Here is a 133,380-nt window from a genome sequence, read left to right as displayed (position 1 = left end):
CTGCAAATGTCATCAAAATGACCCCTGGGATCACAAGTATTGCTGTAACGAGAGTAAGTGACATCAAGACATGTCATCTGTTTATATCATTGTCACTTAGAAAAATTGTCAAAATATGACAAGCCTTGAAGGAAAAATCTTTTTTAAATAGATCTGAAATACTTGCTCCCATCAGGGATGTCTGAGAGAGATGGGTGCAGCTCCTTCCACTGATGTTCAACCCAGGGCCAGAGGTGACAGTAGATGAACGTTTTTTTCCCTGGAAAATGCCCCTTCTGCCAGTGCATTCCCAGAAAGCCAGGCAAATACATCATAAAAATACATCCGGGCAGCCTGTGATGCAAAAACCAGCTATGCACGGAATATACAGATTTACACAGGCAAACCATCATGTGTCATCTCTGAGAAAAATCAAGGAAAGCATGTAGTCCTCAATATGACTACTGAAATGCAGGGTCATTTTTTTTTTTTACCAGATATGAACTTGGACAAGAACTTCTCAGGAGGAAACTTACCATGGTGGGCACAAAAAAAATAAACCTGAGCTGCCCTCTGAAATTTTGCAGATGAAGGACAGAATTTAAAATTTTGCTTTTAAAGACACCACCACTGTTGTTTTATATTGTCCAAAGAAAATGTCTGGTACTTATGTCCACTTTTCACAAAGATGCAGCTTTGTCATCAGGAAGTGACAAAAAGCCCATACTAATCCTGGATATAATAACCTGTGCGGGGAGACCCCACTATAATAAACTATAATACTGTATATAGTATATACTATAATAAAAACAAAGGAGGAGTGGACAACCCGGAAAAGCTGACTGCCACCTAAACTTGCAAGTAAACGATCAGGAGATGGCCAATGGTTGTGTTTTATCCTAGATGTGTCTGTATACAATGCATTTGTGTTGTGGACCCACATCCACCTATGGTGGAGCGCAACCAAAAAAAAACCAATCGGAGAATAGAAGAGGCGCTATAAAGTTCCCTTTTCAAGGTGCATGTTGAGTGAAGGGAACAGGTCCCCCAGGACCCAGCCGCCACAGGCTGGGTCAGACAGCTGCAGAGTTCACCTAGCACTCCATTCATGCCATCAGCAACACAAAGAGCATCAGCGCCAACATCCTCCTCAGCCAGCCCTGCCTCAACATCAACCAGCACAGCCACAGCCACAACCCCGCTGAGACCACCTGATTGTAAAAGAAGTGTCAGGTCTGCCCTAGCAATAAGGACAGAAAGACAAACATATTGTGCTTTGACTGCAAAAATATCTTTGCAAACAACACACTAAAAGTGTCACTTTTTGCCACACCTGCATCTAAACACACACATACACATTCATGTTCTTGCACACAAAGACTTTTTTTTAGAACTAGTACTTGACTTCTATTGGTTTCATTTGCTTGATTTGGTTGTTTGTTTGACCTTGCAAATCTAAATTTTGTATTATTACTTGTTCTGCCTTTCATTTTGTATTTGTTTTAAAGTTCTATTAAAAAAAAAGTTAGCCTTTTTGCTGAGGTAAAAATATATGGGTCAAAATTGACCCAAAACACCATAGTTAATACTATAGTTAATAATATTAAAATAATATATTTAAAAAATCAGTTTATTTAAGAGTTGTGTTCTAATACCCCTCAGTAATAGTCAGGTAACATAACAAACTTTTATTTATTTATATAATTCTCTTGAGGTTTATTTGACCAATTTTTTTTATTGAAAACAAGAGGAATGCTGTCAAAAGAAATCCCAGGGGACCACACCAAAAATATTAAAACCAATCTTTTCATGGATAAAAAAGCCTAACAAGATAAACAAGAGGGAAGAGGGAAACAAATCAAATAATTTATTAAATAATATAATAGTAATAATATTATTATATAATAGATTTGAGGGCATTTTATGGCTGATTTAAGACACAGGTCAAAACCGACCCGGTAACAGCAAGCTAACAGGAAGATTACTATAATGGGTTAATTACAAAATATTTGTTCATGGATGATGCTATGATCTCGGGTGGTGTCGAAAAAAATATTTGGTCCCTTAAGCCAAGACCAAAACAAGACTTGAGTACCACAACTCCACTATAATGCGAGATTTGTTGATTACCGCTTACTACTGTAGAAATGTTTCATTTCATTATTTATAAAGAAATATTATAATACATTATACTTTACAGGGTGTCACAGCTGCTCATAGAAAGGGTTTCTTCATTTCTTATATTTTCTTCTATTTTCAAACAATAACTAAGACATTGACACATATGTGGACGTAGACAGTAACAATAAGGTTTTTAATCAAAAGTTTGGAGTATTAAAGCAAACAAACCAAGTACTTTTTGGATGTTTCAAGATTTAAAAAAAAAAAATTAAACCACTATTAAAATGTAAGGTAATAACGTCTTAGTTCAAAGGTCATGACAATAAAACAAACAAAATATTCAGGCTAGAGTTGTTACTGGTTTGAATTTGGGATTTCTAAGAGTCTAATGTTTTGGATTTAGTGATATTCTGGTGATTTCTTTATTTGCACCTTTTACAAATTAGTTTGAGATACTTTTATACATTCTGAACAACAGTTTTCTCTGTTGACCAGTGCTGATTTTTTTTCTTTAACGATTGTCACATATAAAGTACAGAAATCCCTTTTCTGTTCTTACAACTGACTTTTGTTTTCATGTTTTCTTTGGACCACATGGCCACGGCAGCCTGAGTTGGCTTTTAGCCAAATAAAAAAAAAAAACAGGCCTGAAAATTTTCTACTTGACAAACACATGGTTTTAGTTTAGAAGTTTATCGAATTCAAAACGATTCTCGCTCTCAGTCTGTGGTAACTTAATCCTCCAGCCTTTAATGACACCTTCTGTAGGTAGTTGCTAATGCTACGCTAAGTGGCTACGCTAAGTAGCTACGCACGGTGATTAAATGATCCATTTTTATCATGCTATAAAGAAATAAGTAGTTTTGCAAGTAGTTAAGGTGATGGACTAGAAATCCATTAGGGTCTCTCCGTACAGGTGCAAATCCTGCTGAATACAACATGCTTTTTTACACGTGACCACTAATTATCACGTGGGAATAACGTCCCCTTTAAAATGGAAATATAGGCCGACATTATGTAGCGCAGGTTAAAGGCATTTTATACATTAAAGCTTGTTGTGTTTTGAATGTTATTTTTCTCCTTCTCAGTCTCCCTCTCCTTCTCTCTCTCCTTCTCTCTCTATATATAGTGTAGTCATAACAATAAAACCATCTGCCTAACATTGTTTAGGTCCCCAATGTGCTGCCAAAAAGAGCTTTGACCTATCAAGATGTAGACTCCTGAAAACCTCTGAGGGTATGTTGTGGTATCTGGCATCAATTTGTTAACAGCAGATCATTCTCATTTGCACTGAAACGGGTCGCTCTCTGGTTCTAGACCCGATTTGTGGTCAGTTCTGGGTCTGGCAATATTGAGTTTATCGTGAACCAGCCACAAGTTTAAACAGACTCAAAAAATGAGCAAAAACCAGTCCAAAATCTAACACGGTGTGCCACAGTATTTGTGTGCATCTGTTACTCATGTTTTTGAAAATTTATCTTAACTTATAATAAAATAAAATGCAACGTAACTACTGTACTCAACACAACACAACTGCCATCGTCAAAGTCTACAATCAAAATGACACATAATAAGTTAGATCTTTGTTGTAGTACGCAGCTTTTGCAGTTAGTGAGTATTTTCATTATGTATGTAACCATGTGACTAATGAACTAGAGGGAAAACACAATTTATCATTTATGATTAACACGTTGTCATTGCCATTTGGAAACAGGCCACCAGCAGCAAGCACAGAAGTGTCAGTCACCTTTAAAGTGCTTTTGGTGATATACGTCCAATTCCCTGATTCTGCTAAGCTGGTAGAGATGCACGTATTTTTGAAAATCACTGGGAGTAACACAATGTGTTAGTGTGATCCGTAGCAGCCGCTTACCTGTTGAATATCCTGATGACTATTTTAATAGAAGAGGACGACATTCTCTAGTTAGTCTATTCCAAGAAGTAGTGGTTAGGAAATGACTCCTCTGGGATTTGTGTCTTGGCTATCCTTGGAGTAATATTGAGTCAGGCTTGACTCAGGAATCCTTAGGCAATCATCTTTCTGGGACATGTTAAAAGATGGCCACATGTTTAGCCAACACAAAGTCAGTACCTCTGGCTGTTATGTTGGTACAATTAAAGAGTGAAAGCAATGTCAGGCGTGGAGATACATTTTGGGAGTGTAAAAAGGACAATGTAGGTGATTACAGAAAAGGAATAGAGCTGATTAAGGAGAGGATTTGTGTGCTACACAAAATCTGCAAGGAACTTAATGGCTACTGTTATAATGACAACCTGACCAGGCATTACCTCAGCATGGCCAACGAGAAGGAAGTGATGTGTGAACTGCATTGTTACAGTACTTCTGCACACAGGAAGAGTGAAACTGTTGAATTGTTGTTACTATTAAAACAAATCCAAAAAACTAAACTCAGGCATCCCATTCAACCAAATAATACCAACAATCTACGTAAAATGTTATTTTATTATTTAAAGCTTTTAAATTGATAAATGTTTAAGCACAGTATTCCTTCTGACACGTCATCACAGCATGTGGCCCGACATGTCAAGCCCCGAGGTGGTAATTTCATTCATTTTTTTCAGCTTTTAAATAATCAAGCAGCTCCAGGTTTAAATCTTAATTCCTATTTTTGGTCCTTTCCTGAGATTTCTTTCTGGAGATGACTCAGCTTTATTCAGTTTCTGTATCCCTAAAATACCTCAGCAATCTAAAAACACCTATATATCTAATGCATTTATATTCTAACAAAAATAAACCACTGTTTGTGGCTAAACTGTTAGCTACAAAGTTTCACCAACCTATAGGGTATCAGCTAAAATAATATTTCTATGCACATTTCTGATATTTTACATTTACATTTCTGGTATTTAACAGACACCCTTATCCAGAGTGACTTATTTCAGTTTACACACCTGAGCAATTAAAGGGTTAAAGCCCTTGCTCAGGGGCCCAGCAGTGGCAGCTTGGTGGCCTGGGATTTAAACTCATGACCTTCTGATCAGTAGTCCAACACCTTAACCAATAGGCTACTACATCCTTGTTTATAACTGATGTTAGAAGAATTTTGGAGTTTTTACACACCACGTTTTTCAGGCCAAAGCAGGGGACACTCTGGATTTTGTGCCAATCCAGATCACAGTTTCCTCAAAACATTCCTTTAAGAAACTGCAGTGTGGGAAGTCCACGTGAGAGTGGAGGGCTGAAGAGCTCCAAAACACGTACAAAACATGGTGCTGAAGGCAACATGCAATGCTCTCAAATCCTCACTTACTAAATTGTAGGGCTTTCAAACCACCATTTTAACTAATATGCATTATATAAATGTTTACACAAATAATGAAAAATTATTTAAGGCCACTCTGAACAACACACAAATGCCCAGCTTAAATATCCACATGACAACATGCTTAACTCTGGGGCTAACAGCCCTTGCACTTCACTTCTCAACAGGTCTAACATATACGCGGTATTACTCCAGAGTTCACGATAAACGATCACACAAAGCTTTCGAAAATATTAATAGACAAATTTATGCTTAGCTATTGTAGATGGAATCGGATCCTGTGAGGTCTTATGGACAAACAGTTATGCATCCCATCCTGGACCTGACCTCTTTAAAGCATGATCCTCTCTTTTCAAATCTGACTTGACTCTGTGACTCAATCTGACAGAATCCGTCTCCTGCTGTTGAAACCTGGCAAGCTGTTGCTGTGATGACCTCTTACAAAAGATTGAATAATTCCATAACTACAAAAGGTATGCGTGGTGCAAAAAGAGTGCCAACTCATCACAGGGCACATTCATACACCTATTAACACACTGCAGACATTTTAGAGATGCCATCAAACCTACAGTGCATGTCTTTAGACTGAAGGGAAACCTCCAAAGAACCACAGTGACCCTTGACTATAACATAAATATAAAAAGCATTACAAGGACAATAAGGAGTATCAGGGAAATATTTATGTGGATTGTCTGACTGGAAATTTAATTCAATTAAATTAACTTTTTTTCTTTTGAGCTGCTGTAAAGTATATGTATAGTAAAATAAAATTTGCTATACGGAATAATAAAAAAAATTCTTTTCCTAAAGAGTATATACCAGTGTGTTTGTTTTCTTTTTGTAATCATTATCAATGCTAATAATTACTCTCACTCACTCACTCACTCACTCACTCACTCATTTTCTACCGCTTATCCGAACTACCTCGGGTCACGGGGAGCCTGTGCCTATCTCAGGCGTCATCGGGCATCAAGGCAGGATACACCCTGGACGGAGTGCCAACCCATCGCAGGGCACACACACACTCTCATTCACTCACGCACTCACACACTACGGACAATTTTCCAGAGATGCCAATCAACCTACCATGCATGTCTTTGGACTGGGGGAGGAAACCGGAGTACCCGGAGGAAACCCCTGAGGCACGGGGAGAACATGCAAACTCCACACACACAAGGCTGAGGCGGGAATCGAACCTCCAACCGCGGAGGTGTGAGGCAAACGTGCTAACCACTAAGCCACTAAGCCACCGTGCCCCCCGCTAATAATTACTTTATAATGAAATTCATTTTGAACTAATTAGTTACAAGTGGTGCTTATATATGAATAAAATAAACAATCAAAAAATCTTAATAAAATCCAACAGCTTGTCATGACACTGAGGAATAGTAACAGTATGAAGAGGTTCAGACCATGTTAAAAAAATTAGTTGCAAAGGACTAACGGCAGAGACAATAGAAATGTTATATTAAAAATGAACATTATTCTTTAATCGGTTTTATTATTGCCCATAAATGACCTTGCATGTCTATTAGTAAGTCTAGTCTCTGTCAATGAGCTGTTACTATGGCATCAACAATATATTAACAAAGCTATAATTTAAAAAGACAGCCTGAAGTCCAGTCAGAATGAATGAATTAATTAATCAACAATTTTCCCCACCAGTCAGAAAGGAGAATTCAGCAGTGCTGTGGTTTAAAACATTATGACAGCTACAAAGCAAATCAAATTTTATTTGTCACATACACATACATACAGAGTACGACATGCAGTGAAATGCTTTTTGCATCTGTCTGGTATTCAAACATAAGGAATGCAATTTGGGATAAAAAAAATATAACCAAAAGTAGGTAGATAAATAAAACTAGTATAAACTATATAAAAAAAAGGATATAAAATATGAAAATATAAGTGAAAAATAATGTATATACATATACATAAATATACATAAATGCCTAAGGTTTTAATTATTGTTCCTTAAAGTGTCCATGTGCAATATGGTGTGTATAAAGTGGCACTGTGCTGTGCAAGTCCAGAGTTAAAGTGTCAGTGCAAACAAGGTGTGCAGAAAAACAGTGAAGGGGAGAGGTCCAGTACTAGATCCAGATCCTGGGTGTTTCCTGGTTTAAACTCCAAATGGCCTGCGGGAAGAAGCTCCTCCTCATTCTCTCTGTGTTTGCTTTCAAGGAGCGGAAGCGTTTCCCTGAACACAACAAAGAAAAGAGTCTATTGATCCTTTACATCTTCCTGGCCCTGGTCCGGCACCGCGTTCTGTAGATGTCCTGCAGGTCAGGGAGCTTGGTGTGGATGGTACGTTCTGCTGATCGCACCACCCTCTGGAGGGCTTGCCTGTCCTGCATGGTGCTGTTCCCGAACCAGGAAGTGATGCTCCATATCAGGACGCTCTCAATGGTGCAGGTGTAGAAAGTCTTTAGCACCTGAGAGGGTAGTTTGAAGTCCCTTAAGCATCTCAGATGGTACAGATGCCAGGGTGTTGATGTGACAGGACCAAGACAGGTCCTATGTGATGTGAACACCCAGGTAGCGGAAACTGTCCACTCTCTCCACTGCAGTCCCGTTGATGTTTAACGGTTGGTATGACCGCTCCTGCTTTGTGCTAAAGTCCACTATCAACTCCTTAGTCTTGCTGATGTTCAGGAGAAGATTATTCTCCTGGTACCATCTCTCCAGGTTTTTAGTCTCCTGTAGGTAGGCCGTCTCATCGTTGTTGGAGATCAGGCACACCACAACAGTGTCATCAGCAAACTTGATGATGGTGGTGGAGTTGGAAGTGGACACACAGTCATACGTGTACAGTGAGTACAGCAGGGGGCTCAGAACACAACCCTGGGGAGCTCCAGTGCTGAGGGTGAGGGTGGATGAGGTATGTTTGCCCACCCGTATGGCATATGACACCTAATAGTAGTAGCAGGTCATTACTCTAGTAAAATGTTACACATTTAGAATGAATGCATACATAAAAAAATTCATAACAAATCCGTAAACCAAAAAGGTAATACATGAATTCATTAAAATGCATAATGGGGAATTGACAAAAGGGCTGATGAGAAAACAATACATTACAATATCCAGCAGGTGGCAGTGTTACATCATTATATTATATTCCAGCACGCGGACAAAAATCTACATGTGCAGTACTTCTAGACTATCAGTGGACTCTATATGAAATACAATAAAATAAAATAAAATAATTGTAATTTAAGGAGTGTAACAATATATCTGCATCATTTAAATTTAACTGAGTAAAAATAGTTGTCTTTAACATAAAAAAGCAAAAACAAACAAACAAACAATAAAAACAAACAAACAAACAAATAAACAAAAACAAACAAACAAACAAATAAATAAATACAATTGTATATATAATTGTACACTTGTATATACTGTATAGTGATATTAGACATGCATGTTTGAGTATAGTGATGGAGGAAGAGAGAGCATGCAGCTCACTGGAGCATGGAAAAAGCCCACAAAACAAATACATGACTTTTGTGATTAGTTATGCATAAGATTAAAAATCTATTTTTGCCATGATACTAAACATGCAGAAAAAGATGATAAAAAAGTCCACATTACACTTATCTTTGTGTCTGTGTGAAGATAAAGATGCATGAAGCTGAAGTACAAAGAGTTCCGTGTGTTTGCATTTTGGAGCACATTTACATGGGGTGCGGCTGAACTGTTACATCTGCCAGGTTTATCAGCTTTTATATCTGATGACAGCATACAGGTTTGCATGGAAATTTCTAGTACCATTTGTATTGACCTGGTGTAACCCCCAGATGTGTTATGTGCACACAACGGTACAGGTGTTATAGAAAACAAACAGTAAATATAGTCCTACCAAGAAGAGAATCTATTGCTTAAAAATGTGGGTTATTCTTTGTAGCCGTGTGTTTTTCTCCCACTAATGCATGCTAGGAATTTGGGTTTGAGTGATCACTCTGCTTAAAGACCTTAAATTCTAATAATAATGATATAGACAGAACCCTGTTAACATAACACACGTATAGACTTTCGGCCAAAGCCACTGTTCTGAAAACTCTGTCAGAAAACATACAACATTTCCCCTGAAGGCTATAAAGCACTGACACAGGAGACTAGAATCTACTGTATCGGTCTGTGTGTAAAGTTGTTACTACAGAAATGAATCTAAAGTGAATTCATATAAACCTCTAATTCAAGTCAATTCATTGTATTTGAACAGCACTTATAAACAAAATAAAATTAGAAAACTTAATTTTAAGGATTAAAATGAAGTTATCTCTAACATTGATGCCTAATGAACAAGCTGCAAGGAAAAACTCCCTGAGTTGATATTAGGAAGAAACCTTGAGAGGAACAGATTCAGAACAGGCTCCGAACAGAACTCATCCTCATTTGAGTGACCCTGGACAGAAAATAATGTAAATAATGTAATTTCTACAACGGTTTGTATTTGAGTGGAAACCAGGAAAGGTTTCATGGTGATCCAATAGCTAGAATCAGATGCTCTCTCAGCTGTGGCCTGGGTTTAATTCCTGAGAACCAACTTAATCCATTTGAGGGATGCACAAGCCAGGGTACTTTCAGTGACGATCCCAAACCAGGATTAAATAGGAGGTTTGAGTCAGGAAAAGCATCAAATATGTGGATCAATAATCTGCTGTGGTGACCCCTACTGAGAACAGCTGAAAGAACATCATCATTAACTTAAACCTGTGATTTAATATGTAGCCAGCACTACTATCATAGCTGCTCTTATTCCAAACTAATAATAAACACTTTCTTTCTCTAGCCAGTCTGAAACAGAGAATCTAACTGCACTGTGCTATAAAGTGGTGGTCTGGGTGCCTGGAGTCAGTGATGATCCTGATGTCGTGTTCTGTAATGATAAGAGCAAGTTGCACATGTTCAGCTTCAGATTGTTGTGACTGCAGCAGATAACCACCTGCTCAGACATGTCAGTATCACGGATCAGACCGATGACTCATGATGTGTCACCTGTAAACGTCAGGGGTTTAACAGCAGGAGGTAGTTCTGCACTCTGATGAACGGGATTCCAAATGCGAGTTTCCTCAGACAAGGTGCTGACGATGGTAATGTAATGGACGGCAATGGACGGCATTACAGTGGACTGTGGAATGACCATCAGATGTTAAATGCCAAATACAGTTTTAGATACTTGTCAAATATTTTGTGTGTTATTTCTCACTCACTCACTCACTCACTCATTTTCTATCGCTTATCCGAACTACCTCGGGTCACTGGGAGCCTGTGCTTATCTCAGGCGTCATTGGGCATCAAGGCAGGATACACCCTGGATGGAGTGCCAACCCATCGCAGGACACACACACTCTCATTCACTCACGCAATCACACACTACGGACAATTTTCCAGAGATGCCAATCAACCTACCATGCATGTCTTTGGACCGGGGGGGAGGAAACCGGAGTACCCGGAGGAAACCCCAGAGGCACGGGGAGAACATGCAAACTCCACACACACAAGGCGGAGGCGGGAATCGAACCTCCAACCGTGGAGGTGTGAGGCGAACGTGCTAACCACTAAGCCACCGTACCCCCCTTGTGTTATTTCTTTACCAATAAAAACAAATATATTACCACAAAATGGTATGATGTTATAATTCACCACTGTATATACTTATGCTTAGGTAGTAGGTATTTTTTTTATTGAGTCTCTATTATGCCACTATACAATATATTAGAATAAATATGCCTAAATACAATAAATACTTTTTCCTCAAGCATGAATCTTTTATTTGTCTGTTCTCAATATAACTTTGAAATCTTTGAAAAACCCAGACCAAATCATTCTTATACATCTTATACATGTAGAGCAACATTTTTATCTCATTTTATACAACTTAGGGTTAAGGGTCTTGCCCAGGGGCCCAGTAGTGGTAGCTTGAAGGACCTAGGATTCAAAGTCAAAACCTTAAAAGGGGTTTTGAGTTTAAAAGACCAACACCAACACCTTTACCACTAGTTTACCACATCCTCTTTTTATGATGACAGTTTATGAAGTGGGTTAACAGTTCTCTTCAGGTTTCTATTATGACAGTGTGCATGTTCACTCATACACACCCCACCCCAAAATTACACAACACAACATAAAACACCATTACCATTTTGTAGATTTAAACAGAGAATCATCCAGTTTAATGCCAGTGAAATATGGCGTCCCTCAAGGGTCAGTTTTAGGACCAGAGTTCTAACCAGGACAAGAAAATATGATCATATTTTATCAGCTCTACACTGGCTTTTGATTATAAACTTATGCTACTTACGTACAGCCTACTTTGCTCTAAATGGTTTAGCTCCCAGTATCTAACCAGTCTAGTAAAAAGTGTTTATGTATTTAGCTCATAAACTTTGGAATAGTCTTCCTGATTCACACACACGTTCCAAGTTTAAATGTAGATAACACATATCTCTTTACCCAGGCATACACATATTACTTCCTACAACTGTGTGCTCCAGTAGATACACATTATGATGTAGTTCTGGTTAATTTTATGAACAGCAGCTAAGATAATTCCTTTCCACTTTCTTCTCTTTTTCTACTCATCCCGAGGCAGCCAGTGATCGTGCCGGCTCCAGCAGTGTTCCCCTTCTTGAAGATTATAATCACCCCCCAAGTGTCACCCAAATGAGGATGAGGTTCCCCTTGAGTCTGGTTCCTCTCAAGGATTCTTTCTCTACGATCTAAGGGAGTTTTTCCTTGTCAGAGACGCCTCAGTCACCTCAGGCTTGCTCACTGGGGATAAATACAAACACATTAAAACAAAAATCTTGAACCTTTGTATAATGTTAACCTTTTTGTACTTTTTGCAATATTTCTTATATTCTGTAAAGCTGCTTTGAGACGATGTCTGTTATTAAAAGCACTATACAAAGAAAAAAAATAGAAATGAATTGAAAATATGTGATAGATGCCAATTTAAAAACATGACCAGTGTCCCATATAAATCTAATACTATGATTAAACGTAAGCAGGCTGGATCAAATCTTGCCTCTGTATTTTCATCCATATTGAGAAGTACACAGAACACAGACATTTCACATTAATCATTTATTTCAAACATATAATCTATGCATTCAGTAGTCATTTTATTAGCAGTGGTGTCAAGTAACGATGTACAAATACTTCGTTACTTTTACTTAAGTAGAAGTTTTGAGTATCTATACTTTAATGGAGTAATTATTTTTTAGCATACTTTTTACTTCTACTCCTTACATTTTCACGCAATTATCTGTACTTTCCACTCCTTACATTTAAAAAAAAACCTTGTTACTCCTATTTCTGTTTTTTTTTGTTTTGATTTTTTTTTGTTCTATTTCTTCATTCCGGCTTGTCATCATTCAAAAAAAAACCTATCAAGATAAATCGCGCCATCCGGACAGAGTGAATGTGATTGTGGTTGGATGAGAAGTATAAACATGTACCATTCCGACACCCTATTGGTTTGTACGTGACCCATCGCACCTGCACATGAACTCAAACTCAATGTCTCAACAACCAGCACCAGCACCAGTGAGAAAGTTGGTAGCCAGGAAGACCAACCAACACCAACCCTTATACTATACATCCCTGGCTGTACCTGGAAGAATTGTTTGAAATGGTTGGATGGAAAAATAAGTCATTGCGCATGCGCTGTAAGCTACGCGCACCCAAATACCACGCGCTAATGGCTTTCAAAAACTCGCCGTCTAATTTAATAAAGCATATTGAGGTAAGCTGAAATTTTGTTAGCAGTCAATTATTAACAAATTCGACTTTAGCCAAACGTTATCTGAGCTTAAATTATTGCTATAGTTTTTTTGTTATTATCAGTCGATTATTGACAATATTGTAGTGACCTAGTAACGTACTACTGTACTAATAATACATTGCAATGTTTTCTATGGCAAACTTGGGTACATGCCAATGGTTTGCTTGCTACCAGAAGGCTATGATGCAAACTAGTTTGGTGGCTCGGTGTGAGATTAGAAATACAACTTTAACCAAATGTTATCTGAGCTTATATTGGTACTATATGCAATATTTGTAAGTTAATTGTGCAAAGTTATGTACTAAGGATAGTCATGATCCTGTCTGTGTATGAGAGTGCACGCGCCTGTATGGGGCCCTATGGGTCCTTGTAAAGAGGTAATAGGCCCAACTATTAGCCAAATGCTGTTTAAAATGATTTTACTGCTAATTTTCAGTCATGCCAGCAGCTGCTTGTGGTCCTAAAACAGCTTTAAAGAGATAGTCCACCCAAAAAGAAAAAATCTGTCATCATTTTCTCATCCTCATGTTGTTTTAAATCTGTATGAATTTATTTATTCTGATGAACTTCTTTTCCTCCTTGAAGAAGACCAGCCTTCTTGAAATGACCCAGCAGTTGGATGCGTACCTGGGGTGCCCAGGAGACACAGTAGTGGTACTGAAGTCCTTCCCAGCTGTGTGCCAGCTATCACTTAAGCTTAATACGACACTCCCTGCCTCAGCAGCCTGTGAAAGACTGTTTAGTGTTGCAGGGCTGATCTTCAGGCCAAGAAGAGCATGCATTGGCTCAAAGAACTTTGAGAACCAGCTGCTTTTGTGGATGAACAAAGCCTATTAATAACTCTTTGTTGCATGTTGTTTAAGTCCAATGTGTTTGTTTTAATAAAGGTTATTGATGACATGCCTCTGAAGTTTGACTTTTTGCACCATTACAATACTTATAGCCAACTAGTCATATCTTCTGCTCCATGAAACACAGCTCAGTATTACACATATATGGTTCTTTAATGTATTTGCATTGAGCTAAAATGCGTTCTTTTCCAAAGGGCATATACAGTATGCGGCTGAAACAGGTAGCCTAGTGCATCCCAAACATTATCATATTAATATAACATTATGGCCTTTAGAAATATGTTTTTTTTAAGGAAGTTTGGTAGTTCACAATAGGCCCATGTGGCACAGCCTAAGCGTTTGTCCTTAATGGCATTTTTTCTTGCATTACGTTTATACTTTTTAAGTAGTTTTGAAACCAGTACTTTTACACTTTTACTTGAGTAAAAAGCTTGAGTTGACTTCAACTTCTACAGAAGTATTTTTAAACCCTAGTATTTATACTTCTACCTGAGTAATGAATGTGAATACTTTTGACACCAATGTTTATTAGTAACACCTTTACCTATGCTTTGTCATGCAATGATCCAATCAGCCAATCACGTGACGGCAGTGCAATGTATTATAATAAAAAAAATCAGATTGTTGTTTCTCAGTGATTTTGACTCTGGGTCTTTTTACCTGGTATCAGATAGGCTGCTTCAATTATTTCAGAATCTGCTGATCTCCTAGTGTTTTTTCTGACAAGGTTATACAGAATGGTGTAGGGGAAAAAAATAACAACAAATAACCACAAAACATATCTAGTGAGCAGGAGTTCTGCAGGTAGAAACAACTGAGTGAGACCTGCCTGATTCTAGCGGACAGATAAAGGCTATGACGACTCAAAAAAGCACTCTTTACAACTGTGGTGAGCAGAAATGCATCTCCGAACACATGAAACATTAGACCTTGAGGCAGAAGAGCAACAGCAGAAAACCACAATGGCGTTCAATCACGTCAGTTGAGAACAGGAAAGTGAGGCTACAGTAATACCTGATAGCAGGTAATGATTTTTTCTATTAAAACCTGACAACCTGTGCTCCCTGGAATGTGATCATCTTCTTGTTGCTACTACGCCACGATTAAATTCTTGACCTGTATCTGCAACGCTTTTAACATAAGTACGTGTAGTGCTGCATGGACTCCACAAGACCTCCAATGTTTGCTGTGGTATCTTGCACCAAGATGCTTGCAGCAGATCCTTAATGTTCTTCAAGATGTGAGTCGGATTTTTGGTCCAGATTTAGATCTGGGGAATTTGGAGGCCAAGTAAACACCTTGAACTCTTTTTCTATTCCTGATTAATTTTCACAGTGTGACAGGACACAATATCCTAAAAGAGATCACTGCCATAAGGGAACACTGTTGCCATTAAAGGGTGCAACTGGTGTTGTTTCCATCATAGCCAGCATGTCTTATCTTCCTTCTTCACCTCATCCAAGAGTGCAATTTCCAACCGATTTATAACTTTACTAATATTAGTTCGGTACTGATAAAGTTAATCAGGTTATCGTAATTTCATTGTATTGTGTATAATACTCAGTTAAACTCAATACAGTAATGATATAATTGTTTGTATTCTAAACATTTTAGATTAACTTTCTTCAAGCTAAGAGCTTACATCATAAATAAAACTCACAGAAACAAAAGGCACCAGTACATAATATGAGAAAGTCCCTAAGAAGCGACTGAACATCAGCACGAATCATTAATTACAGTAAATCGAATACACGACTATTCCGAAAGATCAGAGAATTTGAACTGAAGCGTAGTTGTACGAAGTTATTTGGTTTTTTCTCTAAATGATTCACACACTGTGACTAAAACCTTTAAGCTAAATTCAGTTTTACAGGCAAACTGGAAATAACATCAAATATAAGCTACATTCGACCATAAAACCACCAGAAGTTTGCAGGTGGTGTGGTTTAAACAGCCGGAGCTCTTATCATCATCAGCAGCAGCAGCACATGGCAGGAGAACCAGAGATCTTACAGCTTTTGCATATTTTCAAACCACCACCTCACCCAGCAGAGCAGGCCACACTGGTAAAACAGTACTATTTTAAGACACAGCACACATCTGATACTTCACCACTTTGAATAGAAAACCCAGTGCACTGCTCTGAATTATGATGTGAATTTAAATACTTTAAATAATTAGGCTTACATGAGTTGATCACTGCCATGAAAGTCTGTCAGGGGAAGGATGTAATCTTTAATTGAGTTTAGGAGTTATAACACACACACACACACACACACACACACACACACACACACACACAGTAGAAACATTTCCTCTTTCAGTCAGTGTAGTGAAATTAGGGGAAGTTGAAAGCCAGCTATTCTATTTATGGTTCTCATTTTGCATTAGAGTTTACAGTAGAAACAAAACGAAATACATGAACTCATGTGAGAAACCAGGCTTCACTGTAACTGCCACATAGTCTTCCACTCAAGTTTACATTAGTGAGCAGTTGATACGTCCAACAAAATAGACTTTATTTTAAAAGTACTATGAATTTCCTTGTTACATAATTGCACATTTTGATCATATAGTACATATTTAAAGAAGGGAAATTATTTTAGCAGCTCACTGGGGTCACCAAGATAAGGACGGGTTTCATTCTGAGACTGGTTCTTCTCAAGGTTTCCTCCAAATGTCGTCCGAGGGATAAACTTCTAAACATAAAACTTGTAAACGTAATCTTATTTGCGTACGCGTATATTTCTGGAGCTGCTTGTCATTGTTTAAAGCTCTAAGATGAATCATTCAACTGTATTTTACATTTCAACACAAATACATTACTCACATGGTTTGAGTATAAGAAAAGAAGGAAGGAAAAATATCCGCAAATCAAAATAAATGAAATAAATAACATGAATAAATGTTGTGAGTGATCTACAGGTGATCTTACTAACACATGGCACATGACAGGAGAATTAATCTTGGATGGGATTTCAGTCCATTCTTAAACACCATTTACACCTAGTTACAAGACGGTGAGAGGTAAACCAGAAAACCTGAGAAAATCATGGAAATACAGGAAGCAGGGTCTGGTATATTACAGTCATATTTATCCAGGGTGGTGCAATCACTGGCCTTTTGATATAAGCTAGCTAACTGTACGTGTTGTTCTTTCGGCTGCTCCCTGTTCGGGGTCAAAACAGCAGATCATCTGGCCACGTATTTGATTTGGCACAGGTTTTACACCAGATGCCCTTCCTTACACAACTCTCCTGTTTTATCCTGGGTTAGTTCCATGCCCGGGAATCGAACCCGGGCCACAGCAATGAGAGCGCGGGATCCTGCTGCTGGACCATCAGGGGACAGCATGCTAACTGTACAGTATTACCTATGAACGCAATCCGTCCTCTGCAAATGATCCAAAATGCAGCTGCCCGGCTTGTTTTCAACCTGCCAAAGTTCTCGCATACCACCCCGCTACTGCGATCCCTCCACTGGCTTCCGGTAGCTGCAAGAATCAGATTCAAAACACTGATGCTGGCCTACAAAGCCAAAAATGGACCAGCTCCCTCTTACCTCAAAGCCCTCATCACTCCTCGCACTGCACCCCGCACCCTCCGATCTACCAGCACTGCTCGACTGGTTCCACCATCTCTCAGGGTAAGAGGCAAGTATACTACAAGACTCTTCTCTGTACTGGCACCAAGGTGGTGGAACAAACTTCCCCTAGAGGTCCGGACAGCTGAGTCACTGGATATTTTCAAGCGGCGGTTGAAGATCTACTTATTCAGGAAACACTTCAACTAGCACCTCTTTCCTTATCTTTTGCATTTATATATATATAAAAAAAAACAAAAACAAAACACCTTTGACACTTTCATTCTAACTTTGAACAAATGTTTTAAACTCATGGTATCTTAAGTATGTAACTTAGTGAGCCAGCATTAACGTATTCAATGTTAGAGATTTAAGCACTTATGTACGTCGTATGTAAATGTATGTCATCTGTATTACTCACGCTTCTAAAGTCTGAGTTATTACACAAATAAAATAAAAAAGGAGCAAAAGAAGAAACATTCAACCTTATTATTATTATTTTTAATCAAGTGTGCCAAGAATGCTAGCGCTGACTAAAAATCTGGAAATATACAAAGAAATTATGATGGAGCAAAATGACAAAAATGTCAGAGAAAGGAATTTACTGAGGTACTTTATTCTACAACTGCATTCAACAACCAAATCTATGTGGACATCTACCATCACAAACACAAAAGGGCACTGAGTGTATAGGAGGTACTTATATGCTGTGGCATTTCGGTTTCCTCCACTGAACCCTAGGAACCCAAACCTTTTTGTTTAGCTGGGAAGAATACGAGCACTCTTATTGTACAACACCAAGCAGATCACAACATCCACTAGCACACTGAATTTTCCACGTCAGATGTTTAACTAAATATCACAAAAAAGAAAAATGATAATAACTAACATTTTTGATGAGATCATTCCATCTACTATTTTGTCCTTGATAAGAGCAGTTGTGAATTTATGTTGTGATGTATATATCAAACTCCCATCAATGGCTTAAACCCAGGCACCATGGACCCAGGAACTGTGACATGGCAAGACTTTAGATCAAAATAAATTTCTGCCTGCCTTCACAATTTCTTTTGGTGGCGCAGTGGTGGCTCACAGGGGCTGAGGACTGATCCTGACCTCAAAACCTTTTTAACCCATCTTTACAGGGAGTCAATAATTCTGGCACTGACTAAAAATACAGATGATATAATTTTAGGGTGGAAAAAAATAAAATGGAAAAAAATAAAAGAAATAAATAACAGTTGATAACGGTTCAGTGCTCTTTCAGTAGAAATAGAGGGCAAGCTGCAGAGCTAAAGCTCAGTTCTTATTTATGTGCTTGTTTATGGTGCACCTGAACTCATTAACCTCAGATCTGCAGGCATTAAAAAAAAATTATAATAAAAACAAAAATGGAATCGTTCTATTTTGAAAGAGCTTCCTACACGTGTTCCCAGTTTTCTTCCTGATGTGTAGATCACAGACAAATTATAGTAGTTAAACCCTCAAGTCAATCCCTTACAAGACAGAACAAATAACATCACAAGATTTTTAGAATTTCATTTTTATTAATTTGAAAAAAAAAGAAAAAACAAAAACAAACAAACAAAAAACAAAACAAAGCAAAAAAAAGCTTCTAAAAAAAAAAAAAAAAAAAAAAAAAAAAAAAGAACTTTCAAAACGTTTTTAGAGTAAGAGAAGGTGAGACATTTAAATAGGAAGGATTGGTTCCATGTAGACACCGATGCAAGGTGTCCAATGGGGAAATGTGTACAGGGAAATGTGGTGAAACAGCATCTCTCGCTGTGGGACTGACAAAACCAAACACACGAGCCAGAGCTGCAGGCCAGTGACACTGACACACCAGAGAAAAAGGCACTAATCCAGAGAGAACAAAACAACAATAACAAAACAATAACAAAAAAAAAATACAATAATTTTAAGTTTGGGGGAAATTATATAAAACAAAGTAATCAACATGGCTGACATAGAAAGTGCTCAAAACACACAATAAGTAAAATGGAGAGAAGAGGGAAAAGAACATAGTTACATCAGTAAAGCTGATCTCTCTTTATAGTTTCGCATACTGCTTTTATTGGTGCCAGTTTGGGGACTGGCGAAATACATGATAATTAAAGATTAAACTCACATGACTTTCAATCTTCCGCTTAAAATGTGTATACACGCCTCGTGCATATTGTTTGTATGCATACATGATCCTACATGGTTCTGAAACTGTAAATAGATACTCCTTTGAAATCTCGAGTAGGTGCGTGGTTCAGGACAGTGACCCTAACTTCCCTCATGCTCATGTCGAAGGTCTAAAGTCAGCTACATTCACGGCCCGAGAGGGGGAAAAATTGGCTGCAGTAAATACCTTGGCTTTGAATGGTGGCTGATCTTGTGATTGTTTCACGTTGAACAAACTCCTGCAGGCTGAAACGGCTCTTACCTGCACGGCATTAAAAGTCATGATAAACGATTACGTTTAAGAATATGCAGCTCCAAAGCGAAGGGTTTTTTCTTCTCTCAAAATGGAACGTGTGGCGAGTTACGCAGCATGCCGACGTATCTGAGAAATCTCAGATTATAATTCCTCGAAATTACACTGACGAGTCAGCATGTCCCAGAACTACTCCGTTTCATTCAAAAACAACTGAACATAATTTACATCTGAACCAAAAAGAAAAAAAAAAAGTGTGTGGAAAGATAAAACAGACAAACACATACAAATATATAATATATATCTTCTTAAAAATGGATTCTCTCTCTTTCTCTATGTATATTTTCATGGCCAAAAACTGATGTACAAAGTTCCTGTGCCTGGTATTTCAGACCTGGTGACTTGACATTAGCATCAATTAGCATTTTTCTTTTTTTTTTTTTTTTTAAATTGACATCCATCTAATGTGGTGGTGTTTTTTTTTTTTCATTTTTTTTTCATTTTAAATCTTTTTCTTGAACTTAAAATGGCCTCAAAATTCAACATTTACTGTTACAATGTGATTAAAACATGCAGCCAAAACTTAATGAAATTAAGTAGGAAAATGTAGGAAAATGCACTACAAGGATAAGGTGTTGAAAAGGAGACGGAGCGGAGGGGAAATCTACACACAGGATCGTTGTGGCGTTAATTTGTTTGGTGTTGCACTAAGCTTAGGCTCATTAGACCCTGGCTGCAAGCGTTCATAGTGATGCAAACAATAATTCTCAGGAATCAGTGTTGATTTTTTTTTTGCGCCCATATGTCACTGAAAAAATGAAACACACTCTGCTGACCTTTTTTCTCTTTTTTCCAGTTTCCATTGTTCTCTTTTTGCTCTGCAAAACACAGGGTGTTAACGGCAGAGGGGGACATTTAGGCTTTTTTGAGAAGGGGTGTGTGTTTTTGGAAAGAAGGGACCTAGACGTTTGTTGCTTTACATGTTCCGGTTGACAGGTGTGACATAATTGCGTGGGAACATGCCTGTCTGACCGTGGCATGCGCCCTTCCACCAGTTAGGATCAGAGTTGTCCAGGACCTGGATGAAATCTCCACGGCGGAAACCCAGCTCTCCGTCCTCTTGAGGGTCAAAGTCAAACAGGGCCTGCACATAAGTGGGGTGCTGCATGGACAACAAAAATATAAGAGTTAGAATGACAAAGTTCTGAATGCACCAGACACTTCTAACTGTTAAGAATACAAGATACCACTAAATCAGCTATAAATGTGCTGCATGCTAAACAATCGAGTAGCTGTTAAATATACTCGGGTAGTACAGGACAAATGGAGGAACTGACTGACCTGAGGCACCTGCTCGATGTCCCGTAGAAAAATCTGTTGGTTTCGTGAGACTGAGGTAGAGCGGTGATAATCCACCAGCTCGTTGAGCGAGTTGAACTTTACAACCCACAAGAAGTACTTTCCTGCACCATCACGTAACACCTTGAAGTGCTGCACGTCATTCCCAAACCTGCAGGAGCGCGCACACACACACACACTTTTTTCGACCTAGTTTTTCATAAACTGTATATAAAAGAATAGCATTAACATAATCAATATATCTGGCCACATTTTGCACCATTCCAAGATTGGAAAGTACAGTGGGTAAAATGTACAGGACTTCCTCTGAGGTCTCTCTTATTATTATAGCATTATTAATGTGGACTGCTTGTAGTTTTGAAGCAGTCAAACAGTTTCTGCATATTTCACATGCTCCCTGACAGAATTTAAAAGCTATACTTAGACTTCCATTACGAGTCGGCTTTGCGTTCTTTTCATAGTAACATGTCATGGAAACATATCATCATTGCTAGTCATGCAAATGTTGCTGTTGCAATGAATGTAAGAGGCTGAAAAACATTACAATGTTCTTTTAAGGAGGTATCACGCCAACCTTATCATGAACACTCCAATTATAGAGCCGCAATATAATCTAGTAATAAAATGCATTCAAATGGTGGACTGTGGAATGACCTTATCCTGGAACACAAAAATAAACCCAGAATCTCTCTCCTCTTCCAGGCAGTCGGGTGGTGGCGGAATAAATCGGGTAATTACACTGATGATAATCAAGTTACTTTGCATATCCAACTGCACATGAAAGCTTAGAACCACTGAAGCAGTGACAAATACGTAGCCGACAGTAGACACACGCGCGCGCACACATACAGGCACGCAAGCCTGCCTGACACGGACACATGGACACACACATGGACACACACACACACGGACACACACACACACGGACACACACACACACGGACACACACACACACGGACACACACACACACGGACACACACACACACGGACACACACACACGGACACACACACACACACACACGGACACACACACACACACACACACGGACACACACACACACACACGGACACACACACACACGGACACACACACACACACACACGGACACACACACGGACACACACACGGACACACACACGGACACACACACGGACACACACACGGACACACACACGGACACACACACGGACACACACACGGACACACGGACACACACACACACACACACGGACACACACACACACACACACGGACACACACACACACGGACACACACACACACGGACACACACGGACACACACACGGACACGGACACACACACGGACACGGACACACACACACACGGACACACACACACGGACACACACACACAGATGAAACAAAGGTAAACTAAAGACGACTGAAATCTGGCCTGTGGGTAAAGGGTAGGCTGGGGGATAGTGACCACTAGAGGTCAGCTAAAGGCCTAAAATTGACATACTCCCAGTGCACATATAGAATTCAAATTCACACACACAATGCCATTCTACTTACAGAATTGTAAATACAGACAATACACATTTACAAGCATAATTGAATGATAAAAATTCTAGAGTGGAAAGTTCACAGAACCACAACTGAGGGACCCTGGACAGAAGTGTCACACAAAATTTAACAAGGTGCTCTCAAACTATTGATACAGAATGTAGAAGACAGAAACCAGCTGCCAGGGGAAAAGAGCTGCAGGACAACCTACAACTACACCCCACATTTAGAAAAAATAAAAGTTATGAACACCATACTACTATCAGACGAAAATAAATAGAAACTAAATCAAACTCTAGGCAAAGATTCAGCCTGTTCGGTGAAAAGGGGTTCGTCTGTATGACCCCAATGACACCATTCTCACAATAAAGTATGAGAGTATCATGACATTGTTCTGCTTCTCTACACACACCACTCATTACATTTTAGCAAATGAAACAAGAATGGAGCAATGCATTAGGCACAGTGGATGTGAAAGACGAACAAACTCTAGCATACAGTCAAGAAGCCCTTGCAAAGCCTAGTCAACCGTCTGACGTCCACTGATTCATACAGGATAATAGTGGATTTTAAAATTGCATGTCCATCAGTGGGTCTCTTGTATGCCTGGAGGAACTGAAAACAATTTGCTAAGTCAAATGAACCAAAATTAAACCATGAAAACAATTACTTTTTACAGCAAATGTGCAGGAGCTGTCATTGTCAGCAATGGCTTTGCGAGAAAATATAATGTTTGCAATTTGTAGTCTGTGAAAATGTTATGTTTATGAATGACAGTTTTTTGTTTATATTCATGAGTGCAAAAATCAAAAGTACATCTATACATCTACATATTGCACTACATATTAGGGAAAGTCGTGGCCTAATGGTTTGAGAGTTTGACTCCTAACCCTAAGGTTGTGGGTTCGAGTCTTGGGCCGGCAATACCATGACTGAGGTGCCCTTGAGCAAGGCACCGAACCCCCCCAACTGCTCCCCAGGCGCCGCAGCATAAATGGCTGCCCACTGTGCTGTGTGTGTGCACTTTGGATGGGTTAAATGCAGAGAATGAATTCTGAGTATGGGTCACCATACTTAGCTGTATGTCAGCGCCAGCACACACACACCATCCCACTTTTACAACAAGGTAGCTGACTCAGGGCACAGTCAAAAAAAAAAATCAGATGCATTTGTATGTAGGGAAAAACTGAGTGAGGATGAAATCATGGTGTAAAATATCCAGTGTGATATGGTATGAGCTCCTGCATGCTCACTCACTTCACAGACAGGGAGAAGTCTCCGGGTGCACTCTCACTTTCTCTAATAAGGAAAGCTCCATCATGCCTCTGTTTGTTCAGCAGCTCCTCTGCTCTCGCCCGGGGAATCCTACCGAAGAACCACCTGCATATATGTGTAAACACACACACACACAGAGACACACACACTCACAGAATAAGAGATTTAATGTAATGTTAAATACTCAGAAATGACTAGAGATCTGATCTGTACTGAGAACAAATCATGTTGAGCAGATTGAAATGTGGTGGGAGAGTTTCATTATAATACCTACAACTAATACACATGATACAAACACGTGTCAGCCTGCTGATGATCGCCAGTGACCACTTCAGACTCACGTTCATATGGTAAAATAAACTCAGAACATAAGAACACTGGTGTAAAAAAAAAAACAGGACTTTTTCTGTACAAGGTGATGGGGAAGTGGCTGTAAGGTCACACAGGACAACTGTCTGCATGCCATTCTACTGATATTTGCATCAGAGGGATGATAAAGAATGCACTGGCACCTTCGGGAGCCGGGGCAATACAGCAGATCCATAAAACCCAGCTGTCCTTTAGTAGCCTCTCCCTTTCCTCTGCCTAAGATTGGCACAGTTGTACAAAAACATCCAAATGGCTGACTAGCAGAGGAAAGAGCCACCGCCCCTGTGCCCATCTTCCTGAAGAAAAGTGCCTGCCAGTGACACTGACATTCAAACTTGTCTAAACGTAAAGGGGAGCTGATGGAAATCACATTAGTAGTTTTAAAAGGCTTATGCTTTGTCCATTAACTAGACACAGTGAACTCACAGCTTTTGCTTAAGTTGCATTTGTGTATAACGTACAGCCGGTGGGCCACGTTCAAAGTAAAAATCAATCTATGGGCAAAACAGCAATAAATTCGGTTTAAAATAAGTTTATTCATCTATAAAAATTAACACACAAGCCAAACAGGCAGCTTCAACACTGTACATGATTCTTATTTCTGAATGAACATGACGCTTATCAAATTACAGATGTTAACCTGTTATAAATACAGCCATTTGTACGGTCTAATAACTGCTGCTGAGTGCTGTTAAAATAATTAATTAAGCTAATGAAACGATCCGCTACAGCTATACAGTACAGACTACACTATCCTTGAGTTTTACATCAATAAGAATTACGTTTGATGCTACTTTTGTCACTGGATTCTAATTAATTTGGTTTGATGACTAACCAACAACAGCAAGCTGGAAAGAAGACTAAATCATTGTAACAAGTGCATCTAACATGTTTTGGTTAGCTGCTCCGACCTGGTCGTCTAGCCTTCACGATTCAGCCATTGCCAATGTTGCACAATGGCTGTACGCTTGTAACACATGTAAGTGTTCGAGAACTGACTGTTTACTTGCTGCCTAATATCTCAGTCCTTAACAGGTATGCTGTGATCTACTTATATCTTCACTGTGAACAACTGAAGTGGTAAAATCTACTTGTTAACACTATGAATAAATACAAGCCTTCGCAGATGTACTTAATATATTTAGATCTTACTAAGCTCATAAAGTGATGTGTGGAGTGAATTTGTGGTGGTGATGTGAGGGAGACCGAAAGGCTGTGCAAGTTGTACTTACGGGTGTGCTTTCATTTCTATATAATTCTTGGGGATGAATCCATCTTTTCCATTCAGCTCTGCCTTGTACCAGTTCTGGTCACATTCTTCATTTAATACCTGATACACAAGAATTGTTACAGGTTAGTTTAATGCTTGTAAAGAAACCGTATGCAAGTATCACTTGACAGTAGAAGTATGTGAACATACCACCTGAGAAAGAAAAGAAAAAGGGAAAGGAATGAAATTAGAGAGCATTGTGTGAGAGATTCAATCAATTTAATCACAATTTATTTGGTGAATCTTTCATGTACACACTGATAACACGCACACTATGTAGCGAGCATGTGTGTGTGTATTATTCCACTGTATGTGCTTGAACAATGTGTTGCCGCCATTATCGTTTTCTATCAGCGGTTTTCTGATTACTGACCACAAACCATAAGCCCATGAAATAATTAGGAGACTGACCATAGGTCTTGCAATTTTAGCATGCCTAGCTGCCAAAACTTCATTTCTTAAAAGGTGCCCTTTCACACAAAACCGTTTTTACTTGTATTTTTTGATGCGTGTTAGGTCCATATGTGTTTGTGTTGGGAATGTGAAAATGAACTGTTACCTCCCCGGTCAGTTCTAGCCACTTAAAAGAAATAAGCGGAGAAATCAGGTCAGTTAGAAAAGCTGCTCAGAGTGACGTAGAAATGATCGAGCTCATTACTATTCATGAGCTCTCCCACTTGAGACCGCACCCACAGAATTTGTGTAGCTCAGTGAGTTTCCTATACAGCAAGGATGGCTGAACGTCACCGGGCTTGTGAAGAAGCCATTCTGCTTTGTTTGTAAACAAAGTTCCTCTAGCCTAGGCTACTTATTGCACTGGGTGAATGAATAGTCATGCTCTCATATCCTAGCGGTTAGCCAATCGGAGCCAAGGAGCATAGCTCATTGAATATTAATGAGAACTGGCGCAAATCGAGCTGAGTCTTACTGCAGGCTTTCTATACCACACTAGAATGGCCTGAAACAAGGTAACCATGGCATTTTTTCCACAAAAAAATGTGACAGAGTCCATGGTAAACATCAGACATTACCACAAAAGTAATGAAATACATGTGGCAGGGCATCTTTAAAGTATTAGCCTAAATACAATACAAAACAATTACTGCAGCTTTGTAGTTGTGTGTCTGGGAGAATAAAACTAAAAGCGTCCTCCATTCAGTTGAGGAGATTCGTGAGTTTTTCGGCTCATAAATAAATAAACTAAACAAACTACCATTCCTGGGGCAGCTCCTCTTGGTGATCATGATTGCCAAAACCAACTAACCAAACAAATCTTATAAATAAAGACTTTGCACCTTCAGGGCTGTGGGTCTGATTAACACCTCCACCCTGTGAGTGTGAGTCAATGTCTCCGTGGTTCAAGGGGCTCCTCCAAGTACTCTGGTTTCCTCCCCAAACCAAAGGCTGACTGGCATCTCTAAATTATCTGTAGTGGGTGTGTGTACATGTGTGTTTGTGCCCTGTGATGGGTTGGCACCCTGTCCAGAATGTTTCATGCCCTGTGCCCAAGGTCCCCTGGAGAAAGCTCAGGTTCAGTAAACAGATAGGACAAGCAGGTCAACATTGAGCACTATAAACATTAGGTTTATATTTTTAGACATATTTTCACCCCTTTCTCATGTGTACAGATAACTCTTAATGAAATTCAATTCGTATTACATTTTTATTTATTTTATCCTTTTGATTCTGTTTTTATGACACATACAATTAGAAAGCATTTCACATGTCCTGTTTGTTTGTCTGTCTATGTGACAGACTCTGAATTACTTTCATGTGGTCTTACTAAAGCTGGAACCATTTGTAACTAAACAGTGTACATTTTTTCCTAAATCGTTGGGATTTTGTGCTTTTCCCATTTTTGTGTCCTTTCCATATAAAAAAAAAAAAATATTCTGTGGTTGAAACTTGGGCACACACCTGGCGATTCTGTTAGCATCTGCACATTTTACAATTACTCTTCACTACGTAAGCAGAGGTTTGTATAAGAGATTAGCTGTAACAATTCAGGGCCCTGCAGTCTTGGTGTTCATGTTTTTTTTTTTTTTTTTAAGAAATATTCAAATACTAATAAGAATAAAGCCAAAATAAAAATCGGAGGAAATGTACATTGCAACCTGGATGTGAGGGGTATGAAATTTTAACTCTGTATCTCCAAGCAGCTTAACAGAGAAAGTCTAGAGTTTAACCAATCGTAGCTCATAAAATACATTACTATGGCAACATTTCACCACGGTTAACACGTCCGCACTCCACCTTCAAATACAAAGGCACACTTCTGCATACATTTGTTATTAGATTTTTACACAAGAGGATATAATTGTATTTGTGCAGCCTGGATGATATGGTACACACACACAATTTTAAGAGATGTCTTGTCACAAGGCAGAGTGACAAAGACTAAAGACTCTGAAGACTTCTGGAGCTTCTCAATGAGACACCGCTTCTGCTTCTAGTGGGTTAAGACTGCAAGGTACCGGATGCCGTGGATTTGGTTTCGCCTTGACTAGACACCCACCTTAATACAGGAAACCTTCTCAAAATCCCCTCTGTGGTAAATAGAAAAAACTTATGTGACTTTACCCAGTACATAATGGAATGATGTGCATGACTACTTAAAAATTTGGTCACAGAGAAACTATAAAATCTAAAAATGTACAGCATTTAAGCTGCATGCTGCACTGTTCTGTAGTCTTCATTAAATACATATTTTTCTGCATGCAGTAATCACAACAGCTCTACATCTACATGCCTCTAAAGATGCAGAGTTTATGATCGGATCAGAAGACCAGACTCAATGCAATAGAAAAAACAACAATAGACATTTACAATCAGGAAGTATAAATGCAAAACACTACAAAACTGATTTATGACTTTAACTCTCGTCTAGACTACTGTAACACTTTACGTACAAGTCTCCCTGAACCCTGAATAATATCCTAACGGCACACCGTCTACTACGCACCAGGAAGAGGCTTTGTCATCACTGCATTAACAGTGTACAGTAGTAGACAGAAGTACAACTGTCTATAAATGTTATTGATGTTGAAACTTCTGACTATACAACAAACTGTTCTCAGCACATTCTTTACGTATAAAACAGACAAACAAAAAAAAAAGAGCAAAAAGCCAGAACATTTACCGTTAAATATTCTTCAGCATTGGTCTTTATTTCAGGTTCAGCCAGTTTGATTTCCATTTCTATAACCCATCCATCTGCTACTATAATTCCAGCCATTATGTTCTGTTTATTTTGTGGAATTCTTCTGTATTTATTGTTGCATAAGGCTTTATTTTATTAGAATTATTACATTCTATTTTGTTCCCTATTTATAGCCTTATCCTAATTCTTACTTATCTTTATTATACCTGTAACTTGAAACGTGCTTTGATGTGGCTGGCTGTATATGAACATTAAAAAAAAATTCAATCATTTACTCTAACATTTACAAAAGTAAAGGAAGAAAGAAAGCAATCGGTAATCTGACAAGACCACACCTTGTAGCTGGTGAACATTTTCCTATGCTAATGGTTTAAAGCAGCATTAACTCGGTTTTAACTGTTCAAAGTGACAATGAAAAATAACAGGATATCATTACATGTATTCTTGCTACAAAAATATATTTATCATTCGCTGGTTTCCAGGTAAAAGAAAGTGACAGGAAAATGCATTCTCTCTATATCTCTCATAAGTTATTACACTGACATCATCATGAACAACAACAACAACAACAAGAAAAACACTTGCAACCAAGAACTGATGAGATGTTTGATGGTCAATTTCTTTTGGGAAGTGAAATCACCTATCGATGAGTTATTTAATCAGAGCACAGATAATGTTACCTCACTGGATCATTTCTGTCAATAGCTGCTGTAATGCTATACCACAGGCACATTTATTAGGTTATCAACTAAGCTGAAGAAGAAAAAAAATATAAATTTTTACCCTACCCCCACATCCCCCCGGTTCAGTCGTAACAAGACATTGTGACATCATGGATGCAAAGATGTGACTTTGTGCTTCAGGGAATTGTGAGATGAGCATTCAAATAATTCCACATGTAACAACTCAGCAGGGATCCCAACCTGCACAACCCAACACATTCAAGTATATAAAGCATATAGTATTCTTTAGTGAAAGGACTTGTGCATCAACTGCACTTGTGAAGTGATCTATATCGCCAGATTGCACCAGCCAACATGTATGATAACACCACCCTATTATAACAGTTAAAAAGTGCTAGCACATGACACCAGAGTTCAGCATGTTTCACTCGATCATTTCCCCACATCCACAGTTCAGACATTTAGTTCGTTTACAATAATAAACCTTATGTTGGTAGCAACGCTTTAATTATTTAAAGAATCGGACTGAATAAAATCAGAACTGGAGTGAATCCTTATTCCCTGAACTGTTAATAAAGAATCGTATATTAATACACTAGTTCCAAAATGCTATTACATACTGATCTTTACAATTAACCACAAATCCTCGGACTGTGCATGATGACGCAGAGGAAACCGCTTTTTTCTCCATTCTTTCCCATCCTCTGATCTTGCTAAGCTGCAATTGCAAAGATGGTTTCTATTTCTGTGCCTGAAGCCAGGGATAATCTTGTCCACAGCTGGTTTGGCCTCCCGCTGTTACCCAGTGCAACAATTAAAATCTGCCACATCAGAGTATCATGAGCATCAATCATTTAACAGCATTAACAGAGTCTGGTGAAATGTTATCACTATGTTTTAAATAAATATTCTGCTCAAGTAAGATCTCCATATGGCCAATATGACATACAGCATAACCTTAGGAATAGGAAACAGGGAAGAATTACTATAATAAAGCATTTCATCAGTTCCATTAGAACAGGGGGGCCACTTGTCTTGGCACAAAACACTATCACCAGCCCTGCATGTGATTCAACACCGAGTTGCCTCAGCACAGCTGTACACTATAATAAACAGTAAAGTACACTAAACAAGGCTTACTATCATTGCTCCTTTCACAGTTCTGCACATGTTCGTACCAGCCTCTCTGTGGCTTAGTTCATGGGGACTTGGAGAACGTTCTAAACAGAACACACAGCATGGGGGGGGCTGCTAAATAATAAGGGGTGGTGGGTGTAGCTAAATAATAAGGGGGGGGGGGGGGGTGGTTAAATAGTGTCTAGCTTAAAAGCAAACACAGCAAATGCGTGTCTCGCTAATGGACTGCCAAAGGAAGTTGATTTCAAAAACCAAGTCTAGGCAACAAAAAGCATGCTAGGTGTTGTAATTGTGGCTTTGTTATGCCCTGATGAATGTCAGAGTTGAAGAATTTCCTTAAATGTATATGCACAAAGCTGTACAGTAACCAGCAGAGACTTTTAACGGCATGAACAGCACAACTAAATACGGCAACTATTCTCACTCTCTGAGAGTGAAGTGATTTTTCACTTCTCTCTCAGAGAGTAACAACAGAACAGATGCAAATGACTAATGATCATATTCCTCTACCACTTATACAAGACCATATGCCCCAAACCCGACCCCCTAAGGCATGGCCTTTGGATCGTATAAGACCTAGCACACAATCAACTAGATTTGGGGCAGTCCTGCCATTAAGCCATACAATACAATACGTTTAATATGAAGTGAAAATGATAGACAGGGCAAGCAAATAGTTTCATGTTCATCAACCATTAGCAACAAACAGTTTCCTGCTCAAACCATGGAAATGTAACCCAATGCTGAGATCTGGTCAAAGATAACACAGCTCAATGGCTACAGCATGGCTATGAGTAATAGACTATGCCTCATTTCATAAACAGGAAGTAAAAAACCAACACTATTCTTGGTCATCTTCCACTGAAGAGGACCTTTCACAAGTAAATACGCAAAAGAAAAGCAAGGCATTTTACCTAAAACACATCCGTTATAAGAGCCAAGCGGCAATTTGATCCTGTGCCGTTGTCAAGCAGAACCGCGTTATTCAAGATACTATTACTTATCTCTCTGGCTGCACCTTATTTATTCTCTTCCTTTGCATGTCTCAGTTTGTCAGAGAAACACATTACGGAATCACATTTTTCCCCCTGGAAGCTATGCAAGTAAGAATTGAATTCAGCTAGGAAAAGATTTCATAGACAGGATGTTGGTCATCATGACAAACCTATGGCTTATTCAACAGACTTACTGATGACTCGGGAAAAGAATACAAAACTTTTTGACCTGTCATCATCATGTGGACACGGGACGACTCATTTCGATCGGAACATTTTCTATTAGTTTGAAGTTAAAATAAAAAAAATAAATAGTGTGTGTGTGAGAATGAGAAAATAAAAAAAGTTTAGAGAGTTTTGCAATCCTTAATCTTTTCAGTCTGTACCTTCTGCCTAAATGTTATTTAAATCTAAACCGATACTCCAGATGTTTACAAGAAAGATGAGGTTGACTTCTGGAAAATAACAATAAGTTTTCTCAACAAAAACAAACAAACAAAAAAAAACCAAAGAAAGATTGTGGACATACATTTGCACAGAAAGAACCAAAAAAAAAAAAAAACAGCCTTAAACATGATTAAAAAAACATCCTGATCTGCATGGAGCTGTTTATCAAAACATACTGGGTGTTATTATAATAAATAAACAACTAAATAAAAATAAGAGGAAGACGACGAAAAGGAAGCAAAATAAGAATACAAAAAAGGAGAAGAAGAAGGAGGAGGAAGAAGACAAGCAAAAGAAAAAGGAGAAGGAAAAGGAGCAGCTGAAACCGAAGAAAAGAAATTCACATGTAAATATCTAAACTGAACTTCAGAGCATTTTTAAACCACAGTGAGATCCTAAAATTGATTAATTCTACAGGAATATCCCTGCTATGCTTTGAGGCCATTATAATTTTCCCTATATTTTGATTTGAAATCCTGTCAGGAACAAGACTACATCCCGCTTAACTTATTTAGATGAAATAAAGTAATAAAAAATGAAAGTCCCCAATTACTAGGACAAGAAAGAATGAGTGCACATACCCACTCACTTAAAATCTCTCACGGAGGCATTAAATACACTGCGCACTTATAAGAGCGATTTTCACCCACGCTGTATATAAGTCTCACTCAGGTGAAAAACAACCACCACCATGACCAAACCCATAACTAGCTGTTAAGAACTCCTTTCATTTCTTAATTAGCAAGAGACGTTCTCAGTATTTTTTCTCAGGACAAAGTATTAAATCAAACCAACTATGATTCACAAACCTCTGCAAAGACGTACAGCGACCATGACCTGCTAACGTCAGTGTGGCTTCTTAGTCAAAAAATCATGAGATGATGAGAATTAGGATTCACAGGTCTAAGCCTAAAAAAATTGTGCAACCTTTTCTTATAGACTTGCACTGAAATTTTACACTGATGTGGTTTCATTTCTTTTTATGGCATGAAAAAAAAATCAAAAATTCTTAAACATCCCCTTCTCTCTCTCTTTCTCGTCATCTCTAAAGAATATGGAGCATGCAGGAGTGTCATTGCAGCTCAGTGCTGTACGTTCATGTCAGTGAGCTCACAGCCCACTGATCACAGCAGGGAGGACAGCTATGCACATCTGTCTATATGCAAAGAGCAAACACAAAGCAAGCAATAAAGGATGATTAGAAAGAGGGCATCTGCATCAATTGCATACAAACACACACACATTTACATACATACATACATGCATATCATCAAGTTTTCATTTACATCATGTGGTTCACCAGGAATGTTTAGCATTAGGGCTGATCAGTGTACATGAAAGACTCTGGCATTTTCTTATCCTTTCTTAAACAGACAGCACTGTAATTAAGGACAAACATAAAAAAGAGGATTGCTTCAACTGAATATCATGGTTTTTTTAGATAACTTTTTATATTGTTGTAATTAATGTAGCCAAAGAAACCTAGCAAACACGAGTGAACCATTTAATTACAAAATAAATAAATAAATAAATAAATAAATAAAACGCAACCATTTTTCTGGCTATTGGTACAGTATTAACTGAGATTTACACTGCTAATGCTAGCTAGCATCTATATACTCAAAAAAAAAAAAAAAAAAAAAGACCCCAAAGAGGTAGCTCATCATGATGGTCACACTTCTGATTTTGTGATTGTTTCATAAACCGGTTGGAATTAGTTTTGTGTCTTAAAAGCCAATGAATGTGGACACTGAGCTGAACCCGAGACATAATCTCGCTAATCTTCCCCCAGTTACAAGATAATGATGCGGATACATGTCCTCGTTTAATAAACGTACAAGCAGTAACAAAATGATTTTCCTTTACTATAAATCAGCAACAACCACAGAAAACCAGCTGTCAGGTTTGTGCTGCTGCTTTGCAAGACTCATTGCACCGCTGCAGCCTAGAGCACTCATTCTGCTTTTCTGGGTCACTGTGAAATACAAGGGTGGAGTTATGGAATGGCAAGAATTAACATTGTTTGCTTGAGGAGAGGGAAGAAGAGTTTAATTAAGAAATAATGGGTCCTGCTGTGTAGCCCCTGAACACACATACCACGTGGAAAAGCTTCCTATCCTGCTGTGGGAACACAGCTTTTCTCACAGCGGGGTTCAGACAGGGATAAACAGCAGATAAAGGAAAACGCAGTGTACCATTTGGGGTACAACAACCACTTCCCGGGAATAATTAGTGCTTCTTATTTTAACAAGATGGAAAAATTACAAGAAATAGTAAACCCTGAGGCTTGCCCCAAAGAAGCTATGGTGCACTTCTTTTTCTTTTCTCTTCAGAAATTCAACATTAAGAAGTTATGAAGCAGAGACGGCTTAAACACGAGAAGATTTACTAAATCCTGATTTGATCGCCGAAGGAAAAAAAAGGTGATTAATCAGAAGGAGAAACTTGAGATGAGGTACATGTGTGTGCAATCAGCTCAGGTTACTGAAACAGAGCACATAAAATAACAGGGTGATAAAGTGGGAGGAAGAGGGCAGAGGACACGCGTTCAGAGAACCTAACAGGAAAGTTCTAGAAGAGACAGACAGAGAGCAAAGACAACACATGCTGCTCAATGAAGACAGGAAGGTGATGGGGGTGGAAGAGGCACTAAACAGGAAGTGAGAACAAAGTGGTATCAAGGGCGGCTGCAAACTTGCACACGTATGTCACTGGGTTTACTGCTACGCTCACACAAACACATTTTGAAATCGCAGTGGCTTTAAAAAAAAAATAAAAGATGCCGGTTGTAGCAAGCTATTCGATAAAATTAATGATGCCTCACTACAGCACTGCGAGCTCTGAGGAAGCAGTCATCTGTAACAGAGTGAGTGAGATTGTGTGTGAGGTGAAGCCGGTCTGATGGAGCCAGACTACCGCTGGCAGGTAATATTACTTGGTGTAAATGTGAAATAAGAGAACACACACTAAGCAAACTGGACAAACCAACCAAGCAGAGGAGTGAAAAAAAAGAACACAATGCTATTGGGTAAAGTCAAAGTTTAACTAAACTTTAGACAAGGTCACTAATGACTAACCATGCAGGTCCATGAAGTACACGATGACATGGTGCACAAGGGCATTTTTAGACAGCTCAAATGGGTCAAAAAAAAAAAAAAAAAAACAACCTTCCTTCTCCTTTTCCATCTGCACATGATTCAGAACCACAAGATCTCCCTGCTGAAATTGAGCCTTCCATCATGCAAGAAAATTCCCGCTAGTCATATTTACACAGATGTACTGTACATGTTAAAATTGAGACTTGAAAAAAAAACAATATTATATATAGCAATAATATATATAGCAAGGAAACAATCAATGCGAAACAGGTGAAGTAATTAGGCTGAATCACCTCAGAATGAAACCGGAGAAAACTGCTAACAAGAAGAACTCAATTACTGCAAAGCAGATTCGCTGATACCAGCTAAGGCTTGCACATTTTCCAGAAATAGATTAATATGCAATTTTAATCCTATAGTCACAAAGGAACATTTGTAGAGGAGAGAAAAAAAATACGTTACGAGTGAAATAAATAAGATCTATGCTCATTTTTTCCCCTTGTTTTAAACTTGGTTTTACTTTTGACCCGTAGACGGCAATCTGCAAAACAATCGGACTGAAAAACTCCTTAGGAAAGTTTAATGCCATTTTTAGGGCTGATTTGGAAGGCACAGCATACATCTTCCTGTTTACAAATGTAGAAAAAACAACAAACAAACCAAAGCAGCCAGCTGTAATATCACATGATCCCTTATGGACAGTTTAGTGTTAAGTGTTGTACATTTGTAGTTCTACACAGTTCTGGGTTCTTTTCATGGGAGAACTGAGCTTTGGTCTTAGTGACTAGCATGGTTTATTACCCAATTCAGAATATAAGCTATGACACACACACACACAGGAGCTGCAGGACTAATAATGTTTTAATTGTTACTGGAAATTACGTTTAAGAGGCTTTTTTTGTCACTACATAGAAACAGATGAGTTTTGTTAGTCCTAGTTTAAAATAAATAAATAAATAAAAGGCCAGCCAAGAGTGACAATGGTACAATTCAGCAACGTCTCTTCTAAACATAAACATGTCAGTCCTCAGATTTTGTGTAAAACGTGTTAATGACTCGTGCCTTTATGAGAATTTTTAATGGCATCTATTTTTACTCAAATGTGTAAAGACAACACAACACTTGCTCTACGTTCCAAACGGCATATAGTGCATAGTATGTAGAAGGAAATGACATTAAACCCCTAGCTAGCACTCATATTTCAATAAGGAGTAATGAGACATTTGTTCATGACATTAAACAAAAAGAGAAAAGCGGGCGCACAGACTACTATTAAACTCAGTACTCATCTGTTAGTCTAACTTCAGTTTAGAGTCAGATCAGTGATATATGCCACTAAGCACAGCTTCCATTCACTGAAACTCATGTGTGCAAATCTGTTCCAGCGTGACAATGCTTCTGTGCACAAAGTGAGCTTCATGTAGACATGGCCAAACAAATTTAGAAGTTTTTGTGAGAAGGGTGAACAGAGTCCTGACATCAAACCCTCTGAGCACATTTGTGATGAACTGGAACACCACATAACACCAGGTCTTCTCACCACACATGGGCACCTAAAGCTCTGAGACCTGAATGAGCACAAATCTCTGCATCTAGTAAAAAAAAAAAAAAAAAAAAAAAAAAAAAATCTCTTCGCAGATGTGTGGAGGATATTAGAACAGAAACCTGAGAAATAAATCTAAAATGGGACGTTCAAAAGGTACATATATGTATAATGGCCATATAGTAAATATATATTTTTAAGCACATCACTATCAGTACAGTTTAAAAAATCTCTGTTCCTGGAAATGTAATTTGTAGCTTGGTAAAAATGTAAAATTGTGCTTGGTTGTTACTGAAGCTCAGTTTTGGTGTGTTTGCTTTGCTCATTTGGTTCATATGGCCTTGTAGCAGCAGCAAGTGAAATAGCAGTCATATTTTACCACAGAAGCAAACGAACAAGACTGTGACTTGAAACTTCAGCTGGGTAGAAAACAAGGTAAGCTCTATTCCTCTTGTCAATCATTGACCACACCGCGCACAGTCAATGAATCTGTTGTATGAACAATCGATCCTTTCATGAGCTCGAAGTGAACCTGAAACTCAAGGAAGTGTTCAAAATAATGTACAGGATCTCTCAGTCATGGAGTAGACCTTTGGATGGGGTAGGCTAAAGGGCTAAAGATTTTTCCTGGGAAAACACCAGCGCAGGTTTAAAAAAAAAAAAATCTTCACATACCCAGACTTTAAAGTGAATAATATGAGGAAGACCCAATAAATTCTAACCGATAAATACGAAAGGACATTAATAACTACAGTATGATTTTAATCCTGCCGTCAGTTGTGAAGGCATCGGTTTTCAAAGCGATTTGGATTCTAATTTGATTCTGATCTCAAAAGGCAAGAACATAAAAAAGAAACAACAATTCATGACCAGGTACAGTATAATGATGCCACGTTAACAGTGTTATCAGAAAATAGAGAAATCTACAGCACTGTGGTATAAATTCAGATCCAGCCAACAACATCCAGAAACATTATGCTAGAAGCTGCAATGTCAAGAAGGCTACAATCTGATTGGCTCCCTGGTTTCAAACAGGAAAACAAAACTTCCAGACAATAATTTTACAGATAATCTCTCTAAGTGAATTTTCAGAAGACGTTTTGGCCTTTTACTGTAAAAATAGTCTGTCCATTTGAACAAGCAGGTCTCCAGCACCCACACAGCTAACAGGTAAACTTTGTTTGGACAGGCAGCACATTTCTACTGGTACACAGCTGAGTACGTTTTCATGGCATTTTCTGTTGTCACTACACGTTTACTCAAAACTCAGGTAATGCAATTCTAGCGGAGACGTTTTCAAAGAAAAGAGAAGCGAGCCAAATAAAAAGCTTACCAAGTAAGCATTTTCCTTTGTTCCCGTTTTAAAAGTACCAAAATAGTGTCATTTCCAGTTTGTTGTATAAAATTAACTGAAAAACTGATCTGAGCAATTCAGCCTGAATCTGTACGCCAGACTCAATTCATAAAGTTGTCTACATAACTGAAATCTTCTACACAGGATGATGAGTGTGATGATTACTGAAATACGACAATGACATGCACCGTGTATTATTTCCTGAATGGAAGGGCAGAATTGCGGCTTTTAAACAGCAAGAGAAAAATGTCTTATTCAGCACATGCTGAATTTTTGCTTCAGTAGCAACCAAGTCTGTGAACAGAGTTTAACAATAGTTACCTCACAAGTTTATGGCTTTTGAACTCTTAAGCATGCAGTGTTTTGGTTATGCTTGAACCGATTTCTCAGGATTAAAATTGCTTGCTCAGAGTAAAACCCCTTAACATATCGCAAGCGCTGACGTTAGAGGTTCACGTTAGCATCGCTCATCCCTGCATATTGTGCGTGTGTACGGGATGGAAGTGTAGTACTTTTATTAACCATGCGTTATAAAAAATTGTCTATAGATTCAAAATTCATGGGATCTCATTAAGAAGTCTAAGAAGTTTTAAGATATAACTAATGTATATTTATACCTCATTTCCACATTTTAAAACCAATAAAAATGACCAAACAATTGAGGTCTTTGTTTTTAAAGACAGGACTAAACTGAATGATACTGACTGAAAAACAAGCAAACAATACGATCATGTTTATTCCTAGAAATAAGGCAGTTGAAGAATAAAGGTCTTTAGGAGTAATAACAAAGAGATGTTCTCCCTCTGGACCAAAGGGAGAGTGTGATGTGTCCTGTAGCAAGGCACGGATGCGTCTCCCTCTCCGTACGTCTTTTACTACGTCATTCGAGTAACCACAGGACCGTGATTCTCTGGGGCTAAACATTACTGACTGAATCCCGATCACTTCAAACACAGTGGAGAGCAAAACAAATGTAGCATGCTTGAGTGTTCTGACTCTTACTAAACCCTGAGGGTTAGGATTAAGTAAAGTAAAACAGGCCAAGGCAGGAACAGCTGCCCTTTCACTGAAAAGCATCGAGCTGCCCTTGAAGCTGAACCTTGGAGATCTGATGTTGAGATTTGTGACAACTGGAGTAAACATGAAACCCTGAGAACATGTCTAACCCTAAAAAAGAACAACTCTGATCATTATTTATCTATTGCCAAAGCTACACTGAAGAGACAGCAGAGAATACATAACTCACATAACAGGCCGATATTTATTTAACATGCTTGCTGTCACAGGAACTAATCACACATATTCTCGATATAATCTAAAGGTTATTAATAACTGGACAAACAAATGGAAACAGTATAACTGCGTATATGGCAATGCATTCGGTTTCTATCCTTTTTCCTCAGTAAGATGATGAGATTAAGTGCAGTATGTTTTGCAAATCCTCCACGCTATTCAATGCAACTATAAAACCTTTAATAGACACCAATAGACACCAATACTGAAACTTTCATTATTCATATAATGCCTTTAATTAATAGGATAAACTGTAATCATTGTCAAAACCATACGATGCGTCTTCACACAGGCAGGGATTGTTTCCGTATTTTTTCTCTCATTCACGTTCCTTGAAACCTCCTAGTGATCCATAAACATCAAGTCCTGCCACAATCATTCATAACAATAGCAATACTACACATAAAGGGATTTGTTTGATGGAGTATAGCAATAACAGTCTTAAACACGTGATGTGGGATTTATTTGTCTAATTTCAGGACTTTCAGAAGGACGAGGCAGACAAAACATCCCACACTGTTTACATGACATACTTTGTACACTAAAACTTAAAAGCATTAATCCAACATCTTCCAAAGAAAACTCGAAACACAGATGTTAAGAATTTAGTGTAGTGTGAGGGTTAACATTCTGATGATCAAAACTTAAATACCGCTGACAAAAACCGAACACAATTAAATAACAACACCTTTCCAAAGGTTTTCACTTTCTAACAAATGTGCAATGTGGGAACTTCAGAAGGACTGAAGTCACAATGTCAAGCGTTTGTCTGTGTAGAGTTTGCACAATCCAAAATCCTGTAAAAAAGGTCATTTGCCTTTATAAATAAAAGGTGCACAAACCAAATGAATAAAGAATACATGCACGAGTGTCAGTCATGGGCCTCGAGTGCACTACTCTCTGCAATGCTTAGTTGCAGACTTCCTCTTGTGTGCTTTTAGCCAACATGGTCAAACTTGTTCCAAATGCGACTTCCCAGAACATACTCAGTAAAAACAGTAATCGCTCCCTAGAAGTTTTAAAACATGAAGATTCAAGAAAACGGAACCGAATCAGATTTTACGAAGAAAAAGATTCTACCAAAAAAAATAAATAAAATCCAGTGATCCGGTCGTCAGCTGATCTTAAAAATATTTCACTCGGCTCAGGTTGGAGCAGGTAAATATGGTTAACATCAGGATATTATATCTGCCCTTTACCAAATTTGTTTGTGACAAAAACACAACACTGTACAAAAATCCTGATCTAGTACAAAATAAAAACTAATGGTTTTATTTCACTTACACCACAGTGATGTGTCAGTGACTACGATCGGTGATAAACATCATAAGCAATACTTTTAAACATTTAGGGCTACATTTATTTTTTCGCCCCAGAGAAAACTTATCTGATATCAGATCGTGAAACCACTACAAAAGGCTAGAATTGGAAAAGAAATATGATGTTGGACCAGGAGATAATTATCCAAAAATATTTGACTGCTTTATGTTGCTAGAACTGACTTTATGATATTTATATTTCTTTATAGTATTTTTAGGTGAAAAAAATGCAGTTATACTCCAGTTAAAAAAGAATTAAGCTTATTATTTTTAAAGAAACTATATAAGGCAAATATCGGCTTAAGTGTCATACTCACATAGGTTTCAGTGTCTAGAACAGTATTGGAAAACAAACATTGTGCGAGCTCTAATTGAAACATAAGGCGTGAGTATCTTCCCCCACCTCCACACCCCAATCAAATTTCCCCAAAACGTTTTTTTTCCCTTCCAAGTATCAAAAATGCAAATGCAATCATTTGATAAAGTTTCAGTTCCTGGTTTGTTTTTACAAATGTTCACTGCCATTGCAGCCTGACTAAAGCATCTGTCCTTCTCTCATAAATGGGAACAAAATGAAAGTTCTGCTCTGGATGAGTATCACGTGATAAAGGAATGATAAATGTCTCACAGATAAAGCTGAAGTGATGTTAAAGCCACAGCAATGACTTCAGATCCTGCTGCAAACACAAGATCAGTGGCGTTTCTTAATCTTGTTGAAGCCTGCTCAAGCTTTTAAAAGCGAGTCTTATAATTAAACAAACAAACAAATATAAATAAAAAGCTCCATATAAAAGTAGGTGCACGGTCTGTGCTGTTAATCTTAAACCGTCTCTTTATTTTACTCCTCCTAGGAAGATCAGGCCACTGATTTAAGTGTACCGTAGATAAAGGACACGATGTACGAGCAGTGCTTCTGTTGCCTGCTTTATCAAAGGTCCTGAGAGAGGGATTATAACGATTACATTTAAATCTCATCGCTCTGGGCTGAAAACGGAAATGGCTTGAGATCTTTAAGGCAGACATGTGTTTGAAAAGAACAGGGCTAAAGAAATATTCGAGTGAAAAGCGAGAGATATGACAACATAACTTAATGATTAGAAATGAAGCAATAATAGAGTTTTTTCAGAGAGCACCAAGCACATCAGCACTTTTAATGGCACTATAGCATTAAAACATGGATCATTTGAATCCATGTTTTAATCCCCCCACTGCTTAATTTCAATACAACACTGACGTGTTGTTAATGCAGTAACATACTGTTTCTTTTTATCATGAAGAAAACAGAAGACAGACATTTTTACTAAGACTAAAGAAAGTGTGACATATGAAGCCCACACTGGAAGCCTACAACTAATTTATTTTAAGGTGTAGAAAATGTTCTGTTTCACTATGGTGCAGCAATAACAGTAAGGAAACACAAAGGATCTTATATGAAACCCGGCAATTTGTAGTTAATTCCAGGACGATGTTCGATTTAATGAGGCTTTTCCTTAAGAAAACTTCCTTGAAGCAAAATTCTCAAAACATCATCATATCAGACATGAAATCTAAAGAGATATGTTTATGTACTATTTGTTTTTTTGGACCCGTCTCAAAATCTTGATTTCAGCACAAAATAAACCACTGTTTATAAGTATATAAAACCGCTTTGCTACAGGACACCTCACCCTCCTCTACTGTCAATTACTTTCCTATAACAGCACGTCACAACTGGTTTTGTTCCTCAGAGATTTGCCAGCACGTACAATTTTTAGAATCGTTAATAAACAAGTTTTTTTTTTTAACTATTTATAACAACACTATTTTCTGGAGTGTCTGCATGAAAGTTCCTGTTATTGCTTATGTTGGTGCAGCTATAAACAGTTGTTCCCTTGGCTGCCTCTCTATTTTCCTCTCTTTAAGTTAATAAGCAGCTTGTCATTTTACCAAGAAACAGTAAAGTGCCTAGTCATCTGTCCTGAAGACTCTTCTGTGGTGAGAAACTTACTTTTACAAAGTGCTGAAACTATAAATAAATGTGAAATAAATGTCTTCTTAAAGTGATCTGAAGCATCCGAGTCACTGTAAATGAGAAGTTACTACAGAATCAATCATGTATTCAGATTACAGCTGGTCAGTACATGGTGTCAGAGCTTCATGGATAAAGAACGTGAATCACTTTCGGACCAAACTGAGTCAGGAGTATGACAGCTCTGTGATCTGAAGTGTTCAGAAACGACAATCTATAGATAACGGGACAGAAGTCAGACAACAGGATTGTATAAAAAAAATGCTCTTAAACATTCCCATAAGGCTTGGAGTGTTTTTGGTGCACTTTAAGCAGAATTAAGAGCATGATGTGAACGATGTCAACATTACCTTCAGGATCTCTCCGCGTTTAAAACTCAGCTCGTCATCAGCAGTCGCTTTGAAATCATACTTGGCGACGGCCTCCATGATTCAGCTCCAGCACCTGTGTGTCTACACCAATGCAAGTGAAAAACGTCTGGATCGGGTTTCACACCCCGAGTTTAGTCCCTGAAGGCGGATAAAGGAGGTGATGTCTGGACTTCTAAACAAGAGCTCAGGTCCAGGACACAAATCAGCGTGTCTCCTGGTGTCTCTCCTCCAGTCTCTGTCCCGGGTCTCTCCGGCACGATGTTCTCACATAAAGGTCCCGGCAAATCTCCTGCAAACAAACCAAACAAATAAAACACCCCTCTTCCGTAAACCTTTATTAAACACCACGGTTTAAAACCAACCGAATCCGAGTCGCTACAGATCGCTCAATGGACCGCGCCCACGATACGAGCGGTATTAAAAACCCAACACTCCCCATATAAAGAGGAAGGAAATCCGCGTTATTTGACGTTTCCAGTGACCAACTGCGTCGTCAGGGCGCCACAGAACGACCAATCAGGCAGCCGCAAACAGAGACGCTCCCCAATAACGGGGTAGAAAAGCAACAGGAATAATCCTATTGGCTGAGCGAATGCTGGCGCTGGACCAATAACAAAGCAGCATTTTACAGCCCAGAAAAGAAAGAAAATGCGATGACGACATGGCGCACAGGCAACGAGCAGCGTTTTATTATTAAAGTACTATTATATATTTTGTGTGTGTTCCATAAACAAACGCAGCTAATTTTTTTATCGCTAACGCTACAATTACGAGCAAAACTACGTGTATAATTCGCTCCAGTCGGGTCTTAACGTTAGAAACTGACAGTTTCACCGCTTCCTAAAACGCCTTACACTTTACACCAGTTATTAAACTCTCAAAGTCACTTCTTTTACATCCGACAGTGTAATAATAACTCTATATCACCGAGTTAAACTGGATTTGTTTATTATATAAACACCGGATCGGAGGCGTCTAGAAGCTTCGCTAACCGTAGCTATGTAACGGTTAAAAAACTCACCCTATCACTTTATTTAAAACAGTCACGCAAACAATCCGATAAAAGACTTTGTTAGACACGAATCCCAGACATAATCTGTGTATGATCTTCTGACAAACAGCACTGATGCCGGCGGACACCAGACTGCACCGACATGTTCAACACATTCCAGGACACCATGCTAGCTCGGCTAACGTGGCAGGAACCCAGAAATACCCGAGTAAATAAAGCTAAATAACGAGCACACCGAGTCCATTCGAGTTTTAACTTACATCTAGTAAGAAGTAGTTACAGCGTTATAAGATCCCAGGAGGCAAAACGGGCATCTAAAGCAGCTAGCTAACAGACTAAAGGCAGAACTAGCTTGTTTTGCTAATTGGACGCTAGCTCGGTGAGCCGAGGCGGAGGAAACCTTTCGTGCTTAAAAAAAGACCTTAAAAACGGGTTTATACTCACACTTATTAAGGACCTTCGCTCTTCTTTCACTTCAGGTTACATCCAACTTTGAGTAATACTCAATTCGTTGCGCTTATTTTCCCAGTAAACGAGTTAAAGGATGTAGGTTTTAACGACATAGAGCTTTTCACCAGACGCTTGTTATGCTGCTGGATTTGAGCTTGAACATTTCCGCTTCCTCTGGAGAAAACAGCTGTGTTTACTCCGCCCCCTGCCGGCCGCCTCTGGTAACTACACTGCTACTGTCAGGGACAAAAAGAATTCAATTCAATGCAATTCAGTTTATTTCTATAGTAATTTTAGCAATTTCCCATTGTCTCAAAGCAGCTTTGCAGAAATATGGAAACAGAAATTAGAGAAAAATAAATACTACTACTACTACTACTACTACTACTACTACTACTACTACTAATAATAATAATAATAAGAAGAAGAAGAAGAAGAAGAAGAAAATAAGAATAAAAATACATATGTGAATATATACAATTAAAGTTTAAAATGAATTTAAAAAAGATTAACTTAAAATACTATACATCTATCCCTATCCCTAACGAGCAAGCTGGAGGTGACGGTGGCAAGGAAAAACTCCCTGAGATGATATGAGGAAGAAACCTTGAGAGGAACCAGACTCAGAAGGGAACCTCATCCTCATTTGGGTGACACTCTATAGTAAATAGTGTAAATGTAAATAATGTCCTTTCTACAATAGTTTAGAATAGTGCAACTGAGAGCTCCTGAGGAACTAACGGTGAGTTCAGTGCAGACCTGATTGCTGATAAAGACCAGACCATACAGCTGACTGACACAACAGAAATGGCTAAATGGTTTTAAATTCTGCAAAAGCTTGATTTTCCTCAATATGCATTGACCTAATTATTTTATAGAGTATTAAACAATTTTGGGATTCAGCTCTAGCCTGATATGTGACTGCTGGATTAATCCCTTTTTAAGAACAGTGTATAATTCTGAAAGCTACAGACTTCAAAATCGAAATCAAATCAGAAGTGAAATGAACTAAGGAATAAAGTGGTGTGGTGTGGTGTGATGTGGCCCTGAAGTAATCCACCCTGATTAATTTTCCTATAACACCATGTCAACTGTGATGATGGATATCAATTCTCAAATCTGGCCATCGAACAGCATTTAAAGATCCCTTTCTAATTCTACTGACACATCAACACATCTAAATGTCTACAGATTTCAATTAATTTCTGTTTCATATTCTATAAACCAGATATACAAATGACTTTATATGTTAAACTCTATGAAAGCATAACAATTTTACAATAAAAATGTCTACTTAAGCAACACGGTGCTTGTTTCATTATTTAAACAACAGAAGTTACAAACTTTAACAATTAATATTTCTGATAAACATCTCTATTAATTTATTGCTCTTCTGGTTTTAGATTGAACTTGATTATTTGGGGTTATTTTCCACTGGTCATTCAGACTAAAGTGAATGAAGTGAAACTGACCATGATGCCTGTATGAGAGGGGCAGCATTACACAATCGCCTGTCATTCAGACCAACATTGAGCAAGCAGGAGCATCTGTAAGCTCACGTATATGGAAGAGGACAGTTGGCGAGTTCCTACTAGTGTTGTTTTGCTCTGGTTCGTGGGAGGGAATTGGGAAATTACAGAATTAAATGAGAATTTAGTTAGAAAAACCCAGATCAACCAACAAGAACTGGTAAAAACAGAAACATATCTTTGTATCTGTGATTCTTTTTGTTGATTTTTACAACACTAATGTCACATCCACCCTTATTCTGAGGCTAAAGCTTACCACAGTCCAGTATCACATCTATCCCTTTTCATTTTCCAGCTCCATGTTTGTGGACAGTGTATCCTGTTCCCACTCATACACACCCACGAGAGATAAATTGCAACACAGTGGCCCTATTTAAGCCGTTTGTGTATCTTCATGTGCTTATGAAATCTTGTGTGTTTATGTCTAGGCATTTTAGTTTATCCCAGTGGTTTCCTCTGCAGCTCCAAGTCATTACAGGGTTTTGTGTTCTCTTCAAATTCTGATTCTGGGTTGTTATCTGGATAGTCAGTATAAATTTGCCAACTTTTATTCTGACTACCTTCAGAATTATGTCTCTGAATGTGCTGGAAAAACCTAAAACTGCGGTAGTCTATAGTCTGAAAAACAATTTCATTGAAACATCATGGATTCTTCACATACAAAATACCTCATTTGCAGAGACAGTCATTTTTGCAAAACAGAGCCTGGGTTAAAGCATAAATCACGGTTCATACAAACGCTTCATACTGAATTTCTGGGATTTGCATGTAATTTTCAAGCACTATATTTTTTTTCAGGGACAAAAGATGTCACTCTAACATAATAATTATTTAAAAGAAATATATTAATAATACATCTTTACAACAGGTATGATGCACATTTGGTGTGTCCTCATGAATGTTTATCAATTTTGTCACCATTCACCACTGGATTATATCTGTATTTTACAGGCATTGCTTCATCTTCAGCATAACATTAGTATTCTCCAGGTGAGTTGCCCGAGCCTGTCGGGCTGTGGCGGTGTGTCATATTTAAAATGAAATCATTGCATTCATGTTCTAACAAAAAGAAACACTTTTAAGTTATTTAGCAATTTCGTCTTTATCGACTTTAAGCACCACTAGACTGAAGCTTAATCTTAAAATATCCCTTTTCAAGGTTTTCCCGTACTTCAATTTCAAAAAGCCAAACTGAAGTACTTTAAGCAGTCCAGGTGCCTTGTACAAACCTTGATAAGTGACCGCTTTGATAAGTGAACTTTTCATTCAGTGCTAATCAGCAGATGAAATGGATCATCAGGGGCATTTGTTTAACAACAGCGATTTGTTTCGCTCAGAAAGAAAGAACAAAGAAACAGATTAAAGACTTGTCTACACATTCCGGTGACAAATAGTGTTTAATTTGCTATATTAAAAATAAAGTACAATGTGCTATATAAAGTGACAGTACAAACTTGGTGACAGTACAAACATTGTTCCAGTGTGTCCGTTATGTCTGTGCTTCATTTCCTTCGATGCCATTTAATCAGAATCTGAGCAAAATCATTCAGTACACAATCATTTTTACAACTTTATTTACATTAATTACAGATTACTGAAAAAATCTTGGAATATAAAAGTTTGCATAAAAATATATCCAGAACCTTTAACCCTTAAAAGCAACACCGTTCCTTCATTATACCACTTCACAAACAAGCCAAAGTCACTGTTATTAGATTTACTGATCTGAAATGGGAAAGGCTCGATGATCTTTGTAGTCCTAAAACCATTTTAGTCAAGTTTAGTCATTTAAAGCGTGAGCTGGTTAACAGTGTATACGACTACGTTTACATTTACTCTTTTGGCTGATGCTTGTATCCAAAGTGACTTTATAAGTAAGGCAGAATTCACTTACGAGTCTCACTCAGTGGCTCAGCAGTGGCTTTCTAACAGTACTTGGATTTGAACTCACAACCTTCTGGTTACTGCACCACAAACAGTTACGCTTTCACCGGTCAAAATTGAATTGTCAAGGCTTAAAAAATAAAAGCTAACATGATGTAATAATGTATGGTTTATAAGTATATAAGTCCTTCATTAGGTTCTTGGAGGAGAGAAAAAAAAAACACTTGTGAATGCTAACTAAGGATGGATATATACAGTATATGGATATACTTATCTACTGCATCTTTGGACAAGCCTAAACTCCTTGAAAAGCCTGTACAGAAGGAAGGAAGCTTGTATAGAAATAGAAATAGATGTAGGTGCTTGAAAAGTAATGAATCCATCAATGAAAAACAAAATGAAATATATTTTGGTTCCACTTCAATGCCACTCACTATAAGAACCCTTAACTTTTCAGGGCAGATAGGACTAAAGCTAGACATCCATCTCTCTTAAATCTTTACACACACACACACACATGCACACACACACTCTAATGACTAATTCATTTAAAACGAATAGAAGGATTGTTGAATTGTCTGGCTACATGATGAGTGCAATTTCTTTCACTAGATCGATGTCTACATATTGCTGCTGAATTGAATGTGAAAAACGTACACCAGCCATTTACTAATATTACAACAGATCTACAGTTTACGTTAGTTTCATTTAGTGAACAAAGGCCCAATCTCCTCAAAATATGACAGACTGTCGTAGCTAGTACAAAAAAGTCTTCAGTGTGATGTTGCTATTTAAAAGTGTGTAATACGTTCGGGAAGGTCTGAGATGTTTATGTTGACAGACGAGACAGGAATAAAGGTTGGAAAAAAAAAAAGATTCATGAACTTGATTCCTACATGAGCTGCAGCTGCTTCCCTTTCTAACAGCAACTGGATGGGAGTAAGAGAGATGATAGCGATGATGATGTGAACTGTGTGTGTGTATTGGTGTGACATAATGACCAGTGTGTGCAATAACGGTATGGAAGGATCACGTGTCCGTATGTATACGAGCGAATACGCGACAACACATGTGCATGTGTCCGTATCGAAAACATTACTACTAATGCTCCTTTGAGAACATTATTATAAAAAGGCACTTCAATAATATCACAATCAAAGTTTGAGCTGTTTTGCCGACAGACGGCGACTGTTGTTTCGTTTGTTGATCTGTTCTGCTGCATTTAATTGCATAAATGTTATATATTCGGTTGCAAACATCTCATCACCTCTGGTAAATTGATCTGACATGTAGTGCTTTTTTTTTCTAACCAGTGTACATTAGGAGCAACAAAGACAACTGCGTGGTTATTCTAATTAAAACCCCAAATTATTATTAGTAATAATGCAGAGATCACCATGACTCCTGCATCACAAATTCATTCCATTGTGCAGATTCCTGAAATTTGAAATATTTTAGGAACTTCTTAGCCATGAATCATAATCCATACCGTTGCTTGTGTATATATACCCCTTATATGCCCCTTTATATACACAGTACCATGTTTGAAAGTGATGTTAGTTAGTTCCTTACGTGCCACGTTTGCAGGTTACGAATGCTGTAAGAACTGAATCAGGATGTACACGAATATATGAGAAAGTCAAAGCTTAAAAGTGCAATTTTAAACAGAATCAGAATTACGCAGAAATACTATTTAAAAGCTTTACTAAGGGATGCACTGATAACATTTTTTCAGCCGTGTGCATGTGTTTTGGTTCTTGTTCGATACCGATACTGAAACAGTTTAGTCAGTTCTATGAGTGTACTGTTTGTTTAGTTCCATGTGCTGCTACCAATGAACTTGAGTCACCTGACTCTCAAACCCATATGTGCTTGAAATCCCATTCCAGATTGAATCCCCACTTCCACTGCTGTTTGTTATAATAACCCCCAATCTGCTGAGAAGACTTTCCACTAGATTTTGGAGTGTGGCTCATTCGCACATAACGAGAGCGTTAGTTATGTCAGACAACGAGCTCTGGGGTGCGTTTGGCTTTTCAGTTCATCCTAAAGGTGTTCAGTGGGGTTGAGGCTCTGAGCAGGACACCTTTGGCATGTCATGTCTTCATAGAGCTTGTTCACTTGACACAGAGACATTGTCATGCTGAAACAAGTTTAGGCCTCTTGGTTCCACTGAAGAGAAAGTGTAACGCTACAGCACACAAAGACATCCTGTATAATTGTGTGGCAGCAGTATGAGGAAGAACCTCGTGTGTGTGTGATGTGCTGGTCAGGTATACTGTAGTGTTTAAACTCTATGCTCAATAGTACGCAGTGCGGTAATCAACGAGTGAGGTCGTTAAAAGTGCAATGTCCTGTGAATTTGCACCTTGAGTCACGAGAAGAACTAGAAGTAAAGCGCGTGTCTCAGTGCTTGCAGAACTGAAGCGCTCGCCTCTGCTTCACACTCAAGTATACACTTTTGCGTGCACAAATTCCAGCAGCTTTCTAAACTTCTCACATAGTAGCACATGCTTTTAGATACAGGCATCGCAGCATTTTTTTTACGAGTATAGATAAACCACCATGGTATTATTCTGGTCCCAGGGTCTGTATCACTGAACCTATAGTTTTTTACACGTGAAAGTAGTCAAAATATTTTAGAAAATATAACGTTAGCTTTCTAAAGTTATTATACCTGGTAGTGTTGTCTGTAGTACACACATATAATGGAAGATTGGTAGGTCTACCTCTTGATTGACATGTTAAACATTATAAATATAAAGTTCAAACTGGCTTTTTTTTTTTTTTTTTTTTTTTTGGCAAAAATGAATTAACATTATAATCATGATATTTACATGACACTGAATATATGTGAGGAATATTACACCAAAATATACCATAAACATATAAAAAAATAGTATCTTATTTAGTTAAAACTCTAAATCCAAGGTCTTGGTTTGTATAGCCTAGCAAAGGTGAGTGAATAAATAAAAAATAAAAAAAAGAAGAAGAAGAAGAAAAATTACCCAAATTTCAAAGTTACCCCAAACGTTGCGATCACATTTAATTTCTGTTATTAGCTTTCCGTCACAAGCTGCTATTATTAACCTTCCTGATTGACTCACATTATATTCTCTTAAACAAAAGCGCTGATTATTGATCAGAAGATATTGATAAATGTTCTCTAACTGCACACCTCTGACATGAGCGCTGACTACAAGGCAGATCACAGGTTTATATCAATACGGAATTGTTTGTATAGTAACAGCTCATCCCCAGGACGTACAGTTGATTTTAATAAAGAGTCTCCGGGGTCAGCACTGCGTAACAGTCAGACATGTCATGGGAAAGTTTTCAGGACAGACGAGTTTGCTCTGTATGGCTTCTCTGTACCAAGCTGCATTTTTCAAATCGGATTTGTTTCAACAGAAAGTGTGGGAAAGACTATTTGTAGCTGCCATAGCATAAGTGAAAACGGTAATTTACACATTTTCAAGGATTTTCCACAACATTATATTATATATAACGAGTCAATATAAAACCGGTAAAAAGTTTGACGTTTTCTGTAATAAATAACGAATTGTAATCGTCAGCAAGCTGCTGTGGTATAAGATGAATAAAACTTATAAAGCAAATATTCTATGTCGTTGTTGATATAACAGCACGTTCGGTTATGTTTTCGTTTCTAATATAATAAGGTATGATAAACAGAGCACAAAAGAATTTGTCGTCAATTCCGATATCATACGTGTCTGGAGCAACGCCGATGACGAGATCTGATGATACACTAATAAAAATATGTGACTTTTTTAACTTTTTGTTAGGATTTAAACCTAAAGATTTGTGAAAGTCTGGGGACATCTAAATAATAATCTAGTTTAAATTCGTGTTAATTAGTGGGCTCCATAAAAATAAATTATATTATTAACTGGTTTAAATTATGGGATTTAAAATGATTTGTCTAAAAATGCAATTTAGTTTTTGCACCTAGTAAAATATTGTATCTGTTTTCTTGCCTTTAGCTGAAACCTTGGTGAAAGTACCCTAAACATCTTGTCTTCAGTGGAGGCACTCAGACTGGAATGATCTGCACCTAAATCAGACGCTCACACACTTCAGCTGTCCTGAGATCAGAAGCAGGACTCAGGCACTGGTCTCTGTCTGCCTAGAGAAGTGGTGCTGTATCTGTTCCTCTGCAGTGTATTGTAGGACGGTTTATCAGTGCTCTGTCCTTTCTGAGGAGGAACCAGTAGCCCGTTCCTCTGGAGAGACACTGTCCTCCTCAGATTCAGATCCAGTCTGCTCTGAAGGCTGGAAGAGCTCAGCGCCCGCTTAATATCTCCACCACTGCCACTGTGGCTATCCTTTCCATTGATCAGCGTCTTGCTGTAGTACCGTGCGCTGCTGCTCCTGTGTGTGCCGTTGCCTTTTTTCTCCTCCGCTACCAGGCCGTTTGGAGTGCCGTTGGACACGGACAGCTTGTTAGAGCTCTTATGTGTTATCGTTCTTCCTTGAGCTGTTTCTTTGGCACGTATGTTCTTTGACTGGCTGTCCTTCTTAACATTGCCTGACATGAGGAAGGCTGGGATGCCATCTGTCTCCTCATTGTTGCTTCCTGCAACATCTTCTTGCTGGTTTTGACTACATAAAGTTCTGGTAGCACCACCTGGCTGGTTCCAATGTCTCTTTATTGTGGAGTCTTTGCTTTCACTTGTGCTGTTTGATAAACTTTGAGCTGTGCTTGTCCCAGGCTGAACCCCAGCTGAGGATTCGCGACAAGACTGACCATCTTGAGACCTTCCGTGTTGCTCCTGCCTCCTCTTTGAAGTCCTCCTGACTAGTAAACCTTCATCTCTGCCCTTACTAGCGCTTCTGTCTGAACCTGGTCTGCTCTGGCCTTCAGGTACTCGAGGTGAATCCGACTCACGACAGCTTCCTCTCTCTGCACCGCTAAAACCACTGCTGCCACTAGGGGAGCTGAGAGAGTCATCCACAGGAACCTGGGCTTTACCTTGTGCAGGGCTAGCCACCAGACTCACTATTGGATCCTTGGTGCACCGTGGCCTCCGTCCAGATTCCAGGTACTCCACCAGTTCTCCAGACCGTGGTGTTGTGATCTGAGGGACAGAAGTGACTTTCTTGCGGTCCTTGGAACCAAAAGACCAGCGCAGAGGAAGCACTTTGCTCAGGGTTTCCTTATTCTTGGTGGGTGAACGCAGGCTTACGCTTCGGCCCTGGGTGCCACGGACAAATGGTCTTGCCGCAAATCCATCTATTGGAGGAGAATGGAGAACAAATTTAGGATCTGTAAAATGATAAACTAATGATAATGACCCGAATAAAGACTTTGTTAATATTTTATGTAATATTATAAAAGAAAAGTAATAAATAACAATGACCAGGATACTCTAGATGACTGGTACCATCTACTCTGTGGGTGCTTGTTGAGAAATAACTCACCAGAATCTACTTTTGGCTGCTCATAGAAAACAGGAGAAGTCGGTGTTTGAGGCTCAGGAGCTGAAGAGCAGTTTGAGGTCTTAGTCGTGGAACACAAAGTCTGGCTATCTTCTGACACCGATGTCAAACGGATGAGCCAATGATTAGACATGGAGGAGCTAGTAGAGCCTGTGGAAGAAGAGATCATGTCAGTCCTTACTTAGCACAAAAAAGCACGTTTGCTAGGAATATCAGCTCCGGGTATTAGCTGATTTTCACTTTCATTGATAAAAGTGCTGTTCATTAGACTTTTCATGTAACTACATTTTATTTTTTATATCAACAGACTCAAATTAGTTCATATTTTGCTTCCAGTGATATTTTACTTTCAACTCTATACTCTATCACCATTTTAATATTCCAGACCACTTTTGTGGCCTGGTATTTGATGCAAATATTCTTATGATATTCATATTTTTAAACAAAACATATCAGTCATAACTGTAGGTAGATCCAGCTTGGTATTACTTATTCATTACTCTTAAATTTTCTTCACATTAATCCTGATTCATCAAAAGAGTGTACTGTAAAAGCTCCTTGTTTATCAGTTTAATCTTTGGTGTGTTTGCATAATTAAACTCATATTGGATTAGTAGCAACCTGAAAAATGGCATACACAGGGACCAGTATATTTAAACAATTGAATTTTTATTGTACCTCGGAGCGAGCAGCTGGCTGACCATGCAGGGATGCTGTTGCGTCTCTGGTAAAAGAGGATATAAGCCCCACGTGTACAGACTTCCCCCTCAGGCACCGGCTCTACGCTGCTGTCATCATAACCGTACCACTGGCCATCCACTGAGTTCCTACAGTATGCTGATAGAACAGAAATACTGAGATTAACTGCAGTATATTCTCGTCCGCACACATTGCCTGTTGACCCACAGACACTTTCAATTAAATATGCTAGGCAATGTATCCTATACAGTACACACTGATTTAATCCCAGATCATTTATTGTCGGTCCACAGACCTGTGTAGTGACCTCCATGCATGCCCCCGTGATGGTTACATACAGCGTACAGGTCATACAAGAAGTCCTCAGGATGTTGGCCTGTTTCAGTCCTATGATGAGGCTGCTGTTTCCATGTAGAAGGCAAGCGTGTGCAGTTACCCCTCTTGACCATGTGGGGCGCCATATCCAGGGCTGTGAGAGGGAAGCGCACCAGAGTGGACAGCTTGTTTCGTCGTTCGCCCACCTGCCTGAAACGCTTGAGGTGGAGGATGAGGATGTCCGGGAGTGTCCACAGACTCATCTGAACCATGCCTTGCTGCAGCTGCTTGCAGTGAGGACACTTCCATGCGTCGTCTGGAGCCAGCTGCATGTACAGTGCACATATATCATATATACATTGTATAATGTGCAATATAATATGCTTTTTTTTGTTCAATGCAACAACCGTGACCTGCTATAGCGATACTTATCAGCATTAACAGATTGGTTGGTTGAAGATGGGTTTATTATTATTCAGTTATTCGTATTAAAGCACATTAGATAAAGTATACTAGTGACAGGAAAACTAATACTAATGCTAATACTTTTAGAGCAGGGGTTGGCCAACAGATTTCATCAATATTATGAGTACAATAATGTACACTCTTTATATTATTGAGCTTTCTATTCTTGACCATTCCTCTCACATAACACAGCAGCTCCATGTGCCATTATTTCTAGGCCTGGCACTTTCTAAGTGAATTAATTTGGGATTAAATCCATTCAATTCAAGTGACAAGGCAAATAAATATTATAAGAACTCAGTCACACATTTAATAGAGTCGCCTGTGAAGAGTAGCATCTTTATGAATGTTTCTTCATGTTCATCATTCCTTTTGTTATTTTAGTTTTTCTAATTTCTTAAAAACAATACCATACGTTTTTACATACATACATGTGTATAGTACAATAAAAATAAAGAGCCTTGTGCAATGAGCGGACATTTGACCACACAAACGTTTTCTCTCTGTAGCCTGAAGCCTTAAGCACTGAGTCACACTTCCTCAAAAATAAGCTGATAGGAAAGCCGCTGTGTCTGAAGCAAATAATCAGCAGCAAGATCTTCCACGCTATCCTTTTTCTCTAGAAATAAAATGTTTACACCCTAAATCTAATCATGTAATTGTTTAGTTACTTCAGTGTGGTTTAGTTGTTTGGTTTCACTTCCACATTTGTAGCCGTCTTTAAATTAAAATCCGTTCTCTGGCTATTAGACAATTTATCTTGTTCTAACTAACTTTATTTTCTTTGACGCATCTTCACAAGAATCTGTCCGCATCTTGGTCTGTAACTGAATTCTAAGCATCTCGGATGCAAATGACATTTCAGTTGTGTTATGGTGATTAGCACTGTGTATAGCAGGGAACCCGACTCTAAAGGGTTTGTTAAGATCTCGGAGAGAAGAGCTGCTTGCTTTGGATTTGATGTGGTGTGTGTTACCTGCTCTTCTTTAGTATAAAGTTGAAAGCATTCGTCCAGTGTGCAGCTGTGTTGCTGGACATGCTGCTGCTGCTGAGCGCGTACACTCTCACAGTCCTTCACCACCTCCTCCTGAATGTTACCAAAAAGACTATACACACACACACACACACACACACACACACACACACACACAACTGTCTTACTACAAAACTGTTGTATTTCCATAATATTATATTAGTACTGGAACTATTTGTTCGCTATAAACAAGATCAGCGTCTTAAAGTGATTCTGTCCCACTTCTCATCCAATTGTGTCCAAAAGTGGAACAACGTGAGCCTCAAGCAGTCCTAATGTCACTGTGCATGCTCCTTTTCTTTTTGCCATAAAGTGATTCGATGGTTTGATGATAATGGACTGACTCACCAGTCTTTCATTCTGTGTTCCCACTCCACGATCAGCTTCACATGTGGAGGCCCGCCGGAGCCACACAGCTTTAGAGCTCTGAGTAAACAGAGGAAATCGCCAGTTAGTATTAGTGACAGGATTTTCACGTCCTTCTACTCATAATGATGATAGTTTTTAGTACTACCGTGTAATTAGTATTCTACTTTTTTATACTATTATTTACCATACTACTACTAATAATAATTGTCATCTCACAGAACACATCCCAGCCTGTAAATATGGATGCCAAAGACTACAATGTCATGTTTAGGATCACTGGATTGCTTAGGATCACATACACACTGTGTGTCTCAGTCCCATGCTCAGTAGTCAGAGCACTAATCTAATAATACGGGTCCTGGTTAGGTTTTTTGACACCGGTCTGTAGTCATGTTGCCCGGAAATTGAGTCATGAGTGTAGTGACCATTTACCTAAATAAGCAAATACACTCACTAATGTACATTCACTCACTGTACAGAATTTGCTCAGTGTTGTCTTTGTATCAGATGTATTTTTTTTTAATGATTTTTGTGTTTTTTTTTTTTTATTTCCTGTGTGTGAATTACCTGACCAGCTACCGGTCCTTAATCAACCTTTTCATTCATTCATTCATTCATTCATTCATTCATTCATTCATTTTCTACCGCTTATCCGAACTACCCCAGGTCACGGGGAGCCTGTGCCTATCTCAGGCGTCATTGGGCATCAAGGCAGGATACACCCTGGACGGAGTGCCAACCCATCACAGGGCACACACACACACTCTCATTCACTCACGCACTCACACACTACGGACAATTTTCCAGAGATGCCAATCAACCTACCATGCATGTCTTTGGACCGGGGGAGGAAACCGGAGTACCCCGAGGAAACTCCCGAGGCACGGGGAGAACATGCAAACTCCACACACACAAGGTGGAGGCAGGAATCGAACCCTCAACCCTGGAGGTGTGAGACAAACGTGCTAACCACTAAGCCACCGTGCCCCCCAACCTTTTCAGATTCATGATAATAATAATAATAATAATAATAATTAATAATAGTTAGACATTCTTTAGGACCAGGATTTAATCCAGCTTCATTATAATTTATGTAACATGACCAAGAATGGTTTTCTCTTGTGTAGGATGTCAAACAAAGAAATTGGGAAAAAAAAGTTCTGGCTGTGAGTCTCAAAAATAACAATAAACTACTTGATAACACTGAGCAATGACTCAGCCTGCTTTGTTCCATGTCCTTTAAAAAGCAGCGTGCAATTCTTCATCATGCCTGCCATGTGTGTCCCTGCTGGAAAGCTTTCATGAGCCAGTTTAGACGAAGCTCTTGCTCTAATTCTCTGATTCTTGTGCCAGTAAGGCGGAAAAACAGCAGGTGAGAGAAGTAGGCGGGAAGAGGCGAGAGGAGGCAAGACTTCAACCACACCAAAGTGTTATTTCTCCTCATCACAGGATATGTTATGTAAGATTTTACATTACTGTTGCAAAAAATATTTATGAATGAAGCCCATGACTGAAGAGCATAAAGATCTGAGATATGGGCCCATATTTATAAAGAGTATAAGGATGATCTCAGAGAGCTCCTAATTTAGCTTAAAAATGTCTAACTAGGAATCTCAGCTTAAGTGTGATTCAGGACCAATTTCAGAGCATCTCTGAGCAAGCAAAATACAAACACTTTTATCTAACAGAGGAGGCCGATCATATTAGAGATGCGCTAACATCTGCATATTATAAATATAATGTAAATGTGAACATCTCTGTTTTGGAAATGTTAGTGTATCTGTAAATGCCATAGTGGCAGAATATATATATATATATATATATATATATATATATATATATATATATATATATATATATATATATATATATTCGCTGCGTCTGAGATGTCGGAGATGTTAATGATCTCCAATATGACTGGTCAGAAAAATAATCCCTACGTGATCTAATCTGTAGTATTTCATTAACTCTCTATCATTATTAAATATTACATACAATACATTTCTTCTCCCTCTTCACCTTTCGGACATTTTCTCCTCTGCTAAAGAAACTCTTAAGCCTTTTAATAGTCCTCCTCACTACTCCTAACACTTTTTGACCTTATGAGCTATTTTAAGGGTTAAGATGCTTTGTGAATAACTTTTATCTTTACTAGGATCTTCTCTTTAATTATAAGGGGAAACGCTCACATTTCTAAGAATTCCATGTTTATCAGTGTGGTTTCTGCATGCTGTTATAACTATATGCATATACTGAAAGATGAAATTTAGCAGTTTGTCCTCTTTGTAGGAAAATGATGAGCACACTGAACAGGAGAAACATGCTTTCAGTCTGGAAATGTCTGTTATTAAATGACAAAAACACTGTGCTGAAGATTTGACCCTTCTATTTCCAGAAGTGCAGGGTGTCTGGCGGTTGGGATGATAATATATAATTAGATGGCTGTAGTCATTTTCTAAACGATCAGTTATTAAATGTAACTACGTCAGTATTTGGTGCTTTATGCCAAAAGTAGAAACCGATCAACAAAAACGTGCATGTCTTTGACCACATAGTGTTGAATTTATTCAGTTCTTTATAAAGTTTACTATGAACAATTACCGTAAGTTTAAGTTTCCTTGCATAACAATTTATACACCAACAATTTACATCCTGAGGTAAAGTTTCCACCTAGAGTACACACTGATGGTAAATTTTGTTAACATTGATTAGAATTTATTTATACCACAAGTATTCATTAGGTATACTCTTTTTATTGAAAGCGAAAGTCTTTCTCAAGCCCTCATCTTTGACTCTTTGGCATACTCTGGGTTTGAACGCTCTAAGAACGTAATTTAACCTCTGACTTACTGTCTGTGTAAAGCAGAGAAGAACAGAAAGTGTGTATACAGGTCTATTGTAAAAGGAAAGAATTTGAATAAAGAACTGGCCTGTGTCCAGGTCAGCTCTTTGAAAGCAGCTTTCCAAAGACTGGTTTTGACTTTGATGCTTACGGGTTTAAACTTCTTTCTATTCAGTTCTTTTCCACTGCATGGTTTTATTCATGATCCGAATGTTGAAAGAAAAATCAATACTTTGCCATTACTACTTGTCAGAATGCAGTATTTAAATCTCAGGTAAAAGACAACTCTTCCATTTGCTAATTCCTATACATGGCTTCCAGGTAGGTCGGTGTGTGGGGGGATTACAAATTTATGACCTCTTATTGGGAGACAGCAAAAAAGTTTACAATTCAAGCTCCAAGCCAGAATCTACCATAATTCGTTAACACAAGACGGCATCCTCTTACCTGTCTACTGCAGGATGGTAAAGTGGACGTCCATCCTGTGGATTCAAGTAGCTACAGGACGCCGATCCCCCAACGACACGGATTTTAAACAGGACTCTGTTATTCTGGAAAGAAATGAAGACAAGAAAAAGAAAATAGTTGCATTCAGACTCTGTTCAGTGCTTTGTTATACTGTGGGAGACATTTTCCTGCTCAGGCTTGGGTTCACTAGTCCCCTTAGTGAAAAGCCTCAGTGCAAATCAGTAGAAAGTTATTTCTGACTAACCTTTACCATTTCTACATAAATCAGGATGATGGGAGTTTTCTCTTCCAGAACGACCCCGTTCCACAGGGCACAAGTGCTTACTGAATGTTTTTTCTCTCAAGGGAAGACTTGGGAGTAACGTGTTCACTGATCTGAAAGCTCTCTACCACAGGAATTCAAACCCAATTGAGGAAATATCTTTAGGAACAATGGTGTTCATCCTAGCATGCTTGATCTTAGATGTGAATGAGTGTGTGTGTGTCTGAGTGTGTGTGTATGCAAGGTGCCCTGCAATGGACTAGCATCCCACCCAGAGTGTATTTCCATCTCACACTTCCACCTTTGGATAATAATCCAGACTCATTCTGACACACTGCAAAGTCTTGCTCCTGCTTTGTTCAGCGATGCATCTGAGCTTTATATTTGTTTCGCCTGTTCACTGAGTTTGTCATCGGCCATTGTGGTTGTTTATATACAGTACACCTGACCCTCAGATGGTTTCATGTTCCTGATTGCTGGATTACATCCTTATTTGTTTGCCCCTGTTTTCCTGATAAACCTGCACATCCACCCAGTCCTCTCTGAAGTCTGACATTCTACTTGTTCTTAAAATTGCTTTTGTGTGTCTGCATTCTGTGAGGATCTATTGAACTCTTGAAAATGAAACACTGCTCCATCCAAGAATGAAATTGATTTCCTCTTCTTTCTAAATGAAATTCTACATTTTGCTGGCTGAGCTTCAAGATAACAGAAAAGTCTCCTGCTGGGACAGAGAGAGAGAGAGAATGAGAGAGAGAGAGAGAGAGAGAGAGAGAGAGAGTGTGTGTGTGTGTGTGTGTGTGTGTGTGTGTGTGTGTGTGTGTGTAAAAATAGACTGGAAAGAACAAGAAAGGTTCTTAAAAAGACAAATGCAGGAATGTTTCATTTATATTGTATTGCGCTGATATTTCAAACTGAAATTTGAGCAATAGCGTGTCAGAAAGGCTGCCTGAAAAAAGGGATTCTAGCACATTTGGTGTGTCTCAGGCACAGACGCAGAGATAAGGATGACCGAGAAGCCTGTGTTCCCTTTAGCACAAAAATATAACAAAAACCTCCAAAAGGAAAACACACACAGATGAGCATCTGTGACCTTGACTATTTGGACTGTATTGTTAATGATCCATAACCATTATGTTTAAATTATTGTCAGAGATCTGAGGGTATTTATCAGAGCATCCAGCAGAGGGAGTTCCATGACAGCTTATGAAGGATGACTTGAGGTGAGGACAACTGCAGGGCCCAAATCTGTGAGTGACCGGTCTGACAAACATAAGGATAACCTGGGATTGGGACTGAGTCTGATGCATGAAGTGAGTCTTATGCATGAAGTCATACACCACTGACACTGTTTTGAGTTTGCAGTGACTAATTATTTCAATAAAATAGCTTATTGTGTAACTCTGAGCTTCAAATAATGCGGTAATTATGGTGAGATAAGTACACCAAGTGACTGATAAGAAATTATACACACTTTTATTTTTTTATCCACAGCATTTGATTTGAGATTTTGAGCTGAATATTGTACACCTAAAACATGTCTAATCCTCAATTTCAATGAATGTAATCTTATTTCCAATGGATATAAACGCATGGCTTCATTATTTTACAGCATAAAACCTGCCATTTTATCAGGGATGTGTAGACTTTTTTATAACCGTTGCAAAAGACCTGGAACCCTGATCACCAGACTTAAGGTTGAGCTGCTCAGCTAATGTGTGTACCATTTTAAACCACGCTATTTGTCTGGCTATTCACGCTATTTGTCTGGTGACAAAAAAGAATATTTTTATACTTGCACAATCATGTTGAAGACTCTCAGACTGTAGAACTCTACACGTTATATCTGTGATACTATCTAGTACTGTATATATAATATCTTGCAGTATGTCACTTCCTGACTGTGCACATTGTTTATAGTTTACTATTACTATTATTCAGGATTGCACTACCACGTCAATGAAACCGACAAGAGACGTGCATCAGTAGATATTAAGTCCTTACTTTACTGTATGACAGGATTGCTTCTCGTTAGAGAAAGATTAGCTCGACTTTTAAAAAAATTCCAGAACAAAATAAATACTAGATCCCCATCTATTAATCCTCATGTTAACTAGTAGATCTGTTACAGTAAATGCACAAATGTTTTTTTTAGAAAATGTACTTTAGTAGTAAGTCAGGTCTGGATAAAGATAAAGCTGGTGTTGTTTGGAAAGCTGAAGTGAAGTGAACTCTGAGTGAGAGTTCTTTCAGTGAACTTTTACTTTCGCACACACACCCAATAAAGAATGCCAGAAACCTAGGTATGTAAACAATAGGTATCTGCCTGCTTTCTGAATTAATAACAGAGGAAAAAAATGATTTCACTGTGCTACCATAAAAGAAATACTCATCAAGCTACTTTTTTTATTCTCAGATCTAATTGGATCTTACAGGAACACTGAGTGTGAAAGAGGACTGAAGCTACTCAGCACACTCTAGTGGACAGGATCACGGTTTTGTAAGAACTCTAGAACAAAAGACAAAAAATAGGTAGAACTATGTAGCACATATTCCTCTACCTTTGCAATCAAAATAGCATGAATAGTTTCACCTTCAGATTCAAGTGTCTATCTGTCTGTCTCATCCATCCATCCATCCATCCATCCATCTATCTATCTATCTATCTATCTATCTATCTATCTATCTATCTATCTATCTATCTATCTATCTATCTATCTATCTATCTACGTGGGCATGAAACCTATGTTTATTCATTTGGCTGTTGCTTTTATCCAAAGTGAATAACTTTCACCTAAGTTACACCTGAGGCGTCATTATCAGTGGTGATTGTCCACACAGACATTTTTAATATGTTCCTACATGGCAGATAAAAGTAATTGAATCTTCCATGTAATTAAAAGTAATTACAAGTAACTAGAAATCAAACATGCCTCAATTGGAAAGAAAAAAAAATCTAGAGGCCGATTGGGTCAAGAATCACGCTACCCATGCTAAGGGGAGGAACAGAATACAGACAGTGAGAGTTTTCACTGAGTTGAGTTTAAAAACTCTTCCCAGTAGGGGTGTGTGATATGCATTGTATATGCTGACATAATCGAATTTGTAGGAAAAAGAACCCATTAAACAAACCAGCTTGATTTACTATGTGATGTAGCCTAGTAGGCTAGTAGAGTACTGTGTGTGCTCATTGAGAATGTCTGAAAATGCATAACTGCAGTTAAAAATGAGTGAATAAACAGCACCAAGAGACAAAATACACACACCACCAGCCTAGGAATCTACGTCATTAGATTTAATTGGTAGATGTGGGTCATCTTCACTTACATGCAGGTGGTTCGTGCTTTGAAAAGACGGCTGCTGCTCAAAAGACAGCAATCAGCAAACTATGTGGGAAATCGGTTGCCGATAAAGACAGCTCGACAACTAACTCTTTCATCTTCTGCAAACTAACCACTGCACAGGATATGAAGAATATGAAAAGCTTTAGATGACGAATCAAAAGTGATCACACACATACTGTACACACACACACACACACACACACACACACACACATTCACACAGAATCATTCTGCAAAAACAACAGATGGCAAATAAATGAATGAGAACTTTTTCCTTAACTATGCTGTTTCTATTAGTATCACTGATCAACACTAAGTAATTAATATAATGGTACCAATGTCGTACCAAGTAGTACAATAGAAGACACGTGCACATTTTTGAAGGACGCAGAATATTGTCTGCTTATCAATATCGAACGGAATCTGTTCCGTACTGTTTACACAAAAGACTCTATATGGAATCATGCTGTCTGCTGTACAAATTCAGAACATTCAGTCGCAATGAAACCTGGATTTTCACCTCTGTTCAGAAAACGTTACACAGACATTTTGTAGTTGAAGCACTTGTGGCATCTGAGAGAGCAGAAATGGGTTTGACATCACCATTTACTTTGAAGATAGAATCACTTGTGTGAAAAAAATAACCCTTTCTTTTTCTCTGGAAATATACAGAGAACAGAGTTCACTTCCACTGAGCCATTAACCACCACTGTAGAGTATGACAGCGTGACATGAGAAAGCACCTCAAAGCTGAACATGGCCACCCTGAAAAAGGTATAAAATCTAGAGATAAACAGTAGTAGAAGATGATCAGCTCTGGAAGACAACCATGTTAAGCCACTTGGTTGAATACTAGCTGACTAGCTAGAATCACAGCACTGCCACCACAATCACAAGTGTGAAGCTGGTGTGTATCTAAGAAACTGGCAACTCAATCTACATGATAAAGCGGAGATGAAGATAAGGCAGTTCCTTCAGGCTGACGTGATTCCCTTCGACTTTTCCACCAGTGATGTGTTAATTGGCATGCACCTTGTCAGAGTGATAAGAAGTGTGCTACTCGATGTATGATGAATAGAATTCGGAGGAAAAGGAAATAAAAGACGAGGACATAATTAATTTCATGGAGTGCCACAAAACGGAGCCGGCGACTTTGTTTTACTGAATTCCGTTGTGTGCAATAAGTTAAAAAGGGCATTGTGTTTGATTCAATTTGTGACAAACAACATAAGAGGAAGGAAATATTTCTGTCTGTGTTTTTAATTAGATCTAGTACATTAATTATATAGCAGATGGAACCAGTTGTAAACTGGTGGACTGCGAAAGCAGCAAAGTATGTGCAAATGCCGTAAATGTAAATATAGTTCAGTGTAAATGCCAGTGATATTTGAAATACTGTCCTAATAAACTTTATTAAAACGATTAGACCAAACGATTAACATTAAAAACGATTAGACAGAAAAGTTTATTCTTCCCGCATCATATACCCACAAATTTTCATAGTGTGCAGGTTCTCACCAAAAGTGGCATACATTAACTAATCGCTAATTGTTTAGCATTAAATAGTTGTTAATATTCAGCTGTTTGTTGTGAGGAAACAGTGTGAGGAAAGAATATTAGCCAAAACTTCACAAAAAGAGTGGAATATCCCTGATAGTGAATGTTTGAAATGTTTGACAGGCCAGAATCAAACACATGGTTTTACCTGCGGCTGTGCTCCACTGATCATCAGGTAGTAGAGCTTACTGAGGATGCTCTGCTGTAGCTCATCCCATGACACTGACCTGTCTTCTCTCATCAGAAATGGAGGACCAAACCTACAGGGAAACAGAGGTGAGGTTTAATACTTGTGCAATACATTATATTGAAGCAATATTACGGGGGCTTTCAAGCTGCCAGTTTAGTCTGAAACAGAGCATGGTTTGCATGAAAATTTGGTAATGAGAAAGCTGTCAAGTGGACCAGGAAGCTTGCTGTAGTACCGAACCGGAGATTACCAACAGGAGGTGGTGTGAGTTCGTTTGCACTAAAACTAGATCTCAGACTGGTATTCGGATCTGCACTAAAGTGACCTGTGTGCGTTTTAGCTGATGAGGACATGATTAGTTCCGTTTCGACATCTCCATGCTCAGTTGTAATGATGTAACATAAACACAAATGCACTGGGGTTCGACGAAATTAAGAGAGTCTGAAACCAGAGTGGGGGCACGGTGGCTTAGTGGTTAGCACGTTCACCTCACACCTCCAGGGTCGGGGTTCGATTCCCGCCTCCACCTTGTGTGTGTAGAGTTTGCATGTTCTCCCCGTGCCTTGGGGGTTTCCTCCGGGTACTCCGGTTTCCTCCCCCGGTCCAAAGACATGCATGGTAGGTTGATTGGCATCTCTGGAAAATTGTCCCTAGTGTGTGATTGCGTGAGTGAATGAGACTGTGTGTGTGCCCTGTGATGGGTTGGCACTCCGTCCAGGGTGTATCCTGCCTTGATGCCCGATGACGCCTGAGATAGGCACAGGCTCCCCGTGACCCGAGGTAGTTCGGATAAGCGGTAGAAGATGAATGAATGAATGAATGAATGAAACCAGAGTGATTTTGAAGATTGGGCAAGAACAGTATTGCTCGGATTTCGGACCAGAGCTAATGCGCCTACTGTAAAACCCACTGAACATCTGTAACAATCTGGACTATGAGTTTTAATGCTGACAAATGTTGTAGCTATAGATGAGTGTGAGACCAGGAGAGAATAAATCGGCCTGCATTTTGGTAACAAACTCAATGCTCTCCCTGTCAATCATAGCGAAAGTAGCTAATGCTGGATGTCTGTTTTGCTATTGCATATAAAAGAAGAAGGCTTTGTGCATATCTGCATGCATGCCCAAGTACCGTAGCAGCATTTTGTAATGAAGCCGTGGACAGCTTTGTGTCTTGGAATAATCCTGCGCTCACTTCACTTCATGAGGTAAAAATAGCCAGCGGGGAGAAAAAAACAATAAGAAATGACAAATTACACAAAAAACACCAAACCTGGGCCTATGTTGAAGCCACTTTAAGTTTCTAAGCTGATAATCATTCAGATCTGCCTGGACTGTCACTAATATCTGAAATGACTGGACAGACTGTTCCACCAAAGCAGTGAATAGTGCCAATTTATGTTCAGTGCCACTTTTATTATCTTCTCTCTATCTTATTGTCTGGCTCAGAGGTTCAATAAATAGAGTGAATAAAAACGGCGAACTTCGGCATCCTTGCCTCTTTCCACATTTCATTTGAAAGGTCCCCATCTAGTATTTAGATTCTTATTCTAGATCTATAGAAAAATTCCTTCAAGATATTTATTGTGTTTATTAAATCTTCTCAAGACTTTCTCTGGACAGGCCATCGGTCAATAACATGCACTGTCTGTGTAGAGTTTTCAGTATCGTATCTCATTATGTGCAATGTCCGTCGTATAAATGTCCTGAATGTTTCTTTATAGTATGCAGTATATCTGAGGTCAGGTAAGACCTGTTCAATTCTTTGTGATAAAATAAATACCTTTTGGTTCCATGTTCAGTTTCATATGATGACTGCTGTGGAGGTTCTATATAGAGGATACAGAGCTGATAGAGTCCAATACAGTCACACATCACATCTTTTTCTCTGCTCTTATAGCCTTTAATGTTGCTTATATTGGTTAGATTCTTCACCCCAGGTACCAAAGATTTCCCCAGTGCTGCCCTGAATAATTTAAATAATTATATTTAATCTTTGGTAGCGTTCTAAAGTGGGGACGTGATTGTTTTCTGGCAAACAAAAAAAAAGATCTGAAATCTCCATGCAGTGTCAGGCATCCAAAAATCATGTTCAGCAAGACTCATAAGGATAGTTAAGAAACTCTGAGGAATCAAGGTGGCATTTTCTGAATCGTTGTCATTCTGATAAAGCTTACGATCTCGCTTGTCTGAAAGAGGAAATGTATGAAAAAGGCTTCCTGGTTGTGCACAGCAAGTCGGTCTGAAAGGAATGGGAAAAAAGGCTGGGTAATTTCACGCTGGCGTAACAGTCGCAGTGGCTTCCCGCTGTCATGAACTAAAACAAACCATAAACTCTTCTGACTCCTTTCCCCTCCTTCCATCTTGCTCTCCACTGATTTTGAAAGAAAGCCCTCTCTGACACATTCTCGTGCTGTGCGATTTCAGCAAAAGAGAGAGAAGGAGTGAGGGGGAAAAGAGAGAGGACAGATGGAAGAGATGATCACTCGATAAAACTTCGAAACTGCCAGTTCTTCTAAACGTCACCAGGCCTGGAGAGGATTCTTTATGTTATTAGAAGGTATTTACTACCATCCCTGCTCTGGCCCTGATGTATTATAGAGTGTAGACTTCTTTTCAGTAGTAAGCAGTTATGTTCTGCATGTAAATCTTCTGTTATGTGTTATGAGCCTACAAGTGCAGTTTAAGTGCTGTGTATAAGGCAAAAGAGACAAGGTATATTTCTGTACATCATATAAATACATGTCGGAGATTCGTACAAAAGAAGGCTAGAATCAGTGAGAATGATTACACACTGAGCACTGAGAACTGAGCCTCGCTGGTCAAAAATCGGAGCTCATTTTTGTGGTTTTACACTATATTTGTTTGCCTCCTACAAACCAGGTGTAAATTAGTGTACTTTTTGTGGCTAGGTGCAGTAAAGCCAGTGGTACGAGATGCCAGCCGGGATACATTTTATCTTGTGCTTTATGACAATTCAATCGTCTGAAATTGATTTAGTGCTGTTAACTTGCCCTGGTGACATTTACTCCGATTATTTTATCTGACCTGCTAACCTTCTTACATCGGAGTTGAGCCCAAAGCCATCTGACTCTGGAAAGACAGTGATCTCTCTGATGCCGCCTGGAAGCCCCGCCCCCTTTCTCTGTCACCTCACATGCTCTGTCTGAGAAACATTAGACAGTCTCGCTCTGTCATAGTACACAAAGATTTCATTTGAGTTAATTAATGTGAAATCAGTGTACTCAGTGTTTGCCTTAGCTAGTTAACACGAGTTAGTTTTATTTATCAGGAAATCCTCAGGAAATGGTCTTGAGCAGGGAAAAAAGAAATCTTTGCACAAGCCTGGGCAATCTTTTTTATTTTATGGACAATCTTTATTTTTGAAAACACCGAATTTTCATAATCGCCCACACAAAATGAGCAAGTAATAAGTCCATGCATATTATCAGATTATTGTTACTGAGATTGAATATGTGATTAAGAGACATGCTTATGTGAGTTTCTGAAATATCCAATCAAATCATCTCCTGTCTTTCTCCTTAAAGTGGCCAGGATGATAATAACACAAGAGCCGTGATTTGATTCAGTACCTTGGGTTTCCAGTTGAAACAGGAAGTCAGAGAGAGAGTGTGTTGAAGGACTTGAGTGATTTCCACAACAGGCACTAATGCAGATATGCTGCACCTCCTGCTGTTTCGAAACACAAACTCATTTTCAGCTGTGTAGGATTGCTCACACAGTGACCTTGTCATGTTCAGTACCCTAAAGAAGAGGTTTCTAACCACAGGGCTTCGAATTGGTACTGGGTCGTTTGTTACCGCCAGTGTTTTTCCTCTCCCCTGTTATAAGCCTAATGTGGCAGTGAGGGTATTAGGCTCTCTGCAGGGGGGAGGAAAAGACTGCCATTTACCACAATACAGCAAAATGAAACTGTATAGAGAAACAAGCTTTCTAGGCTACACACACACAGAAATACACACATAAACACACACACACACGCTCACAAACACACACATACACACTCACACACATTCACAAACACACATACACACACACATGCTCACAAACACACACATTCACAAACACACATACACACACACACACACACGTTCCCAAACACACACACACACACACAAACACGGGTCGTATACACACACATAGGCCACACCGAGCAACACACACAAAGGTCACTTGGGCATGTGGTACCCTAGTGGTTAAGGTGTTGGGCTACCAATCGGAAGGTTGTGAGTTCTATCCCAGGTCCACCCAGCTGCCACTGTTGGGCCCCTGAGCTAGGCCCTTAACCCTCAATTGCTCAGCTGAATAAAAAAAATTAGATAATGTAAGTCGCTCTGGATAAGGGCGTCTGCCAAATGCTGTAAATGTAAATGTAGGTCACATGCACACACAAACACACACACGTAGGTCACCCCAACCAACACAAACACACAGGTCTCTCTCTCTCTCTCTCTCTCTCTCTCTCTCTCACACACACACACACAGTCAAACCAAGCAAGACAGACACACATAGGTCACACAGACAACCATACACACAAACACATGCAGGTCTTCTCTCTTTTTCTCTATCACACACACACACAAACACACACAAACACACACACACACATACACATACACACACATACACACACATACAAATGCTAATGTGCCTGTATATCAAATGCTTGTAGTGTCATATAACTGTATGCTCATTTGTGAAGTGAAGTTGTAAATATTCACACACACACACACACAAAATTTGACAAAAAATTGGACTGCTTAGGAGACTACTTGAATCATCCATGTTTGATGGTAATTGGCTATAGTAAATGTCTCCTGATTTTACCCATAATACCATTCGTCAACTCACTGATCTCTACCTGAAGAGATTTATTTCTTGAGTCTGTTCAGTTCTCACACTTCCTCATCTGTATATTCTGGTTCAAATGCAGAATACCGATGTGTTGACATCAAAGCTAGCGTGCTTGACATTCCGTAAATCACTAACTAGTCAAACCACCATTGTAACTGCAATAGTGACGTCTACCTTTGACATCAGAGTCTACCTCAAACCTCTTCCAGAAAAAAATCAAAAGTAAATAAATAAATAATAAATAATAATCCAACGTTTAATTTTTTTTAATAAATGTTATAAAAAATATAACATCAGCGAGGACTTTTCTTTGAAGTAGGAACTCTGGGAAAAGAGCCAAAATCATAAGCTGTAAGCTGTTAACCTACCTGAAAACACCTGGAGCACATTATACAAGTTTTAGCATAAATGCAGCTATATCAGTGCCAGTGTCCTCATCTTTAGACTCACAGAAAGAAATAACGTGTTTTTTTTTTAAAGATAATGTTTATTTTTTGGTAAGTATGAGTTACACAAGTGAAAGCTTGTAAGAGCTGTCAGTTCTTTGTCTTTTCCATCTATTTCTGTCACGATTTTCTCTTCACAGATTGAAAGGTGTTGAAAGGTATGAAAAGGCCACATGAAGTGTTGCTTTTTCCACAAATGGACACTTGATGAACACTCGCCCTACCCTGATCTTGCTATTCTGCTGTTACTATAAGTAGAAAGGAACTGACAGGGGACTCTTAATCTAGCTGCCATGGACTAAAGCCTATCTGATGGATCATGCTACTATGTCAAGTTTATCTGAAACCTCTCAAGAGCTGACAACCAACCTGGGATAAAGGTCCGCTGATCCGTATTCAGTTTTTTTTGCCTGAGGGCAGGAGGTTTTTCCAGCTGCTACATCACATTATATTATTGCTCAGCCAGAATTAGATCTGTATAATACAGTATTTCCACCAATGGACAAAAAGAAATCCCAATAATGAGTACATGCATGCAGTTAATTAGCATGTGCTGGTGATTTATAAAAAAGGCTCTAAATGATCACGGTCATGGCAATCAACAAACTCCACATCACAATCCACAAACGCCACAATGCACCGTGGCCTACAATCGTGGCCGCCATGGATGACACTCCCCAGAACACACGCTCACTTCCACGTTCACTGTCACCAGCAACAGCCAATCACGCTCGCACAGACTTTACAAGGCTTTCAAGCTCACAGTTCACAGTGATGTATATGCTAAGTTCACCTTGTTGTTCTCGATATTACAAAGTCTTTCACTCTGTCTTTGTTTGTTTACCCGGTTTCACCTACTTCTGTATATAATCTCATGAGTTCCTCTCTAGCCTGCTCCAGCCTGCTCCTTTCTCCAGATGTTATCAATTTTGTGCATATTTAATATTTAGTATACAGTAAATTAGGACCTATGTAGTGTAAGGTAGTTCTGCAGGACTCACCTCACAGCTTGTTGGCCTGCTCCAGCAGCGTTACAAACCAGCAGGAGAATCTTTGTTGTTCCCCCTCCATGGTTGAGGAACTCGGAGGAGAGTGCCCCGGATGCAGCCAGTCTCTGAGCTTCGGACCCAGACGAGGAGTACGGTGAAGAAGGGAGACTGTGGTGGTAGCCTGAGCCAGGGAAGAGAAGAAATATCAGAGTTAGTACAGAACACGTCAAGCCTTTTGAGACTTGTCATCTGCTCTTATTATTCACAGGAAAGGTGAAACCTCTGCTTCAAAATGGGCGACTGATGCCGAGCAGTGAAAATTGAGAGCAGTGACAGCAGCAAGCAGAAAGAATATATTTATTATATTTATTGCACATAAAAAAATCCTTTAGAGACCATTTTAACAGCTGTGAATTTGAACAACAAATGACTTAAGAGACAGTAAGAAATCAGCATCAAATAAAATGCAACAATGGTGCACAAAGATCTGTTGAGTGACGGCGCACTAAAATGGGAAGACGGTATTAATCCCAAATTATCACTGAATCATAAGAATTCAGGCTCTCTGCATTCTATGGACCATTTGCAGATACAACTACTGTACTAATACGTTCAGCCATGTTGATGTGAGAGGTCAGAGGAGATCTGCCAAAAAAGGCTACAGTAACTCAAACACTTTTTACAACCATGGTGAAGATTTTGCACATGGAGGTGAACACAGCAGAAGACCACATCTGGTTCAATTCTCTTCAACCAAGGAAAGGAATCTGAGGCTTTCAATTTTTCTAGAATATTCTATTGAACATATCTTCTCATGACAGCAAAGCTCTCAGAATAAAATTCCTCTCAGGAGCTCATGGCATGGATTGCAAAGTTGATCCTCATACAAGCGCAACACCAAAGACCAAGACATCAGGGTCATGAATTTTCTTGGTCTGGGGGAAAATAACTGGCACTCTATATTATTCACAGTTGCTGTAATCGGGGTACGACTTGCTCTTTCCTCCTGTACATCGAGCACAGCCTTCTGCATGATTCATTTCAAGTCATTTTGGACCCATTTTATGGAGTGAGAGGTGGAGCACAGTCATGAAAACACAGAAAGGTCTCATTGTATACTGCTATAGAGTAATTTGATAGCTTTAAATCAGGACTAGCTTTTGACCATTGGCCTGAAATCAAAATGACTGAGGTTCATTCATCTTTCATGGTATGTGGCCATGCATACTATCAATGTATCAATATTTATTGTCATGCCATGCATACTGACATACACTGAGTGAGAGATGATAGGATGGTTCCTGAAGGATTCAGTAACACAATGCAACATTAAAGACAATACTGCGACTGTTTAAATAGGAATACATAAAACAGAAATAGTGCAACAATGATAATGTCAGATGATGATGCCAGGTGAAAATTACAGTTTCAGTAAAAGCCACAATGGCAGCACAATGCGAGACTTACTAGTAAATACAATGCTCTCCAAAATCCATCGACAGAAGAAGAAAAAACTATGGTGACATTCGACTAATTGGATTCTGATTTGTTTTTGGAAAAAGCCTACCATTATTTGCATGAGCAAATGGACACGTACACCACACGCTGCATCTGCAAAGCCAACAGCATTGTGGATGACCCCACACACCCCTCACACACACTCTTCACCCTCCTGCCATCTGGAAAAAGGTACCGAAGCATTCGGGCCCTCAGGACCAGACTGTGTAACAGTTTCTTCCCACAAGCCATCAGACTCCTTAATAACTGAAACTAAACTGTTCTGGGCCCAACACACGCACGCACATCACCTATATGGACTGCACAGACCTACACCAAATACACACACTTCCAATATACATCCATCAACCTGTTTACATGCTGTTTACATCCATCAACCTGTTTACATGCTGTTTTTGCACACTTTTTTTCCCTTTGCACAGATTGTCTCACATTTCAGTCGCTTGCTGTTTTGCACAATTCTTTACATTATCTCAGGGACCTGCTGCTATAACACTGTGTCCATTCTAGTATTACTGCAGACGGAATATTGTTGAACATACAGTATTTACACTGGTCGGCGCTGTTTCTGTTTATTGTCTCTTGTGTATAGTCTTTTTTGTATTGTCTTTTGTCCTGCACTGTCTTGTCTGTCTTGTCCTGCACTGTTTGCCCCAGGTTGCACAGTTGCACAGTATGTACCTAGGACTTACTTACTAAGTCTTTAGCCCTGTCTTTGTTTTATGTAGCACCATGGTCCTGGAGAAACATTGTCTCATTTTACTGTGTACTGCAACAGCTATATATGGTTGAAATGACAATAAAAGCTTCTTGACTTAAAAAAAAAAAAGTTTCAAATAATTCAAAACCATTTAAGTTGGATATCAGATACTGGATAACAAGGTTGGGTCTTGTCTCAGGACAAGTTTGGAGATATGTCCAGTTGAAGTAACAGCTGTTATTGGCAAATGATGTATTTTCTTGGCACCATCCAAACTGGACCTTTGAATGATCTCTTCAGACAAGGGGAAAGACCACGGACGCACAATCCTACGTGGAGTGAAAGCTGTGAGTTCAGGACTGACTCGTTTCTGTTGACTTGCTTTGGGTTTGTCGAGCCATTTGTAGTAGTGTTGAAAAGTGTGGAATGAATAAATGTATGTCCGGAGCTCTGAGCAGTGCCTAGATTTTACCTTCATACACTTGGTTCTACAGTTTTCACTGCAATTAAGATTTACATCACAGACATAAAAGGGCTCTAAAAATGACTCACTACTTCATTAAGAGTGAACACAGTCCAGAAAATGCTCAGAACACTGAGCATAATATGTGTGTGTTTGTGTGTGTGTGTCTGTGTCTGTGTGTGAAAATTACCTCATGATGAATTAATTACCTTACAGCTATAATGCAAGTACACCAAAGCAAGAATGGATCAGCTCAAGATACATCGTCTTCATCCTCTCATCCTTTCTTTCAGTGAGTAACACTGAGTGTCAATCCAATTCCCCTCACAGCTGCCTGAGAGCTCCTCTGTGCTGAGTATTAGCATTAGCCAAAACTGTCAGATCTTTAATTAAACACCTTGACCTCCCTGTAGAGCTACACTGGGTCTCTGTCCACAAAGAAATGACCATAGGACACGCTTAAAACCCAAGCTGGCTTCACACACTGAGCACAGCAATATTACAGGAACAGATTTCACACTGCCAGAATCTTGAAGATGGAAGAGGCTAAGAATAACCACACTCTTAGTGCACTTAGAAAGCTGTCCTTCCCTCTCTGACTCCATCTTCCAGCCTCCTCGTAGCTGTCTCTTCCCAGTCAGCATGTGCCACATGTTCAGACATGCGTGTAAATACAGTGGAGCCTGCTGTAATTATGGGGACCTTTCAGCAAGTGTTAAGCCCCTTCACCATTGCCACGTGCATTATGTTTGTGAGTGTCTGTCTTTCGGTGAGGCGTGGCACTTAATAGCACAAACACAGAATAGAAAGATGTCTGTGTTTGTGTGTGTCTGGATCTGTTTAGACAATTTGTTATTTGCGGACAGCTGAGAAAAACCCGGATCGATCCTGGCTTCAGCATGCACGTGTAATGCTTGTGTACAACTACGAATGAATACGCTGCATAATACATCGCGTGGATAAGTGGCATATGTACGGAGACAGTCACACAGACAGCGTGGCTGAAAATCAATTGATTCCAATAAAAAAACTTTTTTTTTGTAACACTTTAATTAAAGGCTGAGTTTAAATAGAAACCTTCCAATGAAGCCTTTCAATATTCCAACTTCATATGTAGTTCATAAGTCCACATAAATCATGCATAAGCCCTTCATGATCAAACCTAACATGAATAATATAACATTTATAAATAAATACTTGTGTCAGTGCTTAATGGAATGAGTTTGTATACAGACAGAAGAATGAAGAAGTGAATTTAATTCAATAAAAGCTTGAATAGTTTCTGTATATTATCTCTTGACTAATTGGAGTTCTATTCATAATCATGTGATTTAGACATACTGTAAGTGATGCACAATGAGTTTCAAAGTCAGCAGGGAAATGATCATAACATGACAGAGTTTACTTTTAGTTTTAGAAGTTAGCACTAAATGTAAATATATTAACACTCAGAGGTTAAACCCTTAAAGTATTAAGTTTTTAATGAAACTTTAATTATATGATAGTGATGTCTTTTGTTTCACTCCAAAACAGAGAAGGCTGTCTGCAGCAGTGGCATGTGCAAGACCTACAGTTTATCTTTAAGTGCTGAGATCACACACTGGTGACATTTCTGTCATTATACCGAAGTCCATCAGTCGTATGTACAGTCGTATGCAAATGTACAATGTTCTGGAATGGCCATCCCAGTCCCCAGGCCTGAATATCATTGAACATCTGTGGGGTGATTTGAAGCGGGCTGTCCATGCTCGGCAACCATCAAACCTAACTGAACTGGAGATGTTTTGTAAGGAGGAATGGTCCAAAATACATTCATCTAGAATCCAGACACTCATTACAGGTTATAGGAAGCATAGGCTAGAGGCGGTTATTTCGGCTAAAGGAAGCTCTACTAAATGTGATTTTTCTGTTGGGGTGCCCAAATTTATGCACCTTTCTAATTTAGTTTTGATGCATATTGCACATTTTCTGTTAATCCAATAAACCTCATTTCACTACTGAAATATTACTGTGTCCTTCAGTTAGTTGATAGATCAAAATGAAATCGCTGATCCAAACATCCAAATATTTATAAATGAAAATCATGAAAATTGTCAGGGGTTCCTAAACTTTTGCATACAACTGTACTTGTATCACCATGACGGCCAAAGAAATGCTAATGTAATGATGTTTCTTTTGCTATATACACAATTCCATCAGTAGAGTTAAATGTTTATCATTGCCCATAATATTATTTACTGAAAGAACGAATGTTTATCCTGGTATTGTGTGTGTGTGTGTTTGTGAATGTATGAAAATGTAGGTGAATCTTTGTCTTGTACCTTTGTTCTGTCAGATGAATAGAATTCTGAGCAGCTGCTATTCTTCCTGAAAACTCCTTTTGATTTTTAATGTTAGATCGTGTCTGAAACTCAAGGCCACGCTGCCTTGTTTCATAAGGCCTGTGTGCATTACTGTTGAATAGGCTGCCTGTAAACCCTAGAGAAATCATACTCCATCAGAAACAAAGGTACCAATCTGTTCTGTTCCTTGTTGGCAGGTGGACCATGTAGGATACAGCTTTCTACAGATTTGATTTCTCAGAGTGTATATACTAAAATAAACAATAAATGGATATGTTTAATGTGAAATGCCATAATATCTGTGGCTTGAAAACAATTTTTATGCTGAGTAAGAAAAGTAGTGTTCGATAACGTTTTTGTAGTTTACCTGATATTCTCGTGGATCCTCCCCTGATGTAAAGAGGCGGGGCTTGGAAGGCGTAAATGACATCATTTTCTGCGATGCTGGTCAAATCATCGTCATCAAAAAAGGAGCGTTGGAAACCAGTAGTGTAAATTTCAGTCAAAATCACCTAGAGCAAAAGAAAGACATATTAATAAAAGTGCTGTTTACTTGTTAAGACTATATCCCAAAAAGAATTCAGTGTGAAACACTTGAATCGCTTTTAACTAATGACTTCAATAAATATTTTTAATTGCCTGCTAATTCGTCCATACGTGACACATTATCGGAGCTACTAAATCTAATGCAGTGAAGAAAAGAAAGAAAAGGAAAAAGAAAACACTGTCTTTTTTTTCTTTTTAATGAATATTGAGTATGGCATTAGAATACGGTTGTGTATGTTTCGGTTTCCTTTGGGGTTTGGGGGTTTGTCCCTGGCCAAGGAAATAAACTTGGTGGGCTTAAATGTGCACAAATAAAGCGAGATTGATCTGGAAATACAGCTTGTTCTTTTCAATGTAGAGCAAAGAACTGGATGTTCTGCTGAGTAATGCCACTTTTTAAAAGTTGAACTCAATCTAACTACTATAAAGCCAATGAAAGGATAGGACAATAATACATCTTTGTGTGTGTGTGTGTGTGTGTGTGTGTGTGTGTGTGTGTGTGTGTGTGTGTGTGTGTTTCTATGCTCACTTGGTCCGGGGAAATCTTGCCCTCATCTGCCACCATTCTGCGCAGGCAAGCCAGAGAACCGAATAAAGGCACAGCTAGTCCCACTCTTAAATACCTCTGCCCTTTAGTGCTGAACACCAGAGTCACACACAGTGGCCTAAATCACACACACACACACACACAAAATTTCAGTAAATACATATACAAATACAATACATTTCTACATCAATACATTTAGTGTGAATTATGCGTATGTATTATTTGAAAAAATAAATAAAGAAATAAAATAATAAAATCTTTACTTTATTTAACCACCTTAGTAGATCAGGAATAATCTGTCTAATAATAAGTCTATGCAAATGTGTTATAAAAACTCAAATCCTGCTCAACTTCCCACATTTTTAATAGATGGCAGCTTCTGGGCATCAGGTTTTACACTTAGCTCACCAAAACATAGGCTTGCACCATTACTATGTGAAAGACTTATTCTACTGACGCTGTAGAAAATGTTGAGCTCTGTTTCTAAACTAGTTCAACAAGTTCATTTTTGGTGTAGATATTTAACAGCCTTGAGCTGCTGAAGTTGCTAGAACTTCACCTTTGCCATTTGCAAATTTGACCAAACTCATCAGTAAACATTCAGCTAATTCAGTAGCTGTTTTCATCTAACACCAATTGCCACCTGACAAAGACAGACTAATTAGCCACATTAAGCTAGAATCTGGTCTAGTCTGGTTTGGTCAGGTGGATAAGTCTGCAGCTCACTAACTCAACTCAGATATTTTCTACCTAATGTTCACAGATGACTGTTCATTGACCTTCTGCATGAGACACACCTATGGGAGCTTCCTTCCGCTGTGAAGATGATCTGACAGACAACTTCAAAGCTCTGTGTTCTTTTGTAAAGGCAACTTGTATTTCTCAAAGAGAAACTGATTTCAACCAAAACAATCAAATGGAAAAGAAACATGGAACATGTGTGACTTTGAGTATTGTTGGTTTTTTATCAGAAAACACTTGGTTTGTGGGGTCACAGTTGAGGGGTCACACAGCAGGGGCGAAGTGTGTCTTGTTTTGAGGGTCAGCAGCTTTAAAGGGGGTCAGAATGGGGAAAGTGATAGGGTTCGAGTGTGCGGCTCGGCACACAGCCAAGGAAAACAAAGAGAAGAAAAGCAGCAGATAAAAGTTTTGATTCGGAGATGTGAAAGTCAAAACGATGCAGTTCAAACTCTTCACAGTGTTGCATGGTATTTTAAAATAATAATATTACTAATGTGACTTTTGTTTGGTTCTAAATCGATTTTAAAATAATAGATTCTTGTTATTTTCTTTTTCAAGTCTGCATGAGCATCAGTGACTGAACTGGTGATTGAGTTCTTCTTGACTAAAGAACTTCTTCTAGAGACGTGAAACCCTTTATCTGGAATAATTACAATTGGATAGTGAAAGTAAAAGGAAAAAAAAAAAGTGCTTGTCAAGAAACCAGCCTAAAATGTGTGCCTTTGGACTGGAGGAGGAAAGTGGAGTAATCAGTGGAAACCCTCGAAGAACAGAAAGGACATGAAAACTCACACAGGCCAGAGATGGCAGCTAAACCCCCAACCTTGGTGGTGTGATGCCAAGATACTAAACTTTACTATATTTTATTACATTATCTTATAATCATTGTTAATGTCTCTGGACACTGTGGAAGAGTTAAATCATGTATGGATGATTAAACTGCTATGTCGCACAAGCCTGGGTGAATGCTAGCCTGCCCAGCCTGACAAAAAAGACGACCAGTAATGGCTCAGACACATAATTCTCTTGTCCCCTTTGCCTGGAATACTGATTTATCCACTCCTACAGGTAAAGGGTCAATTCCATGTAATAGTAATAAATTCATTTATTTTAATATTTTTCAAGTGCAATCTTCTAATCTTGGCAACATCCAATATTTAAATATTTGACTAATGATATAAAAGAGAAAACTAAATTAAAATCTCTACATACAGAGAAAATCTCTACACCATAGGATACCCTGTTTCCCTTCGATTTACAGTACGAGCCATGTGTGTTTTTTTTCCAGCAGATAAAAACACATCTATGAAATGAAAAGGTAAGACAATCCAAGGCTGGAAATGAAAACCTTCAGACATGCAATTAACCTGACAAAAGCCTTTTACACACAAACAGGCTAATCTGTTTATGGACACCCACCAAGGCTGTGACACGATAAACAGAGAAGGCCGGCGTTTAATCAATCGGATGTGGGAAGTGTTCCTAATGTTTTCTCTGGCTGTGGGAAATGTTCCTAATTCTATGGTGTGACTCAGTTGTGTGGCATGTCCCCGAGAGAAACCCAGCTCCATTCACTGAACCGAAACTTCAACTGGTAGATCAGGCCTGGCCACTGGAGATATTTCATATAGTTACCTGTATCAGATTTCCTCCTGGCAGTGAACCATTTCTAGATACATCTGTACAGCGCAGTGAAGCTTGATGAAAATGAAAATGCAGAAATAAATGTGTGTGTGGGTCACCACTATAAAACATGTAAGAAGTCAGCACGTGCATCCAAAATCACATACCGATGAACTATTTTGTGGCAATTTGTCATGTGAATAGTGTGAGAGGAAGAGGTGCACTTCAAGTACCCTTAAAGGATGATGCATTTATTCAACTTAAAAAAAAAAAAAAAAAAAAAAAGAATTTTGGACACTTCATGCACTCAGCAATTGCAACTTTGCTTTACGTAGCAGAGGAGAAGTGAAGGTACCAGGCGTTGATGCTGGATGAGAAAATGATAAATATTCAAGATGGCCGACGACACCGCGGTGGACAAGACGACGTACAATTCGACGTTAATTCGTTATTATTTTAAAATGTTGCTGATCAAGTCAAGTCAAGAAGCTTTTATTGTCATTTCAACCATATATAGCTGTTGCAGTACATAGTGAAATGAGACAACGTTTCTCCAGGATCAAGGTGCTACATAGAAACAAAGACAGGGCTAAAGACTTGTAAGTAGTCTTAGCCACATAAAGTGCAACTGTGCAACCTGGTGCAAACAGTGCAGGACAAGACAAACAAGACAGACAAGACAGTGCAGGACAAAAGACAGTGCAGGACTAAAGACAGTGCAGGACCAGACAGTGCAGGACAAGACAGTGCAGGACAATGACAGTGCAGACACAAGTTACAAGACAATACAAAAAGTACAAAAAATGCAGTACACAAAAGACAATAAATAGTAAACAGTCACAGAAACAGCGCCGACCGACCAGTGTTAATACTGTATGTGTTAATATAGTATGTGCGAAATGGCTGAGATATTGTACAGTATGTGCAAAAACGGCTGAAATGTTGGGTGTATTTGATGTAAAGCAAATTTGATGTAAATTTGATGTAAATTTGATGTAAAGCAAATTAATGAAATAAACTGTCTCTGTTCTGTCAGATAAAAACAATGGCATAATTTGACCTGATTACTACTATCTGATCATGAAGACACTGTTTTTTTTCTTTCATTCTTGTTGTCCATTTACTAGAATCAAGAACAGTCAGAGGAACAAAGGCTAGAATTTCTGTAAAACAATGCACCCATTATTTCAATACACAACTTCAATTCATTTCTATAATAATTGGTATTTTTTTATATGTCAAAAATTTTGGAATCTTTTGTGGCACACATTTTAAGCAGGGCGTTGTACTTAACATTGATCCGTTCACATTTTAAGACTGAAAGACATTTGGCAGATAAGCCACCAAGAGCCGAGACTACAGCCATGAAGCATATCTACTTAAGACAGATCTGCCTACTGAACTGCTTCAGCAGACTAGGAATAAACAGTGAAGTGTTGAGGATAATCTGGGTTTATGTGTGTGCGTGTGTGTGTGTGTGTGTGTGTGTGTGTGTGTGTGTGTGCGTGTGTATGTGTGTGTCATAAAAGCTGCTTGGCCACCCTCATTTGTGACAAGTAAAAATATATACAAATACGTTTAAAAAAAGAAATTTTATTTATATTAAAATTATTTATAATATTTATTTTCAACAATATTTGTGTATCGAACACATTAATACTGAGATCTTTAACTCTGTGTACCCTTCATTTACTAAATTCAATTAAGGGATACATTTGAAAAGATAGAAAGTAAATTGGATGCAGAGGATATGAAGCCCTTATTAACCTTCTGTGTGTGTGTGAGTGTGTGTGTGTGAGAGAGAGTGAGAGAGAGAGAGATGCAGAGCCAAGCACACCCTGGCACCATAACCGGAGGGGTGTGAGTGTGGGACAGAGAGGCTGCCCAACACTGACAACACTAAGGCAGCTTAACACTAAATCAGCCGCTCTAATTACCAGCCTCACCTCCCTGCTGCTGGAGCAGCCTGTGTCATTAACACTGTCTTGGCATTGTATCCAAAAAAAAAACAAAACAAAAAAACAATGTCCTGACACACCAGCTCACTAAAGGTAAATAAAATCTGGAGCAAACACTGCACAGAACAGAGAGGAAATCTCATAAACTGTCACATGCTATACTTATTGTTCAGATTTATCGTAAGCGCAGAAACCGTATAGTCATCACGCTGTCACGTGACATTTAGCTCAGCTGTAACACAATTTAAATATGGGTTATTTAAACAGAATACGAGTGTATACATGCGCAGTATATGTAAATGAGCGTGTGACAGCGTGTGGGATGATTTGGGAACATGTGTACTGCACGCCCCTGTGAGTGTTTACACATGTGAATAGGCGACTCGTCAAAAATGTCAGGATTTCCCCTGCAGGCCCAAGCGCAGTGCTCACAGGGTGCGGTGTGCTTCATGGTTCCAGTCTGAATGTGCTATTGTTTTTGATATTAGGAGGAGCCCTTTGAGTCGATTGTCGCTGAATGTAACCAGACAGCTCGGCCCTGTTCTTCTGAATGCTTGGTCTCCTGGAGTGCTGCTATAAATAGATATTTCCTCTTGTTCCTGCATACTGCATAACAGGTGAAGATACCAGAAAGCACTGTTTGGTTTACACTGTAATGCTGGACATCAATTCAGCAAGTCCAGACCAGTGAGAAGACTCTGGAGAGGACTATACTAGGGGTTTCATAATACTAACCCCAAATTCTGTCAGATGTGTTAAGGTGGGGTTTCGATTCGGTACTTCGGCTCCCGAGAATCTTAAGGCGTGCATATTGAAATAAAAGCAAAGGGGAAGGGAGCATAATAAAACATTGGTCATCTGACTAAACCTTTAATGGTGTGGACATTGAAAGGGGGTGAGTCTGAAGTGAGGTATTCCTCCACTACCGGATATGAACTTCCAGATCACCGTGGTTATACTGTATCTGTAGCCTGGACTGAATGAACTGCCTGAACGTAGCAGAAAGAGTATGCTTTGTGTGTATGTGTGTGTGTGTGAGAGACAGAAGAGAGTGTTGAGTCATGATTTCGTCTAGTTTTGTGGAATTAGTGCCGCCTTTTTTCACGCACATCCGACAGAATCAGCACTGTAATGTTTTCTTCCTGGCAGTCAGTATCCTCCCACACACCAGACCTTAGACCATGTCAATTTTCCTAAATAAGCTCCCAGATGAAGCTCACGTATTACCAGATCTCACGTATTGCCTGTGCGCCTGTTTAGGGATATCTTGGTATTATAACTCGTATTATAGTGCTTTTTGCACTTAATTTCAAACATGTCATGGTACTACCTTTATTGAAAAGTTCTAATCTTGACCTCACTGTGTACAATAATTACTGAGCCATATCCTTTATCTCAAAGGTTTTAGAGAAAGCTTGTTTATTATAAAGTACCGTAGCCTCTCCTAATTTAAGCTATAAGTTTCATTTATGACAAACAGCTTACGTCATTATGCAGTCAGTTGAATGTTTAGTGTATGACTCGATACACAGATATATTTAATTAAGAGCTTTGTGTCACACGATGATATATAGTAAGCCATATTGTTAGACCCATAATAAAGTAATAATAAATAATAAATATTTTTTTTTTCATTAAGGGGAAACGGTGGCTTAGTGGTTAGCACGTTCGCCTCACACCTCCAGGGTTATGGGTTCGATTCTCGCCTCCGCCGTGTGTGTGGAGTTTGCATGTTCTCCCTGTGCCTCGGGGGTTTCCTCCGGGTACTCCGGTTTCATCCCCCAGTCCAAAGACATGCATGGTAGGTTGATTGGCATCTCTGGAAAATTGTCCGTAGTGTGTGATTGCGTGAGTGAATGAGAGTGTGTGTGTGTGCCCTGCGATGGGTTGGCACTCCGTCCAGGGTGTATCCTGCCTTGATGCCCGATGACGCCTGAGATAGGCACAGGCTCCCCGTGACGCAAGAATAGTTCGGATAAGCGGTAGAAGATGAATGAATGAAGTTCATTAAGTATTTCTGATCTGTGCAGCTCTCCAGTACTGAATTCACTCCTGCTCTATAACTGGTCCAAACTATCTAACTAACTAACTGGTCTATAACTGGCCTGTATTCATGAAAATTCTTAGTGCAAAAGGTTGCTCCTAGTGATGAAATTTTAAGAAAATTCTTAGAAATGTGAGCGTTTCACCTGAAGATAAAAGAGAAGATCCTAGTAAAGATGAAAGTTATTCACAAAGCATCTTAACCCTCAGAAAGTCTTAGGAGTAAAGACGAGGACTTTTAAGAGGCTTAAGAGATTCTTTAGCAGAAGAGAAAATGACCAAAAGGTGAAGAGGGAGAAGAAATGAATACACTCACTCACTCATTTTCTACCGCTTATCCGAACTACCTCGGGTCACGAGGAGCCTGTGCCTATCTCAGGTGTCATCGGGCATCAAGGCAGGATACACCGTGCCCCCCAGAAATGAATACATTTACATTATATTTATTATATTTATAACATACAGATGTTAATGCATCTCTATGATCGGTCTCTATGATCGGTCATGAACGTAATCCCTACATGATATAGTCTCAAATTTATTTTGTCTCTTAACATAGAGACAAAATAAAGGCTTATAATAGACCATATATTGGACAACCAATCAAAGTCTTCAAAAGAATGTGTCATACCTAGTAACAGGGTTTAGCTCCGCCTCCTCTGTAAGATAAAAGTGTTTGTATTTTGCTTGCTCAGAGATGCTCTGAGATTGGTCCTGAATCACACTTAAGCTGAGATTGCTAGTTAGACATTTTTAAGCTAAATTAGGAGCTCTCTGAGATCATCCTTAGACTCTTTATGAATAAGGGCCCAGATGTTTATCAGCGGTCAGATGTTTACTGAAAACGGCGTGTGGGGTTGAGCTATACTCACCTGGTCTGACGCAAAGGGATGGGAAGAGAGATGCACAGGAACGGATCGAATGTGTGACTCTGCTTAAGGCAATGAGGACATGTGAGCGATGACCTAGGAGAGAGAAGAATGATACAAATGAATAGAAAAATTAGGATATATTGGATAGGGTTTACCCTAAATGTTGTTTATTTTTAACTTCCTTAAGGGGTTCTTACTCAATCGTACGGTTCTACGAAGATTACCTCTTTAGTGGGTTTGATGGAATGTTGTTTTTTACAGAGTGCATTAACAACAAGATACTTTTGTGTGCTATTAAGTTCAAAAAGAGAAAAAAGGGTGCAGAGGGAACAAGTGCTTCCAATCTATTTACCCTACATAAGCAGGAACTCGGTTCATGGACGTTCAATTTTTGTTAGTAAACAGAAATGTACAATCGTTGTGTAACAATTGTGTAAATGTCATGGAACACGGAGCTACAGGAAAATAATCAATTTCATTGTAGAAGTTGATTACTTTTTAAAACGAGACACTTTTATCTAGTAAAATCTAGTCATCTTTTATTATCTAGTAATATGCCTGTATTGGTGTGTTATGGGGAGTGAGATCAATTGTAAAGGATGTGATGTCACAAAAAATAAAAAATCTACAACAGAAAAGATGATTTCTGCCAGACAGATGGAACGCCACACACAAACGTTTCCAGTTTATTGCATCATTCTTACCACTGCCTTTAAAACACTCTGTAGCTTAGAGCGAATTCACACATGTGCTTTGCTTAGAAAAATAATATGGTGTTTCTTCCTGACAGTGAGATGATGTGATTTATGAGAACTGATCCAAAATTAATATTCTAATTATCCAATAATATCTAAAGACAAAACTTCAGCTAAAATGAGAAATGAGGAAAAAATAACAGCATCAATATTCCACCTGGCACTGAGAGAGAGAGAGAGAGAGAGAGAGAGAGAGAGGGAGAGGGAGAGAGAGAGAGAAATCAGGATGGGGCAGAAAAGATATAGAGAGAGAGACAGAGAGAGAAACAGAGAGAGAGAGAGAGAGAGAGAGAGAGAGAGAGAGAGAGAGAGAGAGAGAGAGAGAGAGAGAGAGAGAAATCAGGATGGGGCAGAAAAGATAGAGAGACAGAGAGAGAGAGAGAGAGAGAGAGAGAGAGAGAGAGAGAGAGAGAGAGAGAGAGGTTTAAGAAAGGTCTATTCAGCTCCAGCCAGCTGCCTGCTCCCTTCTTCAATAACAGAGCTGCAGCTCACCCACTGAGTCTCTGTTCCTGAAAAGACACCAATCAGCCGTAGCTGCTCTCTGCATACAAACAACTCACTCCAGCTGCACAGATGAGCTGCTGAGCGCATTACTCTGAGCAGCCTGTACACACGCCATACACAAGGCTGGTACACCACATGTGCAAACATATTTAACTACATATAGCATCACACCACCCTTCAAACATGACAGACAGAGCAACAATAACATGTCATGAATCTCGAAGAACTTTGATACATGATGCCATTACAATTTACAGGTTAAAATGAATTACAAAACAAACATATATAGAAAATTCATTCAATGAATTCAAAGTTTGGTTTAATGTTTACACAAACAAAATAGAAGGAAAAACTTCTGCAATTAAATATTTTACGCTTTAAACATTTACCCCTGAACATCAGATCAGCTGCTTCCAAACAAATGAACATTTTTATGCAAAAATATCTGATTATTTTTTATTTATAATACAAATTTCCAGATTCTTTAGATGTTGTTAACCTAAAATCCATGTGTAAATGTGCATCTTAACAATCAGCTCTAAAATCTGCAATGCTTAAGAAACTGCTTGCAACAGAAATTAGATATCTTCTAAAATAAGCTATATCACGGCTAGAAAATAAATAATCTCCTCTAACACACTTCTTCCCTCTGCATGAGCATTATCTTCTATTCGTGTGCTGTGTGGGATGACGTGATGTAGGTGAAAAGTTTCAGTCAAGATTGATTTTCACTTCAAAATTAAATGCTTTCAATTAAATGAATTGTGTAACATCTCCACCAGTCATCACCTGAATCTGACAGGTTAAAGCCTAGACATGTTTTTGAAGGCTGATCATTTGAGAGGAAATAGATATTATACTACTTCACTCTTGGAGTCTCCTGAAAAATCAATAGAGAAAAAAATTCTGAAATACAAAACTGCCAATGAGACTCCCAAATTATACAAAGAGCTTTTTTTTCTGTCTTTCCAAAGTTTGTTATATTCCAGTTATTTCCAAATGCTGTTTATGGTAGAAAGTTCTTGATAAAGATTACATTCATTTCGATTAAATAATAAACCCTTGATAATATAATAACATTCGGAAAATGGTGTTTTATTGACCGAACCCTAACTTTAATTCTGAACTGTTTGAATAATATTAAATATCCAAGATTTAAAATCAGATATTAAAATCCACGTAAACTAGACAACTTTCTCACTAGAGGTTTATTTATTTATTGGGAATGAGATTATCTAGTTACAAGTCTAACATATATCCTTTATGATACTTCAACATTCTGTCTTGTTTGTTATAAATCATTTTTTTTTTTGGTATTGTAAGAAAATAAAACAATGAGGGTGAAGATCTTAATTCCAGCGTAGTAGTGAGAAAATACATGAAGTACTTCTGGTTCATCGGAGTCTAAAAGAACGCAAGACAAATTCCTGCTCAAACCTTTTATACTATATTGGCTTTAATGTAAATTGAGTGTAAGAACTGAGTGCCTCCCAAATGGCTGGGTGATACAGTACTACCGTCTAGCCGGATGTCTTTAAATGGCGATCACGCTCGCGTATGCCCTTTGTTTAGTGCCGGTCCTTGATGTCCTGCTGCCGCTCCTATACTAACGATTAATCAAGGTTATTCATTTAGAGATCTAAATGTATTAACTTATGATACTTAAGCCTTTTTGGGAATGAGCTCTTTCTGGCATGTATCTTGAAATGAAATGTTGGGTGCAAACAACTGTAATTTCTTATAGTGTACGCTAAACGTCTACATACAGTAAATGAAATTAGTATTAAATGTGCTGTATGTTCGATACACCAGCTGTTGAATGTGAATTTTGAACACAAAACCCCCATGTGGACTCAGGAATGAGTTTATCAGGAATCTGAGACTGTTCTGCTTCATGGTATAATCATGAAAAAGTATATTCAGTCAGAAAACAGGTTTTTCTCTACCTTGTTATAAAGAGGAACTAGTTTTTCTGCATTATCTAAAACAATTTGAAGTTTTGGGAGAACGTTTAGTGGCTGTCTGCACTGGGTGTTTAGTCAATGCTCGGACAAGGCCACTCCTTATGCCAAAGAACTCTGGTTTAAGAACTGTACTAAAGCCATTATGATGTCATGATCCGAGACTGTGGAGACAATGACGCCGGACTGGTGTGCTTTGTTCGGTGACACAGTAGGCTAAAGATTTGCTGTGACCTTTTTTTGAGTCTGTACACGTCATCATTCTGGTATTTGCTCCTTTTAAGCAACGACTCTATCAGGAAGGAAGACAGAAATGAGTGAATGAGCACAGATCACTAATAGCCTGAAAATAATCTCTACAATCTGCTGACTTCTTTTGCTTCACATTTGGCACTCCTGCTCCTGAATCTTCTGACCTGTGTCCTGTTTTATTAGACGGACAGTCGAAAAATTCTGAACACTCTGTAGTTGGGTTTAATATAAATACTATAAAATGAAAAAATATTATTTTATTCAGATTTAACTGATAGGTCAATATGGATATGGTAACTGCAGCACATATAGTAGTTTCTAACAGATGACACAGCACAACCACTTCAGCCACCACTGAATCCTACATTACTTTCTAATCAATCTTACGTTTTGTCTTAGTTTTTAAGACAAAACGTAAGACTGGTGCCAGAAAGTGGCAATGTATTGCACATTGCTCCATAAAAATTGTTTTATTCTTTTTTTATTATCTTATATTCAGTCAGCGTCTATATTTTCACTCTCTGACTATGACTGGCTGTCTATGACCCGGTTGCACATAAACAAACAAACAAACAAACAAATAAATAAATAAGTTTTAATTTAATTTTAAATGTAAAAATTCTAAATGTGGGGGGCACGGTGGCTTAGTGGTTAGCACGTTCGCCTCACACCTCCAGGGTTGGGGGTTCGATTCCCGCCTCCGCCTTGTGTGTGTGGAGTTTGCATGTTCTTGATGCCCGATGACGCCTGAGATAGGCACAGGCTCCCCGTGACCTGAGGTAGTTCGGATAAGCGGTAGAAGATGAATGAATGAATGAATTCTAAATGTAGTATTCAATTTAAATTTTAACCACGGTTACTGTAAGAAATGTTATGTTTAACTGACTCCCATGTCTTATAAGACATCAGACTCCTGTTTATTTGAAATGTAATCTGTAATACTGATAGAATCTTAATTAGATGTAAACAAAACTAGGCATTAGCAACTGAGAGATTCTCATTGGTGAACAAAAAAAAACCTTCCTTTTTTCCTGGTTAAGTATAATCTCTGTCATGTGAATTGGGAATAGATTAATGGACATTTTTTCAGCATGCATGTTAACCTAGCGGGTTTGGTTACACTGCCAGGGATGTAACATGGCAGTGCAGGTGCATGATGGCAAATACTGAAAAACAACACAAACAAAAACAGCTATCATTACACACTTTTCATATCACTTCACAATAGTGGGTGTTATGTAATTCTATCTAAACTGTATCATAATCAAGAGTATTATTTATGACTAGGGTTAAGGTTATGGAAAGCAGAGCATGTACAGTTTCCAAAATTAAAAATCTGGCAGATAGCAAATCTAGAGGTCTGTAAATAAACTTGTCTTGTAACGACTGTAATGATTTTCTGCAATTTACAGAATTTTGTATGTATGGACGATGTTGGGTTAGAGTTAGAAGAGACAGAGCAATCACAGTCTGGTCCATAAATATTTTCCTAATTTTGTCTCTTTACACCTCCACAATGGATTTGAAGTGCAGACTTTCAACTTTAATTCAAAGCATTGAACAAAAAATATTGTATTAATCATTTAGGAATTAGAGCCATTTCTACAAAGTCCCTTCATTATCACAGGCTTTTAATTAAGTGGTCAAACTACAGAAGAATTATTTTGATTACTTGGATGCAAATTCTTAGCAGTCAATGACTGCCTGATGTCTGGATCTCATGGACATCACCAAATGCTGAGTTTCTTCCCTTGACATGTTTAGCCAAGTCTTTGCTCTAGCTACCTTCAGTTTCTACTGTGTTGCTGTTTCTTTCTGTTTTCAGTTTTGTCTTCGGTTCGTTTTGATTGAGATCAGATGACGGACGGTCATTTTAAGAACTGTCCATTTTTTTTTGCTTTTTATATCCTCCTGAGTTGCATTTACAGTATTTTTTGAGTCACTATCCATCTGTACCGTGAAGATATCATCCTATGTTTTTCTTTGACAAGGAAAGATTTCTGTGAGCATCCATTTCAGTTGTCTTCCCTGGACTTCCAAGCCTTTTGTTGTTGCTAAGTTCACCAGTGCATTCTTTCTTTTTAAGAATCTACCACTTCTGATTTGACCACTTCTGAAGTTTCTGCTATTGCTCTCTTTTTTTTCAACCTAATGATGATCTCATTCACTTGCACTGTCACCTCTTTGTCTGTGTTCCAATGAATAGCTACCAAATTCAAATTCATCCATTGGATTCAACTCCAGACCTATTTAAATTACAGGCCATAAATCAGCTTATCGCCAGTTGTGAACCATGAAAATGGAAGGATTACGTAAAAAACAAATCCACTATTTTAAATAGTGTAAGGCACAAAACAAATATTGTGTCACTGTCTAAAGAAATATATGGACCTGACAGTATGCCTCCCAACTTAAAATACTGGACAAAATAAACCCAAACACAGAGGAAAATACTTGCCATGCTGTATTATAAGTATACCTTTTTTTGGTCTATTTTCTATGTATGAAACTGAGGGTAGGCTACTGATGTTCAGCTACCAATCTTGAGATTCTGTTTGCAGGTTTATACGCCAAATTCTCTAATCTATGCCCACTTTTATTCTAAAAGAACATTTAATATTCACGTTATAAGTTTGTATGCATTAAAACATTATGTTAAGCTTATATTCATGCTATGGAACCCAGAGCAGATGATGACTCACATGACTGTAAACTAAATGTGGTTTGTGGTGATGAGGTTTATGACTTTCTAACATTAATTATTATACGTATTAATGAGCAAAGATTAATGTACCATAGCTAGTAACTGTATATCCTAGCTGGCTAAAACTTTGAGTATTTACAATAAGGGATAAAGTTTTAGGGCCTTTACAGATTAAGTGAGATTTCTAAGGATAAAGCCTATACAAATCCCTACATAAATTGAAGTTTGTGTGTGTGTGTGTGTGTGTGTGTGTGTGTGTGTGTGTGTGTGTGTGTGTGTGTGTGTAGTTTGTGTGTGTTCAGCCTTGCAGCAGTCTGGATTGGACATGCCTAAGAGCTGCGCTGACGTAGGTAAGTTATTAAGGGTTTCAGGTTGGATAGACGTCACTGGCTAAAAACTAAACTACTTATTTTACTGCTTTCTCTTTTGAGAAGAAAGTGAGGGATAAAAAACATCAGTGATGCCTCTTGAGATGTTTATGGAAAGCTGTCTTTAACAGTTGTCGTCTGTAATAGTGGCTATGAGTCAATCTGATTACACAATGTTTCTTGATAGTTTATTTCTACTAAAACATAAGCATGAGGTTCATTTATCAACCAGGAGCTGAAGCTGTTTCCAAAGCTGGCAATAGAAATAACAGCATCTTAGCTTAAATCATTTTCCTAGCATTTGAGTTGGCAATTGTGTTGGCACAGCCCCCAAAACAGACATTTGCAATGCTGTGAAAAATTCAATATGCAATAAACAGCCTGTAACTCATCAGAAGTCTCGACTCATGACAAAACTTCTTCAGAACTATAAAATTAGGCTTTTCAGTATCAGTGTTATGGAGGAACGGACCACAGTGATGATACTTGGGCGCCCTGCCCAGATAATTCAGTGAGTGCCAAAGATTATTTTCTTACTTACCAAAAATAACATCTTATTTTTTAATATATATGCTCACTGTCCATTTTATTAGAAACACCTGTACACTTGCAAATTCATGCAGTTTTCCAAACAGCCAATCACATGTCAGCGGTGTAAATCATGCAGATACAGGTCAAGAGCTTCATTCAATGCTCTCATCAAACATCTGAATGAAGAAAAAGTGTGATCTCTGTGTCTCTGTATCCATGACATGGCTGTTGATTAAATATTTGAGTATTTTAGAATATGCTGATCTCTTGAACCTTAAAGCAGATGGTTTACACCAGGTGACGGTCTTCCAGTTTTCAAACACAATCCTGTGCATAGAATTCCTCAGTTCTTCTACAGCTGTGTAAGTCAGCGATTAGTGCTGCATTTGGAACGCTGGAGAGCCGACTCAAATATCTGCAGTTACATATCTACAGAGATATAATATCGTTTTGATGTGCAACTGTAACCAAACTGCTTTTTCCCGACATCTGTTTCTTTTGCCACAGCGTAATGTGTAACAATTCAGAGCCAGAGTCAGTTCTAGCGAGCATGCTTGATGTGTGCTTGACTCTCTTGAGGCAGCATGAGGGTTATATGTAATACTTACACAATATCCATCCTACTCAAAATATCTATAAAAATGAATCTAGAACAGTGTTTGCCGTCCTGACTTGTAAATTTCAGATGTGTGAGAAACGCTGGCCTCCGTCTGTGAGGTGGCAGATTGAGATGAGCAGAAGACAGAAAACTGTTCCACAGAAACAGAGACTGATGGGTATTGATCACGAGAGTTACTCCAGGAAAAAAGAAATTCTATTACACATCTCATTAAACTCAAATTATTTTATTAAACTCTCAATCATTAAAATCACCCACTTAGTCACTGATAATATCTGTTCTCTCTTTCTCTACTGTTCACTCATGCTAGCCCACAGTGAAGCAGGTTTAGCCCTGGATTTCTGAAATGATCATTAGCACAAGCAGATTACTAACGAAGAGGAAAAACACAAGCACATTTAAATAATGGAGGTCTGTGAATCACACACACAAAGCTGCAGCACTACAGTGCTTTAAACAAGTTAAAAAAATACAAACAAATTACAATACAATACAAACTCCACAGTGGGCTAAGATTTTTGTCAGTGTTCTTATTTGATAAACTATAAAAAGAAATCAGACAATAATACTACTATTAGCATTAGTGTAGAAGAGCTAGCACTGATTTGTCTGAAAATGTTGTCAGCATATGTTTACATGACGTGTCCCTAAGCTGAATATAGTTCTATCTCCTGCTGTCAACAAGATCTCAAACGTAATACGGATATGTTATGGGAACAACATCTCATTCTTCAAGTATAAAATCTTACTTAATGTGTAAACTTAGTAGTACCTTTTGTGCTTCAGTGTGAGCGTAAACTGTGCTGTGTTTGTGAATCGCTGACCAAATCGAACTCATTGTTAGCATGCTCGCTAAAACATGCAGCCTTTTCTTTCTTATGATCCCTCAGCGTGTATGAGCTGTGTGTAGGGTTATGTGTATATCACAAGTGAAGATGTGTGAAGAGCTAATGTAAAATAAAAAGTGTCTGAACACTTTTGTTTGGGTGTAAAGCTTGTTTGTTTAGGCTTAAAATCACAAATCCCAACCTCACAACTTAACAAAATGAGGAAGCTGATAGCAAGCCTTAAAAATCCTAGCCACGGGGCATTTGTTTTCCCTGAAGCTTGAAACCTTCATTGATTCTTGTGTGTGTGTGTGTGTGTGTGTGTGTGTGTGTGTAAGAGAGAGAGAGTGAGAGAGAGAGAGAGAGAGAGAGAGAGAGTTTAAGGGTAAACTACACAGTGTGGGAGGATATATGATGAAAACCTCCAGGATGTTCTTGCCTTAAAGCGAGAAAGGAGCTGTTGGAATGCAGGGTGAGCCAAGTGCCTCAAAGTACTCCAATTTTAACCGGACAAAACGACAAATCATTCACTTATGAAATCTCTCATGCGTCCAGCGTCGACTAAAATCCTGAACCCTGAGGTTATGAATCTGAACTTTATGGAAGGCTCTAAAATGCTGGTCATCTGTTGTACAGCCTGTGTAGGTAAACAAAATGACTTAAAAAAAGAAAGAAATAAAAGTGCAAAATTATGTATGCAGTAACTATGTCCCCAAATAAGTAAGTAGAAATGTGTTATCCTTTATTGGATATTTTACACTCATCAGTGTTACATAAAATGAAAAATAAATCCTCTATGTGGATCAGTTCTGATTTCAGAAGCTATAGAAAATTCATACAATTCTCCAAGCTTGGATTTAAACCCAGGAACCGGGAGCTATATGGAAATAAAACCACACCGTGTCAACCATAAAACTTATTATACACAGGGATAGTAATTAAGCAATTAAGAAAACTATACTGTAAATATCATTGTGACCGAATGAATGAAAGATATTCAGATATATTTACATCCAAATAAAAAACAACACTCTGCTTGAATCAAAAGTATCATCCGACGTAACCTGGTGCTACAGTAATTATCTGTTGCTTAAGAAGTCAGACATTTGAACGCTACTGTATATGTAGCTTGTATCCAGTGAAACAGCTTTTTTGAGGCAAACCTCTGACCTGTAGCTGGTAGTGAAAGCTGTAGTGCTGTATAGTTATATGTGGTTATAGGTACTCACTTGTACTGCGCCTGGAAGTGTGCCTGGACAAAGCTGTGACGTTCACCAGGTTGCTGATTTGGAAGCTCAGAAATAGCTAATTCGTCTCCTCCTGCCATATCCTAAAACAACAACAACAAAGAAAACACAGTGGTTCAAAATACACCTTTGTCAAATACCATCAATAGACACATCCAAAAACCTTACTAGTAATGCTTTCTAGCGGGAAATGACAAAACCAATATATCATTTATACAAGTGTCATTATTGTTGTTGTTTTTTTTTTTTTACAGCCTGTGCTGAGATCAATAGAGTGCAGTCTTTTGTAAGAAATTACAAGAAAGGACAAGTGGGTCTTTTATCTGATGTGATCTCAAGCCAAAACCCCCAAGTCCCTCTGTTTCATACTGTGAAGCTGAGCTGTTACACCAAATGTCCTAATCATAATAGGAACAAAGACAGGTCTGGCCTGACTTTCACACTTAAACCAGAATATTATTCAAATCATGCGATGAGAACAGGACTTGATTAAAGAGGACGGTCTTCGTTTTCTTTTGGCATTAAACTTTCATGTCGAAATCAGGTCTCTCATAACTATCTGATCCTTGACCTATAGATTGTTTTAACATTTGCCATATACAGTAAAACCTGAACATGTGTATACACCTTGATATTTAACTCTTTGTACCAGAAGCCAAAAAAATGGAATTTCTTCCTGTTTTGATGTTTCCATATTCACCATTGAATTTATTTATTATGTCACACTTCACAGTGGTGATTAATGGCTCATTGATGCTGAGTGAGGAAAAAGAAGGGTCTCTTCCGAACCCTGGACATAACCAAAAATACATGTCTGCAGCTCACGTCGTCATGTTTTCCTTTAATGTGAGTCAGCCTTTTGAAGCAGATAAGATTAGGTTGGTAAAAGACACAAAAAGAGATCAGACAAACAAGACAAGGTCATCAACAGCCAGTGAGGGAGACTGGCACTGCTGAGCACTGACCTACTCGGAACAGATGTGTAAATTAAGGAGATAATCTGGTTATCATTGAAAGCGTATGATTAAACTGAGGCTATCATGTCAAAGTAGTGAGTAGCTGATGAAGTCTTGCAGGTGCCTACAGTACACCAGCTATAAGCGAGACCGAGGACAATTCATCGATGTGTTGCTAATACTAAGCAGATTAACTTAAAAAAGTTAAACTGGAAAACAGCACATTCAAATTTCAAATATATGTAGTCTAAAAATAGAATTTAGTCGCATAAGCTAAAATATAGAGGAAGGTAATTTTATGGTTGCCCATGAATGAAAGCCGATCTGCTCGATTCTTAAAGAACTCTGGAAAAGCATTTTCTTTTTTCATTATCATGGTCTCCCACTAACAAGTTCTGCTCCCCCTAATCTCTTATCTTCCACTGCCATTTTCCTTGCGCATCTCCTCTTTCTTATTCATTTCATTTATTACCTCTCACTCTCTCACTCTTCATCCCCACTTTCTAATCCAATTCTCCTTAGCCAATAATTAGGGTCTTGAAATGCATGCAAAGTGGCACTTGAGCATACAATGCAGGACAAAATACTCTCCAGCTCTGTTTTTAATACCTACCCGAGGTTGAAAGGTTCAGTAGTGTCTCTGGTGGAATTAAAGGAGCAGAGATGAGTTTTGTGGTGCTGCAAGTGCAGCAGGTTCATGAACGAATATTTATCAGGAGGACAAAATAATACATTAAACAAGAATAAAAATCAATGCAAGTTAAGTTTTAATACTGAAAGAAACCATCAAGTATTATGAATATACAGAAGATACCATACTGAATGGATTAATAGAATATTACTAGACATCTAACATATTCTAGTCACATAATAGGGTGGAATCAAAAAGTGTGATTGATTTTTTTTTTTTGTTTGGTAAGTCTTCATCAGGAATCAATGATGCATTAGAGTTTGTGGACACCTGAGCATCAAACTCATGTGCTTGTTGAACGTCCCTTTAGAGATTTAATTCCCCTTTGCTATGATAATATCCTCCACTACAAATCCATTACAGGTTGTAAAACTTTTAGGAAGACTTTTCCACTAGATTTCCATGTTCATTCAGCCACAAGAGCAATTGTGAGGTCGGACAGTGATGTGTGGTGACAAGACCTGGGGTCTGTCAGTGGTCCAGTTCTCAAATTTGTTTAGTGGGGTTGAGGTCAGGGCTCTGTGCATGCCATCTGAGTTCTTCCACACCAACACTGACAAATTATGTCTTCATGTAGCTGGGCCTCTTAGTTCCAGTGAAGAGAAATTGTAAGGCTACACACTACAAAGGCTTTTTTCAGAGTTGTGTGCTTCCACGAGTTTGGGGAAGGCGGACATATGTGTGTCATGGTCAGGGTCCCACATATATTTGGTCATATCGTGTAGCAAATGATTAGAGCCCTTATTTCAGTGAGGTCTCAACAGATTTCCATACAAAACTGTGCATGCAAAGCTATCAGCTGGGCCACTGTGCTAAGTGGACTGCTGCATAAATACATTCTGTTATTATCTTTCCGCAGAGGAAAGGAAAAACACTTCAGAGTGTGCATTCGCCACATGGCCTTATCACCTCACTGAATCCTCCTGACAGGCCTGGTCACTGCTGTAAGGGAAACACAGAGTGTATGATATCAATCTGCTTAAATAATGGAATACACACAAATGTAAGAGCTTGTCCCAGGATATGAGCCCTGGCCCTCTCGCACCCAAAGCAAGAATTATACCCCAGACCAATGAGCCAGAGTACCCCTCCTGGTGGTCCAGTGGCAGGATCCTGTGCTCTAATTGCTGCAGTGTGTGTTCGTTTCCCAGGAGGGGAGCATTTCCCAGTGTGTGTTCCTTTCCCAACCACTGAAGAGCTAACTCTTAGCCCAGATAAAATGGGAAGATAAAATGGGAGGGTTGCGTCAGGACGGGCATCCAGCATAAAACCTGTGCCAAATCAAATATGCGGCCCATGTGATCCTCTACACACAGTACAGGGAGCAGCCAAAAGACCAACAACACACAAATAATGGAAGGCACACAAACATGCATGATTTCTATCAGCTTTAACATAGTGCTATCTAGATGCGCTTCACATAAACTTAAAATACTAACAATGTAAGTGTAATGTTCATTTGCCACCATTTATTTTTCAAGTGATTCCCATTGAGTTCTGAGAAAAGCACAGATGATCGCAAAAGAAACTCTAATACATATCACACTGCTATCATGCACTAATCCTGTATCATTGGTTATATTCATATTAATACTAGTCTGATGAAGGCAGATGAGTATAACATACTTATTTCACAGAGGTGTGAAATAAATCATTTTCGAATTTCACTTTGTTTTTCATATGCCACTGCGATTTGTTAATCAATACATTTTTTAAAAAATGAAATAACATATTGTACTTTTTATCTGTTTATAGTTAGGCTATAGGTTAAGTCTCTCCAAATTGCATATTCAGTCTAACTAACACGGAGGCATAATGAATAACAAATGGACTTTTCTGAGGACCCTGGTAATAAAAAAGCTTACATCTATTTTGCCAGGGGTTATGAAGCTCTCAGCAGACATATACATTTTCCTGAATGCTAATGGATGCGTCAAATAAGTCTAGAGGAATAGACTTTGCTTTGAATGTTATCTACAAGTAAACCACCAGAATGTGGTTATTATTCAGGATCACATTTGAAGCTCTATAACCTTATTTACCTAGGTTAAACCATTACAAATTTGTTTGTCAAGGTTAATAATTAAGACCGCAGGATCTTCATGCAACATGCAGCAGAAGATTTCATAAATCACTGAGCAATTCAGGCTCTAGTCAGGACATTTCATAAATCACACACTGTGTGGTACGGGTGAGCTAACCATAAATAACCCCATTCTCTCCATCAGCAACTGAACAGTTCATAATTGTAATAGCTATAATTATATAATTGTACACATATAATAATACATATCCACAGTCTAGATATGCATAATGCATTGTAATAAAAGCAGCTACTTCATAAGTCATTTCCTTTAGGTTTTCATGATTTTGCGCTGGCAGAAATGAAAGCAAAATCGAACAAAGTCCATGATATTTGGAGGAGCTTGCAGTTTTTCAAATTTAACGCAGAGTCTCCGGAGATTTGGGCCAAGTTGTGTGATCACAACGCACATTTATCTAAAGCCCTCTTTTCATTCCCATGTGTCGCGCAAAAGGACAGCTGTCGTAGATATAGATCTGACATGTGTCTTTACTTGTAGTAGTTTAAAAGAAGAATCCTGAGTTTGCAATTTCACCAACTGAATAGTTTTTTCACAAAAAAAAAAATAAACAAAAAAACAAAATGTTTAAATGTAACAGTGTAAACAGCAACACACAAGTGTATTTGTCTACTTTGTACAAATGCATTTATGGTGGATTACACAAACAGAAGCATGTCAACACAAAAAAGGTTCAGATATTGGAATTGTGGCTGATTTATTTTAGCAGCTGGAAATGTCATAAATGTTGAAAACTAGCAGTTGTGTCGTGCATGTAATTTGTTTCATTTGCCAATATGTGATATCTAATGTAATTGAGTCAATTAGTCATAGCAGGCACCGGAAGCACATAATAATAATAATAATAATAATAATAATAATAATAATAATAATAATAATAATAATAATAATAATAATAATAATAATAATAATAATAATAATAATAATAACAACAACAACAACAACAACAACAACAATAATAACAATAATAATAATAATAATAACAATAATAATAGCAGTAGTTTTGTCTATGTATAATGTATACAGTAAGTAGAATAGTATTTACTGTACAATTAATTGATGATTATCATATGAATCGTTTACTCTGTGCACAGAAGCCGCAATCCTATGGAACTTACAATCCTTTTATTCCATTTTTAACAAATTATAAGTAAAAATATTGCTCTTTGACGCTGGAATTAGTTTGCTAATATTTTGCACCGTTACTGTGAGGCACATTCAAATGAAGCCCCATTTAAACAAAGAGATGATTTTTTTTTGTCTTTTTCATTATCCTCATTATCCTGACACTTAGCAGTGGAGTACAGCAACAAAATTGACAAATTTCTCCATCCATCTACCTGCACTTGTCTCTCAGCCACGATGAGTGACTCTGACTGTGTTGAATAACCGACGTCAAGAAAAGAACCTTGAGAAGAAGATGACGGTTACTAACAAGGAGAAACCAAAATGCAGAGGCCTGGAGTTGTAGAAAATGTATTATATCCATTTGGAGTTGTTTAGCCAAAAAGTTTGAGAAACCTTGGTCTAAACTTTTCTGTCTGTTGTCTTACCTTGTTTTCTACTTTCTCTGAGTTTTTCACTCCTATTATATGAACCTTAATGTTCTTTACTTTACTTAACTTTTTTCCCAGTTAATAAAAAAAAACTCTCAAATTAAATAAAATCACATTTAGCTTAGAAACAAGTTTTCTTGTGACTTGATTTCCTCTTAGTACTGAACTGTTTTTCACACCAATTAACAGATCAACACTTCACTGTCAAATTTCATAACATCATATTTGTCACAGCATTTAATTGCTGGGGAATTTCCCATAGATAAGAGAAAGTGATAAAGCAGCTTGCAGGGCATGTGAAACAGTTTTAATATTATTGCAGTGCAGTCTTGTTAATGCTAATAAACATGATCTATAGCTAACAAGCTCATTGTGGGAGAGCAGGAAGGTGAAAAACATCAAAAGACCCTGAGGATAAAGACAGTCTGGTGCGGTTTGAGATACCAGGTCCACTCAGGAATCATTTGATACACTGCCAAAGCTGCAGGCTGGCAAAGGTGTCAGGTCTCAGTGGCGGACTTGGCCAGAGCTTTGACATCTTTCCTCTAAAGCCTCCTGTTCAGGTATTAATGTAACAGCACATGTTTCTTCAGTAACTGAATCTAAATTCAACAGAATTTGACTGGTTTAGTGTGTGGTTAATATTGAGCAGTCAGGAAGAAAGAAAAATTACACTGGCTAAGTAACGTACTAGCTAACAAACATACAGTACAAATATCACTCTAAACATTTTGATCTACCTCGAAGGTGACCTTGGGCTTGTTAAATATCAGCCATGTTCTATTTTTTTTTTAGAAAGCAAGCTGCCTGACTGACTGTCTAAATTCGTTTATAATTCAATTTTAATGGTACACTTTTGGCATTTTTAACAATTTACATTGCCATAAAGGAGAGTTACGCAAATATACAAATTCAGGATATACATTTGAAATTTAAATTCTTACCTAATAAGCAAGCCAGAGATGATCGTGTCATGGCAAAGGTGAGATGAAGTTTGTAAGAAACCGTAAGAGGAAGCAGACAACAGAGAGCGATTCTAAATAATTCCACTGTGTACGATATCAAAAAGAGCAACTGAGTAACCAGGAACTTCATTCTAATTTTAACATGAAGTCTGTTTTGTTGAAGTTAACTGTTCGATGATGGAGACTTGATTGAAAACCGTTTGTCCAAAGCTATCTTCATGGTTTCTAACTATCTACAGCAATCTCATGTATCGATAGGTTATCCACGTGGATCCATCAGGTAAAGCAGAAGGGGTCAGGATCATTGTGAGCTCAGGAAAACATCTGACAATTTTTTTTAATCCTAAAGCAATTCTATTTGAATTTTGTTGGTTTGGATTTTCGTTGCTACGTCAAATTAAAAGTAGGAAAAAAAAGTGGCACGATGTATAGGTTTTTCAAGATTTTATAACAACATCCTACGAGAGCGTTTTTTTTCTTCATTTCCACTGTGTTTCACCTAATCATTCGTACATATTCTACATTACTGGACCTTAATTTCCGAGAATGTACACATTTTTACACACATGCAATGCTGCTATATCCTGCTGCTCTCATAAGTCTACTTGTGTCAACAAAAAACAAGCATTCTTATCTAAACCACACATTTGACTGCATACTGTTCGGTGCCATTTAATGTTTGTATCTGTCTGGTAGTGTTCTGTATTGTCTTTTGTCTTTTCTTCTTTTATCCTGCACTGTTTGCACAAGGTTGCTCTCATGCACTTTTTTTTTATTTTTTTAGCCCATAGTTCAGTATTGTCCTGTGTAGCTCTGTGTCTTTCAGAAGCATCAGAATCCTCTAGTAATGCCCTTTTATTTCACTGTGTACTGCATCAGCTATATGACAATAAAAGCGTCTTGACTTGACTTTTCCTATGGTGTACTGCATATGCTAGTTACACTTTTGACATATTTGCAAATAGGGAGTTGTGGATCACATAGTAATATTTCCAAATCTATAAAATATAGTCATTCAAGGGAACATATGGATATTCTCACATACATAATATTCTCACTCACTCACTCATTTTCTACCGCTTATCCAAACTACCTCCGTGCCCCCCGTGTGCATGTTCTCCCCGTGCCTCAGGGGTTTCCTCCTGGTACTCCGGTTTCCTCCCCCGGTCCAAAGACATGCATGGTAGGTTGATTGGCATCTCTGGAAAATTGTCCGTAGTGTGTGATTGCGTGAGTGAATGAGAGTGTGTGTGTGTGCCCTCCGTGTGTGTGTGAGGCGAACCTGCTAACCACTAAGCCACCGTGCCCCCCACATAATATTCTTATTAAATAAAATTTTAAAAAATCACAAAATGCTCACAAGAGGTCTAGCAATTTAGTGCATTTTAACATCGGTTGTTCTAGCTTTTAACAATAGCCTTACCCTCTTTTCCTTCTAACAGTCATCTACCCATATTTCCCAGCGGCTCCTGCCTACAACTATGCGACAGGTAAGAAAGGATGAATAACGCTGACATCAGAATTGTGCTATTTTTCTAAAATAGAACTCATCCGATATGTTAAGGTAGAAAAATGTTAACTGGAAGAAACTTGATAGTCTGACCGCCAGCACTAGTTGTTACTAGGAGAGTCTGGAGAAAGAAAAAACAAACTATTTTCCAGTCCAGTATATTTACATGTGTACTGTATATAACATGTGAGTAATAAACTTTTTTGGGATGTAGATAAATGCTTCACTGTGTAAGGACTGGCTGAAATGGACTGCAATCATACACACTCATACTATTCACAGTTCACGGCAGGGCAGGCAGCGTGTCCCCTGGCAGTAGTCATGGCCCACATTTGTATTCATGGAGCACAGTATACAGTAGAGAAAATGGGAAAGGGGACAGCGGTAACACAGCAGGGTTCTGAGGTTCATGCATTACTATCCAAAGAATAATCAGTCATGGCAAAATGCAAAATGAGCTCTATGTTTACATTTATTTTACTGGATTTAAATTTAAAGGCTTATATTTGATGTGAAAATATATTCCATATAGTTAAAGTTATTTTTTATTTTCCAGTTTTAACATTACAATAATATCGATTATGAAACCTAGATATTCTGTACTCATTTTTAACTTAAAACTGTCTTATACTAAACAGAACTCAAACCATATTGTTACAGAAATATATTAGAAGGCTAATCTAGAGTCTAAAGGACCCCGATATCTCACTAATACTTTAATAATCACCTTAATCAACTTCTACCATTTGCACTTTTGAAAGATGCTAAACGGCATTTTGTTGCTAAAGTTCTATCTATCTATCTATCTATCTATCTATCTATCTATCTATCTATCTATCTATCTATCTATCCATCCATCCATCCATCCATCCATCCATCCATCCATCCATCAATATGATTGTCTATCTATCTATAAATATGATTGTCTATCTATCTATCTATCTATCTATCTATCTATCTATCTATCTATCTATCTATCTATCTATATGACTATCTATCTATCTATCTATCTATCTATCTATCTATCTATCTATCTATCTATCTATCTATCTATCTATCCATGACTATCTGTCTGTCTGTCTGTCTGTCTGTCTGTCTGTCTGTCTGTCTGTCTGTTTTCAGCCATGACAGGATGATGGACAGAGTGACTTGAAGGGCTGGTGATAGCGATGAGGTTAGTACTAAAAGCCCACTAGACGAAAAAAAAGCTCACAGAATTTACTTACTTTAAACGCGCACATTGAGTCCATGTGAATGAACAGAGTAATGTTAACACAGTTAATGTATATCATGTAAACATCCATCACGGACATCCAACATGATTCGATCACATATTTTTTGAAGCTTTGAATATAATCAAACACTGAGCTCACACCAGAGGTGAGAATAAAACCCACAAAGCTAACACAAATATATACATGCTATTCTACCATGCGTGCATTAATAGCTTAATTTTAATACTATAGTTCTAATTCCCATCAGCGCTGACATCCTTGTGAGTTTTCATATTGTGTCTACAATAGTTTACTTTAATTCTACATGAAACTTAGTTCAGTATAAGCCATGAAAGCACTATTCTGAAAAACTATGTAATATTTAAATTTGACTGACCTTTTTTTTCAGCATAAGAGTTATTTCATGCATATTAAACGTAAACGTACGTTTTGTATTAAAGACACATGCAGGGTTTTTGTTTGTTCAACAGGTTTATATGTGTGGCTTGTAACAGTAATCCATTAAAGTGAAAATGATCGTGTCTTTCTAACAAACTGTCTTCCTAACTGTCTCTTTTGACTTCCTCACTGTTGTCCTTCTCTAATGGTGGATCTGTCACTACCAACCATCTTTTGTTTAGAGCTTACTGAACACTACATGACATTTAAATGCCAACAATCGCTACACATTCCACAGTCAAATACCTTTCTGGTGAAGCTACACAACCGTTCCAAGTTCTTTGACCTGGAGGATCACCGACAATAAATAGATGATCCCATTCCATTCACACATTCAACCAACTTTTGCAAAACAAAAAAAAAAAGTTTTCGTTTGCTCTTTATGTATAAATGCAGTGTGCTTCGTGGTGGCACCTACTGTAACACCTCCGGCAACACAAACATCAGCCAGATTATTTTCAGAATCACAAACTTGCAGTTACACTGACTAAAAGATCAGCAATCATATAGGTTAACCTTCTAATAAGTAGCAGACATTTTACGGTTAAACATATTGAAAGATAATGAAGACACAATGCAGATTGCAGTATTACAATTGTAGTACTTTTATTTGGGGATGATGATTTGTCTAGCACAGAAGAGCCTGACTGATTTTTGTATCAAAGGTTTTCTCTACAACAGCAAAATGTACACAAAAACTTTTCTAACACTGTGAAAAGACTACAGCGGTAAAGCTCATGCAGATTTAGCTCTAAACCAACTGACAGGAACTTTAAACCCCAGGCTATTGTGTGGGCTGGAAAAGGCGACGTTGTCATCGCTTAATTTGACCCGGCATGTCAGATGAAGCAGAGTGCTGAACGAGTAGGCTGTTGATTTGAATGCACTGATTTGCAGGCTTGTCCACACACAGGCTGGAGCAAGTGGATAGGACTAATGCGGAAGCAGAACTCACAGTTAGGGCTCCTACAACCTGGATTCACTTTAGGAACGTTCATAAATAACAAGATGACAAGAGGAAGGCTGAAAGTGCATTTTTAATTTTGAAAGCTCACATTAAAAATGGATGTGATGGCTCATAAATCAAGGATTGTGATCATAACTATCATCATGGTCATATTGCAGCACTTGACAGAGGCAAGATTGTAGTGATTGGCAAAAATGACATAGCCCCTGCCACGGCCTCAGCACGCAGGCCATTGCCAAGTAGGGATATCATCAGTGCTGTCTGATTTGAATCTTCCACTTGAATTAACCCTGGTGTCATTATGCTACCCAACACGGTACACACCAGTCACGCACACGAGAATGCAGCCGATCGTGCTGATGGGGTCTGAAAGAATTTTATAGCTCCAGATCAGCAAACTGATGAATAATTTAGGTTTGTGAAAACAGAAGGATGGACACGCAACCCTGAAAAGTGCAACTCAGATGGAAAAAGAAGGTGCGGGAAAAATGTGCATCGACAAAGACACACAGTGTAAATGAATAATGGACCTCTTATTCAAGTGATAGCAAGACTACCTGCTGAGGTCCTCTCTAAAAATAGCCACTTTAGAGGACAGACAGACTGAGAAAGAGAGAGAGAGAGAGAGAGAGAGAGAGAGAGAGAGAGGGAAAGAGGAAGAGGAAGAGCACCTCTAGCTAGAGTATATTATAGCAGCTGTTCCCAGGACAACTATTTCATTTAACTGACTGGAGAGTGTGATACATACTGTAAGCAACACCAATAATAGATTGACGTGCACCACATATACTTTCACTGACTGTCAAAATGTTACACCTTGATTTTCAACGTGTCAAAAAAAAGGATTTTGTCAGTTTAAAATATCTAACCAGGTTTAATGTAAATAAAACCATCACACACATAAAAATTGGTAAAAATACCAGAGCAGTTCTATTTGGTTCTGGTCAGATTGCAGACTGGGTTAGTCATTCCTCTCCAAATAGCTTATGCACCGTGGCGAGTTTGGGCTTGCTTAGAATCAGCTATTTTTTCGTTTTCCGCGATAAATCACCGTCTGGTTGAGTATCCTTGATTAGGAAAGAAAACCCATGAGTTTTTCTAGAAATTATTCACCAACCAAGGCTCACCATGCCTTACTCCAACTGTTTGTTTGCTTCACTTCTCATTTGCAAACTTTGTTTAGCTTTATCCTACTGATTTCTGCCTGCTTCATGCCGAGAATGATCTCGCTGCATCCTGTTCCTATAAATATCTCACTGTCTTTACACATCACATTCATTACATGGTCCATGGAAAATGATTTCGTATAAAAACCATCTAATTCACTCAGGTGTTGACCAAGTTCACCATCTTAAGATTAAACTCGTGAAACTAGACCGAAGTTCTTTTACATCACTTCATTGCTTTGCTTTTGCCACTCGCTTCCTGTTTCCATTTCCATTTGATTCAAAACTCTGCTTGCCTACAAAGATTGAAAGGGACCAGCATGTGCCTGTGTGAAGACTGTCTGATCAAACCCTGGTTTGTAAGAAGCCTAACCCTTTCAAGTCATCTGTCAAGACACGTGCAAGACGGAAAATTGAACAGTAAGTATCAGATGCTTCTTGGGTTATGGATAAAACATTTGACATTGAGACTGAGTGAAGGTCTCGCTGAGAGCAGTAACCAGAATTAAGCTGAAACTCTGAGTGTACTGCTTCTGCTTACACTGAATATGACTGTATATGAGAATGAGTGAGGCGCTTGTAGGACTGAGGGTGGAAAGACAGAAATTCTCCACTAGCTCAGTTTAGAAATTCACTCATCCAAATCTGCTTAATTATGGTCAGGGTCACTGGTGGATCCAGAGATTATCCTGGGAACACTACAGTAGGTGTGAGGTAGAAAAACACCACAGACCCGTGCTTTCACACATTCATTCACAACTGGGGCAATTCCTTATCACACTGGTGAATCTCTGGTGAATCTACGTTTGGATACACTTTATTATTTGTTACTGTAAAAGCCAGGAAATACCACTAACTGATGTTATATTGTTTTAAAGGCTCATCTCTCGTTCCATGACTCTTTTGCTGAGTCCCCAATAAAGCTAACACTGTAAGCCAAATAGCTTAAGGGAAGGAGATCTGCAACTCCATCAGAATGTGTCTGTGATTGTTCTCCTACAACATCAGTCAGTGGCTGACAAAGTCAATAAGAGCCTTCGTTACATTCTCTGTCCTACACTATGGTATGAATGTTATTTTAAACAGCATGGTACTTTAAGAGTGCTTAAATCACCACCACCCCCCAGACTTGACACATGAGGAGAGTCATCATAGGTTCAACGCAATAGCTGACTCATTTGTTAGTGACTCATTTTCCCATCAGAACCGAAAACACTGGGCTGAGATGATCCTATTAATAGTAGATTTCTGATATCATATTTTGATTCATAAAACCAAGCTGTCCAACCAATCGTGATACATATGGGATCTTTTCAGAACTGGACGAGATGTTTTGTTTCCTAGCATAATCCAGCAATCCAATTTAGGTGCAATAGATGATGCACAATTTACTTCAACCCTTAACCTTCCTGTCCCCCAGCCTCTCTCTATCTGTCTCATTGTCTCTCTCTCTCCCTCCTACCTTTTTTCATACTGAGAGGAACTGAGGTCCTGCCCAGTGCTGGTTTCTATGGAGATGCTTGCAGGCCTAATGCAAAAAAAGGGAGACAGTCAGACAGAGAGAGCGAGAGAGAGGAGAGAGAGAGAGCGAGAGAGCGAGAGAGCGCGAGAGAGAGCGAGAGAGAGAGAGAGAGAGAGAGAGAGAGAGAAAATCAAGACAAAAAAAAGCATAGTCCTCCATGGAGAAGAGTTCTTGGCAGCTTTTCAGAACCAGACACAGAATGGCATTTATTTCCTTTCAGCTCTCCCCATTGACGCTCAGTGCTGGATATGAATTTGTGAAATGAATAACATGCACTCATATAACTCCAACAAGCACCTGTAACAGAACGGATACAAGTGCTGTTGGGAAGAGATATCTGTTTTACTGCTCATCTTAAGACATTTGGAATAGTGCTGTCTTTTATTTTATATGCATGTATCCCTCAGGATATTAATGTATAATAAATGTAGCCACCATAGTGCTGGCTTTGGACTGCTGCTGCCGTGGATGATTTAGCATTTGTGTCTTAGTCACTGAACATTTGATGGCTTTGGCAAGAAGGAATTTATGTTAAAACTATAAGATATTCAGAAACTAAGTTGATGCACATACTCATAAGTTGCTCAAAAGCTCCTGGTTACACAATTGCACTTTACTACTAATGTACAGTTATAGAAAGAAAATATCATTAACTTGATAATGATATTATTTGATATAACTTGACATAACTTGATAAATTATTATTATTATTATTATTATTATTATCCTCAGATCATCTCAGGGAGGTTTCCTTGCCACTGTTGCCTCTCGCTTGCTCATTTGGGATTCAGATAAATGTATATTTTAAACTTTAGTTTTGTTTAAACTTTATTTTGGAATTTTTATATTCTTATGAAGGTGCTTTGTGACAATTTCTATTGTTAGAAGTGCTAAATCAATTAAAGCTGAATTGAACTAAATTGAATTTACCTTTCATTTCTATTTAAATTTTAGAAAACAATATACCTCTTTTTTAATGTGGTGAAGATTTCAGTGTAGTTCATTGTGGCAGTTTTGGAAGAAGTCTCTACTGCTACCTGACATTGGAAAATCTTCATGATAGAGGATTTTAGACTTCAGGATTGGGGCTTTTCTTGTTTCTCTGTAACATAATAAGCTGCTATTAACTTCCGGAGTGAAAAAAAAAAAAGATTGGTGCTGCAATAATGCAAAGAAAAAACTTGTTTCTACAACATTCAATGTTCTATAATTTTAAAAATAACTAAAAATGGATAAGAACTATGCAGTGCTTTTTGGCAAATTGTTAAAGAATAAAATTTTGTTTTCTGTTAAGGTAGAAAAGCTCTTCTAACCAGAAATATGTTCGAGACGTTTCAGTGACAACTGTGTTGGATAACTCAGTGGTCTGATCTATTTCTAACTCCACCCACATGTCCTGAGTTCTCATGCACTGAAGCCTGATGATAAGTGAAAGCAAATTTAGAATGGACACTTACAAAACAGAATGGGTCACTTGGTAAAGGAAATGTGGTATCTAGTGTAGGATTTGTTATCTTATCGTGCCTGACTGCACTGTCTGGTGCACCGTCTGGTGGAAAAGCCACTAAAACCAGTCCATAACCATATACTGGACGTACTGGCCTTTTTCTGCTTGGCTGATAAACTAAAGTATTAATGTTCTCAGGAGGTGTTTAAAAGTGTGTGTGTGTCTTCCAAACACTGAAAATGTAATTTTGTCTATTTCTGCAGTCTTTGCTTTCCCTGCAGACTGCTGTTAAATTAGAAAAGTCTTTTTTTTTTTCGAGAACAGGGCTCTAGGCACAGACAGTGGCAGTTATAGTACAGCTATAGTATACTATCAGAGAACCCCAGAGTGAGCATTAGCCCATAGCCACATGTTGACCATGCTCAAGATTCAACTGCAAAACTTTCTTCTTCTTCAAAACTGCCCACATCTAATCTGTGCAAGGTGCACTGGAGGGAGGATCTGATTCTTAGGTCAGATTCTGTAGCTCAAGTTCACAGGAAGTCATTTACATCTGAAGGGAGACAATAAATCACAGAGGAAGAAGAGGAAATCCAGAAGTACAATATGACTTCAGTCTGACATCAGTATGCTACACAATGCACACAATAATAAAAGATATCTGATGAACAATGCAATCCAATATATTCCGAAGCAATACTAATTTCTGATTACGGCTGCCAGTGGTGGGATAATAATGTCTACAATTTCTCCAAAGCTTTGTGCCAGATACTTTTCTTTATTGTACCCATGTTGAACTCTTCCTACAAACATGTGCACTGTGCTCCAGCTTCCATCACTGATGATTGGGTTAGGGTATTCTCCATAGAGTTCTTGCCTATTTCCTCTCATGCACAGCTGGTCTCAGGTCTTTCACACAGCTTTATCGCAATCATTTCTCTCTGTCTTTTAGTGCTGCCTGAAATTTTAACTGTAGTCCATAACCGAGACACCCATTCTGAGATAGATATACGGCACAATTTATCTACTTTCTAGCGAATACAGTTTTATACATTACATTCTGAAAAGAAGAAAAATCAACCAATCATTTCTCTGTAGATATTGCAATATCATTGGAGCAGCCTTGGAGATAAAAAACAGAGAAAAGGACAGTATGTCTATACTGCTGAAACTATTTTTGGAGTCTGCCTGTCTCAATTTTGTACATGGAATTGCTTTCTCTATCTCCTGAAGCTTCCCTGCACGGCAGTGTACTTTCTCACCTCTCTTTCTCTCTCTTTCAAAGCTCAAAAGTGTGAAACAAGCTCCTCTTTCTTTGGCCACCTCACAAAAGCCTGCTTTCATTCCTTCTAGAGATGGCTTCACACCAGCTCTGTTTCCAAAGTAATGCCTTGTAAACAAACCAAAGTGAATGCCAAAAGAGTGTGAACTTGCATGCTATCAAGGGCAAACTTGTCAACCTCCATTAAAACTTGTGCAATAGATATATGAGATCTTGATAGAGTCCTCTCATGGGCCACAACTGGGGAAAGCCCCCTATTTCCCGGGTCCTATTGCGTGTTAAACGACCCAGTGCATATTCAAAACAATTACAGTAAAAAGAGTAGGGGTAAGGCTGGGCTCCTCACCATCCTGCTCGCTGGGACGTGCAGCGACTCGTGAACGAAGGGATTTTCAGTGGCCTGCTTCATACTAACCAGCGCCTGACTCTAAAATCCGGAGCAACAGCAGTGCAGTATATCAGAGGAAAACAGGAGCATTACTGGATCCATAGCAGGTCATTTGCTCAAAACACAATATCTGTGCATGCTGAGCTAATTTTAAGTCACCATGCAGCTATAATAACTCTAGTGCTTGACAGTCCAAATGAGGATTCTTTGGCCTTTTGGGTATCATAGTTGCAAAAATTTAATCTTGTATTTATTTCTGCAGCACTATCTGTTTTCTTTTCAATGTTCAATCTCTCCAGGGCATCCGCACAAGTTGACCAACACTTCACTTTTCACCTTAATGTTCATGAGATAGTGAAACTGAATAATAGAAAAAAAAACTGTCAGGATACATGTGCCTTTGGGATACTGTCAGAAGAAGCAATAAGTCATGTACAACGTCAATGTCAAGTCCAACATTGTGCAACACTAAAAGCCTTGAGATTTTCTTCCCCTTTTTACAGTCACACTCCATGTGCTCCACTCTGGCATTCAAAGGAAACAACTTTACATTGGCAAGGAAGCATGAACAACGGTGATTAAAGAAAGAGAAAGAAAGGAAGTCATGAAGGACAAACGCTGTAGGAAGTGGTAGGCATCCTCCCTGCATGAGCAAATCCCCATTAAAAGGTACAGTCCTGTGGGAGTTAGATTCTTCCAGTACCAAGCGGTGCCCTATCAGCCCACGTGTTCTCGCACTGATAAAAATGAGTAGCACACACGCACTAGTGGCTGCACACTGTCCTATGTTGTATACTCAATACATGGCTCATTACACATTCTAGTTACATGTTACATGGCACTTTCTTCCCTTTGTATGCTTGGATGTTTTATGGCCCACTGCTCAAAGAGCTTTACCCATAAGAGATAAAAAAGTATTCATGGTAAAGATGGTAAATTACCAATCAATAAAAAATTCTATATAAAGATATGCCTCCAGTTTGATTTTCTACAATGAATCAAAAGTAGAGGTGGATGTACTGTAGAGAGAGACTGGGAATAATAATAAGGACCTAGAAGAGACACTTGTGGGACACCATTGTGCATTTTATAGACTGTGAAGAATCTTAAATCTAGCAAACTGGTAAAAGTTTGAAAAAGTAAGTTTAAGATTGAAAGAATGTGTATCATGACAGGCATCCATTTCTGAAAATAGGGACTTAGAGGAAAGAACTTAATCTCTACAAAGCCACTGATCCCAGGAGTGTATGCAGAAACCAGAGTAGGAACCAGCAAGCAAATATATAATAACATAAATATATAAATGATGAACAGTAGAGGAAGATGAATCATCTGTTAGCCTAGACTAATATAAGATCTAACTAACCATACTAAAAACAAGTTACATGTCAAAAACAACAGACCTGGAAGCAAACTCAGAAACTGACAGTGGTCAGGAATTCCAAGTGTAACAATCACTTTTTTCATGTCATTTAGTTTTGTGTTCATGTTACATGCTTTTGTTTCTCTTCTAGTCCTGTATCCACTGTCCTGTCATTGCTGTGTTACCTAATTGTGACCAGTTGTTGTGTGTTTGGCTACTAGTTTGTCGATATGCAGCCTGCTGTTTTCTTTGTCTCATTGAATTCATGTCTTATCATGCATTCATTCAATTAGGTCCATGTCCTTTTAGTCTTCTCTTCTCCCTGTTGGACTTCAGGGTTTTGACCATCCCTTGTTTCTCTCTATACGTTATATCCAGTACACCGTGTTAAACCTGCCTGAGTAAAATACAACATTTTACTTCTTTTTACATCCTGTCTGTGACCCATTCCAATACTGGCTTAGGTAACCTGGGACAAAAAAGTATACTTGTAAGTTATTACAGTTTAGAGTTTTCTTTAAAGAACACGGCTAAGATGTTATTCATTGCATTGCTATACAATTATTAATGACTTCACATTACTCTAGTAGAGAAAGTTGCATGTTGATACTGAACATGCACTTTAGTAAACTCACTTTACTTTCAGTTTGCATTTAAGTTTACTTTCAAATAAAAAAAAAAGTACACATATAGGTAGCTCTCACTCTATCGTACAAAGGTTTCTGATCTGTAATGGTGAGTCCTCCAGATCTTGGAAACTTGGAGACCACAGTCTTTACAACACAGATGTCTCTTCCATGCCTCTTTTATTTGATGATCATATCAATATGAGTCAATAAAAAAGTAAGTAATGAATTCATTCCCAGCCAAAAGTTCTTAACTAGGTTTGAGAATCTAGAGAATATTGATTATAGTGATTCAACAGACTGGTCAGAATAAAGATGTTTTCATCAAGATTTAGATGTTAACTAACTTCATATTCAGTTCAAATCAAGCAATGAACTGACGTGAAATAAAGATCAGTAGAAATGATATTTTATTATCAAGGTGACTCATCTTTGATAGACACCTCTGAGACCAGCGGTTCTATCAGCATGGTGATCGTTATGACAGACATGTTTCTCCGTTAAAAGGCAATGAAACCTTTCAGGAAAGCACAGCATCTTTCCTCACTTGTGATCAAAGATAAACTTCAAACTTGCTGATGCATTTAGGAAACGGGGTCCATGAAATATTTACATCTATACATACTTTCTATTTATAGTGTGCATTCAACGTGCATAGTTAAACTGTCTCGTTTATCCTGTTCCTGTTATTCTGTCTAGCGTTTACTTTGTACTTATCAATATTGTTTGGAGGATGTATTGTATTGCACGGTACTGTATTTGTTCTGCTCTTGTATTGCTTTTGTCACGCTATTTGTACATTGAGACGGTTATGTGCGATCATGGTGTAGTCTTCTGTGATGCTATAGGCATGATATTTCAGACTTCTGAATATATGTAAATGGATGGTAGCCCAGAACAACTTAAAATATATGGGTCACAAGACTGACTCGTGCACTCACCTCCATTCAGAGCATCTCCTGTGCTGCGTACTTGCATTTGATCCAGATGTTGCAGAATGCTATAAGGTCAACATAGTATAACATACCCTCTCAAAACGTCTCACAGATATTCCATGGCATGGAAAGGTTTATGTTATGAACATGAAATTTCACTGTATTATCGTTATTGTGTTAACAGCTTCATTATCATATCCTAGTACAGTAAGAAAATTAAATGCAACCTTATAAGTTCACTGTATCAGTTTGTATATATTGTGTAAAGAATAAAAGATGGTAAAACCCAATCCTTTGTAGGAAACCAATCAATACCGTTGTGCAATGCAACCAGGCTCAATAACAGCACATCCTGAAGTGTTTTCTTCCTCCCGTACCACAGCAATTCTTCCAAAGTTGACAAAGGAAGGTACAAGAGTAAAGTTGGTTTAGTAACCACTTCTGTTCTAGCAGTTAGAAACAGTCATTGTTTTTTACAAGAAAAATTGAAAATGACTGCTTGTGCGGTTTGAGACAGCCCTTAAAATGGCCGACTCCATGCTCAGTTCACTGACTAGTGAATTAGAGAGCTGACTGACACGTACCTGTTAAAAACAAAAACAGAAATAGTCCAAGCTCAGAAATATAGAGCTGAGATGTTCTGAAGCATCAGAGATTCGAATTCTGAAAACGGTGTGTAAATATAACACTTTTAAAACAGTGTCTTAAAAAAGTGCATAATTATGGCCTAATTACTATCAGCTTAATTAATCTGCAGCATAACCAAAAGCATAGCCTTGAAGTGTAGGAAGGACCGAGAGTGAGAATGAAACGTTACTCGAGTTCAGCTTTGTAAGCTCTCTCTTTTACACACTCACACAAAAATCTATTCAAAAGCAACAAGTCAGCAAGGCACAAAGGGAAAATTATTATTAATAATTACTTCAAATGATTAAATACTTACAGAGTAAGTCTTTCATGCAAAGCAATGAAAAATTTTTCTTTCAAAACAAAATAAAGCCGACTGAGGCAAATTGAGAAAGAACCAGTATTGTTTGTTTCACACGGTTAAATTTCCATATAATCTTTTGATAGTGCACTGTAAATGATTTCTTGTTCTTTGTACAATAAAATGCTGTGTACAAACCTGGATAATGTGTTTAACAGAGTAGAACTAATTCCCAAAAGCATTTATGTGAAGCAGCAATATGTTTGCTTTTCATTTTCCATTATTTTGCTTTAATTAACTTTTAATAAATTAAGCATGACCGATTATTTCACACAGGTCAGTATTAGAAATGAATGCGGAGGGAAAGCTGAGCAACGCTAGGTAATGTAATGTTAGCTCAGCTGGGTAGATTGGATGTAGCGGTGGCTCAAGTGGTTTAGTCTCTGGGCTTCAGCCTTTAACCCTCTCTGCTCCAGGGGCGCTATCATGGCTGACCCTGACCCCGTCCTCCAAAGTTGAGATATGCGATAAAATAATTTTTCTATGCTATAATGCATATCGTCGCTCGCTGTCGGGCGGAAACCTCGTATGTCCAAATTTTGTCAATTTCATATTTTTTCACATATCGATGCTATTGGTCAGTCCCCATGTGGGTCTGTTATTTTTACAAGTTATTAACCAATCTAACCAAAGTCTTGAAAATAGCTTGAGCACAAATCTAACTCCATTGGACACTTCAACTGTCCACCTCTTCTTCACTCCACAGTAGAGATTCGTGGCATATTTCTCCTCAAGAAGAGTCGCAACGAATCAACACGTCTTCTGAGGTAAATGTCTTCAAAACACTGGGCTCAAAGAAAAAAAAATCTTGACCCCCGCTAGTTCTGGTGCTTGTCTGAGGACAGGAATTTAGCGCAAGACAATCCACTGCAACGCGGACTAATCCCTGTGCATTGCAGATAAGGTACGGCGTTTTTTTAATTTCCTGAAAAATAACGGTTTTGGAGATACTGTACAAGGATTCCGCCTGACAGCGACGATATGTAACAAACAAAGGCTTCTAGATCATGTTTGCTAGCTAGCCTGATACTAGAAACAGCAAACCCGTATGACTTGCTTTAGTTCATATTGAGATGTGCTGCTATTGAAAACCAGTCAACTTTGTCTTGAATTATTGTCCTGTATTCCTTTGCACCTTGTTGTGTCGAATCCTTAACTAATCGATCTGTGGTTTTGGAAGGAACTGCGCTTTTACGAAAATCAAGTCAAGAAAATGAACCAGAGCTAAAAAGCGCTCATTAAAACTTTTGAGTCGATTATTTGAGCCGAGTGTGAAAAGGCCCTGGGTGCCTAGAGGCAACATGAACCTCAAAATTGTGTGGCATCGATCCTGAGACACAATTTTCTCTGTCAACTTCTTCCCTTTTTCCCTTGTGAATTCAGTTAGATTAAATGCAGCCTAAATTAATCTAATTAAATGCAATTATTATACAAACACTGACCTTTCCATTGGTTTTGATCCTGTTGTTTCCACATGGGGATGATAACGAGGAGTTGACGTCTTCGTGGATGCGGTCGAGCAGCCACAGCAGGAACTCCAGAGCATCGTGTTGGGAATTCCCCCGGAACTGAGAGCCGTACTTGGACACAATCGTCTGGAAATTAAGAGACAACATACGTCAGTCTCTGTGAATCTGAAATGCTTTCACTTACCTCCATCAGAAAGCATGAGAATGTTTTTATCATATAATCAAATTTCCATCACAATGTAACAAGCAAACTTCTATTTGAATTCTGCTGTCAGCAAACTCCAGCTTCATGAATACATCATTTTTCTTTTTTGTGTGTGTGCTGTCCGTTTAGTTGCTCAAACAGTAGTGGCGTTCAAAAATAGCAGCCAAAGATCTGATACAGAAAATGACAGCTTGTTATGAACCGGGATGCAAAAAAGACCAGCTGGTGGATGTAAATTGCATTCTGCTGCATAACTGAGTGATGTTTACTCGCTGCTGATCATGACTTTTTTAGCACAGGAAGTGAGCAATCACAGACATATAACAGCAGCTCTGATTATTCTTCTTCACAATTCGACATCTAAAAAAAAAAACAAGCATGTTTACAAGACAAATCAGAAGAACTGTTTAAACGTAGAATTTTTTAATATTATCATTTGACAGGCACAGGAACTGAAATGTCTCCCGCTTGTCATATGGCCATGGACCAATGAGTTTTATGGGAAGAAAACACTGATTGACGTGTTAACAATGTGTTTCCGATCCGGATTCTTCAAGTTTCCGAAGATCGTGGCTAGAAAAGTGTGTGAATGACATGATTTGTGTGTAAAATTCTGAAACTCAACCTCAAAACAACCCAAAAAAAAACAATAAAGTGCTGGACTATTTATTATGTTTTAATATTTTATACTGTTCTATTTTAATTGATGAAACGTTCTGAGAACTTTTATGAAATATTAGATGATCTTTACAGTCTGTAAAATGTTTCCTTAGAGAAGTGTTAAGATTTTTAAATGCAATATGTAGCAAAGCAAAATGTTACTACAGTAGTGATAGTCATGATCCGTCCAATTGTCTCATGTCATGTTTGAAAGTTAGCTGTGTTGTAATTACAGATTGCCCAAGATTAGTTGTCTGCATTCTCTATATTCTGTTGCTGTTATTACTGCTGTACATGGGGGAAATCATTTTCTTGATAAAAAAACGAAGCGATCCCTCATGTCAATATCATATATAAACAATGCGTTCAGTCTGGACTGAATTTAAAGCGTCTCTTTGGATGAGATTCTGCCCTGGGTTGCTAGTTCTATCCTGGTCAAAGTTAAGTTCAATTTAACATAACCAATAAATAATGAATATTCTAGCACATTGCCATGCTACCGGCTGGAAGGAAATGACAGATTACAACAAGATTGTTTAATAATATTAAATATCAGACGCATATACAAATGCGCCAGGAAACAAGCATGTATTTGAGCTATCATCGAACGGAGATAACACTGGTCTGTGCAATAAAACACACCACAGGAAGCGGCGCCTCTTCTTTCATCTTCAAAGCTGTTGTTCTGTAAACTTTGTTCAAGGTGAATGCTACTAATTATTAAGATATGACAGGACCTGCTGATTCACCTGCTGATTCACCTCAGGGAAACCGAGCAGAATATAAGAGTCATATGCTGCATGCAGGCATGTGTAAGGAGGCTTTGTATCCCTCACATACGCCGTCATGTCCACCAACTAGCCTTTTGTTTTTATATACACCTTCAGGAGGATGTGCATAACGTGTTATTAAGGAAATTTTCGGTCCATTGTCAAATTGAAAACTTTATGAACTTACAGTACGAAGCAGATGCTGATCTTTGTTCTGTGTTGATAAGATAAAGCTGGGTCTAGTGAGTAAAATTTCCTCATTGAGTTCAGCGCTGATATTTCAGTACAAGAACTTCATTTATTCTCTGTAGTGAATGTATAGATATCGAGTGTATATATCCTGAACAACCAGGCTGATTAAGATAAGATATACCTTTATTCATTCCACAATGGGGAAATTTCTCTGTTACAGCAGCAAAGAGAAAGAAATGCAAATATATAAAAGAATAGAGACATAATATAATATATAGTATATACACATGTATAATGATTCTATTATATTATATTAAGTATGAGTGTATAAGTAAGTTTATACATCAACAGGATCTTTATTTCAATTCAATTCAATTTTATTTGTATAGCACTTTTAACAATGGACATTGTCTCAAAGCAGATTTACAGCACATAAGAAATACAGTACAAAACGTTCAAGATTAATATTAGACAAAAGTTCAAGATTAATATTAGACTTAGATTTAAATGTGTTTATGTTCATCCCTAATGAGCAAGCCTGAATTGACTGAGGCAAAGAAAATGTCTCAGATGGAAGAGGAAGAAACCTTCTGAGGAACCAGACGCAAAAGGGAACTATCCTTATTTGGGTGACACTGGAGGGTGTGATTATAAATTATTATAAACACCAGAGAGTGTTATTATATAATAATAATGTCCTTTCTACAAACATATACAGACTGATAATTGTGTATTCTTACAAAATGCTAATACTAGCTAACCAGCTTCTGGTCTGTTTTGCTCTGTAATGATTTCATGTGTGTTGTGTCCTTCTGGCCATGTCAGATGCATGCAAGTGACAGATTTAGCTCAGGGTTTTTATAAATCAGCATATTTACATTCGTGCTCAGGTTGAAACCGACAACAATGTTACCACAGTCTAATTATAATCTAGTTGTGTTGATGTGTAAAACGGTATTGCTTTGTTGAGCTAACTAATGAACACCAATGAACACTAATGAACATAGGGGACTGTGATGATAATAACTAATGAGTATTCTCAATGAAACCAGGCTGTGAACTGGAAAGGCAATTTATTAAAAATGTATTGTAATGATTCACAAGTAGTCATGATTGCAGGGCTGAACCTTCTGGAGATTTGTGTCATAGACACCCAGGAGTAACACCAAGACACCCAGAGTAATATAAAAGTGCATTAAAAAATGAATGCATAAATAAAAATTATAACCCATCCATCCATCCATCCATCAGTTTTCTGTAGTTCTTATCCCAGAGGACTTGGAGCACAAAGTGGAGGACAGCCTGGATGGAGAGCCAACCCAATGCTGGACACCATCACAATCACAAACAAACGCAAACACACACACACACACACACACACACACACACACACACACACACACACACACACACACTCCATGGAAATGAACCTCCAGCCCTGGGTGTTGTGGTTGCTAACCAGTTCTTCGTTGTTATTACACTGGGTTGTGGCAAAGATGCTACCCACTATGCAATAATAATAATAATAATAATAATAATAATAATAATAATAATAATAATAAAAGTTCTTAAACTAGTGTAGCCAGTGTCAAGTGGCATTTCTTTGTTGCCTTCCTGGTTGAAATTTTACCTCAAGCATCCTGGGAGTGAGCTACATGCAGCTAAAGGTCTGACATTTGCAGCTCTGTTAGGAAAGAGTGCTTTCTTCATCAGAAGTCCGGTAAACGTCCTCCTCCCCCTCACACGACTCTGTTCCTCACAGAAGCATTCACGCAGCCTGCTGAGCTGACTCTGAGCACAGGGTAAATCAGCAGCCTCGTAAATGCCACAGCAAAGACGATTTAACACCTTTTAGATTTGTTCCTCCGAAATTTTCACACAGTGGAATCCAAAAACACCGTGTTCACACTAACGGCTAAAATAAATCACAGCCCCAGAGAGAAAGCGGCACCTAATGAAATACTAACAGAGCTAAAATTAGATCTCTTTACCTGGAAGTCAAGGGGGCAAAAAAGATTATTTTATGAATGTTTTAATAAATTCCCATGGGTCACTGCTTAAAATAGTTTTACTGAGAAAGAGAACAATGGCGTTGGGCCTGTGAATGTGATAAGTGTAACTTATGAAGGGCTATTATCATAAAAGCTGCTCTTTGCTCTCCAGGGGATCATATTACAGAGCTGACAGAACGAAATTGTACTCTCCCAAGGGTGAAGTGAGTCAGCTGGTGCTTCATCTAATAGACATAATCCGATAATTAAAGTATTAAGTAGTTAAGGTTTTGAAATGTTTTCTTATACATTTAGTCCCTGTGAGATATTCATGATTTTTTGTTAATCTAATCAAGCATTAACCCAGCATTGATCTTTATTATAATAATAACAAAGACATTTTTTTTTGTAGAAGAAGGACGTGATATCCTTGCATTTTCAGCTTTTCGTAGATGACCCACTTGACCCATTTACCATGTGAGCTGTAGAGCTTCAGTCCTGACTCTGAAGTATAAACACTGCTCTTATGGGTTTCAGAGGGCATGCGGAGGGCAGCATGCTTTCATCTAAAATGCTGCTGTAAAAACACTACCTTATAAACAGCATTACAGTTTCATGACCTAAAGCTTCTGAACCTGCAGCGTGTTAAAGGTGTAGCACAGAAACCACACTCCGTGCCCGATGTACGTACATGAGGACTTGCGGTGCAAAGTGTAACGTGATGCAGCTGCAAAATCCTCTCACAGTCTGTCTGAAATGAACATTCAGTGTGCTAAGAATACAGCTCATCAGACTAAAAAAATCCGTGCCTGGGACTGCGTAATAAACACTTCTGAGTGAAGCGAATTGGTAAAAAACTCTCAAATACAGAGAACGGTGCAGTAATAAGCAATTTATAATTTATTATTTATAAAGAAAGTTTATAGAGCTGATATGCAGTTTGGTTATTAATTAGTATTAAAAAAAGACCATGTACAGAATATTTTGCGAAAATAAATAATAAATACGCTTGTTTAAAAGTAGACTAATTCTATGTGCAATACTGCCTGAACCCTCAGAGCCTGAAATCTCTGAATGACACACAGAAAGCACTGAGGATTTAAAGAGTAATCATGAGTGACTGCCCAGGACTTTTTGTCCAAAAAGAAGTCTTCAAACTGTGCTACTCTGTACAGATATGCACTGAAAATGGGGAACGTGGTCAGGATTTAAGAAAAAATATTATGAGTAGTTAACATAAAAATAATTGGTTCCTCAGCAAAATGTATTTTAATGGTTTATACTAAACTTAATTTAAAAATTCTTAATTGCGAGATTAAACCGTGTAGCGTGTTTTTGATCAATTCACATTTAATGAATGTAAACCAGGTACATTGTGAAATCTAACGAGGATTTTAAATTTATTTTAAAATTTATTATTTTAATTTAAATTTATTGCAGCGGTGATGCGTCTGTTGCAAAACACTATTTCAAGCTATAGTGTGAGCTTATATATCATCAAGTAGAGAGGAGCAGACGAACAAATCGTACTACACTTTAAAACGAGGTGTTATATTAAAGTCAATACTACATCGCTAACCAAGTGTTAAAGCTTTGGAAAGATAAACTATTAGTAGGCTTTCCAACCATGAACAAAATACAACATTGCCAACATGCTCTGACTCAGTAGTGACACACATGTACGTAGGTCAAAGAGTGTATCTGGAACATGAAAAATAGTCACACCAAATAGAATCTGATACAAACTAACTGGAAGCCCTAGGAAATAGCTGGCCATGCCCTAAGGTTTACACAGGTCACCTGTCCATTAAACAACTGCTTTGTTTGAGTTTCTCCTGACCAGTAACCTCTAAACACTCTTATCTCACTACAAGTATGTTAAGAATGTAGCTGTAACAATTCCACTCCCACATTAGAAACACACTTGGAACAGAGACACTATTATATACTGTAGAGTTAGAAAACAGGAGCCATATTTTCACACTCACTTTTGACAGACAACGTCGTGTCTCATTCCCGACTTGATTCTCTTATAAGGCAAAAATGAGGTTGATCTGAGGTTTTTAGAAAAGGGTTAAAAAGTAAATATCAATATTGTGGCCATCTTAGACCTGACGTTCCTGCTGTACATTTTTTTTTCGGAAGACCTATTTATGTAAAGTGACACAGATTCCAATCCAGTCTAATAATAAAGCTGCTCAGGCGGTACATAATAGTGAATCTTATCTAATAACAGACCAAACAGCCCTTCCTCCTGTAAGCATGATCAAACCTTTAACTTGCTCTTCACTTGGAAATTGAATGTAAGCAGTAAAATTGTGTAAAGTGTTTGTACTGCGAGTTGCTCTGATTTTCTCGTCTCCATCAATGGTGCTCCTAACATGGACAAAACTCATAACTTCCTGTAACTCAGGTGACTTTCGCATTGTAAGCGGAATCACTTTGTGGAGTATTCTGCAACCTAAACAGGTTATTTGTCTTTTTGAGACCTCGGTTAAAGTTTGTTTCATCGTATCAGCATGCCAAAAGTATTTGATGCATGTAGAAGATTCAAAACCGAAAATAGTTAAACACACATACTAAGACACACACACTGCCTTGGTTCTGTAAACACAAGCATTTGGCCAGTATTTCAAGATATACCATGATTAAAGCTTTTTCCAAATGTCATTTTTTTTTTTTTTCATAATGGGGAAAAAAAACATGGTTGCCAAGGTGGGTATTTTAATACAATAAACGGTTTCCCATTAGCTACGTCTAGCTGCCAAAAACAAAATGGTAGTGTCAAGCCATGGAATGAGTCCTGAGTCACAAAAAAAATTCGCCCAAATGCAAATGATATACATTTAGACATGATGTTTCAGTTTAAGAACAGTAAACGCAGAGTAGACATAAAGTAACATCATCTGCTACATCCCAAACCATAACCACAAGGAACACAGGTCATTTATTACTTCAGATAACAGCACAGCATTAAAGAACACAACCTAGACAGGCATGTACATACACACACCCACTCTCTCTCACACACACATACAGAAAGAGTCCTAAGGGGCTAAAACTCAGAAAGTCATGTAGAGTGAGAAATTGTGCTGAAAAAAAAAATGAAAGGATGATATTATTTAGTTGCTTATAAAGCATTTCTGTAATTTTTTGCATCAGCACTTTACACTGTTCAACCCCAAGCAACCCCTCCCCTCATTTATAACGCTCTCATTATGTCACTCAGGGCCTAACGAGAGCTGATTAAATATATAATCTGTGCTTTAGCAAATCTGATAAAAATAATTCAATATTTTACACATTCTTCTGTTAAGCCTTTCCTGTTACCTCATCTCCTCTGTTATGATGGTCTGTGTTGGATGAATGATAGTTACAGTAAACTGGTAGTGTCGTATACAGTGGGAGGTTTAAATTACAGGGTAAGGTCATTGCTTAAAGACAACTCACCTCTAGTTCTCGTCTAAAGCATTCATTAAGTCTATCAGACCTACACAAGCTGGTGTTATGTCATAAACCAGACCAACAGAGTCGCATCTACTTCTGATGAGATTATGTAATAGAGGCTTCAGTGGCAGAAATGTGATTAAGCCTGACCTGCATGTGACCTATTATATTAGCTATAATATGTAAACTGTCTGTCTAAATCTCTAAGTCCTAAACTCTTTAACTGCTTGTACCGTAGTTTAATGAATTCTGTTGTAAGATGTTTAAAACTGTGACAGAGTTAAACATGGAACTTCACCATGTATAGTCTCCATGAAGCGGCTATAGACATAATCAAGGACGAGAAAGAAAAAAGATTATATTTTTTATGATTTCAGCTACCATTTTTGCCAATTCAAAAACACCTGTGGACTGATTTCTTATATTCATCAGCTGGCATTGGCTATGATTGGACCATGAAGGTGGGAGTAAGTCACACATGTGCAAGTCACAAGTAAGTCTCAAGTCATGAATGTCAAGTCAAAGTCAAGTCGAGTCTTTTTTAATATCTGTCAAGCAATTCTCAAGTCTCAAATTTGCGATTTAAGTCTGACTCGAGTCAAGTCATATGACTGGAATCCCCCATCTCTGCCATGAACCGGGATCGAAATCTGCCAGACGAGCACGCTGTGTCAGCATCACTGCACAGCCAGGTTAGGGGGTGACTGGATCAGACGCTACATCCTTCAGATGGTCAATGCCAAGGAAATGAGCACTATGCTGATGTCTATCAGATACTGGCTGCAGGAAGGCACATCTTGCAGCATGGCTCTTTAGGCTAAGTGATCTGTGTTTACCGCGAAACTGCAAAACGAGCGAAATTTGACCCAAAGTGAAGAGAAACAGGGTCTGTCGTTTGGATGGGAAACCGTCTCTAGCCTCAGAGCTAATGTACCACACATATTGGTGGACAGCACATGGTTTTGGCGACTGAAAAATTACTTATCCAGGCTAGCAGCACAGAGCCACCTGCTATTGCTAAGCTTGGGAGGACAAGGATACCTCTAGCTCAGAATGCAGTCACAAGCTGTGAAATGCATAACTCCATATGGTGTATGTGTGGTCTGAGATTTGTGTACAAGGTGTGAAAATGAAAGGGAACAATGGCTCTATGGCAGCAGTGTTTACCGGAAATACTGCATCAAATATCACTATGAGACTTTGTTGAACAGTCACAAGAAGGCACACAGGCCGCACAGGCCGCTTTTTTACAGCCCTAAGTGGTTATAAGGAGGTCATGCAAAATGAATTTAATTAAATTCATTACTATATCAATTAAACCTCACTATCATTTTCTACAGTTTCTATGATCTTATCACCAATAATGATATAGTGTTTAGAGTGTAATAATAGGTTTACATCTAAATTTGATGTTTTTGTAGCAGTAATCATCTTGTTGTTGTGTAATTTGTGATTCACAGAACATACTGATTTTGTCATCCCATAATTAGCATTATTCCAACATGCTATTACTTGGATTGAGATATATGATCCACAAACACACATGCACAAAGTTCTACCGCACACACACCAAGGTGACCTTCGCTGTTTTACCACTGATGAATTTCTCCCAGAATGTGTGACTATGTGGAAATATCGGCACACTGCACAGCTGTGATAGCAGATTTATTTTACTGGTATCTTTAAAATATTTAAAGTAATGCTGTGTAAAGGTTTATCTGGCTCTTGTCCTATCACCCAGCCCTTTATATCTTCAAAAGCCTTAAAATTATTCTCCCACCAGTTTAATGATCTGCATGAATCGGGGTCCTATTGGCCAGTACATTTAGCACTGTATCAGAGCAGATCTGAGTCTCTAGCAAAAAAAAGCATAAAAAACTCCTGGCGTAAAGAACTTGATCCAAACATTTCTGTTATCTGTCCATTTTCTGTACCACTTATCCTTTCGAGGGGAATCTGGAGCCTATTACAACCCATTGCAGAGCACAATCACACACACACACTCACACACTCATCACACCCTAATTAGAATTTAGAGATGCCAATCAGTCTACGTGTCTGTAGACTCGGGGAGAAAACCAGAGTACAAGGAGAAAAGCCCTACAGTAAAGCACAGGGAGAAGATGCAAACTCCACAAACACCCACGCGTGCACGCACACACACGCACACACACAGGGTGGAGGCAGGAATCAAACCTGCAACCTAAATGCTACAGTTATTTTCAGATTTATAGAAAACAGGTGAGATTATTCCTTTCTCCCAGGAGTGGTCTAATAGTCTAGTAGTCTAGTCTGAGAGCCCAAGAAGACCTGAAACTGTCTGCTCAATACATTCAGATGTTACTTTTATTTTTTTACTTTATAATGATAGTATAAATTTGCTCTCACAATCACACAAACCCAACACTTTTTCTTGTCAATAATCATTATGCTGTATTATTTTATACACCATAAATATGTAATAAAAACATTGCAATAATGGAAATTTTTACTGTAGTTCCAATAAATGTAGGACACAGTTACCTCAATAGGAGTCTCTTGGAGGCTTCTAAAATTAAAGCTGACCTATTCAAAAGGCATAAGGATGGCTCTTTTTCCATTCACCTTTTTCACTTAAGTTTTAAAGCAACTTGGGGTACAGAAGATAAAAACGCATCTCTAGCTTTAAATGAATAAATATAAGATGACTGTCTAATGGATATTTTCCTGTCATAACTTATTATATTAGTGTTCATAATTTGCATAAAGTTAACTAGCTCACATAATCTTATCTGACCTCATATAACCTCAAAGAATAATACGTTTTTGTCTTATGTAGCATTACAGTTTCCCTTCAGTGGAACTAAGAGGCCCAAACCTCCTGCAGCTTGACAATGTCCATGTGCACAAAGTGAGGTTCACAGAGGCATGGAGTTGGATTAGAAGAACTCAAGTGTCCTGCACAGTGCCCTCACATCAACCCTATTGAACACCATGAACACAGACTGTGCCCCAGACCTCTTCACCCTACATTCTGAGTTTAAATTGAGTTTAACACATTTTATGTTTTGAAGCAAGCTGCCATACCAATTCCACAAAATATCCACACTGCACATGTGTTTAATCACATCAACAATTTGTATCTAAACTCTAAGACTTGTCCCTTTTTGAATATCTCCTCAGACAAACTCTAACATGTCTCTATCAAATGCAACTTTTTTTATTTTATCGTCAACAAAAGAGTGGGATATTTGCAGGAATATGTTCAGGGTTTGTGGTGAGAGACTACGGTGCTATGAGTAATGCTAACTCACTGCTCTTAGATTACTGCTACTTGACCTTAGATTCAATAACAGTCAAAACAGCAAGGTCTTAATATAAATGAAAATATTTTATTTTTGGACAAGATCACATGAATAGCAGTAAAATAAAAAGGCTTATGAAGGCGGGTTGTGTTGTGTAATATCGCTTGATACACAGATAATCCCCAGTATGCATTTTTTTCCATTTTAGCAGACAGGCAAATCGAATTCTTTGGCCTTGCCTTGCAGTGTTGAATCTTTTAGCTGTTTTTTTTTGTTTTGTTTTGTTTTGTTCTTCATCCCAAAAGCAGTTAGAGATGTGTGTGGATATCTAATATTACATCCCTACTGTTGCAAAATGTTTCAACACCTTATCTCTGTTCTGACACACACCTTTATCGTCATCAGACAGAAAGCCACATATTCAATACAAATATAAAGATGTTCCAATGTATAATTCTGCTTAAGGCTCTACCATTTATTTCATAAATTAGTCCAAGCTTTCTCATATTCTTTAAAGACCATCTCCGCTCACACATTTTTTACTTTTGAAATATCTGATTATCCAAAACACACAATGATTTGATGAGGTTTGATGAAGTCGCATGATATTTTTGATGTGCTTTCCATCATAGTTTATAAATACGTCTTCTTATCGAATGCATATTTAAATCTGCCTCAATAGTTTCTTCACATCCAGTGTTTCCATAGAGTGTTTACACAATATCTTTTGTGTTCAGTATAATATTTAATATTGTTGTTATGGTATATTATTACACTTTTCTATAGGAATTGATGCCTGTCTGAATACATTATTTCTGAATTTTAGTAAGAAATCTATCTATCTTTGTTTCATACAAAAAAACGTTTTATCCATAAACTGCTGGTGAGGTTTGTTTATGCTAATTTATGCTAATGACTCAATTACTGTGATTAGCTTACAGTCCTATTACAACACTGAGGCTAAAGCGCTTCTTGACTCGCTTAAAAAAAGGACTTTCTGTCGCCCCATTGCATCATTTTTTGGCGTTAAACGTCAAAACTGGCCACATTTTGATTCCCAGTTACTGAAAAGATATCCTGCTAAATAGGAAGCAGACTAACGCAATTCTGAAGTAACAAAGTCCACAAGTGAACCTGACACTGTGTAGTCACGTGACTGATACTTAAACGCGTGCCATTTCCAGCACAACCAATCATTCTTTACAAACAGCTTCCTGTTTCCACATTTACTATAAACTGTAGCCAACTAGTGACAAAACCGTAATGAGGGTTTTAAACAACGCACCTAGATCACTAATACGCGTAGGGGGAAGATATTTGAATAAAAAAAGAGTAGTTTCTTGTGTCACCTTAAACTCCACTGAGAGTTGCGGTGTGTATTCCAGCGTCCAGAGCGCACGCACGAGCGCCGCCAGCTGCTCGGTGACTTCTCCAGGAGCGAGTTGCGCGTCTTCACTCCTCACTTCACTCATATCCAGCTTATAGTGCTGCAAACCGAGGTACTCAGCCAGCAGGTCGGTGTTGCTCAGGCACTGCACCACGGCGTTCATGAAGCAAGTGTTCCCGTGGTTTTTCAGACCCAGGACACCGGGGGTTTTGTCTCCGTAACATAACGAAAGCCGCTCTTTCAGTGAACAGCGCGACTGAAGCGTCGAAGTTTTCACTAAACGATCCCGTTCGTCTTCTTTCCCGGTCACCGAGTGCGTACAAGGAGCTCCGACCCGGAATCCGCCGTCATCGTCCTCGGTGTCCAGCGGCTCTGTGGCGTCCCTGCTGTGTGTCCAGGCGCCTAAACTTTTAAAAATCTTCGCCATGAAAGTCCCGACTGATTTAAAGGACTTTTTACGGAAAGGTTTCCCAACGGCTCTCTTTTTCTCCTTGTGTTTGGTGGCCTTTGATTTTCGTGATGTTCCCTTCACTTGCTTCTCCATGGCTGCTGTTATTTCTCTCGAGACACCGACGAGGACAGTTGTGTTGTAGTCTGCTAAAAAAAAAAAAAAAAACGAGCTAGACGAGAAACGCAAAGTGGCGCATATTTATCTCGATTTGTCACGTTCACGCGCTGTGCTGTGATAATCCCCGCATGTTTGTACACACTGTGTGCGGTCAGTGCGGTGATTCCGCTCAAAGTGGCGGGTTGCTGCGAGACGCGCGTCTCATTGGTGAAATGCACCGCGAGCGCTCGTGCATGTGCCCACCCCCTCTCTCCACCCCCCTCTCCGGGATGGTCTTTACATGTGTCAAAACAAAATCAAAACAAACTTCCGAATCATGCATGATTGCTTCTAGAACTGGAAAGACCACATATTATTAAAAGCACATGCTATTAAAACCTGGATGTTTCAGTTTTTCTGTCCGTCCCCCCTTCCACCTGTCGTACATGACAATAATAACCACACCTTCCCAACAAAAGTACTACATTGCACCTTTCCGTATCATTGTGGTGGCATAATCACTGCATACATCGTTTATGACAAACACCTTTATACCTTTTTACACCTTCAATATACACGCATATTTTTGTCTGTAAACAGATGTGGTTGAATCATAGTCATGGGACCAGTGATTGCTTATTGTTTTTTTCCCTTTCATTTTGTCCCAGCGATGAAAACTATAGTTCATCTTAATCAAATTTATTATGTTAATTATTGAGTTCTTATAGCATGCTTAGCAGTTCCACTCTAAAATGTGTAGCTTTTGGAGATAATGCCAACTTGGACCTAATCTGGGAATGAACAGTACTAAAAAGCTGTAAGGCTTTGGGGGTTTTTACCCTTCACATGCTGTCCTCATGCTTTGGGGGTTTTTAACCTTCACATGCTGTCCTCATGCTTTGGGGGTTTTTACCGTTCACATGTCCTTCTCATGCTTTGGGGGTTTTTACCCTTTACATGCTCTTCTCATGCTTGGGTTTTTTACCCTTTACATGCTCTCCTCATGCTTTGGTAGTTTTTACCCTTTACATGCTCTCCTCATGCTTTGGGGGTTTTTACCCTTTACATGCTCTCCTCACGCTTTGGGTTTTTTTACCCTTTACATGCTCTCCTCATGCTTTGGGTTTTTTTTACCCTTCACATGCTCTCCTCATGCTTTGGGTTTTTTTTACCCTTTACATGCTCTCCTCATGCTTTGGGGGTTTTTACCCTTCACATGTTCTTCTCATGCTTTGGGGGGTTTTACCCTTCACATGCTCTCCTCATGCTTTGGGGTTTGTTCCCTTCACATGCTCTCCTCATGCTTTGGGGTTTGTTCCCTTCACATGCTCTCCTCATGCTTTGAGGGTTTTTACCCTTCACAGGCACATCCTCTTGGCACATCCCACAGGCACATCCTGCTTTCCTCCTGCAGTCCATTTGATAGATTAGCATTCCTAAATTGTACGTAGTATTAGTATGTGTACATCATGCAATAGGTTGGAACCCTGTCAAGAGTGACCCCCACCCCTTGTGTCTCCTGGGATAGGGTTTATGTTACCTGTGACCCTTTGTAAGATGAGTGATACAGAAAACGAAGTATTATATTCGAATAGTTTACTCAGATTGGGGGTTGGGACATGGGGTAAGGTTTGGGGGAAGGTTGTAAAATTTATTTTACAATTAAAAAAATTGGAAACCCCTGATTTAAGGAACATTTAATGACCTATAATGGACTTTATTTGATATACTAAAGCTTAGCAGTGCACCACGTGCTTCTTTCTAAGTAAAATATATTAACAGAACAAAAGGTATGGTCAGCTAAAGGTACGGATTAATACACTTTTCTGAGATTGTGTGGATAATTATGGACTGCGCAGGTTTAGACGGCCTCTACTGTTCAATTATGCCAACAAGCCTTTATTGTTTGTCTGAGAAAACCCATATTTTCCTCCTTTACCCTTACCGCCCTCATTTTAGGTTTCTCTCTCATATAACACTCAACACACAATTACCAGAGGAACTGAAACTTATACTGTATACCTTATACCTTGTTTTCCAGCTTGTATTCTTTTCTAGATATCCTGATTTGTGGTGTGTTATTTAGCAAACTCATACAGGCACAAATTGTAATCCATTTACTAATGTTTACTTCTTTTTATGACATTATTCGACAGTTTTGCTTGCCTTTCTTGTTCAAAATCTCTTTCAAAGTCTCAAAAAAAAAGTTGCCATTGTCTTGTGTAGCTATTGTAATACAGTGAAGTATGCTGCATGTTTATTACTGTATTGTCCCTCTGTATAGAACCTAATAGGATTTCCTTTCACAAAAGCTTCAAAGCAAAATTTTTACTACAGCTAGAAACATTTATGTCTTCTGAACGCACGAGTATCCAAGTTTTTCTTGATTGTAAATTGTTCTGCTTTGTGTACAGTATTTGTTAATCATATATAGATTAGATAATAATAACCTGACTACAGTTGACTAAGAATCTTTCACCTAGTGGAGGCTTTAGGAATAACATATAGAATTTCTATGTAATTCTTCCAACATTTGGAAGCTAAAAGTCAAATTACCTACAAATGAATCAGACTGTATGAATCAGTTGTACTTTACAAGCTTTTTTAAATACAGTATATAACACCATTGCTTTGCCCATATGGTACAGCACTTCTATAGGAAACATTAATTCATTTTCTACCCCTTATTCGAATTATTCTCGGGTCACAGGGAGCCTGTGCCTATCTCAGGCGTCATTGGGCATCAAGGCAGGATACACCCTGGACGGAGTGCCAACCCATCGCAGGGCACACACACACACGCTCTCATTCACTCACGCAATCACACACTACGGTCAATTTTCCAGAGATGCCAATCAACCTACCATGCATGTCTTTGGACTGGGGGAGGAAACCGGAGTACCCGGCGGAAAACCCTGAGGCACGGGGAGAACATGCAAACTCCACACACACAAGGCGGAGGTGAGAATTGAACCCCCAACCCTGGAGGTGTGAGGCAAACGTGCTAACCACTAAGCCACCGTGCCCCCCTCTATAGGAAACAGTGCTTCTAAAATAATATAATAATTTCCCTTCATCTATGCTTGCACTAAGCATGAAATATTTACCACACAGACATCCTTCACATCATACCGGCCACACTTTAACTCCATATCTTTGCCAATATAATCACCTTCCATAGTTAGAGACCAGCTACACAATCCTTAGCTTTACTGGTTACATCAGATTTTTACAAGCTAAGACTACTATTACAGGTGCAGCATCCAATCTGCATCTTTGTCACCAACTGACTTGAGACTGATGAGATGCTGTTCATGTTGTTGACGAAGACAGAAAATGATCCACTGATACATCAGAAGGAAGCCATTTGTTTTGACACAATTAAACAAACCCTTACATTTGCGTCGAGAAACCTTGGTTAAAATGTCAAGTGGCTTTTAACTCAGCATTCATGGTGTTGCAATTATAAAACACTCACCAGCTTGGAGTGACTGTATTATAACGTCAGCTCATTTTCGCTCATTATTTGTCAAAGAAATTTTAAAGCTGATTCTGATTTAATAAGCTGGTGTGTGTCTCAGCAATAAGCGGCCTCAGCTTTTGTGCTTCGCCTAATTAGCCCTCTCTATGCAAATGTAAGAGAAGATAATGTCTATCATCCCAGGTGGCAGAGAACACTTTAAATACGTGTGCACGAAAGAGCCATTATTGTCTGTGTTTGGCAGCTCTTGACGCTCAGCTCTTGAATTGGTGGTAAAAGGTATTTCAAGTTATATTTACAGCCTGACATACCTCATGCTAATTTTATCTGCAGGTAATTTTTACATTTTTTCTCTCCTGCATTGCTACAGTGGGCCGAAAGATAAGTATGATGTTGGAGAGCAAAAACGATAAGCTGTGCTTCATATTCTGATATGCAGATGCTTTACCCTTTTATGTGAATAGCTATAATAAGTAATGAGTTCATGATTGTGAACAAAACAATAGCAATAAAACAGGCAATAAAAGCCAATAAACATATGGGACTCCCTTTGTGAAAATAAACAGGTATTTTAAAAAAAAAAATCAGCCTAATTAAACTTACAGAATCTCAACTTGCCAGAATTCTACACAATAAACCTTCTAAGCCTTGAAGATTATTAGTATGCAATAAAAGGCTTATGTGTAATGTGACCTCGGTAGATGTAAGGGCCAAATTGATATGTATTTGGGCTGAACCTTGTGAAACGAGGTCGATTTGTTATTAATTTGGGTCTAAGATGCAGGCATTTTAGAACACCTGTGAGCAATGGAAACAGAAATAGCATCTTGCTGCAGTGTTTGGCATGACAGTGACGTCTGCACCCAGAACTGCAGAGTGAACAGCCAGACAGCCTGTTATCAAAGCACCATTTTAGAGCGACACATAGAGGTCATTCGTGCACTCTATCAGAGTACTCCCTTAGACCATGTATACACTCTCCATTCACTTTATTAGGAACACTGCACACCTTCGTGATCATGCAGTTATCTGATTAGACAATCACTTGGCAGCAGTGCAATGAAAAACATGTTTCTGTTAATGTTCACATCAAACACCACAATATAGAAAAAGTGTGATCTCTGTGACTCTAACCGTGCCAAGAATCTTGGTTCCTGATGGGCTGGTTTGAGTATTTCAGAAAATGCTGATCTCTAGAGTTTAAACAGGATTATGTGACACAAAACAGCGAGTATGTGATAGCTCTGTGGGTGAAA

At 38.4% G+C, this 133,380-nt stretch overlaps 2 protein-coding genes across 3 annotated transcripts; both read right to left on the bottom strand.

The window, feature by feature from the left end:
• Window positions 1-19,661: 19,661 nt before the first annotated feature.
• Window positions 19,662-44,868, bottom strand: grb2b (growth factor receptor-bound protein 2b). Of its 2 annotated transcripts, XM_060892121.1 has the most exons (6): window positions 44,701-44,868; window positions 43,224-43,533; window positions 25,799-25,896; window positions 24,180-24,302; window positions 21,376-21,544; window positions 19,662-21,196 (listed from the first exon to the last, which is right to left on the bottom strand). In XM_060892121.1, the coding sequence occupies exons 2-6, from the start codon at window positions 43,299-43,301 to the stop codon at window positions 21,011-21,013; spliced, it is 654 nt and encodes a 217-aa protein (XP_060748104.1). In that variant the 5' UTR covers window positions 43,302-43,533; window positions 44,701-44,868; the 3' UTR covers window positions 19,662-21,010. The 2 variants fall into 2 exon arrangements, with proteins under 2 accessions (XP_060748104.1, XP_060748106.1); XM_060892123.1 differs by lacking the exon at window positions 44,701-44,868 and having other exon boundaries at window positions 43,224-43,687.
• Window positions 44,869-52,091: 7,223 nt separating this feature from the next.
• On the bottom strand, window positions 52,092-128,882 carry usp43b (ubiquitin specific peptidase 43b). The gene is made up of 15 exons (XM_060892128.1): window positions 128,059-128,882; window positions 116,134-116,286; window positions 94,537-94,637; window positions 84,787-84,879; window positions 77,532-77,667; window positions 76,824-76,968; window positions 71,446-71,614; window positions 65,082-65,193; window positions 59,750-59,853; window positions 56,440-56,517; window positions 56,035-56,164; window positions 54,574-54,919; window positions 54,258-54,416; window positions 53,562-53,729; window positions 52,092-53,373 (listed from the first exon to the last, which is right to left on the bottom strand). Exons 1-15 carry the CDS (start codon window positions 128,638-128,640, stop codon window positions 52,232-52,234), a joined length of 3,618 nt encoding a protein of 1,205 aa, XP_060748111.1. The 5' UTR covers window positions 128,641-128,882; the 3' UTR covers window positions 52,092-52,231.
• Between the last annotated feature and the right edge of the window lie 4,498 nt (window positions 128,883-133,380).

The sequence above is a fragment of the Tachysurus vachellii genome, chromosome 18, assembly GCF_030014155.1.
Source record: "Tachysurus vachellii isolate PV-2020 chromosome 18, HZAU_Pvac_v1, whole genome shotgun sequence".
NCBI lineage: Eukaryota > Metazoa > Chordata > Actinopteri > Siluriformes > Bagridae > Tachysurus > Tachysurus vachellii.
The sequence above is the reverse complement of the archived record's forward strand: the minus strand, read 5'-3'. Positions and strand labels throughout refer to the sequence as shown.

Coding starts and splice junctions, on each gene's coding strand:
- grb2b (XM_060892121.1), bottom strand. CDS start 43,301: ATGGAGGCCGTCGCCAAGTATGATTTCAAAGCGACTGCTGATGACGAG. Junction 21,545..24,179: donor GACTTCTCCCTGTCTGTGAA/GTGAGTGAGCAT, acceptor GCGCTCCTGCAG/GTTTGGGAATGACGTGCAGC. Junction 21,197..21,375: donor ACATCGAGCAGGTGCCTCAG/GTCAGTCAGTTC, acceptor TTGTCCATGCAG/CACCCCACTTATGTGCAGGC.
- usp43b (XM_060892128.1), bottom strand. CDS start 128,640: ATGGAGAAGCAAGTGAAGGGAACATCACGAAAATCAAAGGCCACCAAA. Junction 94,638..116,133: donor GGATCAAAACCAATGGAAAG/GTCAGTGTTTGT, acceptor TTGTTGTTTTAG/GATATGGCAGGAGGAGACGA. Junction 76,969..77,531: donor GCAAGATTTCCCCGGACCAA/GTGAGCATAGAA, acceptor CTTTTGCTCTAG/GTGATTTTGACTGAAATTTA.